The sequence below is a fragment of the Squalius cephalus genome (assembly GCF_949319135.1).
Source record: "Squalius cephalus genome assembly, chromosome: 11".
In the NCBI taxonomy this organism is placed as follows: domain Eukaryota; kingdom Metazoa; phylum Chordata; class Actinopteri; order Cypriniformes; family Leuciscidae; genus Squalius; species Squalius cephalus.
Window position 1 is genome coordinate 8,878,673 of NC_137132.1, and position 110,411 is coordinate 8,989,083.

Sequence of the window (110,411 nt, forward strand, 5' to 3'; positions counted from 1 at the left end):
ACCACATTTAACAGTACAAGACATTAGGAAAATATGAGATACGGATGTGCTGTCACATTACATTGATAAAAATAATTTAGTAGCCTATCCTTGCCTTTTTTTTTTTTTCTTTTTTTTTTTTTTGAATAAATAAAATAGTAGGCTATAAAATAGGCTACATTTCAGAGAAAGATTTTCTCAATCTTTTCTGACCAAATAGTATTTTTAATTGATTTATATTTTTAATGGAAACAGATAGGCCTAGGCCTTGTTGTGCATTATTTGCACGAAAATATTTTCTCAGACAATCTGCTGTTATCATAAGCAATTCTCTCTGTAGATAAAACATTAAAACACAACATGCCACAGGAAAAGTGTTCAAATGCATCGCATCCACTACAAATATTTATATTTATTGAATTAAAATGATGTAACTTCTCAGTAATGATTTCATGTAATTTAAAGGTCCCATTCCATGGATTATTTTTATTATTTTATAATGTTTCCAGGGGTGCCCTTATAATGTTAGTATGTTTTTTAGATCAAAAATTGTTATAATTTAGAAATAAAAGGCATATTTCCTAGCCTGATTTCATTCCCTGGTTTGAACACTCTGTTTGAAGGGGCGTGTCTGCTGTGAGACTTCAGTGTAAACGCCCTCTGCTGTGATTGGCTGACATGCTTGCATATGAAATATCTGGCATTACATGTGGAACTATCTGGAAAACTTTTACTATTACAGCTATTATACTTTTTTACTATTACAGCTATCGGGATTAACGGATCGTGAGAAGTTTTTAAAGTATTTAGAATGATCTATTCCCATCACAAAAGGTTGCAGTGATGATGAGCATTGAGCAGATGACAGCCTGTTGATCGCGTGAAAGATCTTATCATTGCAACGCAGTTTCTGCACTCACTAATGATTTCACCAATGCAAACATGAGGTATATAAATACAGTAAGAGCTTCGTTGTGCAGTGTAACAGCGTCATTGATTTCATAACGAGTTTTGGCAAGTGTCCAGATAAACTCGCGCTGTGTGATTGACAGCTTGGGCGATTGGAAAGGGATTGTTCTTTGATCGCTTTCTGTATATTAATCACAGTTTAAGTAAGATTATTTTCATCCTACTAAGAGAAACGATGTGAAGTTGATCGCTACTTCCATAGTAAATCACTACTTACCGCTTGCTGGAATATAGTTGAAATTGCCCCCTTCGTCAGTATGAAACGCTGAGAGAAGCCTGCTTGATATTATCCCAGGTTAGAAAAACAGTCCGTGGTGAAATGGACAGAGCAAACTAACAACTTCGAATTAAACTTTTGCGGTATCCGATTATAGATAAACATCAACCACGTCTGTTGACATTTCGCCATCAATACGCCTGTGTTCCTGTGGGCGGAGGTTACGGTTCTAGTGACATCATTAAAGAAGGAAGTAGAGGGGTGTAGTCCAATCCAGCCGTTTTTTGTAGGCGACTTTTGTTAAATAAAATATCTCGCTTGGCATTGAACTTTGAGCTTTATAATTTTACAGATATTATTTATACTCTAACAACAACATTACACACTAACTAAAGTTTGAAACATGGGATCACGAAGAACGGGACCTTTAAGTGTTTGACTCCATTAATAAGAATGGCATATTTAATCTAAATGTTTATATCATAAGTAAAACATAGTTTAAATCATTCTTTTATATATTTAAACTGTTATTGTGAACATGCACTGTATTTATGATTATGACTCATAATGAAGATTTACGGTTTTCCTTCATCTGCCGTTAGATAGGCTATATACAGGTGAAACTCGAAAAATTAGAATATCGTGCAAAGTGAGATATTTCAAGCCTTTATTTGTTATAATTTTGATGATTATGGCTTACAGCTTATGAAACCCCCAAATTCAAAATCTCAGAAAATTAGAATATTACATGAAAAAAAAACAAAAAAACAAAAGGATTTTAAATACAGAAATGTCGGCCCTCTGAAAATCATGCATATGTACTCAGTACTTGGTTTGGGCCCCTTTTGCATGAATTACTGCCTCAATGCGGAGTGGCATGGATGCTATCAATCTGTGGCACTGCTGAGGTGTTATAATAATAATAATAATAATAATAATAATTTGTTACATTTATATAGCGCTTTTCAGGGTCCCCAAAGCGCTTCACATATGAAAGGGGGGAATCTTCTCAACCACCACCAATGTGCAGCATCCACCTGGATGATGCGACGGCAGCCATATTGCGCCAGAGCGCCCACCAAACACCAGCTTACTGGTGGAGAGGAGACAGTGATGAAGCCAATCAGTATAGCAATTTCTTTAAAATAAAATATCTCCCTTGCTTTGAACTTTGAGCATTGTAACTTTGCAGATGTTGTTTATGCTCAAACAGCAACATTAAACATTAACTAAAGTTAGAAAAGTGAAATCATGATGTAATCATTAATGTGCTCATTGTGCCCTCTTGTGCCAAGCCAATAGTTTATAGTTTAGAATTAACGTAATGTGGTTGTATATCAACCAAGGACACGTTTGTGTGCATTTTGTTTTGTGATTTCACCGGAACGAATATGACCTTTACTGTCACTTTTTATTCATCCTTATTGTAAAAACATTTTATTTTATAACAATCTTACTGACCCCTTAATGAAATTTTTTACGTATTGTACATTTAATTTGTTTTAATTACTTTTAGGGCTTTTGTCATTTTAGGAATTGTAAAAGTGAAGAGAGAGGCAGATGGGATTGAGAAATGATGCAGGCCAGATTTGAGTTGCACAGTGTCACGTAGGTGAACTCAGAAATGAGGAAGACAGGCACCAAACCACTAATAACTTTCATAAAAAACAAAAACAAATACATACAAACAAGAGACCTAAAACAGGGAATACAAGGAACAAAGCTGAGCACATCGACAAAACATTATTAAAGACAAAAATCGAATGAAACTAGATTAGGATTGCTTAGGTGAGACTTGCGTCTCAAATTGTGATGCTACTTTCACAAGAAAGAGTTCAAATGTTAATTTCCAGAAAGGTCCTTTGTCTTCTCAGGGAGTGGTCGTTCCTCAACCAGACTGCCCGGCATTTTCTAATTTCTCAAGTCTTACAGTTTCATAAAAACATGTAGTGTATATTGAGTGTTACACCTACATTGTATTCAATATCTAGTGTATCCAGAACAATTCCAAATTGCTAATGGTGTTTTACAGCACTTATTTTCATGGGCCACTGCATAAAAAAAATAGTATTAAATTATACAGTTGGACAAGTTCTTATATAAGTTCAGGTCCTGTAATATATCATTGGAGGTAATTGAGAATAACAAACCCACAAAAAGATAAAAAACAAGAAACCGGTGTGAAGTCACAGACACACGCTGTGTGTCTCTGTGTCTTCAGTCTCTGTAGCGGCTCCTTATTCACCATCAGCTGATCCTGAGGAAACTGGACTGACGTCTAAATACTGTGAATTCAATAAAACACACAGACAGTCACATATGAGTATGAGACATTACTGCTGTTGATATGGTAAACAACTGATAAACAACTCTCTCTTAATCACTTAGATGGAGACACTGTAAGAGATGAAAATACTCATATATTCATAGATCATCTTCACATCACATAATTAAACTCTTATTAAAACAGTTTACAGAGAATAAAGTGGAGATGAATTATCTTATATTCTCCAGTTACACACATGAGGTCTGTTATTGAAATTGGGTCAATTTAAAGGATTTAAAGGTGCCGTAGAATGGATTATTTTATTATTTTATAATGTTTCCTGGGGTGCCCTTATAATGTTAGTATGTTTTTTAGATCAAAATGTTTTAGATCAAAAAGATCTTATCACTGCAACGCGATTTACTGATGCATAAACAGTGTTGAACGACTTTGAGAGAAAGATTATCTGTCTGAACTTGAACAATTACACATCAGAAATTCACATAACCCACTGGTTCTCCAGAGGCTCGGATGAAGGAGCTAAAAAAATACTTTTGTGTTCATTTGTACATCCAAACACTGAGCAACTGCCATGCTTCGTTCGCTCGTTTGCAAGCCACGATGTCTCTCGAGGAAAAAACAATATCGCGCTGGATCTAGATAACACAGTGTAAATTATCGTTAATAAAATCAATACTTACCGCTTGCGGGAATATAACGTTAGTTGAAATTGCCCCCTTCGTCCGTTTGAGACGCCGAGAGAAGCCTGGCTGCTTGATATTGTTCCAGGTTAGAAAAACAGTCCGTGGTGAAATGGACAGAGCAACTAACAACTTCGAATTAAACTGTAGCGGTATCCGATTATAGATAGATTATAGATAGATCTGCCATTTTCCCTATGATCCTCCTCCTGCTTGTTTCTTCACCTGCAGAACTTCTGATGATTCGGCTGTGCAGTTCCGCCTGGCCTTGAACATGGGCTGGCATATGCAAATTTTTGGAGGCGTACATATTAATGATCCCGACTGTTGCGTCACAGTCGGTGTTATGTGGAGATTCGCCTGTTTTTCAGGGGTGTTTTTCAAAAACGAGATTTAAATAAGAAGGAGAAAACTATGGTGTTTGAGACTCACTGTATGTCATGTCCATGTACTGAACTCTTGTTATTTAACTATGCCAAGATAAATTCAATTTCACATTCTAGGGCACCTTTAAATAAAAAATTACTCACAGTAATGTCTCCAGTTTACAATGTGGATCATCCTTCAGATCAGAGAGCAACTTCATTCCTGATTTTCCTATTTTACTCCCAGACAGATTCAGTTTTCTCAGGTGTGAGGGGTTTGATCTCAGAGCAGAAGCCAGAGCGGCACAACCTTCCTCTGGGAGATCACAATCACCCAACCTGTAGAGAACAATGACACACTCTTCACTCTCTCAGTTCAGATCAGATCAGTTTAGCAGTGAATCCATTATTAAAGAGAAAGTACAAACTTAAAGGAAAAAAAAATCTGATGGATCAGGATCTGTATTTTTTTATGTCTAATCTATTTTAATTAAGTTTACAGTTATTTATATCTGTAACTATGTATGAAGCATTGATTTGTTTACAAGAGATGATTAACTTTTTTCAAAGAAAACCACAAAAAAACAACTTAATTATACGCAGTCAACAAATTGCAAAAGGTTTTTTCTCTTAGTTCAGATGGTTTCAAAATTCAATTAATACAGGGTTGGAACTCCCGCACACTATCGTTACTTGCAACTGAATGTAATCTTTAGTATCTACGTTTCCGTCACACGACCTTCATCAGGAATTCCTGATGAAGGTTGTGTGACGGAAACGTAGATAATTACTTATTTGGTCTTGTTATCCTACGCACCTATCAACTGCAGGTGTGCGATGGAATATGTTCACTAATTAATACAGGGTTAAAAAAAAGTTTTATCTTTGCTTTGAAAACAGTCACCACATCCCAGTCAACTCCAAAATCAATTCTTTGTTTCATGCTTAAATGTACATTTTCACTTGACCTACTAGAAAAGCAAGCAAACATTCCTCACCCTTTGTTTTAAAATATTTAAAATAATAAAACCATACACATTAAAACCTTCATTGAAAGCAGCAAAAAAAAATGTTTTGGTTGCCATCACTCCACAATAATAGAACTGACCTTGTGACGAGTTGTTTACCCATCAGAGACAATAATGTATCATAAGCCACAATCTGAATGTTAACACCACTGTCCGTTATCTCCCTGTATTATCCGGGACTTCATTCACAAATGGTTGAATAAAATGCCCACTGATGTACTAAAACACTCTTATGAGAAAAGTTTCTGACCATCCCATTCCTTCTCCCAAAATTGTCACAAGACAGAAGGAGACAGACAGGTATTAAGGTGCAAACAGTGTTTATTAAGCAGAGTGGTGGTGAAACAGCGGGAACCAGACGATGGTGAGAGGATTGTGACTTGCTGAATGATGCCGATGACTGAAGTGGATTCTCTGTGCAGGTGACGAGTGAACACGAAGACAGGAGATCTGGATCAGGATGATGGATAGAAGACTGGAGACTTTGACGAGACAATCACATAAGTAGAAGTGTCTGACAGTAAGCAGAGGTAACTGCGACGAGACCAAACAATGAGTGGATGGTGAACTGTGAATATATAGGCTGTGTTGATGAGGGAGTGCAGGTGCAGCGAGTCAGTATTCTGGTGATTGTGAACGAGTGGGCGGGTCCTGGTGATTAGGTGATGATTGGGGTTGTGACGCGCGGCTGACTGTGACAACAACAGAGTGTTTTCTTGTATATTATGAGATTTGTGAAAAAATGATACAGTACATCTGTATAATATAATCATGTTCTTTTTGCAGAACCTCTCGCCCCCTTTAAATGAACGGATGAGATTTTTAAAAATACTCATTGCAAGGAGAGAGCAAAGCAATACTTGATCATTTTCAATTTGTGTTATGTGGGCACTACATCTCTGAATTTTTTTTCCAGATGGTTCAATCTGGGTTAGACATACAACCTTCCCCTTCATTAAAATTTTACTGAACTAATGAAGATCAGAAAAATAAACATTCAACACCGCTCTTTCCCTCAGTAGACTGTAAGAAACTATGTTCACTAAAATCTGTCTTCATGTGACTGAGCTGGATAGTTGTTCAGCACGGAGTTCCTCTTCAAACGCTTCAATACACTGACATTCTGGGCCCTATTTTAACAATCCAAGCGCATGGTCTAAGTACACGGTGCAAGTGCACTTAGGGCGTGTCCGAAACCACTTTTGCTAGTTTAACAATGGGAAAAATGGTTGGCGCACCCGGTGCATGGTCTGAAACGGTTGTCTCTATTCTCTTAATTTACGGTTAAATGAGGCCCCTGGCAACAGACCAGCCTGACCAAGCTGGGACACCAATTATGATAAGCAAACCATGTTTAGGCTGGTTTAGGAGCCTAAACCTATTTATATGACGGAATTTGATAGTGGAAAGACTGAACGTGTCTTCAGAGAGTAAACGGATCTGCTCAATGAAAGGTAAAAGCACGCAAGCAGACCATCTACAGGACAAGTCGGATTCCACCATATCTGTATGTAATCCTTTTATTTTAAATATTTGGCATGTTTGTGTGCTGCTGCGTGTCCCTGTGTGTGTAATAAGCAGAGTGTACGTGTGTTCTGGACCCACCTACGCATTACTAACGTGCTCTTTAAATAAAAAAAATAAAAAATATTGCGCCATTGACTTTAGACCAAAATTGACTACACTGACTAAAAATATATTTTAGAAAAATAAACTTGAAGTGAAAATTCTGTTTATTTTTTTAAAAAAAGTGTATTTATTTGCACTTTACTTAAAAATATATTTTAGGAATATTTTTAACTGTGTGCTGAAAATGATCATTATAACAATGCATTGAAGTATACTTTCAAAATATATTATAGTATACAATAGTATATTGTACAAAGTATATATAAATAATATTTGTTTATTAATATGCATTTGTTATTGAAGACAAAGTGTGCAATTTGCAGTATTTGGAATAAACCAAAGGTATTACTGAGCATATACTTTTTACTCATATATAATATAATACACTTATGGTATATTGCTTGTATTTTAAAAAAAAAACACTCCTAATGAATTTGTAATGTACTTGTAACACAAATAAAGTATGCTTTCATATGACTAATCAAGCATGTAATTAGTCCCTACAAAAGTATTATTGAGCATATACTTTGTACTCAAATATAATAAACTTATGGTCGGCGCCGATAGCTTTGCGAGCAAGTGTGCTGACATAGCGGCGTTGTGCTTTGGGCGACCCGAATCCGAGTCCAGGCTTGTGGACCTTTCCCGATCCCGCCCCCCCTTTCTCTCTCCCACCTCACTTCCTGTCTAACTAGTGTCCTATCCTAATAAAAGGCAAAAAAAAAAAAAAAAAAAAAAATATATATATATATATATATATATATATATATATATATATATATATATATAATAAATAAATAAAAATAAATGAATTAATAAATAAATAAAAAACATACATATATACACACACACACACACACATACATATGTATATATGTATATATATATATATATATATATATATATATATATAATACAATACAATACAATAGCAGATTACAAGAGAACAATATGTCTGTTATCTTCTGACCTATTCCGAGATGTGTCTAAAGTCTGCAGTCTTTTTCTTCATATTTAATAGCTCTCCAATATGATTGTTGTTGATGAGGAGCTTAATATGATCACCATTCGCTGTACTTGCGCGTCGCAGCGCGTGCAATTTACTCCTCCTCCATTAAAACCATTGTAGGCACATTTACAACATTTATTACCCCCCCCCCCCCCCCCCCCCCCCCCCTTAGGATTTTAATGACTTTTTTTTTGTTTTTATTAATGAAAGTGACACCGATTAAAAAACAGGAAAATCATTAGGAAATCCTTGGGGAGGCTGCGCCGGTGCTAATCAAATTTTTGCTATGGCTACAGCCCCAGCAAGCCCTGGGCCCGTATCCCTAAAGATTCTGAGAATCCTCTCAGAGAGCTCCTAACTTAACCTAAAAATTCCTTGCCAGGAGTTTTAGCTTAGAAGTGATTCCAGAACATTTTCAGTGAACTCTGAACAAGGAATGGATGGAAAATCCTATCTTAGTGAGGAGGTGTGGTTGACCCCGTTGCTAGGTATGAGTCATCATTTCAAAAGCCGTGATTGGTTGATCCTACAAGTTTGATGAAAATGAACTTTTGGTGATAATGAGCAAAGGATGTACCCTCAAATCAATAAACATAATTATACACTCTAATCTTATGCAGACTGTAATTGTAAATAATATTTCACATTCAAGAAAATATCTGGAAAATGAATAGTAAGCTGTAGGGGTTATAGCCTAACATTAGAATCTAAAATATGTGAAAACTTAAGCTCATTACACCCTGTTCAAATAATGATTCGTGACTTATTTGCTCATATTAATATCCTAGCTGGCATATTTTGTACTTTCACTCCCATATGGACCCAAGATGAAAACAAGATGGCCTATCTCAAGGGGCTGTCCTTAATGAAGTAGAAATTGCAACGTTACAACTCAGTGTGGTCTTAACGAGGGTAACACGGCTCAGCTTTTATCAATGTCTGTGATTGCTGGCTGGTCTATTTATGAAGGCTTGTTAACAAATATCCTACAAACACAGAAAATGGAGAAAAATCCTCTGTTGGCCATTTTGTGCAGCTGCTTAGGGGAACTCCTAAGCCACTAAAAGTCCTCTTCCCTGCTCTTAGCAGATCTCGCCTTAGGAGCCCTTTTAAGCGCTAGGAATCTTGAGGAATAGCTTTTATATTAACTGGGATTTTCGTGTCACTTTTAGGGGAAATTCTAAGAAAACGTCATGACTCTGAGAATTTTCTTAGAATTTGGCCGCTAGGAGCCACTTTTTGCACAAAAATTCTTTAGGGATACGGGCCCTGGTCTAGCGCTGACACTGATGATAACTGCATCGGGCTGAAACTAGCAAAAAACACTTGCGTGAGTCACGCCTGGTCGCCGGGTGTATGATGGGGCCCTTTGTGTTTTTATTTGATTTGAGTTTAAAGTTTAAAGTCTGTTTAAAGTCAAGAGACTGAAATGTTGATTGTGTGTGAAAGTGTATTTCAATGTGACTCTCAGTCCTGTAGTATCATGTTACTGAGGATCAGCTCATGTGTTCAATCATTTACAGCTCAATCAGCTGAACTCACAGCAGCAGAAAGAGGCTGAACACTTCAAATATACTTTACATTGTGATTCATGTGTGAGAGTCAAATATGATCTTACCACAGTATCTCCAGTTCACAGCGAGGATCCTTCAGTACAGCAGCAAGCAGTGTGACTGATCTTCCTATTTTATTCACTGACAGATCCAGATCTCTCATGTGTGAGGGGTTTGATTTCAGAGCTGAAGCCAGAACAGCACAACCCTCCTCTGTCATGCCACAATCATGCAACCTATAAAGAACAAAGACACACTCTTCACTCTCTCAGTTCAGATCAGTTTAACAGGTACACAAAATAAACTGACTAACCTTGATTTACAAGTCCTAACTTGATTAATTGATCACATTTAAATGGGAAGTTTAATAATAAAAGAGCCACAGAGGAAAGATTATCTTCATTTGTTATGTTTGTTAAAGGGGGGGTGAAATGCTATTTCATGCATACTGAGTTTTTTACACTGTTAAAGAGTTGGATTCCCATGCTAAACATGGACAAAGTTTCAAAAATTAAATTGTACGTTTGAAGGAGTATTTCTGTTCCAAAAATGCTCCTTCCGGTTTGTCACAAGTTTCAGAAAGTTTTTTTCGAGTATGGGCATGTGTGACGTCAGATGTAGCGGAATTTCCTTATACGGGTCCTAAGGGCACTTCTCCGGAAGTACGCGGGCGCGGGCGCGCAACCGTAGACCAGAGAGAGAAGAGAGCGAAAGCAGTACGCCCATCAAAGCGCTATGCTCGGCTTTAGGGAAGTCAATGTCACCAAAGAAGTGGGTTTTTGGTTGCCAGGGCAAGACAACCCTGCACAGATTCCTAAAGAACCCAGCGTTAAGGGACCAGTGGATGGAGTTTGTTTTTCCAGAGCATCAACGGAGGTTGTGCAAGACTGTTTGTTCCCTGCATTTCGACGATGATTGTTTTTATAAACAAAGCCCAGATTGACGGATTTGCAGATCGTCTAATGCTTAAAGGGGGGGTGAAATGCTCATTTTCACTCAATCTCCTGTTAATCTTGAGTACCTATAGAGTAGTATTGCATCCTTCATATCTCCAAAACGTCTTTAGTTTTATTATATTTATAAGTGTAAGATTGGCTGTACCGAGTCTTTCCGGAAAAAACCGAGCGGCTGGGGGCGGGCCGTGTGGGCGGTGTGCTATAGCTGTGCTAACTGATCTAACAACAACACAGAGAGACATTTGAAGTAGTTTACTCACCGTGACTGCTCGATCCTTAAGCATTAGACGATCTGCAAATAAGTCGATCTGGGCTTTGTTTATAAAACAATCATCGTCGAAATGCAGGGAACAAAGAGTCGTGCACAACCTCCGTTGATGCTTCGAAAAAACAAACTCCATCCACTGTTCCCTTAACGCTGGGTTCTTTGGGAATCTGTGCAGGGTTGTCTTGCCCTGCCAACCAAAAACCCACTTCTTTGGTGACATTGACTTCCCTAAAAGCCGAGCATAGCGCTTTGAGGTAACATACTGCTTTCGCTCTCTTCTCTCTCTAGTCTACGAGTGCGCGCGCGGCCGCGGAGAAGTGCCCTTAGGACCCATATAAGGAAATTCCGCTCTATCTTACGTAAGACAGAGCCATACGAAAAAAACTTTCCGAAACTTGTGACAAACCGGAAGGAGTATTTTTGGAACAAAAATACTCCTTCAAACGTACAACTTAACTTTTGAAACTTTGTCCATGTTTAGCATGGGAATCCAACTCTTTAACAGTGTAAAAAACTCAGTATGCATGAAACAGCAATTCACCCCCCCTTTAAGGATCGAGCAGTCACAATGATAAAGGTTCGCGGTCATGCGTTGGAACCGGGCGGTGAGTAAAACTGTTGAACAAATGTCTCTGTGTGTTGTTAGCTCGGCGCGTTAGCACAGCTTTAGCTCCGCCCACTTCAGCCGCTAGTTTTTTTCCGGAAAGACTCGGTACAGCCTATCTTTCTTTTATAAATATAATAAAACTAAAGACTTTTTGGAGATATGAAGGATGCAATACTACTCTATAGGTACTCAAGATTAACATGAGATTGAGTGAAAATGAGCATTTCACCCCCCCTTTAATCACTGTATTACTTCTAATGTTGTGGTGAAGGATAAAAGAAAATCAACTTATTGTGAAACTGATTTAGATTTTAGACCCAGTACAAAAATAGGTTGATAATTATTAACCCTTAAAAGGTTAATATAAAAACTCTGACCCATGCGTACGAACGTTTTAGAGACAGAGCAGTTTGGCTACACCGATGGTGAGCTGAAGGACAGACGGCAGATGAAGGAAAACCACTTTAAATCTTCATTATGAGTCCTAATCAAAAATACAGTGCATGTTCACAACAACAGGTTAAATAAATAAAAGAATGATTTAAACTATGTTTTACATTTGATATACACATTTAGATTAAATATACTATCCTCATTAATATTAAGTACTTAAGTTAAGCACTTAAATTTCATGAAATAATTAAAGAGAAGTAATTTTAAAAAAATATTCTAATAAATAGAAATATTTGAAGTGGATGCAATGCTTATGAACACTTTTCTTGTGGTATGCTGTGTTTTAATGTTTTAACTACTGCGAGGATTGCTTAGCACATGATAATAGCAGAACTCATGGTCTGAGAAAATATTTCTGTGCAAATAATGATCAATAATGCACAATAAGGGCTATCTGTTTCCATTAAAAATATAAATCAATTAAAAAGACCATTTGGCCAGTGGAAAAGATTGAGAAATACTTTCTCTGAAGTATAAATAAATAAACTTTTATTTATTCAAAAACAAGCCAAATATAGGCTACTAAATGATTCTTAGCAATGTAATGTGACAACACATTATATATACCATATCTAATCTATTCCTGATGTCTTGTACCATTAAACATGGTATCACATGGATGAATATGCGTATGCAAATGATATGCAGATGAGGATATGCATAGTAAAACGAGGCATTGTAAGCTCCATATATGGAGAGGGGGGAGGAGACGCATGTGCACACAATCTTCCGCTTACTGGGATTTAAAAAGGGAATTTTGCACAGGTTCTGGTGTGCGCATGGTTTTATAAGTCTGAATATTTTATGGCGTGCCATTTTTGGCTTTCAGGCGCAACGTACACTTTTAGTAAGGATCCTACGCACAGTTTTAAAAATGAGACCCCTGGTTTTAGAGAGTTTTTGGGCACATTCAGCTGGTTAAGCTTGGAGATATACAAATTTTTTTTAAGCATGGTGGTGGTTGTCAAAAACCTGAGTCCTCCTAGACAGTGTTAATCTAGTCAATGTCAAATTAACTTAACATAACATAAATGGTCATTAACAAAGGGTTTTTTATTTCATCACCAATAACAAAGACAAGAGGGATACTAAATAGGGGTGGATTAGTATACCCTAACCCTCAACTTCAGAAACACCAGTTTAACAACAAACTATTTTACTGCATGATATTATCAATGATCTAACAATGTTTTTAAAGGGACTGCCGTTTGAGCTGCCCAAGCTGAAGCTGAACAGTGAATGAACACTTGAAAACAATCACTTTGCCAAAGTGTTAAATTACCCAAATGAATCATATACACATTATGAATCATATACACAGAACATAAACAATCTTAGAACTTCACAAAATTACAAATGAAAGTGAAATTGAACTTTACAAATTTTGAACTATGTTTTTTTTATGTATAAATCTAATACCACATTTGTGGTTTATACAATATGTAACTTAAAACATACATAACATTAAAGTGCCACTAGTATGATATTTTAAAGTCTCCTACTTTGGAGTAGGAGGTCAAAGGTCATCAAAGGTCAAAAAACGTTTCATTTTCTTATAATATACATCGGACATCACATTTTTCAATGATTCTCAAATGACTCGATGGATGAACCAATCTCTTTAAGTCCTTCCATTCCGCAAGGTACTCTGCTCTGATTGGCCAGCCAGCTCAGTCTGTTGTGATTGGTCGACCGCGTACAGCACGCATTGGAAACAAAAAAGGCCATTGTCATAACTGAACTTCAGCTCCATCTGGAGGCTTCCTAAAGCTCAGCAATTGTATACACCATAAACTAAAGACATTTACGAACGATCACGTAGATTTTACCATTTCAATCTGAGCGTGAGACCGATAATGAAACATCGGAAGAACTAGTTATTAAACCCGCACCTCCCATCACAAGGACGACTTGAGTAAGACGTTTCTCAGTGATACACTACTCAGTTTGAGGTACAGTACATTATGAGATGTTGCTACTGTAATTCATCAGCATCAGCAGTCCATCGACAAACCCATGTAGATATTTCTAATTTATTGCTGTGCACATGTGGGAGCTGTATCAAAGAATGATGTAACAAACATTGGTAAAACAAATCTGGCTCCATCCTTTATCTTTCCTCAAAGTAGTAAGAATGACAGACAATCTGCATTAATAGACACAGTTTTAGGTAATAGTGGCCCGCAGCTGATTAGCAGAAGCATTTCAGTAAGACAGTGATAACGCGAGTTAGCCGGTTAGCAGGAAACCTACACAATATAAAACACAAAAATACGAATTTTGAACACCCGGTAGAAAATATGTATACATCAATAATTAGTCATACTTACAAGTTGTGATTCTGAAGAGCAAGTTGGTGCAAATAAACTGAGGACTGACCCATCTTTCTAGAGCAAGCGTTTTGCGAATCCTGCGTTGGACTCTGAGATTTGAGAAGCAGTCGCCAGTAAAATGAAGGGAACACAGCAAAAGTTTGGGATTATACTGCTGTGGTATCATGGTAAAGACTGACTCTTCACATCCTTTGGAAGTGAAAATAAACCTAATTTATTTTCACTGTGGAGAGCACACCATCTAGATTGTGAAAACATTATCTACATTATGAAAATGTAGTAAGTAATCTACATTTGTAAGTAATCTACATTATGAAAATGTAGTAAGTCGTGATGTGTGAACTTAACGAAAATGGATTCGAATTCCAAACGACTCGTTTGAGCGGTTCAGAGTCCACTCTTTCTTTTGAGATAAACTAACTTTATTTATGATGCACTTTTAGCTTTACAACTTTGCAGACTGTTTACATTCACATACAGCTACACACAGCATGAAAGGTAATTTTCAAAAATCCATAATAGGGGCACTTTAAACTTTGATGCAACCACCTAAGCTCAAATCTAGTTTTTATTTTTTGAGGGTGTGTTCAGATAAATATTCATCAAGTCTTTAACAACTCAGGAAACCATTTTTTATATATTAAAAAAAAAAAATGGTTCAGAGAAACGGCAGGTTCACACATACTCCGTTTGCAGTACGTATGCTGTGCAGAAGCAGCACGGGCTCTTGTGCTTTCATATATGACGGATTTGCAATGCACAACTGATCCGCAGCTGTATACCACAAACACAACATTTATTCATTATTTGTATTTAAAATCCAGAAGTTGTTCCTAAAAAAAATTCTTCAGCATTGTGAATCTCTTTGTTCACAGTACAGTTATACAATCTTTCATAGATGTATTCATGTTTAAATGCACTAAATTTGAACAACATATTATTCAATTCATTACTTTTATATAGATGTATATTTTAAGCTACAATAACAAACATTTTAAATTAAAACTTACAATTGACAAAAACAGCCGACTCTCATGCCTTTTCTTTTACATTTAAATCCTTATACAAGAAATCCTGTGGGTCATAAAGAACTTTGTTTTTCCACATCCATGATATTAATGCATACTCTGTTTGCAGTGAAACTACTAGTATGTATGAACCTGCATGAGACGTGCTGGAATTCTGTAATATGGACAATTGTGGTAATGAAAATGCACTGAATTGTTATTGTGTGAACTTTGAGATATTGTGGATAATTCTAGGTACCTTATTATCTCACTTGTTTAGATTTTTAGTACAGTTGCTTCAATGTATCGGACCCAATATTTAATGGACAATATTTTATTAATTTAAAACCACTGGTTTATCGACTATATGAAACAAACCGATAGATTATTAATTAACCGTGTGAAGACTTTGAGTTGTATAATGTCTGTTGCATAATCCAACATTTTCCTCTGGTTGAAATAATTAAATACTTTGTGATCTCTTATAATTTTGGCCTGCTGAATGCTAAATGGAGCAAATCCATGTTCAATTAAATTATTTGATGATGCAGCAATAAAATAAAAAAGTATACCTTAATCAATGTGTTTTACATTTTTATGCTAATTTAAAGGGTTCATATGATGCTATTTCGTTATTTTGTTATTCGGTCTAATAAAATAGTTTAAAATGCTTTATTGCTAAAAAAAAACATTATTTTACACATAGGCTACTGTACATTATTGCTGCTCCTCTATTCCCAGTTTGTCTGAAACGCTCTGATTTCTACAAAGTCCCTCCTCCTGAAAAGCTCAGAGTGCTCTGATTGGCCAGCAGACCCAGTGCGTTGTGATTGGCCAAATACCTTGTGTGTGTTGAAAAAATGTAACGGCCAATACCATAATCACGAGCTTCAGCTTCCAAGGCATTAAGCAATTGTAAACACACAGTTAACAATGTTGTCGGTTTTACCGTATCATTTCGAGCCAGACTTGAATTCTTAAAATGCTGATGATAAAACCGATCTTGTGCAGAACGTTTCACAGTGGTAAGTAGTCTTTGTACTCTCCAAGGTTCAGGAAACTGTCCTCTGTAAATTGTGCTGTGCACAAGCAAACATTTGGGTTGTACTGCTCAGGAACAGCTTTATAAATAAATGCTAAGCTCTGATTAAAGCCGGGTGCACACTGTGTGATTTATAATAGTTCTTTACGACTGTTGCTTGTCAGACTGTACGAACATGATCCTCACTGTAAGCCATGTCACACTGTACGATCAGTTGTCATTAATGTCAGACTGTACGACCGTCAAGACACGTTAAAAACAGACGTCATCAATCAATGACACGTTTGGTGATGTGAGCTGCATTACACGTTGGATTGAAATGGTGGCTACAAAGAATTCTCTACCGTTTATTTTGGTCACGGCTTGCCTTGAAAAACGAAGACAATTTGATGGTCGTCGTAGGAGTAGTAACACCGCAGGACTGTGAGTCAAATCTTCTGACACTGCCACAATTTCATCAGAGGTAAAATTCAGTTTTTGGCCTAGGATCAAAGGAATCTTTTAGGATTTGCAAAATTTGTCTTAGTCGGCCAAATCATACAGTGTGAACCCGGCTTAACATCTGAAAGAGTCTCCACTACATGATGACAACACTAAAATTCACTGAAGCCTCGTCTTCTCTCTTTGCGTATGCCTTTGGGCAGGCATTATGCTAATATTTCACATTGGGAAATATTAACTATTAATATTTCATCTTTGCTCCTGTCTGCCTTGCTGCTGCTGAGTTGGTTTGCGTCTGTAAGCTTCGTATATCTTTCTGTTTTGAATCATTATTTACAGTACTATTATTCCTTGTTGTTTATACTGCTAAATATAACTTACTCAACATCACACATTAACCTGACATCGCTAGCTTCAATTTAAATCGTTATTGCTAGCAACACGCTAGTAATTCGCTAGCCTGTTAGTGTGCCATCCGTTCGCTCTATTTATTTGTTTATTTTTTCTCTCACACGCTCGCACCTTTTTACGAGTTCATCAACTGTGGTGAGTAGGATCAGTCAACAAACACGGTCATGTCATCTTCTCCTCTTATTGTCACTTGCACTTCATGGTACATGTATAGCATAGCCTTCACTGTCAGCACAGGATTTACATGTGATAAATGCAGGAAGATAGTCAGGCTGATGGAGAAGATTTCAGAACTAGAGACACGCATCCAAACTTTAATCAAGGTTAATTGTAAGAGTGCAAGGGGTGTAGATACTGCTTTGGATGTGACTACCTTAGTGAACTCTGTACATTGTTCGGTTCCAGCTGTAAAGCCCGTGCAGCAGGGCAATTGGGTGACGGTGAGACGCTGTAGTCGCGGGACAAAACACCGCTCTTCCGTTCCGATTACAATAACAAATGGATTCTCCCCACTCAGTGAAACACCCACTGAGAATCCCGTTGAATGTGATTCTATTACACGGAACATGAAAATAGAGACACCAGCCACCATAGTCACATGTTTGCCGAGAGCCAGATCGCCTGACATCAAAGCAAATTTAAAATTGCTGGCTATTGCTAATTGTAAATTCTCTAAGATTATTATTCACGTCGGCACAAATGATGTTTGACTCCGCCAGTCGGAGATCACCAAAATTAATGTTAAAAAGGTGTGAGAACTCGCAAGTACAATGTCACGCACTGTAATTTGCTCTGCCCCCCTTCCTGTTCGCAGGAGTGATGTGATGCTTAGTAGATTGTCCTCACTCAATGGCTGGCTGTCTAAGTGGTGTCTGCAAAATAGTAAAGAATTCATAATCAATTGGAAAAGTTTTTGGGGCAGACCTGACCTGTTGAAAAGAGATGGTATTCATCCCTCCTGGGATGGTGCTGCTCTTCTCTCTAGTAATATTGCACATAGTCTTAGAGCTCAAACATGAATTGGGGCTTAGTTCAAGAAGCAGACAGACTGGCTAAACCGACCGTTTGCTAGCTGTCTCACGTCAGGTCAGATAAATCCCTTCACATAGAGCCTCTTTCACCTAGATATCATCATATAGAGACTGTGTCTGTTCCCCGAATTAGGAAATACAAAAAACTTCCAAACCCATTTAAGAGTAAAATAATTGATGTTCAACAAATAAAAAGCAAATTCAAATTCAAATTCAAAAGCACTTATTGTTAATGATATGATTACAGACTATAACCTAGATGTGCAGTATTTGACAAAAACCTGGCTAAAACCAAACAATTACATTACTTAAAATGAGTCCAATGTTGGTCCAAAATGAGTGCTGTTGAAATTCTGCAGCAGAGCGATGACATCTCAGATCATTATCTAGTCTTGTGTAAACTTCATTTAGCCAAGGCTGCAAAGCTGACTCTGTGTTACAAATATGTTAGACCTATCACTTCTGCCACTAAAGATTGCTTTATTAATAATCTGCCTGATCAGTTTCATCATCTCAGCGTCCCAGATAGCTTAGAAGAACTCGATATTGCGACAGAAAATGGAGCGCAACTGGAAGAAAACAAAACTAGAGGTATTTTGCATTTCAGAGAGGCCTTAAAAGCTGCTAGATCTGCTTATTTTTCAACCCATTTAGAAGAAAATAAACAAAACCCTAGGTATTTATTTGAAACAGTGGCTAAACTAACGAAGAATAAAGCTTTAAGCCCAGACGTTTCAAAGCAGCACAGCAGTAATGACTTTATGAACTTCTTCACTCATAAGATTGATAATATCAGGGAGAAAATTATAACTATGCATCCGTCTACTACAGTATCGCATCAGGCAGTGCATTGTAGTCTCCCTAAGGAAAAATTTGATTCATTCATTGCTATAGGAGAGAAAGAATTGTCTAAACTCGTTAAATCAACTAAATCGACAACATGTATGTTAGACCCTATACCGACTAAGCTACTGAAAGAGATGCTTCCAGAGGTCATAGATCCTCTTCTTAATATAATTAATTCATCTTTGTCATTAGGATACGTACCAAAAACTTTTAAGCTGGCTATGATTAACAACCTCTTGTTAAAAAATGCAACTTGATCCTACAGAATTAGTCAATTACAGGCTGATCTTGAATCTACCTTTTCTGTCAAAGATACTAGAAAAGGCAGTATCTTCACAACTATGTTCCTTTTTAGAAAGAAATAAGTATTCAGTAGAAATCAGTATTTAGACCGTACCATAGTACTGAGAATATCTAAAAAATACTGGAAATACTTTCATCTTAAAAATATATCTAAATTATGTCATATGCTCTCAATGAAAAATGCAGAACAATTAGTTCATGCGTTCATGACCTCAAGGCTAGATTATTGTAATGCTATTATGGGTGGTTGCCCTGCACGCTTAATAAACAAACTACAGCTGGTCCAAAATGCAGCAGCTCGAGTTCTTACCAGAACCAGGAAGTATGACCATATTAGACCGGTTCTGTCAACACTGCATTGGCTCCCTATTAAACATTGTATACTTTTTAAATATTGCTGATTACTTACAAAGCACTAAATGGTTTAGCTCCCCAGTACTTAAGCGAGCTCATAACGCATTATAGTCCTTCACGTCTATTGCGATCTCAAAATTCCGGTCAGTTGATAATACCTAGAATATCAAAATCGTCTGCTGGCAGTAGATCCTTTTCCTATTTAGCACCAAAACTTTGGAACAATCTTCCTAACGTGGTCCGGTAAGCAGACACACTCTGTCAGTTCAAATCTATACTAAAAACACATCTCTTTGGCCTAGCATACACATAACACATTATAGACTTCTATAAATCAATGTTAGGCTGCACAGATTGGGTCAGCCGGAACCGGGAACACTCCCCATAAGTCCTGATGTATCGTTACATCATAAGAAGAATGGCGTCTATGTTAATATTAGTCTCTCTATTTATCCGAGGTTTACCGCAGTCCGCTGGATCCAGGCCATATCCAGATCTGATGAAGGACCTGCACCTGGACACGATGACAATGCAGTCCTGAAGTGTCAACCAGTCCATCCCCTGTGAAGGCCTCCTTCCCTTTACCTCAGTACAGATAAAATGTTGTCGGGATAATTCCGTTTGCATGGCTATGCAGACGCGTAAAAAAAAAAAAATCTGTAATATACATTTAGGCCAGATAAGTAGTTTATTGAGGGTTGATTTGTAAAGAAGGACTACACTTCTGCTCACATACTTATTTAAACGCGCATACCTTTGGACTGAACACGTAATGCGCATGTGCACGATGTCTGCGTTTTCGTGGGTTTGCGTTTTTGAGGTTTGCGCAGAGATAACGGATAATCGTTTGCACCTTCAAACCTATTTCAGGGAGTGCGTTCTTGAGACACCAGGCACTGTTTTGTGCGGATGGGCGGCCGGAGGGCGTTAAGGGTTTTCCTGTTAGAGTGGTGTTGTGTTAGCGGCCCCCAAATTAATAACTAATGATCTTCGCAACGGAAGTGAATCAATCAATCAATAACTTTAGCTGGACAATAACTTTATCCTAGAGCTGTTGTAAAGCCTAAACAATCTGTTACGGTAATTTCCTATTATCACTGTAAAGCTGCTTTGAAACAATCCATATTGTTAAAAGCGCTATATAAATGAAGGTGACTTGACATTGTGATGTAGACGTTTGAGGAAGTAATATCTGCACTTTAATCAAGACATTTTAGGCAGGTCTGGATCAGTGTGTTCTGTTAGAAAGCAACTAAAGCTCCAGTAAATGTTTGGTGGGTCAAAAACAGGAGCAACAGGTCATGTGATGTGATGGAGATGAACTTCATCTTCAGTCTTTTGTGCTGAGATTTAGTTTGTTTAAAGAACATTTCTAAAATTTACATTAAAGGACACTTCTTACTGAGGAAAAAGACATGTGTGAATATCAGAGAGATGATCTAACCTCAGTATCTCCAGTTTACAGCAAGGATCCTCCAGTACAGCAGAGAGAAGCTTCACTGAATTTGATATATTACTCCATGACAGATTCAGTTCTCTCAGGTATGAGGGGTTTGATCTCAGAGCTGAAGCCAGAGCAGCACAACCTTCATCTGTGACACCACAATTGCTAAACCTGTAGAGAACAATGACACACTATTTACTCTCTCAGTTCAGATCAGATCAGTTTAACAGTAAATCCAGAATTAAAGAGAGAGTACAAACTTAAAGCGAAAATCAATATGTTTGATGGATCAATGCACTGAGATCTAAAATGTCACAGAGCACAAAACAAAACAGTTCAGAGTAACGGCAGGTTCACACATACTCCGTTTGCAGTACGTATGCAGTGCAGAAGCAGCACGGGCTCTTGTGCTGTCACATATGACACATTATTTTTATTTAAAATCCAGAAGTTGTTACTAAAAATGTTTCTTCCGCATTGTGATTCTCTTTGTACACAGTACAGTTATACAATCTTTAATAGATGTATTCACATTTAAATGCACTCAATTTAAACAACATATTATTCAATTCATTACTTTTATATAGATGTATCTATATAAGCTAAGCTAAAATAAGAAACATTTTAAATTAAAACTTTCAATCAACAAAAACAGCCGACTCTCATGCCTTTTCTTTTACATTTAAATCCTTATACAAGAAATCCTGCGGGTCATAAAGAACATCCATGAAGAGATGAGTGCAATCCATTATGTCGCCTTGTTTATCTAAATGTGAGGTAAGATGTAGTTTTCCTTGATTTACCCAGGGCAAAAAGCCATGTGTTGACTATGAAACACATAGAGTTTCAATTATATGCATCTATGGTGAAATGACAACATTTCCATTGCAATCCATGTTTACTTTTATGCGAACAATGCGCTGTCTCTTTAATTCAGCGTGTGCGGTCCAGAAATGCGTTTCAGGAGCTGTGTGTCTGCAGCATTTTTGCTGAATCTATTTTTGCTGTGCTGCACACACTTCACATTGGAGCAACTCTACTACAAATCTAAACAAGTCAGATAATTGGGTACCAAGAATTATTCACAGTATTTCAAAGTGTATACAATACAATTGAATTGGATATTCGTTACTACAATTGTCCATATTACAGAATACCAGCATGTCTTACGTCAGCTTCATACATACTCTCACGTTTGCAGTGTGAAAAACTAGTATGTATGAACCTGGCATGAGACGTGCTGGAATTCTGTAATATGGACAATTGTGGTAATGAAAATGCACTGAATTGTTATTGTGTGAACTTTGAAATACTTTGAATAATTCTAGGTATCTGTAGCCACCATTCGTGTAAAGCAGCTCACATCACCAAACGTGTCATTGATTGATGATGTAAAACTCCGGACAAGTTTTCTTGTGTGCGTCTATTTTTAACGCGTCTTGACTGTCGTACAGTGATCTGACATTAATGACAACTGAGATCTTACAGTTTGAGGAAGTAATATCTGCACTTTAATCAAGACATTTTAGGCAGGTCTGGATCAGTGTGTTCTGTTAGAAAGCAACTAAAGCTCCAGTAAATGTTTGGTGGGTCAAAAACAGGAGCAACAGGTCATGTGATGTGATGGAGATGAACTTCATCTTCAGTCTTTTGTGCTGAGATTTAGTTTGTTTAAAGAACATTTCTAAAATTTACATTAAAGGACACTGAGGAAAAAGACGAGTGAATCTCAGAGATGATCTAACCTCAGTATCTCCAGTTTACAGCAAGGATCCTCCAGTACAGCAGAGAGAAGCTTCACTGAATTTGATATTTTATTATCACAAAGATCCAGTAATCTCATGTATGAGGGGTTTGATCTCAGAGCTGAAGTCAGAGCAGCAAAACCTTCATCTGTGACGCCACAATTCCTCAACCTGTAGAGAACAATGACACACTCTTCACTCTCAGTTCAGATAAGATCAGTTTAGCAGTGAATCCATTATTAAAGAGAAAGTTCAAACTTAAAGCAAAAATCAATATGTTTGATGGATAATTAGATTGAGATCCAAAATGTCATAGAGCACAAAACATTTGCCTAATTTATGAAAGATAATTAATATTTCCTTATTGCACAATGTCATTGGTTTAAAAAGGACAAATATTTCAATTCCTTTTTTATTTGCAAAAAACATTTTTAATACCTGATATGCCTGAATTATTTCTTCATATGCAACTTCTCTGATTTTGAAAACTTATATTTGAAAAAAATATATCTCACTAAGTTAAAGATCACTAAACTCTAGACAGCATCTGCAGCACTGACAATTTATGAACTTTTATTTTCTTAATGTTTTAACAGTAAATTCATTGTTCTCAGTGATACTTGTTACTTACTGAATTGATCTGGATTCTTTCATCACTGGCAGCAGCTTCTGAAAAACTTTCGTATCTTCAGCTTGGTTTCCTTTAACAAACTTCCTGAGATCAAACTCATCCAGCTTCTCCTCTGATGTCAACAACACAAAGACTACAGCTGACCACTGAGATGAAGAGAGTTCGGCTTCCTTTATGTTTCCAGATTTCAGATACTGATGTATTTCCTCCACTAGTGAATGATCACCCAGTTCATTCAGACAGTGGAACAGATTGATGGATTTCTTTGGAGAGTCAGTGGTCCTGATCTTCATCTTGATGTACTCAACAGTTTTCTCATTGCTGTCAGATCTGCTTGTCTGTTTCATTAATCTTTGTAGGAGAATCTGCTGAGACTCCACTGACAGACCCAGAAGGAACCGCAGGAAAAGATCCAGATGTCCATTTTTACTCTGTAGAGCCTCATCCACAGTCTTCTGATGTAGGTCAGATACAGTATATGTGAAAAACATTGAGAAGTCAGAAAATACTTTAGAGACCTGTGAGCAGTTCTTTATAAAAGAGAGGTGCACAAATAGAGCCGCTAGATGTTCCTGAACACTCAGATGAACAAAGCAGATGACTTTCCCCTGATACCAGCCAAACTCCTCTCTGAAGATCTGAGTGCACAATCCTGAGTACACTGATGCTTCTGTCACATCAATGCCACACTCTCTCAGATCTTCCTCATAGAAGATCACATTGCCTTTCACAAGCTGCTGAAAAGCCACTTTCCCCAGTTTGAGGATCATGTCTTCATCTGTCACGTTCTTCTCATAATCCTTCTCATGTTTGATGTTGGTCTGAAGGATCAGGAAGTGTGTATACATCTGAGTGAGAGTCTTTGGAATCTCTCCACTCTCTGCTTCGCTCAACATCTTCTCCAGAACAGCAGCTGAGATCCAGCAGAATACTGGGATGTGGCACATGATGTAGAGGCTCCTTGATGACTTCAGGTGTGTGATGATTGTATTGGCCAGACTCTGATCACTGATTCTCTTCCTGAAGTATTCCTCCTTCTGTGGCTCATTGAAGCCTCGTACCTCTGTCACTCGATGGACACACTCAGAGGGGACGAGATCGGCTGCTGCTGGTCTGGAGGTGATCCAGATGAGAGCAGAGGGAAGCAGATTCCCCACAATGAGGTTCGTCAGCAGCACGTCCACTGAGGCTGATTCACTTACATCACGCAGCCTCACATCGCTCTGAAAATCCAGAGACAGACGACACTCGTCCAGACCATCAAAGATGAACAACACTTTATATTTGTCACTGGATATTTCCATTTCTTTAGTTTTAGGGAAAAAGACATGAAGAATATCTAAAAGACTGAGTGTTTCATCCTTCATCAAATTGATCTCTCTGAAAGGAAGTGGAAATATGAGCTGGACGTCCTGATTCTCTTTCTCTTCAGCCCAGTCCAGGATGAACTTCTGCACAGAGACTGTTTTTCCAATGCCAGCGACTCCCTTTGTCAGCACAGTTCTGATGGGTTTGTCTAGTCCAGGTAAAGGTCTAAAGATGTCATTGCATTTGATCGGTGTGTCCTCTGTTGCTGCTCTTCTGGATTGTGTCTCAATCTGTCTCACCTCATGTTCATTACTGATCTCTCCACTCTCACTCTCTGTGATGTAGAGCTCTGTATAGATCTCATTCAGGAGTGTTGGGTTTCCCTGCCTTGCTGTTCCCTCATACAGACACTCAAACTTCTTCATCAGATTTGATTTGAACGTGTTGAGGACTTCATGGCTGTAAAATTAACATACCAAATTATTACATGAGTTAATAAGTTATACCTGAGATCAGTCTGTGTATCTCCACTCTTTTATATGACCCACAGACGCATCACTCCTCATAAACACACATCTGGGCTCTGGTTCTGATCTCTTCTGATGAACTGAACTATAACAGAGAGATTAAAGTTAATTCAATTTCTGCATTTCAGTTTAAATTACTGTATTCAAAAAAAAAAAACTTATTTTATCCATAGAAACACTTTTTTTATTTACACTAAATTGATGTTGATACAAAAACTGTACTTTTAAAGGGTAACTAAACCCTAAAACAACTTTTTTAATTAATGATTTGTAAGACTGGGGCTTTATTAGTGCTGTTCATTGATTCAAGTAAATTTTTTGACATTTGGTTATAAAGTGTTTTAATTCTACAATATATGGTTTAAAAACCAAGCGTGCCGCGCAAGCCCTGAAAAGTGAAGCCAAAACGTCTCGATCGCCCCCCGGTGATACATACATCCGCCGCGGACCTGCAACAGACTCATAAAAATTCTGGGTCATCTGGCCCGGGTCCGTTTTGGATCTGCATTAAATCTGCATTGCCTTGTATTTTTAACCTAACAATATTGTAAATAGGCCTAACAGAAAAGTTTCAATACAAGAAAGCAATTTACTGTACAAAAGTAATCACTACTCAATGGAAATATAAAATTGACATTTACATTTATGGAAAGTTATTGTCAGGCTTCCCGGGTGGATGAAGTAGGAGACGAACACGAAGATGAATTCCAAGGTTTTAATTCTCAATATTAAACAAATACAAACAAAAGGGAGCGTGCGCTCAGAACAAGGACAACCTAACATTAAACAAACCTAACATAAACATTGACCGACAAGTGAAGAGTGAAAACCAGGAACTTAAATACACACACAGATGAACACAAGACAGGTGATGCAGATAATGATGATGAACCGGTGGGTAATGAAGGGAGTGAGTTCAGGTGTGGAAACAAGGAGGATTCTGGGAACTGTAGTGCAGACAGGACGATGACAGACAGTGAATGTGACATTACTCCCCCCTCCCGGTAGGCGCGTCCTCGCGCCGTAGAAAGACCAAAGGGGTGGGAGGGTGGGCGCCCTGGAGGCTGACGGGGAAGACAAGGCAAGGGAGACAAGGCAGGAAGCCTCCAGGGCGGAGAAGACTGTGGGTGTGGTCTCTGGGCAGCGATAAGGGCTCGGTGCTGGGCAGCGATGAGGGCTCGGTGCTGGGCAGATCCAGCGATGAGGGCTCTGTGCTGGGCAGATCCAGTGATGAGGGCTTTGTGCTGGGCAGATCCAGCGGTGAGGGCTTTGTGCTGGGCAGATCCAGCGATGAGGGCTTTGTGCTGGGCAGATCCAGCGATGAGGGCTTTGTGCTGGGCAGATCCAGCGATGAGGGCTTTGTGCTGGGCAGATCCAGCGGTGAAGAGGGCTCTGAGCTGGGCAGGACCAGCGGCGAAGAGGGCTCTGAGCTGGGCGGGACCAGCGGCGAAGAGGGCTCTGAGCTGGGCGGGACCAGCGGCGAAGAGGGCTCTGAGCTGGGCGGGACCAGCGGCGAAGAGGGCTCTGAGCTGGGCGGGACCAGCGGCGAAGAGGGCTCTGAGCTGGGCGGGACCAGCGGCGAAGAGGGCTCTGAGCTGGGCGGGACCAGCGGCGAAGAGGGCTCTGAGCTGGGCGGGACCAGCGGCGAAGAGGGCTCTGAGCTGGGCGGGACCAGCGGCGAAGAGGGCTCTGAGCTGGGCGGGACCAGCGGCGAAGAGGGCTCTGAGCTGGGCGGGACCAGCGGCGAAGAGGGCTCTGAGCTGGGCGGGACCAGCGGCGAAGAGGGCTCTGAGCTGGGCGGGACCAGCGGCGAAGAGGGCTCTGAGCTGGGCGGGACCAGCGGCGAAGAGGGCTCTGAGCTGGGCGGGACCAGCGGCGAAGAGGGCTCTGAGCTGGGCGAAACCAGCGGCGAAGAGGGCTCTGTGCTGGACTGGACCAGCGGCGAAGAGGGCTCTGAGCTGGGCGGGACCAGCGCGAAGAGGGCTCTGAGCTGGGCGAAACCAGCGGCGAAGAGGGCTCTGTGCTGGACTGGACCAGCGGCGAAGAGGGCTCTGGGCTGGACGGGACCAGCGGCGAAGAGGGCTCTGGGCTGGACGGGACCAGCGGTGAAGAGGGCTCTGGGCTGGACGGGACCAGCGGCGAAGAGGGCTCTGGCGGGCCGATGAGAGGAGGAAGATCGCTGTCAGTCACAGGCGCGGCGGGCACGACGCTTACTGCCTTGGTCTCGGCAGATCTGGCGTGAAGTGCAGGCTCGGCTGGACTGGCGTGAAGTGCAGGCTCCGCTGGACTGGCGTGAAGTGCGGGCTCGGCTGGACTGGCGTGAAGTGCAGACGGTGACATGGCGTGCCACGGGAGGAAGCTCTCCAGACAACAGGAGAGTGCCTCTCTCCAGTCCTGACCGGAGAGATCTGGAAGCTCCCTCGGGTCGACCTCCTTGGCCCCAAGCCGGTAACACGCCTTGATCGTCTCGTCATCCAGCGAGCAGGAGGCAGCAAGAGGAACAAACCCCCAGGTGAATTGGAACAGATCGCGGCTATCCCGAGCCAAAGCCGCGATCTGTCCAGCGAGCTCCCAGCTCATCTTTTTGTGGTCGGTCAATCTGTCAGGCTTCCCGGGTGGATGAAGTAGGAGACGAACACGAAGATGATGAATTCCAAGGTTTTAATTCTCAATATTAAACAAATACAAACAAAAGGGAGCGTGCGCTCAGAATAAGGACAACCTAACATTAAACAAACCTAACATAAACATTGACCGACAAGTGAAGAGTGAAAACCAGGAACTTAAATACACACACAGATGAACACAAGACAGGTGATGCAGATAATGATGATGAACCGGTGGGTAATGAAGGGAGTGAGTTCAGGTGTGGAAACAAGGAGGATTCTGGGAACTGTAGTGCAGACAGGATGATGACAGACAGTGAATGTGACAGTTATAGGTTATAGCCTATTCTGTTTTTTTTTTAAGTAGCCTATGTTGCCTAGGCTAATCTACATTCATTTTGTGGTCAAAACCTAATTTAGTGCTTTATAGGCCTAGGTCGGTGCAAACATAAAATATTTTATCTATTAGGCTACAACTTCAATGAAATGCTGCACTATGCACAGCTAAAATATCAGAAAATGAATAACTGGTGAACGACAAGAAGTTCAATAAAAAGATGGTTTAATGTTTAATCATTTCTCCTATTACTCAGTTTGTGTGGATGGAGGCGGGACACGTCTCCTCATTGCCCGATCTGTCGCCAGGTTGAACCAACTGATTGCGTGCTTGGTGACCTCCGCATCTGTGGCTGACCATGTCACCTTGTTTTTTCTCACAGCACCTGTAATCAAACAGACAGATATGAATATGTTTATGGTATGTAGCGTCCAAAGCCAAGTACCGGTATGCTTACACAATACAATATATGAGATGGGTATTAAGGAGATTAAATTTAAAAAGAAACATGACTTACAAAGTTATAAACAGGGCTGTGGTGGTTAAAATAAGAGGTGGGTAAACTATGAATTCGTGATCAGGGTAAGGTGTGCCGCGCCTTTCGCTATCGGATGTTTAAAAAAGACATCCAAAATGTTCAAACAATATCAGTGGTATTAAATGGTTCCTTGATCTTCATCCACATACAATATGTGCTCTGAATCAGAGCACATATTGTATGTGGATGAATCAGTGTGGTTTTGTAATGTTTTAAGTTTGTTAGGGTCCTATAACATTCTATTTGGAGGTAAGCTCTTAACATTACATTACATAAACAGGTGGATAAACTCTATTTCTGACATTTGAGCAGTGGGTAAACTCCATTTACTTGCGTTTAGTCTCCACTACAGCCCTGGTTAACATTACATTACATTACATTACATTACATTTAGTCATCAATGCTTTTAACAAAAGCGACTTAACATTCAAGCTATATGTTGCAGCAGAGACCTTAGTGTTAGGTTAACCATTCCAAAATCAACACTAAATTAAAATACAACTCACATGGTAATTTACAACCCACACAACCCAAACCAAACTGCATTCCATCAGTGTGTATTATTATTATTATTATTATGGAGATCCAATACAAATGTACACGAACGAGCAAAGCTATCGCAACCACCAGGCAGCCAATACGTTTGCGTCCATTTACTTTGATAACATGATGGGCCTGTTGCCCACACCTGGTGTGCGTTTCTCGACATGACAATCCACTGTGATTCCAATCCCTAAACTTCGACCATAGTTGCGTTTTTACGCACAAGTGCAGGTACGCCACTGTTTCGCCCAAGATTGTGCCAGAAGTTGGCATTTCCACTTTCTAGAAGTGCACCTATATGGTCAACACCGTTTACAGTGCCAGCGACAAACTGAAGCAATCAAAAGGAGGGAGTCTCACAGCAGAGGGGATCCCACAGCAATTTTGAAGATTTACTGCATGTCAGAAAGGTAGGCTTTTTTATTATTATCATTATTGCACTGTCTGATAGTTAACAGGAATATTTTTAGAAGCCTATTTTCCCTACTAAATAAGTGACCGTGTCAGGTTTTCACTGACGCACTAACTATTGCATTGTGTTAAACATAACATCAGGCATAGGCCTACCTGACTGAAAATTTGCGTATGCAAAGTAGCCATCAGCTGCTCAGGGAGTCATGGTCATACTATGTTTTATTCTGAGTTACCAAAAAGGGACATCAAACGTCAAAAAAGTCTATGGTATAGTAGCCCGTCTAAAAAAGGCTACACGGTCATATTGGTAAGACGGTTGCTGCGATTTTTAAGGCTGCCCTAACATTTACAAACTATTGACTTTGAAAGCATTTAATATTACTTTGAATTATATACTTACTGAAAAGCAAGGTCTTCGTTGCCATTCTTCTGAAGGGCTTTTTGTTATTTACACCCTTCCAGCTAATCTGATGAGACACCTCATCTGTGAAGAGCCTGCCCAGGATGTTCCAGGTCACCCTCTTCACATCCTGGCCTCCAATGGTGGCCAAAGAAGAAATCTAAAAGGCAAAGACATATTTTTTAAATAGACAGTAAGGTAAACATTTCTAAGCTCAAGCTGAATTTAAAGGTGCATTTAAAATGTTTTTGTTCCCTTTGAAAGCATCCAGAAATGTAGAAAAAGATAGAAAACTTCTGTTTCTACTTTTTCCTGTAAAAAAAAAAAAATCCTCTTCTCTTGGATTTTTTTTCTTTTCTAAATGATGTTTTATTAACAAAGTTCGGGAGGAGCGTGTTCAGATAATTAACACGAGTGGAGAGCACTCAGCAATCAACAATAAGAGGTATATATAGATTCAGCAGTCTCACCTCAATCCATTGATAGTTTAGCAGCATCTCTCCACCACCCCTTCTCCACAATTCTAGTCCTAACCACTTACATACGGGGGGAGTACTCTGGGTTCAGGCCTCCCCCTGGACAGCACGCCAAATACACATTAAACTTTACCCCCTCTAATTGTATGTAAGTGTGAATTCGTGAAACATGTACTTGGATCACACCCTCATGGACCTGTGCCACCTTTACACACAATGTCAAACCAGGGAGATTGTCGCTCACTGACAGAATCTTACCACTGCTTCAACAGAATATTTGCAATAATCATGGACAATCAATAAACCTAGTGGCACCATTCATATTAAATAAGAAAACTCACCACTCTCTGTTGAGCTGGGCCATTTGACGGTTCCTTTAAAAACATTTCAAATGCCTCCACTGCCTCCAATTGTTCTAGGGGAAATTGGATATTGTCAGGCATCTCAACATCTGGCCCTGGGGTGCTGTTCAGCCTGCTGCAGAGGTAGTTCACCTTTGCCACAAGCTGGTCTTGTTGCTGTTTAATGGTTTCCAGCAGGCTAAGGATGTGGACCTCAGCCGCTGTTGACAAACATGAAATATAGCTAAAATGTAGTGTATATCACGTTTCAGTGTTTATCCTCATTACTCATAATACTGACATTAACTACTGACATTAGTTAATGACAAAAGTTATTGACAAATTTTGAAGAAAATATGTGATGGTTGTGGGAATTTTTTCCAAAATCTGTGGCACAGAATGACCCTCCAGTATTTGTCAGTTATTGCTCACCAGAGCAGGGAATGGTATCGGTCATTCTTCCCCCTCGCCATGTTGGTAGGTCAGGCTTGAACAGGCTTCGCTGCGGTCCCTCTGCCTGTGTCTCCCCGCTGCAGGAGACGCTGTATTCCTCCGACACGCTGTATTAACGATACTGTTTTAAAGGAGAACTCCGGTCAATTTTAACATTGAGCTCATTTTTTTGTACATTTGGAGTGCTGTCAATACAGAGAACAACGACAAAAATCGGTGTTGCCTACACCGAGTTATTCTATTTTTAAAATTTGCACCCTGTTGACTTCAATGGGGCAAGTACTAAACCTGCTTTTAGCCTCCTAACATCCTTGATGTGTCATTACAAGTGCACAGAAAATGTGAGTGATTCCTTCTGAGTGAACACGAGTGAGTCTGACTGCAGTAGATGTGAAAGAAATGTATAAAAATGATGTTATTTAAGCCAGCGCAAATACCTTTGTTTACATCCTGTTTTTCGGTTGAAGTCCAAAGTAGTCGATTGCCGAGTTCACACGCATAGGTTTAATACCTATGATCACGCGCGTGAACTCGGCAATCGACTACTTTGGACTTCAACCGAAAAACAGGATGTAAACAAAGGTATTTGCGCTGGCTTAAATAACATCATTTTTATACATTTCTTTCACATCTACTGCAGTCAGACTCACTCGTGTTCACTCAGAAGGAATCACTCACATTTTCTGTGCACTTGTAATGACACATCAAGGATGTTAAGAGGCTAAAAGCAGGTTTAGTACTTGCCCCATTGAAGTCAACAGGGTGCAAATTTTAAAAATAGAATAACTCGGTGTAGGCAACACCGATTTTTGTCGTTGTTCTCTGTATTGACAGCACTCCAAATGTACAAAAAAATGAGCTCAATGTTAAAATTGACCGGAGTTCTCCTTTAAAACCGTTTTCCAGGTTAGTGGTGGTGCATATTGCTCAAAACTAACATGAAAAACGTAGCTATGGTGCCTTCACGTGCTATGGTAATTATGGTAAATACCAAAAGCCGACATGGAAAATGCACACGAACACCCCCTCATGTGGTATTTTCCACTGGGCAACTCGTAGAATATTTTGATGCACGAGTTGCCGAGATGAGATAACCTTTGACCTTTTCAAAATGGCGGAGAGCAACGCAAGAGTCGTGAATACTGTTAGCGGATAGTTTTTGTAGCCTATACAATGTTGTGTCATTAACGATTGTAATATAATGCGTTAACACTCAATTTTCAACTTCGCCGCAATTTCCTTGGTTCATATTTAATAATTTTATGTCATGTTTTCTTTTTTTTAATTATTAATTATGTTTTAATCATCAGAAAGCACCACATTTACGTTTTTTTTTTTTTTTTTTTGTAAAGATAAAAAAGATACTCTACTGACACAGACCTTGCGGGTACTACATTACGACAACAAAAGCACTTGAACACAACACACTGGTAAATACCAGTTCACAAGTGGAAAATATCATCTTTTCCATAGCACGTGAAGGCAGCATTAATGTTCACTTAGCGTTTTGTTTTGTTGTTAAACTGTGTAAAATGAGCGGTGACGTTAAATCACCCTACGGTACCATCTATTCGCTTTCGGTCTGAAACGGCCATAATTCACAATGTTTCCTGTGCATTCCGTGTGCACGTGTGATGCTGATGTTGCGCGATGTTAATCATGCGGCGCCCGAGTGCATTTGACCGGCATAAAATCAGATGTTAGACTGATCAGATGTTAGACTGAAAATCATGTGAAAATCGGCCAGTTTCGGTCACCAGCCGATCAATCAGTTCATCTCTAAAAGATTAGCATTAAAAGTATAATGTTCAGATAGGCTATGCAACAAATTATTATAATGCTATTTCATAACAATACTCTTATTAACAAATATTTTTACGTTTTTTTTTTTTTTTTTTCGCTATTTTTTTTTTTTTTTCAACTTGCTGTGGCCCCCACTTTGAAAAAAACTGGCCCTAATCACGTGTTAGGGCTGGGTGATATGAGACTACATATCATAGTGATGATATAATGTGTGAATTGATGGATCTTTTTCTAAATCGTTTACATGTATGGGCCTATTTGTGGGATAATAGTAAATATCCATGCAGCTTTTAGTGGGCAGGAATTATTGGAACGTTGGAGTGGAAAAACAAACACTGATGAATGATACACCACAAAAGTCTTCAGCTTTTAGTTTTATTGTACATAAAAAAATAATAATAAAAAAGGGGTAAATAGTGTCAAATGAATCTAAATTAATTCTAATTTTAAATTTTAGATACACTTTCTAATTTTAATAAACTTATAGAAACAAATAAACTTTACATAAAATAAACATAAAATTACTTAAAAAGCATTGGACTATACCTGCAACAGAAAGAAAGAAAAAAAAACTCTTTAAAACTGGAATTAAAACTGATATTGAGAATTGTGAAACCATGATATTGTTACTGTGATGTAAAATTGAGATTTTGGTCATATTGTCCATCCATATTCTTTGCTAGCAGAAAAGGTTCCCACAGTTTTACATACAGTATGAATTTTATTAACCTATACCTGCACTGGATGGTCAATTTCACATGTATTTTGTGTATTTTCAAAATACAAAATACTGTATTTGTATTTAAATATTTTTTTTCACACATAATTTTGTATTTGTATTTTAAATACATTTCCATGTATTTATGCCCATCTCTGTTAGGTATGCATAGTATTGCATCAGTTAGGATAGCTTCAAGTTAGCGTAGATTTTTAGCATTAGCTTTATCTGTATTTAGTACAGTGGTTAGGATGGGACGTAGTAGTGTTTCTGGTTGAAACAGCACAGCTCACGCTGAAAAGCGACGCAGTGCTAAACGCTGCTCCTCCTGCATGGACTCCATCACTGCAGTGGCGTCTTGATGTGAGTGAGCATATATTTTTAGTCACAATTTATGTTCCTTCCTATTAGGCTAAAGTTAATCCTCTGGGGTCGACAAACCCGCCGGCGTGTTTTTCTGGATTTTTTCACTAAAATAGACTTAAAATACTCTGTCATTTATGGTCATACAGACTTAAGAAATATGAAAAAATAAACTGTTAAATGTCTATTTTTTCATGTGTTCACTTACAATCGAAATAAAACATTGTGCTTTTGTAAAATAAAGAAAATAAACATGGTGTGTTTTCTGCCTCTCCGTCTCCGTGAACTTTTTTTCTGGAGCACGTCTCTAAACTTAAAGGGGTCATATAATGCCATTTTTGTACAAGTTAATATGATTCTTTAGGGTCTAAATTAAAAGTTTGTAATATACTTTAATTAAAAATTCTCATTAGTATTGTAAGAAAACACTCATTTTACCTGGTCAAAAACAGCTCTGTTTTCAGCACGCCATTTAAGTGCATGTGTCTTTAAATGATAATGAGCTTTGTTCAACCTGCCCCTCTGTTCTGTGCGTATTGCGTACACAGTTTTAATAACACAATAACCATAACGCGTTGTTCATTATAAACGTGGGATTATGAATTATATTGAGAACGTCGTACATAGAAAACATGCCGTAATGTACCCTGAGTGTAAACAGCCGCATGCATTGTGAAGCATGCTAGCGATTTGCAAAGATTAATATAAATATTAATATAAAGGTTAATAAAACGTTACACTCACTTCTTCTTCTGGAGGTGCAGCAGTAACACGAATAGTTGGTACCGATCCTTTTTTCTGGAGCAGCTTCTTAGCAAAACCAGCTTTATACTGACCTAGTTTGTAAAATAGTCTGGTGTGTGAAATGATTCGCGCAAACATGAAAGCATTGACGTTGATCGTGGGGAAATATTCCCTTCGAAAACAAACTCAGCCACTGCGTCTTCAGCGGTTCGGATTTAGGAACATCAAAATGACTGCTGTGTTCGTTATTGCACCCATTAACATTTACATTTAGTCATTTAGCAGACGCTTTTATCCAATGCGACTTACAAATTAGGACTAAATTAAGCGAGTCATCATGAGGAGGCAAAAACAACGCAAGAAGTGCTCAAAATACAAAGTTCAGGCATTATTCAGAGTAGCATAAGCCCGATAAGTGAGGTTTTAAAGTGAGGTTTTTTTTTATTATTATTTTTTTTTTTATGAGGTTAAGTGCTCACGGAAGAGATGGGTTTTCAGTTGTCTATTGAATGTTGTCAGGGATTCTGCATTCTGGATGAGGGTGGTCATATAATGGCACCCAAGAACAGAACACCACAATCGTACAGACGCCATTCTGCTCATAGACAGTGCTCCAGCGTATCAACAATGACGCGCGGACTGTGATTGACAGCTCGCTCACGAGCGAGCGCGGGTCTGTGTTGAAACGCTGCTGTCAATCAACAATCGTGGGAGGGGCGTCCGACTGTGTGATCGGCTTGATTTGAGAGAGGGGAAAACATATAAGAAGATAAAAAAAAAAAACACTGGATAGATTTTTATCATTTTATGATGGTTGTGTACAGGCACTGCCAACACACATTTCAGTACAATCAACTTGTAAAAGTGCATGTACCATTATATGACCCCTTTAAACAAAACTCAGCGAATACTAGTCACACAGGCATAAGCAATATCTTTATAAACATTTAAGTCTCTGCTATTAAATTATCTAATTCAAAACGAAAACAAATATTCTCTGTTTATGTAATCTGTATGAAAAGATATTTATTTTATTTATTTATTTGATAGGGACAATGCACATTAATGAACATCTGCATTGAAACAACAAAAACAGACGTAAACATGCCAGATTATAGCCACAGGGCTAATTTACATCCGTAGTCCCTTGGCAAATTACAGAAATACAAAACTTATAACATACAAAATGACAAAAATGAATAAGTACAAGCAAAGTAAAATAAAAGTCACTTAATGGTCACAAGACTGGTTTGCTTTAAGCCACACTTTGAGTTTGGTTTTAAATATAGGAAATGTGGAACATTCCCTGACAGTGATGGGGATACTGTTCCATAACTTACAAGCCTTCACAGACAGAGCATTTTGTCCAAAGGCTGTTCTTCTGAAAGGCACCTCACAGTCACCTCTAGTGGAAGCCCGTGTCCTGGCACCACTGTGAGTCTTTGATTTAAAGAAGTCCGATATGGGAGATGGGGCTAATCCATTTAACACTTTGTAAACAAAACAGGCATATTTAAAATGTTTAAAATTCTCTAAACTTAATAGATTATGTTTTTGTAAAATATTACAAATATGGAAGGACATTGGTTTTTTATCAAAGACTTTTAAGGCATTTTTATAGAGTGATTCTATTGATTTGAGTGTGTTCATACCAGTCAATGTCCAACTTGTACAACAATATTCAATATGTGATAAAATCATAGAATGTAAAAAACCTTTGGCAGCCCCAAATGGTATAAATTGACGGATTTGTTTAAAATTTAGTAGATTAAATTTTACTGTACTCGATATTCTTTTTACATGTTTTTTAAAACTTAATGTGGAATCAAGGGTCACACCAAGGTACTTAAATTCCGAGACGATTTCTAATTCTTCTCCTCTTAAAAATACACCAGATTGTTTTATGTCGCGGGACTGTTTAGTGAACATCATACAAACAGTTTTTTTAGTATTGAGTAGCAGACAGGATTTAAAAAGCCATTCATTTACAGGGACCAAAGCGGAGGTCAGGATGGCAGAAGCCTCTTGAACACTTTTTGCACTTGTGTAGATGACTGCGTCATCAGCATACATTTGAAATTCAACATCAACACAAGTGTTTGGAAGGTCATTTATATAAAGAAAATAATAAGGGACCGAGTATTGACCCTTGAGGCACACCAACGGGGACATCTAGGAAAGACGATTTGACACTGTTAATGTTAACACACTGTTTTCTTGAGTCCAAATACGATTTAATCCATTGAATGGCATTTGAAGAAAAGTTAAAATATGTCAATTTAGATAATAAAATCTCATGATTAACAGTGTCAAATGCTTTTTTTAAATCTAAAAACACAGCACCGACACAAGCACTATTGTCCAATTTACTTTTTACTTTTTCTACAAACAAACTGTTGGCAAATTCAGTTGAATGATTGGTGCGGAACCCAAATTGCATCGGATGCAAGGGGGAGTGGCCTTTATTTAGATGCTTATTTATAATTTTAGCAACCCACCTCTCAGCGACCTTGGAGACCACTGGAAGGATACTGATTGGTCGGTAGTTGGCTACATTTAATTTATCACCAGATTTAAAGATTGGGGTGACTAAGGCCATTTTCCAGAAGGATGGAACAATTCAGATAGAGATGTCAATCGTTCTCATGGCAACTCATCTGCGCCTACAGAGAGAGTGCGCTATTGAAACGGGTCTCATGTGCACGCCCCGCCCTCTGTTCGTCCCCTCTATCTCCGCTGGGCTCTGCCCACCTATCCAGCATTTTTCAAATATTGCCAGTGGGTGGACTCAGCCTCTGACCAGGAGTTGAGTTACCCTTTAACTAAGCACTCATAGATGTGTGTCTCTGTGAGCAACTCTATAGACGTTAAAATATCAGATAAAGAATAAAAAAAAACTATAAACATATTTTTATAGAAATGATTTACCTGCAAACAGTCTTGGTATCTCCACTCTTAAAATTGACTGGCAAATCCATAGACACGTCACTCCTCATAGACACACAGCTGGGCTCTGGTTCAGGGGCCGTATTCACAAAGAATTTTAAGGCTAAAAGTAGCTCCTAACTGGCGAATTTAGGAGCAACTCCTAAAAATAATGGGCGTGTCACACGTAACTTTAGGACTCCTAATTTTTTTGACTAAGAGTAATTCACGAAGCATTTTAGCCCTAAAAGTAGCACCTAAGCCTGGGACAGCTTAAAAGAAGTCGAGAGGACTCCTAACTCACTAAGACCTATTCACAAACCGCTTTTTGTGGCATTTCACGCTGCGATGTTTTGAAATGTGTATGCGGCGGCTACAGGAGCTTCCAATCGCGAGGGAACAATTCTGCATTGTAGGCATAACTAGGGATGCAATAACGCCACCAACAACAACCAAAACTAGGCTACATGTATGCATGTAAACTAATTGTAACGTTTCATTGTGAATCAAATTAAAATGTTCTTCTCTTTGCAAACGTAGGCAGAGGCATATAGTGACAGATTAATTCAATAATGTTGCAAAGATACTCATTGGTTTCATTAGGCTACTAGGCTATTTGTTTTGCCTTACTCTTTATTCATTTAGGCTATTTATTCAGTTATTCATCATCTTCCGTCCTTCGCACTACTTGTGTAGCGCACGCATTTTCAGACCTGTCACCTGTCACTCATCATCGTAGGGGAGGTGTTCGGAATCATTCCCGCGTTACAATCATCAGCCAATCAAGGTGGTCACTTCAGTCAAGCTCGTGCATGAGTAATGACGTCATCCATAGCAACGAAGACTCACTCTTAGTTTAGGAGTTGTCATTTTTCTTTACTAAGAGTAGGTCTGAAAGGCGTTGTGAATAACTTTTAAGAGAAAACTCCTAGCTAAAATCTTTTAGTGCGATTTAGGAGTACTCCTAGTGGTAAGATAAAATGCTTTGTGAATACGGCCCCTGATCTCTTCTGATGAACTGAACTATAACAGAGAGATTAAAGTTAATTAAATTTCTGCATTTCAGTTTAAATTACTGTATTAAAAAAAAAATGTATCCATAGAAACACTTCACAGGTTTTTATTTACACTAAGTTGATGTTGATACAAAAACTGTACTTTTAAAGGGTAACTAAACACTATAACCCGTGAACTGAACTATAACAGAACAGATTTGATCCTTTATGATTATAATCATTTTAGGGCTGCACAATTAATCGCAATTAACATGGAAATTGCGCTTAAAGAGTTTTGTATTATTGCGATTATGAAATGGCAAAGGCTGTGATTATTTTTTATGTGCAGCTTCAGCTTATCAGTGACATAGGGCTCTTTGATCAGTAGTACGCTACTGTGCTAAGCTCCATCTGAGAGCACTGTGAGTTTGAGTCGCTTATAACGTGCACTTGAAAAAGCAACACGCGTCAAACATTTTTCCAAACATGAGAAACATTTATGAACCTCGTCCAACAAAAGACAGCATTTAATAAATCAATTAAAGCATTTCAATCTTGTTTATTCAGCTACAGCGATAGTATGATGCCCATAGGGATTTCCTGGAATGACGTGCATCATCTAGCCTACTTCTGTGGCGGGGCATATTTAGAGTTTCTGCGTGAGACGCCCTCTGGCTTTCAGAAGGAGCCGCTTTTACTCTCGATCAGCCGGTCTGCACTGACAAGCTGCGCGCTTAATATTAATGACTATGACTATGAAAACACAGGACCTTATTAATATTTCAAAATATGTCTCAAATTTTGATGGTAAATTATATTCCAGCCATGCATGTTCCGTAGACAAAATAGAAGATTTTTTAAAGCCCCTGAATTAACATAGTAGCCTATATATAGTATTGATGAAGAATGTAAAGCCCTTTGTGATAAGGAAGTCTCCATTTTAGAGATTAGAACAGCTATTAAAACAAATCCCCTGGTAATGATGGCTTAACTGCTGAATTAAAAAAAATATTTCAGGATGATTTAGCTGCATTTCTGTTAATGGTATTTAAATAATCTATTGATCAGGGTGTTTTGCCACCCCCCATTTTAAAATGTATTTGGAAGAACAAATCACACTATATTAAAAACGAAAATATTTGTCGGTCAAAAATTTCAAGCGGATTGAATGTTTTGGATTTTAAGACCTCTAACATGAAATACAAAATAAAATGGCTCAAAAAAAAAAAAAAAAGCATTTATGGTATACAGTACCTAACTTTATATTTCAAAAAGTAGGTGGTGCAGAGTTCATATTAAAATGTGATTATTATCAACAAAATACCCACTAAAATTGCAAGTTTCCACAATAAACAAGCATTGTTTCCATGGACTCTTATGTAGTCATATTGGAGTAAAATTTGGATGATGCCTCATAAATATTGTCCATCAAGTTTACCCAGTTAAGTAACTTGTGGTACAGCGTTTTAAAGTGAACATGGAAGATATTTGTGTTTTCTGTAAAATTTCCCCTAATACTATTAATCATCTATTTTGGGAGTATCCCAAGACCCAACTATTTTGGAAAGAATTCAGTAATTACTTACAAAGAAAAGCTATGAAACATGTTAACTTTGAAGAAGTTGATGTTATGCTCAAATGTTTTTCATTTGAAGGTGATAAAATCTTATTATACTTGCCTGTTACCATATTTATAAAGTCAAGAATTTGAACGTTTTTTCCCCTTTGTTTAGCCTACAGCTGACATGTTGTATACGCCTGTATGTAAATTGTTTTTTTCTTATTAAAATGCAATAAAAAAAATAAAAAAAAAATAAAAAACTAATCGCGCAAATCATTTCATTTATTATAAAGTCTTTAAAAAGCATTTTTCATCAAAAGCACTTTAGGCTGGTCTTCTTTGTAATAACATTGTAATGTAACAAAAACATAAATATTTTAAATGTAATTTATGTTTTTTCAAAGTACCTGCATCCTGGAGAAAAATCTTCATCTCTAGATGTTTGTGTGTTATCCATGATGAAGCTGAACAGTTGAAACGAAATCTGATCTCCAACACTGACTCTGGATGAAAATCACAAAAACAAGTTCAACGAGTCAGAAAGAAACAGGATCACGAGACGGCGACGTTCACTCAAACACACATTGTTAACACAATTGCTAAAATAAACCACAGACAACACGAAAAACCAATGAAACCACATTAATTTGTTATAAAATACCTAAACCTAACCTTAAGAACTAATCTTGTCCTTTAGAGAATGCAGAAGTCGCACACCAAAGCGTCTCCAGACCTATTCTCCACAGATGCATTTTTTTCACCTTTCAAGTAACTACATGTAAATTCATTACAAAGGTTCCCATTAAACACACGGATAGACTAGACTCGTTAAACATTTACTTTTGCCTTGTCCAAATACTTGCAGTCTTTGCACTTGACCACTTGCATGACGTATTTCCTCTATTTGGCCCAAGTGGTTAAAGTGGCGTAAAGACTGCCATTGTGGAGCAGATGGTCCATCAGCTCTTTCCTTTGGTCGAACAACCTGTTGCTGGGAAGAAAATTCAGTTCCCATCCGCACATTCTGTCTTTGTTGCATTTGATCAGGTAAATAGGTCTTTGCATGTGGATTTAATTTGACTGACATTTTCTTTTGAGCAGTTCCTTTTCTCAAATACGAGTTCATCCCATCAGATACTCTTGAGCTGTTTCTTGATCCCATTGATTCAAGTACATTCATTTTTGCAGTGGTTGCTGCCAGTTCAGTCTCTAATTCCAGTTGTTCTTTCTTCCTTTTCAGTTGTTCTTCCTGTGCCTCAAGGTCATGCCTTTTCTGCAGAGCGGCAACCCGTTCCATGAGAGCAGCCTTTTCTGCTTTAATGCGAGCAGAGGATGTTGAAGATGCACGTGATGAAGAACTTGATTTGTGGTTTGATTTAGGTTTTGACACATTAGAAACACTGTCATCCGGTCCAATGTCATCTGTGTTTACACTTTCAGCAATGGTGTGTTTTTTATGCCACCCAACCTCTGAAAACCACACATTTACATCTTGTATAAAACCATCAAAAGTTTCCATTTTTTGTTGAAACCAGTGATTTTGCCTTTCAAGTTCATTTTCAGGCAGTGGTAACTTTACCAAGGACTCATGATTTCTTTTGGCTTCATCACAGATGTTGATTAATTTAACCAAGTTAGATTGCACTTCATTTGCATTCTCCTTTGATTTCATTAGCTCTTTCAACAATTCCATTAACTTCTTAGCTTGTTTACATTTCAAGTTTCTTATTTTCTGAGTTTTCAATGAACATTTCCAAACCTAGCAGTGTGTTTAATAACCCTTTTTTCTTTTTCAGAATCCAGTGCAACATCGCCATCTTGTGACCGAACGTCAGACATGACAATGGACATATTTGTTTAACTTTTTAGCGTGATCCAGTAAACCACACGGCAATCACAGAAGGTTTCAGACAGCTGATATTGTGGTGACAGTATATGCTTCAGTCAACGAAATCCATTAATGTAGCCGTTTCTGGCTTTTCCAATAAAGCTTAGTATGCAAACAATAAACATAAATGGCTCCTACATATAGGCTACCTTTCCTTATTTTTTTGGTATAGGCCTACCCATCTACACCAGTGTGTTTTTGTGTACACTTGTTTACAAAAACATTACATAGAATGATAACATTACTAAACTGATAAGATGTAGGCCTAATTTTTATGATTAATGGTTAGTCATTATATCAATTAGTTTGACCACTGTTCTAAAGCATTGCTAGAGAAAACAACTGTTAATCCATCTGAAGCTTAACATTTATGACAACCTTTGATAAAGTAAAGGTTGTGTATCAAAAATATTTTTCAGTTGAGTCAGTATAAAGCAACATTCAAAGCATGCAACATGCAACTCCAAGTGTTGTCTTGAGCTATCAGCCTATAATTTAAAGGCTATTTTAATAATATGCAGACAACTTTGGGAGACATAGCCTAATAAAAACACAAGAATATATTTGTAAATATTTATTCAAACAGCAATCATACACATTTAAAAAAGCATAACCTCTGTCATTCATGAGAAACGAACAGTTCTAAATCATAGAATGTCAACAACAACTAATCTGGGAGAAATTTGGAGAAATATGCCTTTATTGTATAGCAGGTCTTCCAACGCTTACAGGATCAGGTCTGTAATAGTTCAGGTAAACTCAGAGTACTGAAACACATGCTACAAAACAATGAATTATGTATAAAATATATATGAGTAGTTTAAGCTTAACTTCGTTCAACCTTATTTTGAAAGAAATAATCCATAAAACAAAACAAAACGCGAGGCGCTCACGCTAATAATTTCTGTTCCACTCGCTTGTATTGATCGCCCCACCCATGCTATGGTCTCGTGAATATTCATGATAGCTCCACCCTTTGGAACCAAATATTTCCTATATGGGGTGGCTGCAGACTTGGAGCCGGTAGATCTACGCCCCAGGCAGTTTTACGCCCCTGCAGTTCCAGATGCGTCCAGTAGGGGGATATACTGCGAAATAACACCATTAAATCGACGCTCAAAACTTACACATTAAAGGTGCCGTAGAATGGATTATTTTATTATTTTATAATGTTTCCTGGGGTGCCCTTATAATGTTAGTATGTTTTTAAGATCAAAATTTGTTATAATTTAGAAATAAAAGGCATATTTCCTAGCCTGATTTCATTCCCTGGATTGAACACTCTGTTTGAAGGGGCGTGTCTGCTGAGAGACTTCAGTGTTGTTGCCCACTGCTGTGATTGGCTGACATGCTTGCATATGAAATATCTGGCATTACATGTAGAGCTATCTGGAAAACTTTTACTATTACAGCTTTTATACGTTTTTACTATTACAGCTATCGGGATTAACGAATCATGAGAAGTTTTTTAAGTATTTAGATCTATTCCAGCATTGAGCAGATGACAGCCTGTTGATCGCGTGAATGAAGATCTTATCACTGCAACGCGATCTACTGATGCATAAACAGTGTTGAACGACTTTGAGAGAAAGATTATCTGTCTGAACTTGAACAATTACACATCAGAAATTCACATAACCCACTGGTTCTCCAGAGGCTCGGATGAAGGAACTAAAAAAATACTTTTGTGTTCATTTGTACATCCAAACACTGAGCAACTGCCATGCTTCGTTCGCTCGTTTGCAAGCCACGATGTCTCTCGAGGAAAAAACAATATCGCGCTGGATCTAGATAACACAGTGTAAATTATCGTTAATAAAATCAATACTTACCGCTTGCGGGAATATAACGTTAGTTGAAATTGCCCCCTTCGTCCGTTTGAGATGCCAACAACTTCGAATTAAACTGTAGCGGTATCAGATTATAGATAGATCTGCCATTTTCCCTATGATCCTCCTCCTGCTTGTTTCTTCACCTGCAGAACTTCTGATGATTCGGCTGTGCAGTTTCGCCTGGCACTGAGCATGGGCTGGCATATGCAAATTTTTAGAGGCGTACATATTAATGATCCCGACTGTTGCGTCACAGTCGGTGTTATGTGGAGATTCGCCTGTTTTTCAGGGGTGTTTTTCAAAAACGAGATTTAAATAAGAAAGAGAAAACTATGGTGTTTGAGAATCACTGTATGTCATGTCCATGTACTGAACTCTTGTTATTTAACTATGCCAAGATAAATTCAATTTCACATTCTAGGGCACCTTTAATAACCATCCCGTTCATAGACTTTGCCCAATTTTGTGTTTTTTGTTCATTTAAATATAAACGTTACAGTGTAGATCTGCACTATGGATTAAAATATCTGTAGATATATTCAGTTGAGCTTCACTCAGCCTACAGATGAGTGTTTGTTTTATTCAGCCTGAGCCTACAGAAGACTATTTTTGTGAATTAAAAAATTAATAATGCACATAGTTGGATCAGATGACAAGTAATGATATATGACCTACTGTAGAATATTTATATATGACCTGCTGTAGAATAGTTCATTGAATATAGAATATTCACTGTATGTTTTTATATACAGGAGACTGAGTGAAATATGTTGTTGTGAATTTATATAAAGTTACATTTAGATATTAACCATATTTAGCCCATTAGACATACAGCACCATATAATCATATGGATCCTCGATTAAATATCTGCTGTACTATTCACTATTGGTCATCATACAGCTACAAAACAGTGTCCTATAGCATTTTAAGAAGACAAACACAATTTATACCTTTTCTAAAATTCCGAGGGCCATTTAGAAGAAAGAGACAATATTGTTGTTCACAAAAACATTAGGCCTATTTATTAACACCATTTATGAATTATGATGACTCCTGTAGATGACTCCCCTATGGCTTGCCACTCTTCTCCTCCTGTCAAAGTGCTTCTGCTCACTGATAAAAAAAAAATAATAATTTAAAAAAAATTGTAAAAAGGACATCCATGGTGAGTTTGATCTTGTCAAGCAGGACTCACAGCAGGACTCACTGTTAAATTTTGAATAAAATTCCTGAATCCTTAATTTTTTTATCACAGTTGCTTTGGTACATTTCTCAGATCACTACTGAAATTCTCATAACTACTTTTGAACAAATTGCCAATGCTTTGGTAAATTCATGCAATTGATTATGAATTGCCTTGCTGCTTCCTAATTTATCAATTCATTATTTCCATTAGTGAAATTCTAAATACACCTCTGCAATTCACCAATTCAGGACACTTTTACAAAATAAAGTCTAATAGAAATGTATTGAAAAGATGCTTGACAGTTTATGACAACTAGTCAACCATTTTGCATTTAATGACTTATGCAAGGAACTAATGCCTAGATGTTTTGAGGACTATGACAATTCAACAGAGAAATAGTAGGTAATATGCCTATATTTTGATCAACATGACATAAAGACTTGATAATGTAGGAAACAGCAGACAGTTGTGCATTATCACTTCTTGCATGAATGTACCGAAGCATTTGCAATTTGTATAACGTATAAAAGAATGAGAAATTGCTTTTATGATGTGCACCAGTGACAAGATGATGTGATTTCAGTTGTGATCTGAGAAATGCACCAAAGCAACAGAGATAAACTATAAGATATTGGAGACCCTGCAGAATCACTGTAGACTCCCTAAGAGTCACAGACCACATAAAAGAAAGTGTTACGAGAACACAAACTGCCTTTTTAATTTGAGTTACATATCTGTGTATTTCATAATAAAAAAATTAAACATTAAAAAAATGTAAAAAGGACATCCATGGTGTATTTGATCTTGTCACAGTGTGTGTGGGTGTGCTGCCCAGAATTTCAGGTCAGTGTGGATTGCATCAATTTGGTCCTGATCTTCAAAGTACAACGGCGCAGGCACTTGTTGGTGGAACACTTTTGGAAAAAGTGTCAAGACACTTTTCTTTTGGCCACTGATGATGGACTGTGCAGAGAAAATTGAAAATGACATAAAAAACATGTCCATATATGTCTCTGTAAGTCATTTAATTACTAGAGAAGCTATTGGTTTGGAATGCAGTTAAAAAAAGAGATGGGTGTTTATAGTTTATACAAGTTTAGAGAGAAAGAGGGAGATTTTCATTCCCTTAAGTAGCTAAAGCAAACACACATGCATGCAAGTTAAAGAGAACTTGGTAAAGACAGAGTATGATATATCCTGCATTAAGTGCACACAGCCTACATTTTAGTCCAGAACAGTAAGCTATTTTAAGAAAAATGTATAATTAGATTTAAATAAGATAGTTAGATCATCTCATTTCCAATAAGAAACTCAAACCAGAAAGGAGTAAACATAGTCTTACCAGAAGAGGCCATCTCACGCAAGATAAAGACAGGCAACAAAAGAAAATTCAAAAGAAAATTAATTTTGAAAGTGAGTAGAAAAGACTAGAGGCAGATAAACTTACACGTGGTTACTTAGCTAAGTTTAAGCCAGACAGAACATCAACCCGACTGTCCAGAACCTTTTGTCTCTCGAAATAAATTATAGGCCATCCATTGATATATAGAAATTAATTGATATCTACCTAGCTCAAGCTAATCGTTTATAAATAATAAATGTTGCATCATTGCATTTTTTTTTTTTACAGTCTATGTTGCTAAACAACAATAACTTTAGCAGATTATTTAATATACCTCAATTCGCTGTACAGGCTCCCCCTACTGGACGCAACTGGAACAGCAGGGGCGTAAAAGTGCCTGGGGCGTAGAGGGCGACAGGGCGTAGATCTACCGGCTCCAAGTCTGCAGCCTCCCCCTACTCGATCGCCCTAATGAAGAAACCGCCGCTGATTGACACATTATTTATGATCATCTAATCATCTGTATCAAATCTACTATAAAACTAATTCAGTTAATTTGCAGAAATTATACAATCAGAAGGAAAACTTTTTATTCACATCTCATCATAATTCGCTTATCATAATATTAAAGGGTGAAAAATTAAAAAGAAAATAAATGTCATCAATTACTCAGCCTCATGTTGTTCCAAACCCGTAAGACTTTTGTTCATCTTCAAAACACAAATGTAGATATTTTAATAAAATCTGAGAGATTTCTGTCCCTCCTGACAGTTCACAAAACTACCACTTTAGCTTTACTTTCATAAAACTAATCCATATGAATTGAGCGGTCTAGTCCAAATTTTCTGAAGAGACGCGATTGCTTTATATGATTAAAAGTTAAAGTTATAATGATGAACAGATAAAGTTATACAATAATATTAACAGGCAAGTTGTTGGAAAGGTCGGAATTTTTAAATATATTGGATTGTTTCTGGATAATAATTTGAACTAAACTCTAAATGTGGACTGTATCTATAAGAAGTCTATGCAAAGACTATATTTTGAGGAAATTAAGTAGTTCTGATGCAAGTAAAGACGTGCTTGAAATGGTACAGATCTTGAGTGTCCTGAGATAAAGACACATTTCCATGCAAATAAAACGGACATTAAAAATATTTAATTTCATTCATTCTGTTTCTTTGACAGAAAGCAGTTCTTTTCCTTTGAATATAAAGTAAGAAATTAAGCAAGAGTGTCTGTCATATCACTGCTTTTTGTTGTTGGCTTTAGAAATACATGCCATTAAGAAGAATAAGTGTCAACATATAGCAATTAGTAGTTAATGGTGTTCAGAGGCAGGAGGGCAAAAGAAACCAGTAAAATAATATGAAGATTTAGGTGGAAACTTTAATAGATGGTCATATACAAAAATAGATAAATACAAAAAAAATATTTTACAGAAATAAATGTCCAGTGAATTTATTTGCATAATCTTTGTCTCCCTCTACTGGTAGAAAAATTTACAACATTTGTCTTTTCTGTAGTCTCAGACTTTTGAAACAATTCAAAGCTGCTATTTTCAGCACTCATTTTCATGAGCCATTACTATAAAACAAGAAACTGGTGTGAAGTCACACAGACACACACACACACACACACACGTCAGTGTGATCGCTGTGTCTCTGTGTCTTCAGTCTCTGTTGCGGCTCCTTATTCACCATCAGCTGATCCTGAGGAAACTGAACTGACGTCTAAACACTGAGAGTCCTACAATAAAACACACAGTCAGTCACATATGAGTATGAGACATTACTGCTGTCACATCACATCTGGAGATCATTTCAGGAAAACACAGCCAGAGATATTAATGAAAAACTAATAGATTAATAACTGTAAATGATAACTCACTTTATCACTTACTTACTTACTCACACACACACACACACCATGTTTACATCCAACCAAATAATCCGTTAGTAATCAGATTGACGGCTCGCACTGAAAAGCCTTCATGTAAACCTTAATCGAATGAGCTTGATCCGAATGAAATTTCGATCGGATTTGGTTTATTGTTTTTCTAATCCGATCGAGAGGATATACAGTAAACATTTGATCAGACTGAAAACCAAAACTGGAAAGAGCTGTGCGTGTGCAATGACGTAGAAATGGCGTAATGACGTATGACGCTTACGAGCTGTTGTAGTTGTTGAATGAAGTGTCATGAATGACCAACACAATCTCACGACTATTCGTACATATTCCTGTCATTCAAAAATTCTCCTTGCATTGCATTCATAATCTGTGAAGTGGAGCAGGACATCGTCCCACCAGTCCTTCTCTCATACTCTCATGCACAGGCTGTTTTGGGAGCAGGTACGGGTGTTTTTACTGCTTGATAAATATAAGCAGCACGGCACAGCGGTTCATATGCTCATTGTCTCCTAGGACCTGACCCATAATATATAATTATTAAGTCTGCAGTTTAAAACAAACAAACAATGTACTGTAGGAGAACAGTATGTGACAGTGGGAAATATTCGTGCAGTGTGTGCATGTCAAAAACTCAATTATGATTTGAAGCTTAACATATAAACGCACACATCAACACGATAATTTTATTTATCATTCATGTAACACTAGGTTTGGATTCATCAATCGGCATTAATTAATTCCAATTTAAACAGAAGTTGTGCATGTAAACAAGATGAAAAAATTCATATAGACCTAGCCTATTCATTGATCATATTCACATCACAGAATTAAAATCTTATTATTATTATTATTATTTTTACAGAGACTAAAGTGGAGCTGAATTATTATCTTATATTCTCCAGTTACACACAGATGAGACCTGATACTGAAATTGGGTCAATTTAAAGGCTTGAAATAAAAAATATACTCACAGTAGTAGTTTCTCCGGTTTATAATGTGGATCATCGTTCAGATCAGAGAGCAACTTCATTCCTGAATGTCCTAGTTTATTTCCAAACAGATCCAGTTCTCTCAGGTGTGAGGGGTTTGATCTCAGAGCTGAAGCCAGAGCAGCACAACCTTCCTCTGTGACGCCACAATAACACAACCTGTAGAGAACAATGACACACTCTTTGTAATGGCTATCCAATAAGCCATTGCCGTTGATAATAGGAGTGAGCAAGTTTCGAACACGTACAAACAGTCGTGTGTGTGAAAGTGTGTATTTCAGTGTGACTCTGTCCTGCAGTATCATCAGGGCTGCAAACTTCCACGCACTTAGAGTGAGACTCACGCAATTTACACTTTTCACACGCTCTCACGCCACATATCCATTTTCTCACGCAGTGAAAAATCGCGGAGCAAAGAGGACACTGACACCGACAGACTAGACAGAGCAGGTTACTTTTGATATGAAAAAAATTCTCAGCTCTCAGGTTCTGACCATTTTATTACAAAATTCAGAATACCGTTTTGGTGCTTGTAAATGTGAAGTGACAGATCACTGTAGCACCTCAGTTCAAGTAAACCGATCATCTGTTACTTTTTATTTAAAGATACAGTACCGAAAGGTATATATGCCTCATACATAATGTCGATCAATCAAAGATGTCAGTAAAACTGCAGGTGAACAATTATGTCACAGAATGTTGCATTTACCTCAGGAAAGCCATTTAATGACCAGAGAGCTGGTAAGTCCCGCCCCTTCCGCTAACCCCACTGGACCTCTAGGTTGAAAAATCGTCAATGCAAGTGAATGGGAGAAAATAATTATTTTCTGGTCCCGTTTGAATTGTGCCATGAATGTGAACATATGTTGTCTGTGAATTTTTTATATAACTTTTCGTGTAAAGAATGCTACAATTTAGCGGGTAGAAGTTTGATACGGTTAGACTTTGTGTGAGAGCACTTTGTGGACTACAACTCCTCGCTGCTTTCGACGCGTTTGAAACGTCACCACCACTCGCACACGGACACTAGCTCACGGATCCCGCTAAACATGGCTGTGTCTTTGGTGCACTTCACCGCCTTCTTTCAGGGAGAGGACAAAATCGTTGAGGTTGGCGAAAACCACGGGTAAGTCAACTTTATGGGGTGACGTCACATAGGTGACATGTAGTCTTTCTCGTTATGTCTTTTCCACAACTGCTAGCCGAAGAATCATACCATATACTGTCAAACTCGTAACATGAAAAGTTATATAAAAAATTCACAGACAACATACTGTATGTTCACATTCATCATGGCACAATTCAAACGGGACCAGAAAATAATTATTTTCTCCCATTCACTTGCATTGACGGTTTTTCAACCTAGAGGTCCACTTGAGGTTTTACGGATGGGCGGGACTTACCAGCTCTATAGCACTTTAGTTGACTGGAAAAAAATAGCTATAGAGAGGAGTATTTTGCTAAATATGTGCACTTTATCACATATTTCATATATTTTTTACTTGTGTCATTACATAATTGTTATTACAATGAAAACCGCATTATATTTAATTTAATTTGTTATTTTTAACCTTTAATAATACCAGCTGATAGTTCTCTCTGTATGTTTACAGCATTGTGTGAGATATATTTTTTCTTAAGAAAAATTAACATGTAGGCTATCTACTGTACCCTAATATGGGGCGCCGTTTGTAAAGCGGCTCACGATGAAAATAACAGCAACATTTTGTCACATTTAGCTTCAAACAATGTTTAAAAAACTGGTATGAATTTTTGATGGTCACTTTTTAGCACATTTACAACAATATTTGTCAACTTAGAGATATTTTAAATAGTTAAATCTAAATATTAAATGTTACACCTAAATGCAGGGCCGGTTCTAGACATTAGGAGGCCCTAGGCAAAATTCATGTTGGAGGCCAATCATTTTTGATTATTAAAAAGTTGTTTTAAAAAAGTCTTCACTATCACTTTTTATATATTTAACACATCCTTGCTGAATATTCCTGTTTGTTTTTTCTGTATTTTTGATCAAATAAATGCAGGCTTGTAGAGCATAATAATAAACTTCTTTCAAAAAACATTAAAAATAGTAATGGGTCCAGACTTTTACCGGTACTCTATGTACATATTAATCAAACTTTATCTAAGGTAATCTCTTTTTTGTTTAATGAAGATGTTATTGTTGTTGTTATTTTGCTGTTTTATTCAATTTATTCACTGTTCTAGAATCCCACTTCAGTAAATGAGCATAAGTGCTTTTATTAGGGCCCGAGCACCGATGGTGTGAGGACCCTCTTGGAATTGCTCTGTTTATTATTATTATTATTATTCTTCTCCGCATTGAATTGCATTTTTGAGGGCCTAAACATGCGCGAAAACTCACGAAACTTTGCACACGCGTCAGAACTGGCGAAAATTTACATCTGATATAGGTTTCAGAATTGGACGGGGCAAAATGGCTCGATAGCGCCACCTATAAAAGTTCAACGGAGTGCGCCTCCTGCAACGTTCCACGTACGTGCACGAAATTCGGTACATACGTGTAATGACCTAATACCTACAAAAAAGTCTCTTGGAGCATAGCCCTAAACACAACAGGAAGTCAGCCATTTTGAACTTCCTCTCAGATTTTTGTGCAGTTTTTGCCATTTTCAGGCCTCGTACTTTAACGAACTCCTCCTACAGTTTTAATCTGATCATCTTCAAATTTGGTGAGTGTAATCTTAAGGCCTTTGCGACGTTAAATTGCGAAGATCTTGAGTTTTCGTCAAAGGGCGGGTCCTCGGCGGCCTTACAAATTTCGATGTTTCGCCATGAAACAGGAAGTTGCTGTAACTCAGGCATGGAATGTCCAATCTCCCCCAAACTTCACACGTTTGATAAGAGTTCTGTCCTGAACACATGGCCATGCTCATATTCAGTTATAGTCATAGCGCCACCTGCTGGCAACAGGAAGTGACATGTTTAACACTGTTATGGACTCCTAATAACATATAAAAAAGTGCCAGCAAGTGCGAAACATGCTAACAACATACTAGAAGCATGCTAAAACATGCTAGCAAACTCTTAGCTAAGTGCTAAAGCATGCTATTATTGCAATTAAATAGGAATTTGCTGTAACTCAGGCATGGAATGTCCAATCTGCCCCAAACTTCACACTTTTGATAAGCGTTCTGTCCTGAACACATCTACATGATAATATTCAGTTATAGTAATAGCGCCACCTACTGGCAACAGGAAGTGTCATGTTTAACACGTTGATGCCATTCTAGCAACATGTTAAAAATGCCATTGAGGTCTAAACATGCTAGAAACATGTTAAAACATGCTAGCAATACTTAGCTAAGTGCTAAAGCATGCTAATTCAATGAAACAGGATGTTGTTGTTACTCAAGAAGGCAATGTCCAATATGCGCCAAACTTCACACTTTTAATAAACGTTCTGTCCTGAACACATGACCATGCTCATATTCAGTTACAGTCATAGTGCCACCTGCTGGCAACAGGAAGTGACATGTTAAACACTGTTGTGGACATATAAAAACATATAAAAAAAGTGCCAGCAAGTGCTAAACATGCTAACAACATACTAGAAACATGCTAAAACATGCTAGCAAACACTTAGCTAAGTGCTAAAGCATGCTATTGCTGCAATTAAATAGGAATTTGCTGTAACACAGGCATGGAATGTCCAATCTGCCCCAAACTTCACACGTTTGATAAGAGTCATGGCCTGAACACATCTACATGAGAATATTCAGTTATAGTAATAGCGCCACCTGCTGTCAACAGGAAGTGACATGTTTAACACTGTTGTGGTCTCCTAATAACATATATAAAAGAGCCAGCAAGTGCTAAACAGGTTAGCAACATACTAGAAACATGCTAGCAAACACTTAGCTAAGTGATAAAGCATGCTATTACTGCAATTAAATAGGAATTTGCTGTAACTCAGGCATGGAACGTCCAATCTGCCCCAAACTTCACATGTTTGATAAGAATCATGGCCTGAACGCATGCCTATGCTCAAATTCAGTTATAGTAATAGCGCCACCTACTGGCAACAGGAAGTGACATGTTTAACACGTTGATGCCGTTCTAGCAACATGTTAAAAATGCCATTGAGTTCTAAACATGCTAGAAACATATTAAAACATGCTAGCAATACTTAGCTAAGTGCTAAAGCATGCTAATTCAATGAAACAGGACTTTGTTGTTACTCAAGAAGGCAATGTACAATCTACCCCAAACGTCACACGTTTGATAAGAGTTATCTCTTGAACACATGTCCATGCTCATATTTAGTTATAGTCATAGCGCCACCTGCTGGCAACAGGAAGTGACGTTTAACACTGTTCTTGACTCCTAATAACATATAAAAAAATGCCAGTAGGTGCTAAACATCCTACCAACATACTAGAGACATGCTAAAACATAATAGCAAACACTTAGCTAAGTGCTAAAGAATGATATTACTGCAATTAAATATGAATTTGCTGTAACTCAGGCATGGAATGTCCAATCTGCCCCAAACTTCACACTTTTGATAAGCGTTCTGTCCTGAACACATGACCATGCTTATATTCAGTTACAGTCATAGCGCCACCTGCTGGCAACAGGAAGTGACATGTTTAACACTGTTGTGGACTCCTAATAACATATAAAAAAGTGCCAGCAAGTGTTAAACATGCTAACAACATACTAGAAACATGCTAAAACATGCTAGCAAACTCTTAGCCAAGTGCTAAAGCATGCTATTATTGCAATTAAATAGGAATTTGCTGTAACTCAGGCATGGAATGTCCAATCTGCCCCAAACTTCACACTTTTGATAAGAGTCATGGCCTGAACACATCTACATGAGAATGTTCAGTTATAGTAATAGCGCCACCAACTGGCAACAGGAAGTGACATGTTTAACACGTTGATGCCGTTCTAGCAACATGTTAAAACATGCTAACAATGCTTAGCTAAGTTCTAAAGAATGCTAATTCAATGAAACATGACTTTGTTGTTACTCAAGAAGGCAATGTCCAATTTGCACCAAACTTCACATGTTTGATAAGAGTTCTGTCCTGAACACACATCCATGCTCATATTCAGTTATAGTCATAACGCCACCTACTGGCAACAGAAACTGACATGGTTAACACAGTAATGCAGTACTAACCACATAATTATTGTGTACTAAGCATGCTAGAAACAGACTGAACATGCTAGCAACACTTAGCTGAGTCATGAAGCATGCTATTATCACCATTATACAAAACATTTTGTAACTGACTTTGACATACTCTTACTATATATACCTCCTTAAATGTACATTTCCCAACCATGCTCTGCCTTCCTAAAGCCACCGAGTGTTGATGGCACGGGTGCGAGGGCCCTTTCATCGCTGCTTGCAGCTTTAATATTGCATTGCTACTTTAAATATGCTATACACAAATCAAGTGGAAGAGAAAGACACGATCGCTACTGAGCAGAAAAAATGGATAAAGTGATATTATTGGCGTAATGTCAGGAATCTAATCATCAGCAGAATTTAGAAGATAGACCCATAGATATGAGATCCTTTATTTGAAACATTTAAAAATGTTGTAGTGTGTTGGCTTTTTAACTTAGAATACAGACGTCTTGTCTTTTAATTTTGTAGCTTTTTTACTAGTCAGCTCTCGACGCGATGTTATTCATTGTACGCGCAAATTCAAAGCGTCGCGTCTGGGCACGTTAATGACGCTCGCGCTCTTTTAAACTCGTAATAAAGCGGTGAATGATTTTTCCAGAAATGACGCTGATCTACAGTACAAGTTTATATTTAGAATACATTGCAATCACTCCAAAATAGATGACGACAACTCACACACCTGCATTTTGAGCTGTGCTTCTTTGTGTGCTTAGGCTTTTGCCTCGCAGCACCTGATGGATGCGTTCGTTACACATACTTTCAGAAGCCGGCACCCGCTTTGTAACGGACACATTGGTTTAACTGCAGTAATGTAACTGTCTATGGTTAAGATAAACATCGTCACTATTTTTAGTTAATTAATAAATTGTAGATAGGCCATTTGTACATTATTAAATTTTTTTTTTTTTTTTTTTTGTCCCTCTGTCTGGGCCCCATCCCGCCAATCGGGCCCTAGGCACGTGCCTAGTTTGCCTTTGCGTTAATCCGGCTCTGCCTAAATGTTAAATCTAAATGCTAAATCTAAATCTAAATGTTAAATCTAAATCTAAATGTTAAATCTAAATCTAAATGTTAAATCTAAATATTAAATCTAAATGTTAAATCTAAATCTAAATGTTAAATCTAAATATTAAATCTAAATCTAAATGTTAAATCTAAATCTAAATGTTAAATCTAAATGTTAAATCTAAATGTTAAATCTAAATGTTAAATCTAAATCTAAATGTTAAATCTAAATATTAAATCTAAATGTTAAATCTAAATCTAAATGTTAAATCTAAATATTAAATCTAAATGTTAAATCTAAATCTAAATGTTAAATCTAAATATTAAATCTAAATCTAAATGTTAAATCTAAATCTAAATGTTAAATCTAAATGTTAAATCTAAATCTAAATGTTAAATCTAAATCTAAATGTTGAATAAAATAAAAAACATCTCATCCGAGGAAATGGACTCTTGGACATGGATTATCATGATAATAACTAATAAAATAATAAGCAAGCGAACATGACAGAGAGTGATGACAGAGTGATGACATGACATTCAGTCAAAGTGAGCCCCCTCGTGGCTGGCTATTATGGCTACAGGTCATAAGTCCCGCACTTTTCATAAAAGTGACACTAGCCTACTCTTCAAATACAGTTTCTCCAAACGTGTTTATTATTTTAGGTAGTTATTATCTTGATAATCCATGTCCAAGAGTCCATTTCCTCGGATGAGATGGTTTTTATTCGTTACTTGACACTATAAACCATGCTATAAACACACACTGACCTCCTCGAGCTTTTATTTTGGCACTTCCGGTTACCGGCATTTTGAATTTGCATATTAGTTAAATATTTAATTTCACCCTAAACATGTATATTCAACATTTAGATTTAGATTTAGATTTAGATTCAACGTTTATCTAGAGTTGTCAAGATGGCGCTGCCCTTCAGGCGACATGGAGGAGGGTTCTTGCTGCGAGTTATTTGTTTGTTTCTGTCGAGTTTGTTTCTGTCGGGTTTGTTTACCCTTAGTTTTCTGATCGCACAATGGCCATTTAAATTATTATGTGCGAGCGCTGGCCGGAACAGGGGACCACGAAGACTGATAAATATGAAACTGTTCACCGTAATGTGGCTAATTTTGACTAGCTGCGTGGTGCAAGGAATTACAAACAGGATTGTGGATACCGGACAGCTGACATACAGCAGATCGGAGCTTTTGGATCTGCGGAGCCGTGGCGGACTACTATTGAGTAATACAACGGCGGACGTACCTGAGGAGCTACTACGGCAACCAAGGCCTGTTTCTTGTCGGGTTAGGAAGCGGGGCAAGAGAGGCGGCGTCAGGCAACGTGTCCGGAGAGCTTCCAAACTACCCTTACCGCCAGTGTTACTCTGTAATCCTCGCTCCTTGCGGAACAAGTTGGACGAACTGCGCACACAAGCTGGAGTCTGCTATGAGTACCGTGAGTCTGGACTGATGGTCCTTACAGAAACGTGGCTGTGTAATAATGTACCAGACAGTTTAGTACAAATTGACGGGTTTTCCCACTTACGCTTGGACAGAGATGCGAACTCTGGGAAGAAAAGAGGAGGGGGTATTTGTATTTATATTAATGAAAGCTGGTGCCGTAATTTTGCGGTCAGGGAAAGAATTTGCAATCCTGATCTTGAACTACTGTGTATTACTTTGCGCCCATATTATTTGCCAAGGGAGTTCACCAATATATTTGTCTGTGCAGTGTACATTCCACCTAGTGGGAACATTCATAGGGCAGCTAGTCAAATTGCTGATTGTGTTCACAAGCACTTACAAATTAAGCCTGATGCACCTGTATTGATTCTTGGTGATTTTAATCAATGTGGTTTGGAGAGATCCTTACCAGGGTTTTTTCAATATGTGAAGTGCGGAACGAGGAAAAATAATATCCTTGACAAGTGTTATGGGAATATTAAGGATGCTTATGTGGCTAAAGCTAGACCCCCCCTCGGCAATTCTGACCATAATGTCATTTATTTGCTCCCCACCTATCGGTCAGTTCTTAAGAAAAGTAAACCAGTTACAAAGGTGGTTAAGGTGTGGTCAAGTGATAGTATAGAGGAGCTGAAGGGATGTTTTCTCTGTACGGACTGGGACATTTTTTATCAAGATGCAAATATAGATGTGGTCACTGAAGCAATTACGGCATATATCTCCTTTTGTGTGGATCTAGTTATCCCTCAAAGAGCTATTAAGAGGTATCCGAATAACAAACCATACATTACAGGGGGAATTAAAGATTGCATTAAAAAGAAAAAATTGGCCTACAGGTTGGGGGATACAATGGGACTTAAAGCAGCACAAAAGGACCTTAACCAGCAACTAAGGGTAGCACAAAAACAATATAAGGAACAGGCTGAACAACAGTTGGCAAAATGTAATACTAATGAACTGTGGAATTCAATTCGAGAAATGACCAATATGACCCCGAAAAAGAAGCCATTGTTTGCTGTCAATGAAACTGATAAAGCAAATGAACTGAATAATTTTTATATGAGATTTGAGACAGACACTTTTAAGGAATGTCATGATATTTTAGGTAATGTAAACTGTAATATCAGTGAGGATAGAATATTGATATATTCAGGGGATGTTACAAGGGTTTTTAAAAATGTATGCTCTAGTAAAGCAACGGGACCAGATGGGATGTCATGTTTTCTTTTAAAGACATTTGCTGAGGAGCTCACATCAGTCTGGCATCGCCTTTTCCAGCTCTCAATTGATACGCATACAGTACCAGAGCTTTGGAGACAATCTATTGTAATTCCAATTCCAAAAAATTCATGCCCTCAGGACAATAATGATTACAGGCCAGTGGCCTTAACATCGAACGTTATGAAATCATTTGAGAAGATAATAATAGGAGAGCTGCGTAAGGAAGTGGAGCCATCCTTAGATCAGTATCAATTTGCATATAAAAGCAATCGTGGTACTAATGATGCGGTTTCTACATTAACACACCTGGTTTTAAAGCATCTGGAGAGTCCAGCTGCCTATGCTAGATTGCTTTTTATTGATTTTAGTTCTGCGTTTAACTCCACATTTCATCCAACCACATAAACTGCTAGAGAAATTAATTAATCTACAAGTTAATCCTTTTATAATTAATTGGTATTATTCCTTTTTAACAAATAGGACACAACAGGTGAAATTTAACTCAGTGCTGTCGGATGTTGCGGTGAATAGTACAGGGGCCCCTCAAGGGTGCGTAAGTTCGCCATTTCTGTTTACTTTGTACACAAACGACTGCATTAGTCAGCAATCAAATCAATTTATTATAAAATTTTCGGATGACACAGTAGTATTGCAATTGTTGACAAGAGACTGCAATATTGACGACTACAAAGCTGCTATAGAAGCATTTGTGGGCTGGTGTGACGACCATTATCTACAGATCAATCTTAAAAAAACTGAAGAGGTCATTATAGACCCCAGATCAGTGGGGGATAGGAGCTCTGTTGTGGTTCATGGTGAAGCTATTGAGCAGGTTACTTCATATAAATATTTGGGGGTTTACATTGATAGTGAGTTTAAGTGGCACACACATGTATCATGGGTGTGCACAAGGGTCCACCAGCGTTTACATTTTCTACGGAGATTGCGATTGTTTGGAGTGAGCAGTAATATCATGTTAATTTTTTATAAAGCAACGATTGAGTCTGTTTTAAGGTATGGAATTATTGTTTGGTTCGGAAGTCTAACAGTAAAATTGAGAGCCCAAATAAATAATGTGTTGAGAGTGGCAGGAAAAATCATGGGGACACAGACAATTAGCTCGTTACAGGATATTTTTGAGCGTTGTATCACCCAGCAGGCCAACAAGATTTTATTAGACCCTTCGCATGTGTTGTATCCTGAGTATACGCTGATGAACTCTGGTCGGAGATACAGGGTTGCATTATGCAAGTATAACCGATATAAATATTCATTTTTACCGTTGTCTATTAAATTAATTAATGAGCAACTGCAGGAAGATAAATAATGGTAATAGAGGGTACAAGAGGCAGGAACTGAGGGCTGTGTTGTGTTATGATATATGATATGTATTGTTTTTATGATGTAGGATTTTGGGACTGGAATGTGTTTTACTATTATTGTATTTTATATGTTGTATGTTATGTGTTATGTCTTGATGTGGCAGCAATTTCTCTAATCTAAAACAAATCTCTCCTAAGGGAGACAATAAATGCTACCTTGACCTTGACCTTGACATTTAGATTCAACATTTAGATTTAGATTTAACATTTAGATTTAAAATTTAGATTTAGATTTAACATTTAGATTCAACATTTAGATTTAGATTTAACATTTAGATTTAACATTTAGATTTAGATTTAGCATTTAGATTTAACATTTAGGTGTAACATTTAATATTTAGATTTAACCATTTAAAATATCTCTAAGTTGACAAATATTGTTGTAAATGTGCTAAAAAGTCACTGTCAAAAAATTCATACCAGTTTTTTAAACATTGTTTGAAGCTAAATGTGACAAAATGTTGCTGTTATTTTCAGCGTGAGCCGCTTTACAGACGGCGCCCCATAACCTAATATTTATCTAAATTAGTCAATATTGAATCAAGATTGAAATCAAATCCCAAGAACTGAATTGAAATCGTGAAAATTGTGTTAAGCAATAATACAAAGTAGCCTACCAGTCATTGTACCATGTAACATGTTGTCACTAAACGTAATAAAATTATGTTTAGTTACCAAATGTTTTGACAATCACAATTACACCTATTGTGATGCAAGTTGTTTTTTTATATATCCCCCCAATTCCCCCGCCTCCCTTTCCATAATTCTCACTCCAAACTAAACTCAAAAGTTGGCAGCCCTGTTATCATGCTACTGAGGATCAGCTCATGTGTTCAATCATTTACAGCTCAATCAGCTGAACTCACAGCAGCAGAAAGAGGCTGAACACTTCAAATATACTTTACATTGTGATTCATGTGTGAGAGTCAAATATGATCTTACCACAGTTTCTCCAGTTTACAGTGAGGATTCTGTAGTACATCAGACAGCAGATTCACTGATTTTCCTATTTTATTCCCAGAGAGACTCAGATGTCTCAGGTATTCGGGATTTGATCTCAGAGCTGAAGTCAGAGCAGCAAAACCTTCATCTGTGACACCACAATCCCTCAACCTGTAGAGAACAATGACACACTCTTCACTCTCAGTTCAGATCAGATCAGTTTAGCAGTGAATCCATTATTAAAGATTTTTAGATTGATATTAAGGCTGCACGATTAATCGAACTTAAACCGCACGCAATTTTGCAAAGGCTGTAATTGTTTTATGTGCAGCTTGTCAGTGCAGAACGGCTGATCAGTAGTAAATGCTGCTCCATATGAACGCCAGAGAGCGCTCTCACGCAGACACGCCAAATGTGCCCTGCCGCAATGATAACACATAATTCCAGGAAATCCCTATCGCTGTAGCTAAATAAACAGAAGATTGAAACGCTTTGATTGATTTATTAAATGTTGTCTTTTGTTGGACAAGAGGTTCATAAATACTTCTCATATTTGGAAAGATGTTTTAAACGTGTTGCTTTTTCAAATGCACATTAAAAGCGACTCAAACTGACAGCCGATTAATGACCATTGCGATAAAATTTAACCTCTGACAAAATTCTGGCAGTGTCAGAAGATTTGACTCACAGTCCTGCAATGTGACTTCTCCGACCTACGACAACCGTCACATTGTCTTCGTTTTTCAAGATAAGCCATGACCAAAATAAACATTAGAGATTTCTTTGTAGCCACCATTTCAATCTCAGATCACCAAACGAGTCATTGATTCATGATGTAAAACGTGTTCAATCATTTACAGCTCAATCAGCTGTTCCCTTCCGAAAGGGAACTCGCACTGCGTCGATTGACGCTAACGGGAATGCCTCAAGCATGACAGGTGTCTGAAATCACAATCAAATCGCGGTAATTCTATTGACCCGCGACAGTCCATTAATCATTAAAGTGCGACCTGGAAGTACATAAGGGCGCCTTGCAAACATGATAATAATTTTTTCATCTTCAGGGACTGTTTTGTCTGTAAAGCGCTTGAGAATTACGGAAAGAATGAAATTCACTGAGAAGAAGCAAAGCTTCCAGAAGTGTGCGGACCCCTGCCGAAGATATCTGGCACCGGGTGACACGAGCTGTGCATTTTTTGTTTGGGAGAAAAGCATTAACAGGCAGTTCTCGAGGGAGCTGCCTGTGCAAACTGTGAGCGTTTTCCCTTGAGAACACTCTGCTCTCATCTGGCCCTCTTCTCAAGCTAAGAGGGTTCAGCGTCTTGACCTCGTGGTTCGGGTCCACGGTCATGGGGTTCCCAGATGGAGCTTGCCAATTAACTTGAGAGGGGGATAACCCTCTCAGACAGCTTGGAGGCTGACGAGGGTGAGCTACAGGTGGAGGATTTCTCGCCTCAGCCTAGCCCAACGAGTGCTCTTCAGGATCAGCAGGAGATGGCTGATGAGGGTGGTGATATTCAGATAGATTCTGAACCCCCTCAGCCACTCTGCCCCGTGTATGCAGAACTGGTGGATGTGATTGATCGCGTTGCAGGGCAGGCTGCGGTTGCCTTGACAGCGCGTTAGGGGAGAGGTCACTCGCAGAAGGCTTGACGATCGGTTTCTCTCCGGCCATAAGCCACCAGCTCAGTTGAGCCTTCCATTCCTTCCTGATCTCTATAACGGAGATCGAGAGGGCATGGAAGAACCCATATTCAGCCGTATCCACCAACATCAGTGGGCTAGTTTCGCTGATGTTGAGGGGATAGGGGAACATGGGTATATGTCGATGCCGCCCATTGACGAGACTTTTGCAAAGTATCTTGCGTCTGGGCGGGCATCGACCCTGAGAGCTCCAACCCTGCCATCCAAACTGCTTAAAGCAACATCCCGTTTGAATGGCAGAGCATACACGCCAGCGGGTGAGGCCGCTGCTGCCCTGCACACCATGGCAGTGTTGCAGGTGTACCAGGCTGATCTGCTGGGCGATCTCGACCAGGGGGCAGGGATGTTCCCTGAAGCGGTTGCTGAGCTGCGCCGCACCTCTGATCTTAATCTCCGGGCCACTAAGCAAACTGCTATCACGGTCGATGGCGGCAATGGTGGCCATGGAGAGACATCTGTGGTTGAACCTGGCTGACATCGGGGAGAAAGAGAAGGGCTTTCTCGTCGTTTCGCCGGTTTCACCCTCTGAACTTTTTGGCACCTCCGTGGAGGCGGTGGTTAGAAAGTTCAGAGAGGTGAAGGCACGCTCAGCGGCATTTAGGACCTGCATACCACTGAGATCCGCATCCACACCCAGGCAAGCGAGAGGACCTGGCCCCTTATGGTCCGAGGACAGTAGACAGGGCCAGAGAACCAGTGCCGCCTCTCGTGCACCCCCGCCGTGGAGGAGTAGGTCACAGAGAAGGCGAGACTCCCGCAAGAAGAGGGATCTGAGGGAGGTGATCCAGCACAAACGCACACAGCATCATTTGATCATTGGTGGGTGTGATTATATCGCAGCCCTCTCCCCTCTTCTCCGACTCCCAGGCGCTTCTTACTTCAGGCCTGAGGTTGGGCCCATGATGAGAACAATGTTCTGAAGGCCCGCCTTGGCTTGGTTAGTGAGAGCGCCTCTTTCAGGTATATGAAAGGCGGTAGACCCCATGTTCACAAAGAACTGTTTGGTGAGTTGGTCTTCTTTAAGAGTAATTTTTGTGTGCAACTAACACTAAAATGTATCTCTCTACAGACCTCGTTCCCTGTATAGAGTTATGGGGTCATGTCAATGACATTGTCTGTCAAGTCAAACTAGAGGGAGAGATCAACAGAACCAACCGACGCTGAAGGACTACACGGAACGTTTAAAAGGACGCACAGCATCGTCATCGTCAGTTTCTGGGATAGAGCACGTATCATACAAACAAATACCGCGGAAGAACAAGACTGTTCTGCAGCGGCAGCGTGATCGGCGGGAAGACTGTGCAGGTCTGAGATGTCTACAAAGTCTGAAGAGGCAGCCGGTAAGATGCTGAACTACTGAGGGTTGTGACGAACGTTTTACCGGAGATTACTGCTGCTGTCAAATTAGTTTGGAGCTGTAGTGGATAGTTGGTTTGGTCTGTCACTTCGGTGTTAAATGTTAGTTGATTGTATTTGTGATTCTGATGTTTAAGTACAAACACGGGTGCAGTGATAAAAGGAAGCTGAGTGAGGATTGTTAATTAAAATGATGTTTATTCAGGTTAACGAGCATGGTGAAATGATAACAGATAAATCAGTTGATAGTTGTTTGTAGATTCTTTTCTATGGCTTGTTGTGAACTTGAAAGAAATTACTTGAGAAAAGGATTACGTGGTCAAATATTATTGAATGTGATTATGAGATTCTATGTTGTGAAAGAAGCGATATGCTGATGCTTAATGAGCAAAAGATATTGATGTATGTGTAGTTGTTCTGCTTAATGTACCTTCAGGTGAAATAAGTATTATTTGATTTATTTTTATTTTGTATTTAAAGTTTTTTCACCTAATGGCAAATGGCTAATGGTACAACTGACAATGAATTGCACTGATGGGAACTCAAGAGAAAAAGAAGTGAACTACTGAATCTGCAAGAATAAAAAAGTAGAAAAAGAAACAGCTGTTCAGTCATTGAGTGGAATCCAGTTCAAAATCTTCGAGTAGACATTCTCGTTCAAGTGGGGAAGCTGCACATATCTAAAAGGATAACTTGACAATGTCATAAGGTAAGGTAAAAGTTTTTGGTATTAGGGCCCTGAAATTTCCCTGTGTTAGGTGGCTAGAACGATAGCGAGAAGCACCAGTTGTATGAGCTTCTTTTGTGAGTATGTGATGGCTTCCCTTGTTGTCATATATGTAAGATAAAGCGAGGTGTGCCACCTCTTATTCTAGTTGTAAAACTATGTTTATAGCTTAGGCTTCCTCTCATTGTGAGAGCATTTGAGGCCACCACTCATTCATATGAAATATGTTATCAGTGAAGTTAAGTTGCAGAATGTCATTCTAGAAAGAAAAATGGGAATGTTTATGCTACCACTTGTTTTTTCTACACACACCAGTGTTAGCCCTCGGCTATTAGCCACCTCAGGGTAGAGTAGTTGGTCTGTCTCTCTCTCAAAAAAAGTTTTTTTGTTTTGGAGTATAGACTGAAGATGGAGCTTCAGATTGATCTTATGTCTGGCCCACAGAACCGTCTGACATCTTTTGGTCCTGAGTACATTGCCCCCTTTAGCTCTGTTTGGGTTTATAGCCCTCTGAGCCCTCAGGTAGATCTATGCTTACAGGCTGGCCCTCACCAGGGCCGCCTCTGTACCTGGCCTAGGCTACGCTAGGGATAGTGGAGGCGTTCTGCTAAAGCATTTCTGTATCTGGCCCTTCACTTTGTGAATGTAGGTTTTTAGCATCCCTATATGACAGCCTCCTCCCATGGGAGTCGTTAGGCCAAGGCCCGCCCCCTTTTCTGCATTCTGGGGCGAGAAGAGTAATGCAGATTGGTGCAGAGGCATGATTTATAAAGATCCTGGTTAGGCCTCAATAAGGCCTCCCCGGTACAATGACTCTTTCTTAAGCAGGATTAGGTCATTTTTCGCCTCACAAAGAGACTGGGTTTTGTCTGCCCGACCCCGCCGTGCAGAACTAGCATATGGATTTGGGCCGCCAGAATAGGCTCCACTCACATTGCTGAGCTACTGCTCGAGCGTCGGGTTGTAGGTGATTGGCTTACAAGCAAGCCCCACTCCCCTAGGCTGGGCGCAGATACAATTCTGTCACCTCTAGAGCCGCTGGCGGGCACGCACCCTGTTAAATCTCAGGGTTAGGTGGGAGTATTTCCCCATTGAAACAGGGTAGGTCTGAGTACTTCACTTTCAGTTCTGTACTATCCTTCCTCACACCGTAATGGCTCGGGTCGAGCGGAAAGTTCTAACCTTCAACCTTCACTTCTTTTTGGTTTTCAAAGTACGCTCCCGTGAAGCCAAAGCATTGCCATGAGCTGACGCCCATGCGTATAGATGGTAGGCCCCTGACTCTGGGGCCTCCGTTGAGGCAGAGTGGTGTATATTGTACTCCCCTTGCTTAAAGGATGCTGTGTTTTTTGCTGAGTACACTGCCATGGGCAATGTGATTAGGTACCAGGATGCTGTAGACGTTGTGTAAACATCTGCCAACGAAGGCTGCACCATTAGGTAGTGGGCCTCAGCAGGGCTCCTTCACTGTGCAGCCCCCAAGAGGGCGTGGTAGACCGGTTTACCTCAGGTGGTTGGCCTTAGTAGTTCGGGCAGTGGACTCACTGATGGGCAGTAGGCCTTAAACAGGCCTCCTCAGAAGGGAGTCCTAATGTTGTGGGACATACATTTTAGCTGCGACCAGATAGCTAGCCTTATTAGGCCTCCTGTGGGTGGCCTCAATATGTGTGTTGGTGTAGTATTGTTCCCACAGTATATGTGTGTAGCAGAATAGACTGGCTATCAGCTAGTAGGCCCAACCAGGCCTTACTGAAGGCGAGTCCCCGGCAGTATGAGTTTGGCTGACAGCACTGATTTGCATCAGGCCTAGTAGGCCTCTCAATCTTCTAAGTGAGTCTTGAGTAGGCATGTGCCGGTATCAAATTTTCATGCTGCGATTAATTGATTGAGCTTTTATCACGGTATACGGTATTATCACGATATTTTAACTGCTCAAGAGAAACGGATGGAAAAACAACATGCATCACAATAGGTGTAATTGTGATTGTCAAAACATTTGGTAACTAAACAGAATTTTACACAATTTTCACGATTTCAATTCAATTCTTGGGACTTGATTTCAATCTTGATTCATTATTGACTCTTTGGATAAATGTTAGGTAGGCTATAGCAATAACCAGTTTTTCGCCTCCTTGTAAGTGGTCTCCCAGCGGTGCTGGGTTCTGGCAGCTAGTGGCCACTTGCTATCTGTAATGGTGCTCTACTGGTTTTGAAAATTAGTCACCGATATGGGGTGTCTAGTCAGGACACAGAAGACAGGGATATTCGTGGAATGTTTTAATATATACTTTTGAAATACACATGCACAGGCACCATTTCTCATGATCTTTACAGTGTAGGTGTGGTTTTGTGGTCACTGATGCACACGAACACAACCTGAAGCTTAACTTATAAAATGGAACTCAACTGACAGCTGTTCTCTGCAAACCAGGGCATGTCGCAACATGTTGGAAAGGGGGCATGGTCTGAGCGAACACTCGCTGTACATGCTCTGTCCAGGCTCACATCACTTGAGCCTTTTGCACACTATCAGTTCAGCTGGCCTTAGCAGGCAGCTTCTGAAGGCGAGCCTGTGCCCTAGCATGACTAATGGTCATTTTCTGCTACTGGTTCCCTCCCGGAACGTCTAGGTTACGACTGTAACCTCTGTTCCCTGAGAACAGGGAAAGAGACACTGCGTTTTTTCGCCGTGCCTCATGCCTACCAAACAATCCCTTCAGACGAAAAGGTGATTATCATGTTTGCAAGGCACCCTTATATACTTCCAGGTAGAGTCCTGCACGGGTTCGGGTACCCGCGAATTTTGCTCAAACGGCTGAAAAATATCCAACTGTGTTGGATACGGGTGCAGGTCAGGTCGGACACGGGGGAAACACGGGTTTAAAACAATCACATGCAAACGTAAAAATATATGCATATTTTTAGCAACACATCTACAAAAATATTCCTGTATTTCAAGTTGATAAAATAATTTCAAATTATTTTACAAACATCAGTTTATTTGTGCCCACGCGCCACGCCCTCCCAGGATCTATAACGTTACCTAGGCTACTTTCACTTTTAAAAATTCATCATAACCGCGCGCGCGATCTGCTTTTCGTCGAGATGGATGCTGAGGAGTTGAAGAAAAGAATAGCTAGTGGAGATTGTAAAGTTGTCGACAATATGTCATCAAAAGTCAAGTCCAGTGTGTAGGAGAAATTTGGAGTTATCTGAAGAAAACTATATTGTGAAAGGCTTATTTGCTGCATGCATTTTCGTGTTGGATAGCCGCAAATGTGGAACTTCATCGCAGAGGAAGCACGCAGATAACTGTGGTAACAAACCAAGCAGTTCTATCGAACAGTATTTTTCTAATTTAACACTGTTGTTCAGTATGTGTGGTGTGCAGGGCGTGTTTGAACCCAAAATTGTCAGATGTAGGCTAGACGAAATTGCGTGGCAGATATAGTGTTGTAGCCGCATCTGTTAGGCTACTCAGTTTTGTGGTAACGTTAGCCATGTTCTTCATGTAAGTTACCGGCCTTTTGACAGCTTCGGCTGAAGTTGTCCTTGTGTTAATTCTTGTCATTATAACTTCTGTATGACCTGGCAATAAACATTTTTGTAATTGTGTCTATAATGTGATTGGCTAAACTGATTTTATTTCGGGTGCGGGTCGGGTGTCGGTTCTATTTTAAGCGGGTCGGGTCGGGTGCGGATTTTAATTAGTGCTGTTGACGGATAACGGGTCGGATGCGGTTTGAAGCACTGCGGGTACGGGCGGGTGTGGATTTACAAAATCAGACCTGTGCAGGACTCTGCTTCCAGGCCGCACGTTAATGATTCATGGGCTGATTTGATTGTGATTTCAGACACCTGTCACGCCTGAGGCGTTCCCTGTTCTCAGGGAACAGAGGTTACAGTCGTAACCTTAACAAACTTACAGCAGCAGAAATAAATACTTAAAATATACTTTACATTGTTATTCATGTGTGAGAGTCAAATATGATCTTACCACAGTTTCTCCAGTTTACAGTGAGGATTCTGTAGTACATCAGACAGCAGATTCACTGATTTTCCTATTTTATTAAATGAAAGATCCAGTTCTCTCAGGTGTTCAGGGTTTGATCTCAGAGCTGAAGCCAGAGCAGCAAAACCTTCATCTGTGACACCACAATAACTCAACCTGTAGAGAACAATGACACACTCTTAACTCTCTCAGTTCAGATCAGATCAGTTTAGCAGTGAATCCATTATTAAAGAGAAAGTTCAAACTTAAAGCACAAATTAATATGTTTGATGAATCATTAGATTGAGATTTAAAATTTCAAAAAACATGATCATAAAACAACTTATCGTTCAATAGTATCATTCAATCAGGAAACATAATCTCTTATTTGCACTGTTAGCCCTTCTAATTCGGCCCAATGGCGGTATCCGATAGAACAGGTGAAGGTATCTGTGCATTACTGTCTTTCCGCGTGGCGGAAAGTAATTTAATTAATTTTAAGCTTTTATCTGACTTCATTTTATAAAGACCTCGAATTAAGGTTAGACAGCATAATGGGCCGATCTCAATACAAATTGCCCTGAGCCTCTTGTTGCATTTCTTTATTTAGACAGAAACTTCTTTCACATGGAAACATTTGCTAACAATGGGAATTTGCATTCAGAGTTTACACCTTTTGGGAGCAGAATGCTATTTGCCTGGAAGACACAGCCTCCTCAAAGTTATCTCTAAACTCTTAAAGGGATACTTCACCTCTGGAAAGATGAATGTGTATTTAAAATGGGTCATTTATGTAGAAGAAATGTGAAATTAGCTTTGAATTTGGAGCCTTCTAGACTGAGAAAAGACAGAAAATGTATTTTTGACTTATGTGGATGAAAGACAACAACTCCCAGAATGCACTTGCTTCGCTGCCCTATGAGGCCACTCCCAAGCCATGCCTACCGGTTACAGAGGACAGCTCAGCTACTAGTTGACTCGAAACTGAAAATACGCAGTTTATCATGAGTCTCCGTGACGAGTCTGCCCGGGTTTGTGAGATCACCCAAAATGTCTGGGATTTGGCTTTTGTGTTCTATAGTCGCCATTCATTATGTTTACTGTGGCGAGCAGGACAAGGCTGGGGGGCATGGGAGAACGGCGCAAGGCCATTGGTGTAATTACTGATGAGCGACACCTGTGAGACTCACCGGTCTCGAAAGCTATCTCTCACGGAGGAGTGGGAATTTTCTTAGCAATGCTAAAACGCACATCAACCGATCACTTGTTTAGCGTTCATGTAAACACTACATTCAGATTCACCAATCGGAATGAATTCAGTTAGATTGAAACAAAAGGTGTGCATGTAAACAATGAATGGCGACTGTAGAAAGCAAAATACGAATCCCGGACATTTTGGACGATCTCGACGGCCGGACATGTCCGGGAAAAAGAGGATGGTAATGCCTACTACTCAGCTTTCTCCACAGAGCAAGAGCCTGTTGGCTTAGATGGCTGACACTATTTGTACATTCTGTGAGTGAGATCTCACCATATGGGCGGGTTGAAAACATGCGGAACGAGCTCCTATACTGGCTGTAGTCTCTAGCCTCTGGCCAAAAAATCCTCCGATGACGCAAAATTATGATTTTTGCATCATCGGAGAATTTTTTCCAGACAAAGAATACATAAATCTCTTGTCTCAGGGGGACATGAGGGAGGGAAGCATGGTCATTCGAAAATACTACAGGGTATTACATGCTAAATGCTGAAGTATCCCTTGAAGAGTTTAAAGTTTGAGGGCCCTTTTACACCTACCTTGTTTGGTCCGGATTTTCTGACTTTTCAGTTTGATCCGAATCAAAAGTACAGGTGTGAAACCTCCCCCAGACCACGGTCTGGACCAAACAGACAAAATTTGGTCAGACGAAAAAGAGGTAGTCTCGGTCCGGATCAAACTGAACAAAGGTTTGGTTCATTTCTAGTGTGAAAGCATTTTCTGTATGGTTTGGACTTTCAGACCATTCTTGCAGGATTGCTTGCAGTCTTCTCCTCCTTTCCTGTCTGCGACGATAAAATGTTTGAACAATGAGGACGTTCATTTGGTGAATTTGAACTAGCCTCGAGTATAGTTGGTGCTGCAGGTAGTAATGCCGTAATGATAACAGTATACTGGCAACGATATGCGTCTGTTCATTCATTCTTGTCAACGTTTTTTTTTTTTTCATTCTTGTCAGTTACCCGCTGAATTGATAACACGTTGACGTCAGACGCACATCCTTTAACAAACCAATCAATGTCAAGATGCAGCCCACATAGATTATGATGACAGGACGCAAGTATGTCATGTAAAGTTATTTAGTGTGCTCGCATAATTGCAATGTGAATCCAAACCAAAACTTACAGAATGTATAAAAAGTATCAAAACATGAACTTTGGATCGGACCTTGGTGCAGACTTTCAGGTGTGAAAACACCCTTAAACTCTACCTTTTGGTTTACTTCTTTGGGAATGAGACATTTGTACCAGTAGCACTGAGCCATTTCAAATGATACTAAACATGTATAATACTGTATGATAATTATTCACATTAAACCATATAGATTTTTGGGTGAATATCTGGTGATCTCAGCATGAGAGAGAGAGACAACATGGGGGAGGTGATTGACTCTGGGATGCTAGTTTCTCAAGAGAGAGTCAAATGTTAATTTCGAGAAAGGTCCTTTGTCTTCTCGGGGAGTTGTCGTTCCTCAACCAGACTGCCCGGCATTTTCTAATTTCTCAATTCTTCCAGCACTATATTAAAAGTCAGTCTTATGCAAATTATGCTTTAATAAATTACACTATTCACTACACAGGTTAGTTTCACTGTTACTTAGATCTGTATTATGTATGTATGGAGCAAGCGTGCCGCACAAGCCCTGAAAAGTGAAGCTAAAACGTCTCGATCTCCCCCTGGTGACTGGTCCTAGTATAGGTCATAAACCCGCCTCCCCGTGTTATTCAACGGGACTTGAGACCAACTAAACAATTTAATTACACTTCAGATATCTTTTTTCCGAAGGTGGTTTCTGTCATTTACTGTAGTTTTTTATCACATTGATGTAAATTCAAGTGTTTGTTTTTAAAATAAGTTTGTTTTTAGTTAGTTATTTGATGCTATAAAGATGGTGGTGTGACATCATGATTGACAGCTGTGATTGACAAGTTCTCTGAGCGCAGTAGTCACTGAAGCACCAACAGACTATTTTCGGGATCTTTGGAGGACTGAGGAGATTGGAGCTTTAAATTTAATATCTAAATTTCTATTATTAATTATTTCACACCGAGAGTGAGGGCGGGGCCTTGATTTCACGGCTTTACTTCCTGCTCACTACTGTGCAGGTCTGGTCCTGAAGTCGCTACTGTGCAGACTCAAACCCCAAGATGTCAGCGGCATATCGGGACACTGGCGGCTTCACTTCTCACCAATGGAAGAGAGCGAAGGGGCGTCATCCATATTTTTTTACAGTCTATGGTTTGGAGTATCAATTAGAGAGAGAGAGAGAGTGTGTGTGTGTGTGTGTGTGTGATTTCATTTTACAAAATTAAAAACAATCCTTTATAAAGTGTCAATGTAAAAAGATTAACATAATTAACAGTAATAATGAATCCAGCATGTCCTTCATTTCTCAGTTCTGACTGTGTTGAGCTCGAGTCTGTTTAACGTCAAGAGACTGAAATGTTGATTGTGTGTGAAAGTGTGTATTTCAGTGTGACTCTCAGTCCTGCAGTATCATGTTACTGAGGATCAGCTCATGTGTTCAATCATTTACAGCTCAATCAGCTGAACTCACAGCAGCAGAAAGAGGCTGAACACTTCAAATATACTTTACATTGTGATTCATGTGTGAGAGTCAAATATGATCTTACCTCAGTTTCTCCAGTTTACAGTGAGGATTCTGTAGTACATCAGACAGCAGATTCACTGATTTTCCTATTTTATTCTTAGACAGATTCAGTTCTCTCAGGTGTTCAGGGTTTGATCTCAGAGCTGAAGTCAGAGCAGCAAAACCTTCATCTGTGACACCACAATCACTAAACCTGTAGAGAGATGAAAATCTAATAACATAATTTAAACACTATCAAATAGCTTTCCAACAAATTTAAATTCCAATATAATTTAACAATGTAAAATTCTTATCCAAGGTTCATGGTCAAATGTTTATATTTACACTTCTGTTCTGCACGCTAACGAATACTCTCATTAACAAAAATACATGATGCAAGTAAGATTTTCTTTATGCAGTGTAGACAACTTTATTGTTTATATTGGAACTTTGTGAGATTGTGAACTGAGATGAGTGACAGCTTTTAGTTATTGTAAAGTGAGCTCTCCTTCAAGGCTATACATTATCCACTGAATAAAAGTTTTGTTTTTCTGCTGCTGAGAGAACCGATGGGCAATTACACACTGCAGACCGGCATGTCAAAATAGATACGCACAATGTAAATGCAGTCTAATAGATTAATAGAAAAAATATTCATATTAAAATATTTTTGAAATTCCATTCCAAATATTTGTAAAAGTAATGACTTAAATAAATAAGTAAATAAACTTAAATGTCTAATTGTACATTGCTACTATTGTTATGGTGGAGCCGTTGCACATTACATCTGCACTAATTTCTGCATCTCAAAAATGTCAGATAATCAGTGATTTGATTCTTAATGGTCAATCTCACAGTAAAATTTAAATTTGAAGTTTTAGTCAACTTTAAGCTAAACATGAAGTAAATGTTTAATAGTAAAATTTAAATGTATGACTCTGCTAAATGTTTTTTTAGGAGATTTCAGCTACTTGATAAATAAGCTGTTTCTCCAGTTGTTTACTTGGTCTTGATTTCTTTTATCATTTCTTTTAAATATTTAAATTCCTTCTTTATGTGCAATAACATTCAGCTAGTAAACCTGAATTATTTATTCCTTCACACATTTGACTTTGTTTGGATGTCTGAAGGAATTTTACATTGTCATGGTTTAAGATACACATCAAAATACTGACCACTAAACATTTGCAGCATTGAAGATTTATGAATCTTTTATTTTCCTAATGTTTTAACAGTGAACTGATTATTCTGATTGATACTTACTGAACTGATCTGGATTCTTTAATCACAGGAAGCAGCTTCTGAAGAACCTTTAGTTGTTCAGTTTTATTGTCTTGTCCAACAAAATCATTAATATTAAACCTGTCCAGCTTCTCCTCTGATGTCAACAACACAAACACTACAGCTGACCACTGAGATGAAGAGAGTTTGTCTTCATTCATTATTCCATATATCAGATACTGTTGTATTTCCTCCACTAGTGAATGATCACCCAGTTCATTCAGACAGTGGAACAGATTGATGGATTTCTCTGGAGAGTCAATGGTCCTGATCTTCTCCTTGATGTACTCAACTGTTTTCTCAGTGCTGTCAGATCTGCTTGTCTGTTTCATTAGTCTTTGTTGGAGAATATGATGAGACTCCACTGCCAGACCCAGAAGAAACCGCAGGAAAAGATCCAGATGTCCATTTTTACTCTTTAGAGCCTCATACACAGCTCTCTGATGTAGGTCAGATAATGAAACATGTTCTGATGAATTGTGTTGAAACCAGTCCTTAATTTTAGACAGCAAACTCTGTTTAGTGATTGAGTCAAACACATTTATGTTGTTGTTTGTACAGGAGAGATGCACATATAGAGCCGCTAGATGTTCCTGAACGCTCAGATGAACAAAGCAGAAGACTTTCCCCTGATACCAGCCAAACTCCTCTCTGAAGATCTGAGTGCACAATCCTGAGTACACTGATGCTTCTGTCACATCAATGCCACACTCTCTCAGGTCTTCCTCATAGAAGATCACATTGCCTCTTTCCAGTTGCATGTATGACAGCTTCCCTAGTTTGAAAACTATCTCTTTATCTTTGTCCTTCCCAGAATACTTTGAGTTTTTAATGCTAATCTGTACCATCAGAAAGTGTGTGTACATTTGAGTGAGAGTCTTGGGAATCTCTCCACTCTCTGCTTCGCTCAACATCTTCTCCAGAACAGTGGCTGAGATCCAGCAGAACACTGGGATGTGGCACATGATGTAGAGGCTCCTTGATGACTTCAGGTGTGAGATGATTGTATTGGCCAGACTCTGATCACTGATTCTCTTCCTGAAGTATTCCTCCTTCTGTGGATCATTGAAGCCTCGTACCTCTGTCACTCGATGGACACACTCAGAGGGGACGAGATCGGCTGCTGCTGGTCTGGAGGTGATCCAGATGAGAGCAGAGGGAAGCAGATTCCCCACAATGAGGTTCGTCAGCAGCATGTCCAGTGATTTCTTTTTGTTTGCATCTCGTAGAGTCTCATTCCTCTTGAAATGTAAGGGAAGACGACACTCGTCTAGTCCATCAAATATGAACAACACTTTATATTTGTCACTGGATATTTCCATTTCTTTAGTTTCAGGGAAAAAGACATGAATAAGCTTTGAAAGACTGAGTGTTTTGTCCTTCATCAAATTGATCTCTCTGAAAGGAAGTGGAAATATGAGCTGGACGTCCTGATTCTCTTTCTCTTCAGCCCAGTCCAGGATGAACTTCTGCACAGAGACTGTTTTTCCAATGCCAGCGACTCCCTTTGTCAGCACAGTTCTGATGGGTTTGTCTTGTCCAGGTAAAGGTCTAAAGATGTCATTGCATTTGATCGGTGTGTCCTCTGTTGCTGCTCTCCTGGATTGTCTCTCAATCTGTCTCACCTCATGTTCATTACTGATCTCTCCACTCTCACTCTCTGTGATGTAGAGCTCTGTGTAGATCTCATTCAGGAGTGTTGGGTTTCCCTGCTTTGCTGTTCCCTCATACAGACACTCAAACTTCTTCATCAGATTTGATCTAAACATGTTGAGGACTTCATGTCTGTAAAATCAGAATACCACATTATTACATGAGCTAAAAATGTAAATGTACAAAGCAAAATGTCTTGTTTTCTGTATTATGAGACACTAAGCATATAATTGGTTTTATGAAATGTGTCAGTTATTAATAATGTATTTGATAAATGTGTGATAATGCACCGCAACAAAATCAACAATAAAAAGCCCGACAATTTACCTGACAGCAGGATACCTGCTTTCATTAAAGTCCTGTAGTTGATTCATAGAGTGGTCATACTTCTTACAGAGGGGTTTTGTTACGGCTGATCTTTGTGGAGGGATTGACCTGAAACATCATGAGATTCAGAGAATCAGGAATCTGACACTCTGATATTAACTTAATAACTTTGCCAACGGTTGTTTATGAACTTATTAGCAATGCACTTGCTAAAGGTCACAACCACAATAAAAAAACAACAACAATATTTTACTTTGTGGTCAATATCTGCTTGCTGTCATTTTGATGGCCATACAGATTGTTGTTAATAACTAAATCATTAAAATGTAATATAAAGAAATGTTATACCTGAAATGTAGTGGCACACCCATAGACACATCACTCCTCATAGACACACAGCTGGGCTCTGGTTCTGATCTCTTCTGATGAAATGAACTATAACAGAGAGAGATTAAAGTGAATCATTTGAATTGCTTCATATTCATTTATCATTAAAACATATGATATTTACATTTATTATTATTTTTTTATATTATTATTTCCTTTATTTTAACCAGGATAATCACATTGAGATATTATTATCTCTTCTTCCAGAGAGACCTGATCAAGACGGCAGCACATAAAGTTTCACACAAGAGAATCACAAAATGACAATACCACAATTTACACATTCAAGAACTAAATATATAATCAAGAAAAACAACAATTACAAGTGTCCTTTAAAACATTGTGCAAGAGACGTTTAAAAGTGCTCAGGGTTGGAAGTGTATCTAGATTAAGTGCATTTTGCAATTCATTCCAAGCCCAAGGAGCATACAAAGAAAAAGCACCTTTACCAGATTCTGACAGTATGGGACTTTTAGCCGAATATGAGAACCAGACATAGTGTGATAACTATTTGTGTAATAAATTAAAAGATTTGATATACAGTGGGTACGGAAAGTATTCAGACCACCTTAAATTTTTCACTCTTTGTTATATTGCAGCCATTTGCTAAAATCATTTAAGTTCATTTTTTTTCTCATTATTGTACACACAGCACCCCATATTGACAGAAAAACACAGAATTGTTGACATTTTTGCACATTTATTAAAAAAGAAAAACTGAAATATCACATGGTCCTAAGTATTCAGACCCTTTGCTGTGACACTCATATATTTAACTCAGGTGCTGTCCATTTCTTCTGATCATCCTTGAGATGGTTCTACACCTTCATTTGAGTCCAGCTGTGTTTGATTATACTGATTGGACTTGATTAGGAAAGCCACACACCTGTCTATATAAGACCTTACAGCTCACAGTGCATGTCAGAGCAAATGAGAATCATGAGGTCAAAGAAACTGCCTGAAAAGCTCAAGGACAGAATTGTGGCAAGGCACAGATCTGGCCAAGGTTACAAAAAAAATTCTGCTGCACTTAAGGTTCCTAAGAGCACAGTGGCCTCCATAATCCTTAAATGGAAGACGTTTGGGACGACCAGAACCCTTCCTAGAGCTGGCCGTCCGGCCAAACTGAGCTATCGGGGGAGAAGAGCCTTGGTGAGAGAGGTAAAGAAGAACCCAAAGATCACTGTGGCTGAGCTCCAGAGATGCAGTCGGGAGATGGGAGAAAGTTATAGTAAGTCAACCATCACTGCAGCCATCCACCAGTTGGGGCTTTATGGCAGAGTGGCCCGACGGAAGCCTCTCCTCAGTGCAAGACACATGAAAGCACACCTGAAGGACTCCAAGATGGTGATAAATAAGATTCTCTGGTCTGATGAGACCAAGATAGAACTTTTTGGCCTTAATTGTAAGCGGTATGTGTGGAGAAAACCAGGCACTGCTCATCACCTGTCCAATACAGTCTCAACAGTGAAGCATGGTGTTGGCAGCATCATGCTGTGGGGGTGTTTTTCAGCTGCAGGGACAGGACGACTGGTTGCAATCGAGGGAAAGATGAATGCGGCCAAGTACAGGGATATCCTGGACGAAAACCTTCTCCAGAGCGCTCTGGACCCTCAGACTGGGCCGAAGGTTCACCTTCCAACAAGACAATGACCCTAAGCACACAGCTAGAATAACGAAGGAGTGGCTTCACAACAACTCCGTGACTGTTCTTGAATGGCCCAGCCAGAGCCCTGACTTAAACACAATTGAGCATCTCTGGAGAGGCCTGAAAATGGCTGTCCTCCAACGTTTACCATCCAACCTGACAGAACTGGAGAGGATCTGCAAGGAGGAATGGCAGAGGATACCCAAATCCAGGTAAAAAAAAAAAACTTGTTGCATCTTTCCCAAAGAGACTCATGGTTGTAGCCTATTAGATCAAAAGGGTGCAACTACTAACTGAGCAAAGGGTCTGAATTCTTAGGACCATGTGATATTTCAGTTTTTCTTTTTTAATAAATGTGCAAAAATGTCAACAATTCTGTGTTTTTCTGTCAATATGGGGTGCTGTGTGCACAATGAGGAAAAAAAATGAACTTAAATGATTTTAGCAAATGGCTGCAATATAACAAAGAGTGAAAAATTTAAGGGGGTCTGAATTAGGGTTGCCCACCGTTCCGTATAATACGGAATCGTCCCGTATTTGACACATAAACGTCTTGTTCCGTATTGAACTGATACGGAACGCACTTTGTTCCGTATTTTTGAGAATCAATTCAGTGCAAATCCATGACAGACACATAGCTTCTAATATATGTCAGACTGTAAACGAAGACAAGAAAAAAAACCCGACGCTGCGGTAGATATTAATTTCTCCCTCTGTTTGTCTATGATCAGCGTAGCGTTTTTAACATCTTGGAACATTATTAGAGAATGCCCTTTTAATTGGTCGTTTCAGTCATTGTGAGTCACGTATCGTAGCAACAATGACGACAAGTGACAACAGCAGGAAATGTAAAAATGACTACCTCCGAGCAGCCGGCGAAAAAGAAAAGAGCACAAAAATATACATACAGGTGTTGTATTGCTTGAATGCAGTATTTGAGTGCAATATTTTATATTTTCTTTATTAGCTGTTTTTTTATGTATTGTTTTGCACTGGAAAGAAAGTTAACTATAATGGAAGTATAATTATATAAAGATATTTGCACTACACTTCCTTAAAATGTTGTCTAATTAAATTAAAAATATTATTTTTTTGCACTGGAAATAACATTCTAGAAGTCTAATTCTATTGCATAAGTTCGCACAAGGCTACAGAAAACTGTTGTGTTTAATTTTCTTCAAATGCAGTCTAAGCCGATGAGTTTTGAATGTTATATGTTGTATTTGTTTAAGTTAAAAATAAAACGTATTATAAACTAAACAAATCCATGGTTCATTGTTGGCAAAATGATCAAAGCCTTTATATTTCACATCTATGTGGTTCAGTCTTGTATATTGATTAGGCCTACTTTGCTGTTCTATAAATATATAGGCCTAATAATTTGTATTGTAATATGCTATAATGTATGAAATATATTTAACTAAATGTATCAATTAGTTTCCACAATATTCACCAGAAGTCATCATTTGAGGTGTTATTTCTTCCGTGGGGGCATGTCAGAGATGTAGCTGCATGCATATAAAAAAGATCACTGTAATCAGTTATAGATAAAAATGCAGTCTCTACTATTTTCTTTCAAGCCTCATATGGAATTTTTTTTTTAAACGATAGAAGAAACCTAATTTTGGCCTAAGATTCTTCAACAAACAATCAATATGTACGTCAAATGCTAATCTTTCATCCATCCATATACCTTATAAGAACTAACTCTTTCTAGAAGTATACCATTTGAAGTTGTAATTGACATATCAGTTACCTTAGAGCAACACCATGTTGATACAAAACCTGTACCGAACTAAGCAATTTCACGTGTCTCTCTGCCTAATATCTAATAAGAATGCCATAATAACATGAATAACTAGTATATAAAGCATTGTAATATATGACACACATCTGAGCTATGGTTCTGATCTCTTCTGCTGAAATATAACTGTAACAGAACAGATTTAAGGAATTATACCAGGAATTAATCAGGAATCAGACATTACCAGATATCAGACATTACCAGATACCAGATATTACCTTAAAGGTGGTATCAGTGATTTCAGGCCCAAAAATATTTTTATTTTTTTTCCTAACAATCCGCTAGCTGCCCGCCCCATAAGCATGCCGTCAAAAAAACGCGTCTCTGTAGGCAGCTTAGGCTCTGAGATCTGCACACAAAAACAAATGGTTTAGCCAAACAATCAAAACCAAAACAAATAGTGTTCCAACCAATCACAACAGGGGGAGGGTGTTGTGAGGTTTTGTGCTCGTGCACGGCTGCACGCGAAGTCAGAGCTGAAGAAAAAGCTGGCTCAAAACGTCACAACACCCTCCCCCTGTCGGTGATTGGTTGGAACACTATTTGTTTTGGTTTTGATTGTTTGGCTAAACCATTTGTTTTTGTGTGCAGATCTCAGAGCCTAGGCTGCCTACAGAGACGCGTTTTTTTGACGGCACGCTTATGGGGCGGGCAGCTAGCGGATTGTTAGGAAAGATTAGATGAATGTGATAAAAATATTTTTGGGCCTGAAATCACTGATACCACCTTTAATAATTTTGACAACAGTTTATGAACTTATTAACAATGCACTTGCTGAAGGTCAAAACTGTAATAAACAAACAGTATTTTACTGGTCAATATCTGTTTGCTGTCATTTTTATGACCAGACTGCTTGTTGTTTATAACTGAATAATTTAAATTGAATATAAAGAAATGATATACCTGAAATGTAGTGGCACACCCATAGACACGTCACTCCTCATAGACACACAGCTGGGCTCTGGCTCTGATCTCTTCTGATGAACTGAACTATAACAGAGAGAGATTAAAGTGAATCATTTGAATTACTGTATTAGTTTATTTTTTTAATTTTTTTAAAACACTTATGATCTTTTCATTTACACTGTTGATACAAAATCCATAAACTGCACAATAAGTGCTTTCATAGATGTGTATCTCTGCCTAATATCTATAAAAACATGAATACCTAGTAGGCTATATAAAACATCATAATATAAATATGACACGTCTGAGCTCTGGTCTTATTGTTTTTAATGAAATTCTCACTTACACACACACACACACACACACACACACACAAACATTCCAATTTGGAAGAGACTTCCAATTCTGTCTAAAGGTGATTTTATCTAGTGTTTATTCAAAGTACCTGCATCCTGGAGAAAACTCTTCATCTCTGGATGTCTGTGTGTCATCCATGATGAAGCTGAACACTTGAAACAGAATATGATCTCCAACACTGACTCTGGATGGAAATGAAAAACAATAATTCAGCTGAAAGGATCTGAGAATCAGAGAAACAGGATCATGTGACCCAGCGTTCACTTAAACAATGTTACTCATATTACACAAAGGGAAAACCCCCACAGACAACACTAAACCAATTAAACCAGCTTAATTTGAATTACCAAAAAATGAAAATTATCAAATACATGTCAAATAATTATTTACATCCTTTGTAATATATATATATATGCGGAAGTCACAAGTCACAAAAGACCTTAACACTCACCTTGATCAACATTTGATTACATATCGATTAAAAAAACTCCTCCATCCGTTCTTTCAAGTAGCCACATACATGTACATTCACGGCTTAGTTTTTATTAAGGCTATTATAAACCTTTGATACTCCGTAAACGATTCTGGTTGTTTTAGACGCAGAGTAGTGCATGTGTAATATTTTTTGTGGAGTTTGGACTTTGAGGACGCAAGATATAAATGAGTCACACCTAACAAATATGTGAACTGCGTGAACTGTCAGGTGTTTGTTGAGATATGATGAGGATCTGAACTTCTTGCCACACTGATCACAGCTGAATGTTTTTTTATGACACTGCAGATGAAGTTCTCTTACGAGAGGTTCTCTCGTATTGCGTAAGTAGCTTACGCTGCGGGAAAGTCTTCTTTCTCGAGATACTGAAGCCAAAAAATTATCCTTAATTTTTAATAATCTTGTCAACGCAGTGCGGCAGCATGCAGACCTAGGGCAGGCTACTAGTGTGCCCATTGGCTGCCCTGCGGCAACTGCAGCAGCCTATCGCTGAGCCCTTGGCGTGACGTCACGACCAATGAGCGTGCTTGGCGCGCTTCATGCGACACAGCCTGCGAAAAGGGGTGTGGCTTGGCGTATATAAGCAGGGCTCAGAGGCTGCTTCACTGATTTCTGTCTCTTCAGCGAAGCTCTCCACATCGCTGGACTCTGAGGAAGCCGCCGTTGAATCAAGCGACCAGCACGCCGAGGATCTCAGACTGAGGAAGCCGGCCGCCTTCGCCACCTTCAGCTTTCCCTGCCTGCTTCGCTATCCGGCGAATATATCCTTTTTTCTGCTCTGTGTGTGTGTGTTTGTGTGTTCGCCCTGCGACACACTTTGCATCTAAAAGAGCGCGAGGCGTTGTTTCAAATGCCTCGCTCATCCTGTGGCTCATGTAGAGCCACGCTCAGCGACGGAGACCGCCATGTGATCTGCGCTCTCTGCCTGGGCTTCGACCTTCGAACAGTGCGAGGATTTGCCGATGTCGACCCTGCGAGCTCGACTCGCCATGTTTGAGGATCCTCCCCCTTCTCCGGCTGCCTCGACCGGGCCGCGTAAGAAGAAACGCCGCTCTCAAAGGCCTCCCGAGCCGGGTATGACAGCTGAGCGCTCGCCGGAGCCCCTCCCGCGAGCCTCGCTCTCTCCTTCTCCCCCGCCCTTCACCGACGCGCAGCAGCCGGCCATTGCCCGCACTGCCGTCGCCTCAGGGGATGAAGCAGATGACGCCGCTGACAGCTCTGCCCTACAAAGGCAAAAGACCTTAAGTCGCTAGAGTGTGGAACTGAGAAAAATGACTTTAAAGATTTTTAGTTGTCTCGCCAAATTAATTATAGGTAGGACACTGGAAATCTGGCAAATAGATGTTTTAGTAATGGAAATTATATACATAAAAAAATCTTGAGCTCAAACTTGACTTTTGACCACTATTTTAAAGTTACTGTACTCTGCCTTTGTATTGTCAGCAAAAAGTGAGAAGTCATGCCAAGGCAAAAGGCAGTAACTTCCACATTATCAATATTTAGTTGCTGATCACCATTAACAAAATCATTATAGTACACACCTGTATAAAATCTAGTGATCATGGCATTTATTTTGTATGATTTACAATTATTTATAGCCATCTACTTATTGCTATCCTGTGCTTTGGTTGCATTCTGATGGCATTATTAATACATTTGACATGACAAAATACCTCCTATTAGTCCAGTGTTAACTCGACCGCGTTTAGGGCGGGGCTGAAGGCGAAGTTTTGGCACTCTGCCAGCTAGTTTGCCGAGCTTTAATTCTTGGTTGTATTCATCTGATACGGCAATGTGTAACGTTTTTCTGTCAACTCTGCATAATCCTTCGCGATCGATATCGCACGTTTGTCGATGGAGCAGACCATACTAAATGTTCTGACCGCTCTGAGGACATCAGAAGTTAGAGCGACTGATGGCAGCTGTACAAAGTACACAGGCTACACCGTCATTTTAATTTTAATGGACATTAAAACAAAGGCAGATAACCGTACAGTCTGGTAGGTAGCATTATTTGATTGAACACCGGCACAGTAACTTCATATTGACGCGCGGCTAAACAAAGGCAGAGCACCGTAACTCGTAATTTGAGCGTTCCAAAACAAAGCCAAAGAGCAGTAACTGATGTTACGGTGTTCTGCCTTGGTTTCTCATGGGCTTTTGGAAGTTACTGTTAAGACAAATCATTATTTTCTCGATAAAAAAACGGAATTGATTCAAGATACTTGTCCACATGATAAAGAAGGTCTTGAATGTGCCAAAAATATAAATAACTCATTTTCGACAAAAAACGAAGTTACGGTCTTTTGCCTTTGCACGGCAGAGCTGCTCTCTGCTGGCTTCAGACAGCGAGGAGTGGTCGGGCTCTCACCGCTCCGCCTCCTCGACTCAAGAGTCTAGCAGGTCCAGCGCCAGTGTCGACGCGGAGCTTCTCCGCCTCCTCACCAAAGCGGTCGACCGACTGGGACTGGACTGGTCCCCACCGAAGGAGCCTGCACCTAATCTGCTCGACGGGTGTTTTCTGCCTAGCCGCCGCCAAGCGCCAGCCTCTAGGTCAGCACCCTTCCTGCCTGAGCTCCACGCGGAGCTATTAAAGTCATCGAATGCGCCCTTCTCCGCTAGACTCCGCTCTTCAGTCTCCTCGGCTCTCTCCCAGGTGGACGGGGCCGCCGAGAAGGGGTATGCTGCCATCCCCTCCGTGGAGGAAGCTGTGGCACCGCACCTTTGCCCGCCGTCTGCTAGATGGCGCTCAAAGTCTGCTCTGCCGTCCAAAAGCCTGCAGGACCACCTCAGCTCTTGCCGCAAGTTTTATCAGTCTAAGTCTCGCGTAGACCGGCCCACTATCAGTGCGCGGGCTACGTTGGTTGATTTAGCTCTACTGGTTGAGCTGCACTGTGCAGGGATTTGTCAGTTCGGACCGGCTGTGCTGCTCCGTGCTCCCTAATATGTGCTTGTGTACTGCGCTAGCCTTCGTTTGGCCGCCCGGCTCCCTGTTATCACGTTCCCCGGGCTCTCCCTGGGACTCATTCAGTGGATGCTGGAACCTCTGGAACCTCTCATAAGAGAACGTATCGGTTACTAAACGTAACCTCTGTTCTCTCTAGAAGAGGGAACGAGTATTGCGTAAACCGCCGTGCTCGCGCCACGAGCTCACTCGCTTCAGCGACAGAAATCAGTGAAGCAGCCTCTGAGCCCTGCTTATATACGCTAAGCCACACCCCTTTTCGCAGGCTGTGTCGCATGAAGCGCGCCAAGCGCGCTCATTGGTTGTGACGTCACGCCAAGGGCTCAGCGATAGGCTGCTGCAGTTGCCGCAGGGCAGCCAATGGGCACACTAGTAGCCTGCCCTAGGTCTGCATGCTGCCGCACTGCGTTGACAAGATTATTAAAAATTAAAGATAATTTTTTGGCTTCAGTATCTCGAGAAAGAAGACTTTCCCGCAGCGTAAGCTACTTACGCAATACTCGTTCCCTAATCTAGAGAGAACAGAGGTTACGTTTAGTAACCGATACGATTTATCCTCTCTGCAAAACTCTTTCCACACTGAGGGCAGGTGAAGGTCTTTATTTACTTAAGTGTTTCAGAGCTCACACTCAAAGCACGTGATCTTGAACTTTTGTTTGTTTGTTTTTTTCGCATTAACTTTTTATTAAATGATAATGGGAATTAGGCCCATGACTTAGGCTTCTTTCTTATGTGGGGCTTAATGCAGCATTTCAGTGTGAACATTTTCACAGGTGGCTTTTTATTTTTATCCTGTTTATTATTATGGTTAATCTTTAGACTAGTTATCTTTGTAACAGTTTTCAAGACTCACCTGTCACTTTGATTAATCATAATACTGACATTACTTTAAAAAGAATTACTCATCCCAGACAAATCTTCCCACTTTCTATCTTTCTTCAATTTGATAAATATAAGTTTTTGAAACCCCATTACTTTGTCTCCTCAAAAAAGATGAAAGATTTCTCTCTTTACTTAGCTCATCTTTTTGTTCATTTGTTTCAATTTTGGAAGTTTTCACTTCACATCAATCATTATTTATCAGACTAAAATAAAGTTTTAAAATTGTCAGTGCACAGATTTCTTAACATCAAGGCTTTTCAATTAAAGTAAATTGTAGAATAAACGGAAGAATAAAAATACATAAATGTTAGAATAAAGTAATGCAATACTTCTGCCACTCCCCAAAATGATAGAAAACCATCTCTACAAATCTTGATATTTAATAGCAACTGTATTTGAACAATAAAGTATAAACAACTTTATTTGAACAATAGAATGAAAACTCAACTTTTTCAAACAATAACTTAAAAACATTTGCGTTCACAGAATCTCATATTATTTAATTGAGCAATGATAGCGACCCGATGTTTGCAGCTCCTCACCACTATGAATACGTGAGTGTTTGTTTAAGTGGCTTTTCTGTGTGAAACTCCTTCCACACTGCGAGCAGCTGAACAGTTTTTCTCCAGTGTGAATTCTTTGGTGATTTGTCAAATGACTCGCTGCTATAAAGCTCTTCCCGCACTCGAAACACATGTGATCCCGTACAGCATCATGTACTTTTTGGTGCTGTTTCAAATTGTCCTGTCGTGAAAAACTCTTTCCACACAAAGAGCACTTATGAAGCTTCTCATCCGTATGAACCATCAAGTGGCTTTTCAGAATTGATGACGATGTAAATTTCTTCCCACACTGATCACAATGATATGGTTTTTCTCCAGAGTGACGACGCATATGATAGCGGAGACCTGACAACTGTATGAAGCTCTTCCCACACTGATGACACGTGTGCGGCTTCTCTCCAGTGTGAATCCTCATGTGTTTGTTCAGGTGGACTTTCTCTTTGAATCCATATCCACACTGAGTGCATGTGAACGGTCTTTCTTCAGAGTGACTTTTCAGATGCTTTTTGAGACGTTCAAGTGTGATGAAGGTCTTGCCGCACTCCACACAAGCATGAGTTTTCACAGAATGGATCTTCTGGTGCTTTTTGCAATTGGCCAGCCGTGAAAAACTCTTTCCACACACTGGACACAAGTACGGCCTCTCAACTGCGTGAACTGTCAGGTGTTTGTTGAGATATGATGAGGATCTGAACTTCTTGTCACACTGATCACAGCTGAATGGTTTTTCATGACAGCGCTGATGACGACTGAGATTAATCTTTTGTGAAAAACTCTTTCCACACTGAAGACATGCGTGAGGTTTCTCTCCAGTGTGGATTCTTATGTGTCTGTTAAGGTGGCCTTTTAGCATGAAACTCTTTCCACACTGAGGACACGTGTGAAGCTTCTCGCCAGTATGAATTAGTTGGTGCTTTTTAAAGCTTCCTTTTATTGTGAAATCCTTTCCACACTCAGAGCAAGTGAAAGACTTGTTGGTCGTTGTAGTTCTTCTGCTTTGTGATAAATTCTTTTTCGTGACATTATCATGGTTCTTCTTCACTTCATTCAGCTCTTGACTTTGCTCTTGGACGTCCATTTGTTCTAAAATAAACACATTAGGTATTTAGATTCAGTTAAAAAGATCAAGAGAAAGCAACAGAGGTCAAGTATTTGTTTGACTCTTATAAGAGTTCTCAGTGATATTTACATGGGTACAGATTCGGGAGATTCCGTCATTTTAGTCATGTTAGATTTGTCTTCTGCTTTTGATACTGTCGACCATACGATTCTCGTGTCTCAGATGGAGTCTTGTGTTGGCCTAGGGCGCAAGGTTTTAAGCTGGTTCAAACCAACCCCTTAAACTTTTTGGGTAATTTTGGAATTCCGCATGAAATTGGGCATACCCAAATCTGATGGCTCCCCTTACCCACATACAGTGACGTAAATGCAAAATATTGGTGTCATTTTAAAGGAAACCCTTTAAACAAACAAAATCAAGTGTCAAATGTAATAAAAACTATTGTATGTGTTTAAAATGTCAAAAGAAACACACAAAAAAGTAGGCGCTTTTGTGTGTTTTTTTCATTGAATCTTTCTTTGAAAGTGTATAACTGTGGTATTGTGTGCAACAGCTACCTATTATAAGTTCCATTTGATTCCACTAGATGTCGCCAAACACTGAAAAAAATATTATGTGTCTAACATTTTGTGAGTGAGTGCGAGAGTGAGCACTGAAATGCGTGCACGACCATAGACATGTATAGAAAGGCTAGATAGCTTACCGGCGCTGAGAGCCAATGGGACCCGACGACGTCACACGGCGGCCATCTTAGGACAGGACCGCTCGTCCAGTTATAACATTAAAGTCTATTGTGCATGTAGTGCTGAAATAACTATATTTTGCTCAATTTTCAACCGATTTTCAAACGGCTTGGTGTGTCATAAACGTCAGGGATGCGGCTATTTAACTGCATACTTGTGAAAAATTATAGCCACGGAGTTTATTAAGAAAATAGTATATTAAGTAGACTAGACAGGTAAAGTATAGGTATACCCATACACACACACAGTAATGATGTCAATATTTATAAGGTACATGAAACATGAAATAGTGCAATTTAGTTTATTACTAATATTTACATTATTAAATACATGTGTAAATTTATGTATAATATAAATCTGTCTCAAGTTGCCATTCTGTAAAATAAAGAGAAAAGAGATGGGTCTTTGTTTTTTGTTTTTTTACTTAGGTCCAAAGGCACACAATTAGAAAAAACTTACAAAAAAAAATATACAAAATATACAAAAAAAAAAAACATTAAGACACAATTGGACACAAAACTCTTTCCATCAATACAATATAATCAATACAGCTCCCTCCCTCTCCTCCTCTCTCTCTTAAATGGTCTGAACTTACATAGCGCTTTTCTACACCGTCTTGGTGCCCAAAGCGCTTTACAAAGCCCCACATTCACCCATTCACGCACACACTCATACACCACTCATTCACATGCAAACATCAAAGAAGAGTAGCAAACTAAACAGACCACCAGTTGAAAACCCATCCTTTAAGTGCACAAATAGTTTGCGCTACTGCCCTTTGAAAAGGACAGTTTTTGTGAGCTTCTGTCTCACACTGTCTTTCTGCAAGCTAAGCGTTGACATTTTCGCAATGTGGTGCAGCCTTAGCTTGAAGAAGAGGGACACAACCAGAGTCAAGAGTGTATGGTGGTGACTGTCAATGCCATATCGCGTGTCAGTGATGTGCTCCCCGAGCAAAAACACATCCTCTCCACCTATCCTCTTCCTCACCATGTAGAGGACCTCCAACAGTTTGATGGGTTGCGATCTCCTGGAATCTGCTACTGCCTGCCGAACAACCCACTCTGCTGCCCTGACGACCTTCACGGTGCCTGCTGATGGGATGACAAGACCTCCATTGTTTTTCAGCGTCAGCAGATGGTAGCTCTGGTCCTTACTGGCAGATTCAGCATCCATCAACAGGCTTGCCCGGCAGACATCACAGGAAAGCTTTTTTAGTGTGCGTCGCACCACAAATCCTGAAATCAATGGTGGACAGATTCACATTATAATTACTTTTTTTAATTAATAAGCATGGGGAAATGAATTAGTTATGTAAATCCGTCAAGAATTCAGCAAGTTACGAGCATTTTAGTTGGCGTATGTCACTCACCTTCCGTCCACAGCAGCAGGGAGCAGCAGCGCAGTCTCCTGACCTAAGATGGCCGCCAAGTGACGACACAGCTGACTCCGCCTTGAGCCATCTAGCCTTTCTATACATGTCTATGTGCACGACTCTCAATGCGTCCAAACTGCGCGCCGCAGAATATAGGTAAAATTGCGCGCTGAATATCTCAGACTCTGGTTGGTTTAGAGGAAAGGTGTGTTCACGACATGTTCACGTAATGCTGAGATCATTAGCTTTCCAATGATGCGTAGTTCGTCATCATCTGTCGGCGATAACATATATCATGTGGACATATCATGTGGATCGACTGCCATTTTCATAAGGATCGACTTATTTCCTGCATTACTGGACTAAATGAGACATAACGATGGATTATTTCTCAAGCGAAACTCACATAAAGGTGAAAATGGACTCAATTTGAAGAAAACAGTCTAAGGTGAAAGTCTATGTATTTGACTACTTTTAGCTCAGACATGCTGTAATTGGAGATGAAATGCAACGTTTCTCCTAGTTTGTTTACAAAGATCAAAGATGTACTTCGCGACTCATTCTGCAATCATTTGATCTGTTGCATTATGTCAACTAAATAAACCATATAGCAAAAATCCTGAGAAAGAAAGCTTTTGTTTGATATATGACTTGCCTTTGTTCATCAAATTTGACCAATGCCATCAATATTCAAATTCATAATCACACTTACTTTTGATCGGTATTTCGGTTGCGGGTGGAGGAATTTAAACATTTAAATGATGTGATATGTAAAATGAATGAAAAAATGATGGTTTTGTGTGAAAATTAGAGGGTCTAAGCTTTGTAATGATATCACATATGACTGTTAATGTTTCATCAGGACCTTTAAATATTAAAGGACGATCGTAATAACGATCTTAATAACGCAATTCCAACCCGGTACCGGGTTTACGGGCTTAACAGGTTTTTAACTAATAGGGTTCTGTCTTAGCTCCTGTCCTATTCTCCCTACATCTTCTTCCTCTGAGTTCTTTTTTTAGGAAACACAATGTCTCATTTCACTGTTATGCTGATGACATGCAGATTTATATGCCTTTGTCTAGGAAAAATAAGAGTGCTCTAGACAGTTTGACATCATGTCTTGAGGAGGTAAAAGCTTGGCTTGCCATGACATGATCTTGACCTTGGATCTCTAGGTCTATTTATCTCTCCACAAGTACAGAATTTAGGTGTGATGATAGATAGTTTTATTATCTATCAAATTAGTGCTGTCATTGGATCTAGCTTTTTCTATCTCTCTAACGAAAATCAAATCTCATCTTCCCAAGCACTCGTTGGAGACTGCGATTCATGCTCTTATTACCTCACGCGGGACTATTGCAAATCTATTGCCGAGATTCCTGACGGGACAGGACATTTTACCATGCGAGATCCCTTCATTGGCTACCGATAAATTTCAGAATTGAATATAAAATTTTAATACTGGTGTATAAATCTTTAAATGATTTAGTACCTTCTTATCTGTCTGACTTACTCCATTTATATTCTCCCACTAGAAGTCTTAGATCTGAAACGAAACTTCTCCTTCAGATACCAAGAACCCGGCTAAATCAAGGGGAAACAGAGCTTGTGAAGTGGCTGGCCCCACACTGTGGAACAAGCTCCCACTTTATATTAGATCGACTTCCTCGCTGTCTGAGTTCAAGTCGTGTCTCAAAACTTATTTATTCTCTGTTGCTTTTAGCTTGTAATGATTGTTCTGTTTTAAACTGTGTTTATTATTATTTTTGTGACTAATTTCTATTAGCTTCTATTATGTGTACAGCACTTTGGTCGGCCAGTGGACGTTTTTAAATGTGCTCTATAAATAAACTGAACTGAACTTGTTTGTGATCATCAAGTATCAAGTCTGCCATTCCCTTGTTAATACAATCAAATCTGGATATTAACTGCGATACAACGGTAACCTGTGAACCAGAACTACAGACAGGACAATAACATCAACACTGTAAACATGAAATGCCCAGAACTTTCCATTGCAGCCAAGACTTTTAATTTTAGAGCATTACTAATCATTTAGATGTATTGTCTTTATTATTTAATCATTCCTATATGCATTGAATAAAAGGTTTGCTCACTGCTCTGTTTTTAACTCGCACCTTGGACTTGTTCTGTATGCTAGTCAAAAAAAGAAAAATAAGTTAAATATATTTTTGATAGACCTCGGTGGTCTGGTCATTCAGTCAGTGTGTGGACTGGACAGCATCTGGAGTCTGTGGCTTCTGTTGGTGTGAAATAATGTGTGTCTAAAAGCACCAGATCTGGCTAAATCAAAATATGTCAGAAACATTATGTCAGAAAATATGTCAGAAACATATTTTATTAGGTTATTATATTACACATTAGTAGCATTTGTATGTTTACTTGAATAATAATTACATATTATTGTATGCTCCACATTTGTGTTCCAAAAAGTTTTAATATATAAATGATGAAATATAAACTGCATATAGTTAGTCCACAATTGTAAGGCAGACCGGTTTAAATCGTTGGATGATAAAGATAAATATAGGTAGTTAAAGCTCAATCTAATGTTAAGTGTAAAACAGGTCAGTTCTGCAGGAAAATGTTACTCTCATTTATTTTTCCTGTAAGAGATTCTTTAAAATCCCATAAATGTTATCAACTATTATTACAAAAATAAATAAAAAATGATTGTGCAAATATGGTTGTTCAACAATGAATATTTTATTCAAATGCATATTTTAGTCTTTGCGCTCAGTTAATGTTAGTTTCTTACTGTTATGATAAATTAATAATATTTAAAAAAATATAGAGTAGGCTAACCATATAAGTTATGCTGTAGCGGGCTTTGGACAGAGTGGCATGTGAATGTGATACTGCGAAATTCACCAACCGAACAGAAAATTTACCTGCATTTGGCGTCTCTGTTTCCTGTAAGTCCAACATTTACTTCATATCTCTGTCCGCCATCCGTCGACGAAGCTCCATAATTCAAACTCTTGAAACAGCCTCATCAGCGACACGACCATTTTCGTCTTGACCTGGTGAAACTCTCGTGCTGCGTTGGGGGCGTGGCTACATGCATCTCCTTGCCCACAACGACTCGACTGTGGTCAGCTACATGGAATGATGATGAGCAAAATTATTTTATGTGCCTTGAGCAACAACATATTCTGCTTCAAATATTGTGCATAGTTAACAGTGAGTGTTTTTTTCAGACATTATTTTATTATAGAGCGTGATTTGTCGTAGTGACTCTGCCTGACAGAAAGAAAAGCTCGTAGCTTACTGAAGGCGGAGCGTTTTGACCAATCAGATGAAATGGGAGTTTCAGCGCCGCCCACGTGTGCAAATGAAATATCCAGGCGGGAAGGAAGTCGACCGGAAGTTGAAGCCGGCCGCGTGCCACCATCTTGTAGCAGAACTTCACCTGCAGTTAGCATCCCATTAGTCTCAGCCTCAGACGTCACGCCCACGGAACGTTGGCTAAACGTCTGATGCATATGGTACACTTAACTGGAAACACTTCAGGAATGTCAAAGTCGTCATCTGATTGGTTGAATTTTATCGGATTTCCGGGGGGCGCGAGTGTCGCGTTTATTTTTGGTCCGCCGGGAAACAAAGCGCAGACGTGTGATTGCGGAAGAAAAACTGTTGTGTTTACATGAGTGACAATGAGCATTTATCAAGATCAGCTAAACGTAGGATTCTCAAAAGTATGCGAGGTTCACGGCATAGACTCTTTAAGAGATGTCCAGGAGTTTTGTTTGAGGCACTTAGTGGAGACAAAAAGAGATATTTTAGCCTGTTTGCCGACGGGATTTGGGAAGAGTATTATTTTCCAAGCCTGGCCGACCCTTTGTCAGCATTTAGAAGGATTCCCAGCAGATCCAATTTTACTAGTTGTGTGTCCCCTCCTATCTATTATGGAAGATCAAGTGAAGTACCTAACTGAGAAGGGGATATCAGCCGCGTTTGCGGGCAAACATGAAACAACAGACGCTGACGCTTGTTTTCTTCTCCTTCTTTGATTTTCTATGCTGACTGACTTGTTGCACGCCGGTCTGTTGTTGTGGGGACATTTCCACGCCCCGAAACGTGACGCTGAACGAAACGAACTGTAATTGGTTGTTTGACATGTCGGTCAAACGGCCTTATGGGCGGGCATTGGCCAAAGAAAGCTGCTACAGCCGTTTCTCAATACCAAGTACGCAAAGTTCGGACTTGAGTCCTTGGTAGTTCGGACTGACAAGTTCGACTCAGGAGAACGAACTCCCGAGGACGGGAGGACGCGAGTCCGATAATTCTGCAAATGGAACAGCGGCGTACTTGATAGTGTCACTCAGCTTGCTCTGGCTACTCCGGTTATCTCTTTAGGCTACAAATAAAACAAAATATGTTATAAACCACCACTTTGCCTCTTTTCATTTTCATTTAAAAAAGATCTTTAACATAATGGCCACACAAATGAGGTTCAGGCAACGCAATTGATTATCTTCACTGCATATTTACAACAACACGAAATATAAAGCACAACTCTGACTCTTTTTGTTTTCATTTTAAAAATATGATGAATAAAAAACATTATAATATTGATCATTAAAACGAACATTTAGCAAAAAGAGACAGGGTTGTGTCATATATGTATATACAGTGAAGAGAATGTAGGCAACATGTAGGCTATTATAATAAAATATTTTATGTTTTAAATATATAAAATAAAATGACATAACCTTTTTTGCTAAATGTCAGTTTTAATGATCAATAATAGCCATTCTAAAAGTATAAGTAGCCTAAAAGGTATAAGAAGCTATACAATAATAAAGCCAACGATTCAGTCAAACATAAGTCAGCTCTCTAGGCTACATAGTTAAATAGACTAACGTTAAATAAAGCTATAACTTCACTTTGCCCTCAGCTAAAACGTTTTGCCAGGGAACAAATAATACATTAATGAGACAAATAAAATAAATAAATCGCCTGTTGGATATACACAAGACGATTTAAATCTTATGTTATACCCATAGACTGTAAAAGGTTATACCACTAGACTAGAGACATCCGAGCCAACGGCAAGTCAGCAGCACTAGCCGAGGAAAGGCTGTTCTCGGCGGGGTACGAGCGCCGAGCGTCCGATTTCCTGGTTCTCACAACTCCGAAACCGTCAGATCAAATTTTCAAATAGGCGCTATCTTTATAAATAAACCAAAGATTTGAGCTTTAAACAACTACATTCTCGCCTGAAATACTCTTAAAACTACATTTCGTGACACATTTATAGCAGTATTTTTAAATTACGCGGGGTTTCTCCTCTGCTATTGACGCTTGCTGGTTGGTGGTGTGAGATGCATTCTGGGATACCTGGCTTGTCAAGTCCGCACAAGTCACCTCTTGATGCATCCTCGGTAAAAGGGGCGGATCAAGAACACATCCGGGGATTTGAACTGGACTTGGCTAGATGTGAGGCTTGTTCGACTTGAACCGGCGCTGCACAGACCGATCGGTGAATGACATCAAAGTACCGCGAGAACGAATAGAAAGTAGACGGCTCCTTATGCTTTTGAATTGCTCTCGCGGTACTTTGATGTCATAAACCGATCGGTCTGTGCAGCGCCGGTTCAATTTGAACAAGCCTGTTAACTTTGAATTGGAACAGTACTAGGGCAGCGACTGGTGACGTTTCACAAGTCCACAAGAACGCATATTGAGAAACGGCTAATGTCTAATAGGAAGAGAATTGGCACTCTCTGCTTACTTCCGGGTTCTGGATTGGTTGCAGTAACACGTCTCTATCCATGCGGGGGCGCTCGCGAGCGAGTGCAGAATGAATGGAGGTCTATGGCGAAATACCCCTCAAAACCCACTTTTCTCAGGATATGATTTTTTGTCTAGTAATTTGAATGTTGTATTCGAAAGGAGATGCAAAGAAATTACACATTGCTGGGTGTTAGATTTTTTTAGAGTCACTTATGTGGTTTAAAAAGTCTTTTAAAATGTCAATGACGTCAGAATGCTGACGTCATTAGCAGAATGCTAGCGTGTTATGGGCAACAACAACTCAACCTGTAAGAAATAGAAAAGAAATAAGTACTCGTTCATTCAACTTTCGACCTATAACCCATGTTGAACTTGCAAAACCTACAATAAAATCTGAGATTTCTCAACGGCATTTGGGTGAAAGAGACACATTTAGCCGTCTAGCCCCATTGACTCCCATTCAGTCTGCACTCGCTCGCGATCACCCCCAGTGGAATTCTAATGGAACTGCAACCAAAATCAATACAATGGGGCTGAATAGGGAGTGCCAAGGCTCTCCGTAGACGGGCTCTGGCTGCTATGAATTCCAGACCTTCAGCCGTCAGTCTGAAGGTATGGCTACGAGACTAGCATCCCATTAGGCTTGTTTGAGATGCGCCTTGCCTCGCCTGAAATGTATGCGAGAGTAGGCGGCTGCAGTGAGGAGGAGTGAAAAAAGCGCAGGCAATCCGGACAGTTCTCTCTTCTCGCAGTGGATCTGACACCTGCGAGATCAAAGATGGATATCGCGGGATTCACGGGATTCACGCTCGTGCACAGTGTTGCTAATAAACTGGATGGAATTTAAGTTTTGTTGCTTTTATATGAAATTAAAAATATAATGAACAAGACACCCAAAGTAGCCTACTTATTTAATTCCATTCCAAATACATGTTTATCAATCTTTTTTCTTTAATACAGACATATGTGTTTTTAATTTTTTTTTTTAATAAAAATTACATTGCATAACCCATAGAGATCGCACTGTCAGATAGTTTGGGAATATTCACACATAACATATACACATAAAACATGATATCAGAGTTTTAAAATCAAACATTTTATAAGAGAACAATACATCACAGTTGTTTAAACCAATGAACATTAAGCTGTGTCGTCAGCAAGTCGTTTCCCATCATGCTTTTGATCAGCGCAGTCGGTGGAGCAAACCCCGTTGCACACCGGTGCACGCCGTTACATGACGTTCAACCCGGAAACCGTAGCAAAACGTTGCGCACCGTTTTGAACTTGAACGTGCCCCAGGTGTAAACAGGGCCAATGCAGAGTGACGGCCTATGGATTGGCCATTAGACTTTAAGATCGGATATAAACAGACAGACCTCAGGTTTACATTACTGTAAAATATCTAATTTAAAGATACCAAACCTACCAAAGATTTTCCTAATTGAATGGTTAATTCATGATATTAATTTAATTACTTAAATAGGGTGAGGGGGGTAATGGTAATGAAGTAAATGGTTTGAGTTTCAGGGCTGAGAAAGAATAATGGTTTTGTGGTTTATTTTAGCATTTGTGTTAACATACGACTAACATTGTGTATTTGATTGAACGCCGCCATCTCCTGATTGTACAACTCTCAGGATCCGTAAATTAAAATTTAAGCTTCTTCTAATCAGCTAAAGTTCTTCAACTATTAGGGGGCAACCCTATAATGTGGTATTTTAGGTTTAGATCAAATCTGATGAAGATGTTTGAGTGTCTGTATGAGGGAACAGCAAAGCAGGGAAACCCAACACTCCTGAATGAGATCAGTCAAAGACCCAGAACCAGAAATGATTAATTAAATGATTTGAAATGAGTCAAAATTATAATAAATTAAAGAAAAGTTTTACTTTAGTCTCTGTAAACTATAATAAGAGTTTAATTCTGTGATGTGACTGATCTATCATGGTTTTTTGTTTTGTTTTGTTTTTTATCTCTTACAGTGTCTCAGTGTGTAAGTGATTAAGATAGAATTAATATCTTAACCTATTAGCAGTTTTTCATATCTTGCTGTATGAATATACTAATTTCTCTGGTTGTGTTTTTTCTGAAAAGGATCTCCTGATGTGATGTGCCAGCAGTAGGCTAATGTCTCATACTGTCTGTGTGTTTTAAAATGTGTGTTTCCTCAGGATCAGCTGATGGTGAATAAGGAGCCGCTACAGAGACTGAAGACACAGAGACACACAGCGATCACACTGACGTGTGTGGCACACCAGTTTTTTTAGTTTTATAGGTAATGGCCCATGAAAATGAATTGTTTTAAATGATCTAGATATTGATTACAATGTAGATGGTGTAACACACAATAGGAACATTTGTTTAATATTTTCCCAAAAATTTCCTAAAAATATATTTTTTAACCTTTTTTTACATGATGATCTATTAAAGTTTCCCACCTTAATCTTCACATTATTTTACTCATTTCTTGTTTTCCCTCCTGCATCTGAACACAGTTATTGCAATGTTGAATCATATTCCTCTTGATCTGAATCCAACAACAGAAAGCAGTGATGTGTGTCACTCCTGCTTAATTCCACACTTACAGTAATATTAATATTAATAATGTTCTATTTATGGTGAAAAACATACGCATTATTATTTTTTTTTATCCTGATATTTCAGGAATTTTCCTAATTACATAAATTTGATTTTGAATTAATGATAATGATTATGAATCTTTCTCTCACACTCATACACACACTGTTTTTTTCTGGAGAACAGAGTCAGACTCAAACCTCAGCCGTGTCACCCCATATCAGTGAGTAGAGATTTCTGTTCTTTAGTTGCCAGTTTTAAATCCACATCAGTTATGAGTGAATTAAATTGTGTCCTACATTTAACTTCTAATGCCATATTGTAAAGTTTTATAATATAGGCCATTGTGCATATAGAGTCAAATGAAATGCGAAACCTCAATATATAGTTTGTTAAATATCACAATATTTTAACCTTTAGCAATTCTGAAAATAGTAATTTTAATTTTACATAGTGATGGATTTTGGAAAGTTGAGTTTTGTCTACACCTGGTGGCCATTTTCATGAACTGCAGTCTGGTATATATTCTCTAGAATAGGCTATATTGTATTATATCTAACTGGTTATATGTTGGTGTATTGCTCTGCAGAATATGGCAAGACAAACTTAACTACAGATGGTACACATACATGAGAAAAAATGACTCTGGAATGCCAAATATGTCTTGTCATTTTCACTGCCTTCCACAGCATAATATCTGACCTTTTACATCACTATATTTAAGGGGAAAAACAGTCTGTGATTATTTTTAAGTGAAGATATTGAGACCTTCTCAGAGACCCAAAAGCAAAATCCAATTTGTGAACTAATGATATTTTTCTGTGCGTAATTGAAAGCATTTTGAACGACATAAAATAATTAATTTGCTTATCATTTTCTCACATTTTAAGAACTAAATAGACGAGTGGGTGGATTGGATAGTTGGTGTGTTGAATACGTGTTTTGACTTCTTTGGTTTAAGTTTTTAACATTTAGCCTATACCAGGTAGTACTGATCCTACTGAGGTATTGGCATATATAGTTTGAGATGACATATGGATCTCCACAGATCTATTCTCAGAAGTCATAAAAAGACAACCAAGCAAACACCTTATCGTTAAAAATCATGGGCCATTCTCTAGTGACCCAAACAAATATTACTCTTCAGCTCTGAATGTTATCATAAACAACAAACCTGACACATAAGTAACATTGTCTGAAAACATCCTGCAGACAAAACCTTCACATGCCAAATATCCTCTAAAAAACATGATCCCCTTCATCTCTGATGATGACCCAAACAGATCTTATGTTGCAGCTCTGGAATGCTATCAAAAACAAAGCCGCCCAATAGACACTTAGACCAACTTCTAAAACAAATTGAAAACAAATTAGATATAAATACAGTACTGTGCAAAAGGTTAATAGGTAATAGGACTGTTAGGACTGTTAATACCTAATAGAAACCTTCCTGCAAAGCTACAGTACTGGGAAAAGTACTGGCACTTGTGTTAAAATGCCCTAAAGTGAGAATGCTTTCAAAAATAAAATCACAAATTGAATTTATTTATGATTTAACTTCTATTAACTAATTCAAATCAATATATGGTGTAACGACCCTTTGCGTTTAAAGCGGCTTTTGTCGAGGTACACTCGCGCATAGTTTTTCACACACTACAGCAAAAGATATAAATAACTGACTTAAAACCATTTTAAGTTTTAAAATGGGGGGGGGGGGGGGGGGTGATATTAACATGCCTAAGACTTTTGCACAGTACTGTATATATCTGATTTAGTTATATTTAAAGGTATCCCTATTTGTTAAATACCGCATGACAAATTATTTGACAACTTTGTCTTTTTGTTCATTGTGTATTCACACTGTATTATCATGGTGTTAAAGGCTGGTTGAATCTTTTTAGAAGTAGGAATAGTAAATAATATACAAGTATGAGAAATAAGCACACTTTTTGCTTTAATCCATTTAACAATCTAAAGTTTAACATAAATGATACTTCAGGTTTTAACGCCTCAGTTAGATATTTTCTTCCCCAGTACTTCTGATGTTTGGCCTCCGATGGGTAGGGTATAAGATTATGCTTTTGAAATAAGTTTAGTACTAAGTAAAACTCATTTACATTTACATTAATGCATTTGGCAGATGCTTTTATCCAAAGCAACTTACATTGCATTTCAAAGTACACATTTACATTCTTATCAGTTCTTGCTTTCCCTGGGAATCGAACCCATGACCCTTGTTTATGATGCAACTTAAACTAAACAGACTTTTATAAAACTCTCATTCTCGGTGTGGACAATATTGTGTAAGGACCTCTCTTTCAAAAAAGTGTTTAGACTTTTATAAAGTACATAATTTTTGTGGTGGTAGTTAGTATATCAGTGGGTCAGTGCCAGCATACACCTAAATGATGTACAGAACGAACAGTGGATAATATACATACACAAATATAAATATAAATTGAGTAAAATAGAACTAACACATAGGCATAGAACAATAAACAGTAAACAGCAAAAAGATAATTTGAAATCTAAAGAGATTTACTTCATTAATCAGCATAGTAGTGCTTAAATCAGATTGGCAGGGGTGGCATGCTTTGGCCACGCCATCTGTCCAATTAATCAACTTTACCTCTATTTAATCCTGTTTTTATTAAAATCCTGAGAAGATTACTTGAAATTGTATTGGAGAAATGTTTTCAACACAAAGTATGTTTACCTGTTTCCAGCACATGTAAAACTCAAAGTGTTATTTCTCACTTTTCCATATCAGACTAAAACTTTTTAACTGCATTAGTTAGATTAAGATTAAGATTAAAATTAAAATTTTAAAATCAAAATCTCAAATTAGACACATTTTACTCAAACCACTAATACTTTAAAAATTATACTAAATAATTAATAATATTATTATATCTTTAATATTACAGAATGTTTATGAGTATATCATCATATAAAATACTAGATTTAATTAATGAGTGTATACGTTGCAGGGGATATTATATAAGAAGTCCCAAGAATCTCAACAGAATGAATGTTCAGTAATCTGTTTTGGAAATTGTTAATCGTCTGAAGCCAGATTTACTATAACGGGAACACTGATCTTTGATAGTCTGATTGATTTATCCACTGCATTTGATCTAAATGTGGTGGCACTTTGTGATCCTGAGTGGATCATGCACAAGCTCATGCAGATCAGAGATCAGGGTCACACATGGGTCAGCCGTGTTGGATAAACATGCTGTGTGTTTGAGTCTGTGGCTAAAGAGGGTTACAGGCCACTTAAAAAATAATTTAAAAAGCATGAACTAGTTTTAATAGCTATAAAAAGCTATTGATGAGTGACATGCAGTATTAAAAAAAAAACCTATAGTATTTTTTATTTTTTATTTTATTTTTTCATTATGACTGTTGTTGCATCATTTCCACCACATTTCCATTTTTTTCAAGAGTTTGTATACTTGTTTATCATACATACAATAGTGTCATCCACCTATTTTTATGTGCATTTTGGGATATTGCATAAAAAAAACACTCTGGATGGAAATGCAGAGATGCGCATAGATTCTAAAAATGATCATTTATTATATACGAGAATTATATACAGTGGCTTATCCTACTTTTCTTAGTGATATTTAGCGCAAGTTTATCAGGAAGTGACAAATTTGTTCTCTTCGACTAATTGGATGGAAACAGTTGAAATTTTCCACAAATTTTTTGTGCGATATTCCCATTTTTTAAAGTTAAATTCGTAACTTTGGATGGAAACATAGCTATTGAAGAGCATGCGATGAAATATAAGACGAGTGATATGTGAAGAAAAACAATGAAAAGGTAACATAATATTTTTATTGTCTGTCATTTCCAATCAAGCTGTAAATTTTAAAATTTTGCACACAAAAAAATAGCCATAGCAAGAACAATAAGTCAGCTATTTTATTCCAAAAAAGTTTAAAATGTGGTTTTAACCACAGAATAATTTTTATCACAATAGAACGTTGTGGTAGATGTGGTAGAAATGTTCCTGACTATAAAACACAGATTATTACTGGAACTATTTTCAACACTGTCATATCAAGTGCACTGTAAAAATTATATTTTTTGTGTTGTTTGATTATTGAAGTATGTCTTTCATGAAAATACTGTTTCAGTCTTTCTACTTCAAAATTTCATGTTTAATTCAATGTTATATGCAGTTTCTTTGTAATTAATTGTGAAATTTACTTGCGATTTCTGAATGAAAACACCAACAATATTTTATTTTGTAATGTGTTTGCTTGTGCTAAACTTGCAGCCACAATGCTATTTGTATTTTGGGTGGTTGCAAGGGTGTTTATATGCAGTTGCAGGTGTTCTGAGTTATTTGTAGAATGTTGCTATGCAGTTACTCTGGTGTTCTAAATGTTTTCTAAGAAGAGTGTTCACTAGTTAGTGAAACAATCAGAAATTGTAAGTCTTCATTTAGAAAAGTAATACTCTACCCAACAAAGTATAAAAGTATAATTCCATAGCACAAATGGTGCACGATGAGTTCAAAGAAAGTCCAAACTCAAAATATGAACAATAATAATAGTACTACTGGCCTTAATAAAACAAAGTTTCATATATAGTAAAAAAAAAAAAAAGAATTAATTAATTGCCTATAAATTTAACAGAAACCTACTATATCTTGCCCCTTGGTACAGTTCGATTCTTCGCTTCTTAAAATATCATCTGCACAAGTTATGTTCCACTCTTTGGTAGACTCAAATATAGCCTTCTCTAAAGGGTTTCCCCATATGAGAACTCACCATCCTTAGAAATCCTCTGGTCAACTACATAAGCTTGAGAAACAAGTCACGATGGGCGGGGTTTACTCAGAACGGCTAGGAACATTATAGCCTATTGGCTGACCTCTCTATGGAAAGTGATTGATCATTATGTTAAGCCCTCTCAGACAAGGCAAGGAAGTTCAGGATCATGACAAATCATGACCTATCCTACCCAGTGGGAGGGGTAAGTCCGTCACTATACCTTCGGAGTTCTCTCTTTGTCAGACATAGATGTCCTTTAGTTCTTGGAAGGGTTCAACAGTTATCCAATTAAAGGGTTATCTCTCCTTTTAGTTGCCTAGTCTGCAGGGCTTTAGGATTTTGTGCCATCATCAACAGTCAATCCCGGCTTTGAGCTGCGACACTCCACATCTCACACTGAATAGACTGCTGCTACTGCTGAACTTCTGGATTTGACACACCATTTCCACATTTCACTCAGAAAGAGGTCCTCTGTGGAGTTATGGGTGCCCACGGATCCAGCATGGATGAAGTCTTGGCTGAGGACATGCACCACTGGTACAACAAATTCATGAGGGAATCGCCTTCAGGTCTCATCACGCTCTTTGAACTCAAGACCATGCTACAGATGCAGGGGATGTCCGAGGAAGCCAGCAGCTTTGTGGACCAGGTCTTCTTCACCTTCGACATGGATGGGGTGAGAGAAAGCTGTTTTTTACTAACATCAATGTGTGAAAGGAACATTTAGGTATATAATGGATCTTACACCAAAATCTCTTCAGTATTGCATGCTTTTTTAAAATCTATTATAATGTTAATCAAATTAATTATAGTATTTATTAATCAAATCACAGTTAATTGCACAAATCAATATTTGCTGAGAAAACTTAAACAAAAAGACATTACAATATTGTGACAGTGAATCATTAAATCATCGAAAGTCATATGTCTACATGAATGAACATAATCCTATTACTGGCCTACAGTCCACAGGAATCCTTTTCCCAATCCAGTTAATCTGTTCTAGGTACCCTACGTCCACTTTAATCCAGATAAATCTGAAAACGCATCTATTTCTTTACGTTTGTGACCTTGTGTCCACAATGAGATGCCATTTTTATCCAGTAAAAACTGTGGATCCCAAGTCGATCAATTTGAAAATGCTGATTTTGCATTGTAGTGTGGACTATGGAAATTGAGGTATTCAAAAACAATGACTCACATTTAGTCATGTCATGCATATTCCCATAGATATCTACAGAATAGTTGTATCAGCATTGTTGTCTAGCTGTTCACTTTCACAGTGTTGTTAAAGACAAATGTTAATTTTATGTAGATTCAAATGTAGATTTACTCGCAATTGTGGAAACATGTCAATTGCATATCCGACCGTGTGGAAGAGTGATTTTGAGTATGACATGAATGTACCAGTATATGGTGGAATATTTTGCTATTAAACTGATCATGCCATGAAAATGGTCTCTCTGTATCATCTCAGTCAGCTTATATTATGTTTTATGTAAGCACAGTAAGGTGATTTAAGCATTTTAAATTTGGAAAAAGCTTTAAAACTCTAAAGGCCAAAGTATACTTTGGTTTTACGCATATGCTAAGTGTACAGTGCACAAATTCAGATTTCGTCATTAGCATACTGTGTGCATTGTCCGATTTTTCGAACTGCGCGGCATATACAATGTGTGCTTTTACAATCAATTTGTCCAGTCCGTTGTTTCTCAGTCGAAATAGAAACCAATTAGGCGGTACAGCGAAAGGGGTGAAATACATGCAAAGTTTGAAGACATATTTATTGATCATAACTTGTGGAGAGAAATAGCTTAGAAACTGGACAAGGGATGACACTTTAGTGCGCAAGTGTTGAGCGACAAAGGCTATGTATTCAGGTGTTCGAATCGCTATGCCAAGTATATTCTGGGCTTAATGTGGACGGAGAATGTAATGAAATGAAAACTCATTAATGTACATGCAGTCGTGACTAAAGTCCCAGTTATACTTTACTGTCCACTTTCCGCTGGGTCTCACACACAGTTGAGTGTGCAAGCCTTTCAAAGTAGGCTGAAGGTGCATTCACGCCTTGTCGTAATTACCGTAATTCTGATATTTCAAAAAGCGTTCATGTCCTCATAGAGCTCATAATTACAACATGTAAGCCAGGAATGCTCCTACTTGTACCACCTGACCGCTGCAGATTCATTTAGGTGTTGATAGTGTTGCAATAAAAATGCATAATTCCCAGTCTGAGGAGGTAACCAGCTCTGAGTAGAAAGTCAAGCGTTGTCGTCTCGAAATTACGGTAATTACGACATGGTGTGAACGTGGCATTTGGACACTTTTCACAGGTTTTCAGTTATCAACATCGCAAATCTAGTAAAGTTTTTCATATTTTCATTTATATATATATATATATATATATATATATACATTTATAACACTATAATTTGTGTTATAACTTGGCAATAAAAAATTAATTAACGCTGCTGTGAGGGTGTTTCTAATAAAACGGCTGAGGTAGAGATGGAAAATTTCACATCATTCTCTCTTCTGACTGCTGTAATCGATCTGTAATCAATCAATATTTTTCTCCTCTTTTGGAAAGTTGTGGAAATATTATCATGGGTTTTCGGAGGGATCCGACAGAAATGGGATCTTTGCAGAGAGACCAATCTACTTCGAGAGAAACTAAACGAGCCAATGCACATTGGCATGCGATAATTGCGCCAGCTGCTTCTATCACGCAGTGCGGGTATATAATGAGCAGAAGGTTCAACGCCTCTTTGCATTTCGTATGCTTACGTCATGAACGTCTCCATTCCCTCTTTCAGGGAACGTGGGTTACGTAACCGAGACGTTTTACAACGTAACAACACGTTCTGTCTGAAATGCTTTTTTGTTTTATCATAGCATATAATAACATATATTCTTATATTTCTTTCTTTATTTCTGATATTCATCCTTTTTTCTCCTCAGGATGGCTATATAGATTTTGTAGAATACATCGCAGCTGTAAGTCTGCTACTGAAAGGAGAGATTAACCAGAAACTGAAGTGGTACTTCAAACTCTTTGATCAGGATGGAAACGGCAAGATTGACAGAGATGAAATGGAGACTATATTCAAAGTAAAGTATAAATTTGTTTCTGTACTTAGTGAACTCTTATTGTAGATAAGAACCAATTGTTCATACTAGAGTTCTGTTTTAAATGTGCAATCACTCGTAAAATAAATGGTTTTCAGTTACTGATGCCATTGTAGAAATACACTATACACAGTTAGCCATGATTCATTTATTCCACAAGCAAAAGTGTCCAGTAACAGGGAGATAATGGAGACAAAGCGTAGAAGTTGACTGGTCATTTGGCCTCAACATGGAAGCCTCCATGAGGTGACCTGCTTCATGTGTACTTTTAAACCGACTACTGCAGTAGAGATTAGACTTGGGAAAGTCAATTGTTTTTAATCCTAACCTGAGTCCATGATGTCCATTTGCTGAGCTCCCTTATTTTCAGAATAGATTGTATATCCTATTACACCTGTCCATGGCACATAATTATTTAGACAGTTTTGTACCTCTTTGTTGTTTAAATTAGACAAATTGGTCGAGTTATTGATCACATGCAACAACAACAACAAATTTATATATATATAATTTCAACTAAAGTTTAGTTTATTTCAAGTAATGAAAATGTTAATGGTTTTAGTTTTAGTTAATAATAACCCTACTTCCAAGTCAATGATTTTTGGACACATGTTTATGAATCTGATCTCATTAAAACTTCTGAAGCCACACGACAGATGTTGGTTCAAAGACGAGGGAAATTAGACATGGGTCAGTAAGACAGTGAAGGTAGTAAAACACAAAATATGAATACAGTATTTATTTATCTTTTCCAGGCCATCCAAGACATTACCCGGAGTTATGAGATCCCTCCAGATGATATTGTGACTCTGATCTATGAGAGGATTGATGTTAATAATGAAGGTAAGAGCTGCCAGATCATGCTACATTCACACTCTCAGTTTTTGGGATTGACAACTGCATACTTACAGGTGTGTGTCTCAAAATGTCCTGTTCACACAGTAACTTACAGTAGCATCTTGAATACAGTCTTTTTGAACATGCAACGGGCAATAACAATGAATGCCACAATGCTAAAAACAATTTTATTAAAAATATAATATTATATGTAAGGCCCGTTCACACCAAGAACAATAACTGTAAAGATAACTATATTAGCATCCACACTGAGCCTTCTGTTATAAGTGCACGCCGAGTTTTGTCATCTGCTGCTTTAAATGCTCAAGCTCTTAGGATGAATTCTGATTGGCTTTCAATGATTTTATTGTTCATCAGCTGGAAAAAAAAGTCTGAAAGTGATTCCAACGATATTGTTTCTCTGTGCCAGCATTGTTTAGAAGAATTTTTAGAACTATATATTTATCATTATCGTTACAGTTATCGTCTTTGATGTGAACGGGCCTTTATAAAATGATATGTGTATATTTTTATTTATTATGTTTTATATATAATAATAATATAAGGAGTCACCCTTAAAATAGCATGTCTGTACTTTTGGCAGGTGAGTTGACATTGGAGGAGTTCATCACAGGCGCTAAAGAACATCCTGACATCATGGAGATGCTCACCAAGATGATGGACCTCACACATGTCCTGGAGATCATAGTCAATGGGCAGAAAAAGAAGGAGTGACTGCCAATGTATGATGCATTGGACAATACAAGGATCCCCTCCTAATTGAAGATGATCAACTCTGTGGCTGGAAAGCGTAAAACAGACTCAGTAGAGGGTGAAACCTGCTAGCAGCATCTCAGAGGTGGACATGAGCGATCATCATCATCAACATCTGTGATTGTGTCTTTCAAACACATTCTCTCTGTCTCTGTGCCTCAGATATCTAGTTAGCGGAGCTCACTTTCCCTCTACTCTTAACTGCATCACCTCTACAAGTCTGAAAATGTCATTCTTGCAGGAAGAAATGACACAAGAGGAGATGAATCCATGGTTTAAAACTAGGGTAGGCAGTGTTTTTCATAAACATTTTTTGTTATACTAGTTAAAACTCTCTTCACATTCTGATAGCAAAGTGGTCTAAATAATAAAAAAATTACACACACACACACACACACACACACACATATATATATATATATATATATAATATATATATATATATATATATATATATATATATATATATATATATATATATATATATTCTGTGGAAGTTTCAAAAAATGTTCGTCCAATCATTGCATTCGGTCCGAAATCCTACCTGCCTGTCAACTTATGTGTTTGCATACCTCCACGCACCTGCTCGCGTAGACATCACACGAGCGCGAACATGAGGCTATGCACAGTCACAGAACGCTGCACACAAACAGCAGCAGCCGCCTTTTACAGTTCCTCCTGAACCAAACCTACAAGCTTATTCTGCGTTCACGCATGTCGTAATTACCGTAATTAAGAGATGGCAACCTGAGGCGTTCTGCTTGGAGCTGTTCACGTTCTCAGACTCGGAATTATGCGTTACGGCAAAACTATCAACGGCGAAATTAATCTGAAGCAGTCAAGTGGTACAAATCAGAGCTCTAAGTTTTTTAAGTTCATTATTATTGCAGTGTTAAAGATAGCACAGACACAAGCACACTTTTCAAGCAAAACTTTTCACATATACAAATTTTAATAAAGCAATAGAAATACTGTTCAAAATGAAGACTTTCGGGTTGTGTAATGGGAGCGATTGTCATGAACTTGGGCATCAAGACCACTTTGCTTGATATTTTCTATCTAATGGAATACACATTCAAACGTGTTGAGATTTAAGACTTACTATAAGTGTCCAAATACTGTTTTGGGGACACTGTGTATGGAGGGGCGAGTATTATAAATAATTGTACAGTTTTTCTATTGATGTATGTAATCTTCATTCTGACTTTTGAGATTTTGTGCTGAATATAGACAACGTAGCAATTTTAACTTGTGACCATTGCCTTATATAAATAAATGCAGTCTAATGCACATTTGGACTACTGATTCCTGTCTTCACTGTCACTGTTGCTTTAAATTAGACGAAAGGCATTTAAAAGTTAAGAAAAAAATACCTAAATAAATGAATAGTAGACCTACTTATGAAAAAAATATGGTTTTAAATCATGAAGTACCCATTTATACTACCTTATAAATAAATTACTGGGGGTTATTTTAAAATAAACAAACGCTAAAACTAAATATATTCCCATTCTGGTCCCTGGAAAGCACAAGAGCAAGCAACAAAGTGGGAAAGAAATATTGTAAAGTTTTTCAGTTTACTGTACATGTATAAATATGTATACATTGAAGACAAACTTTCATTCGATATGCACTACTTTTTCATGGAGGTGGCAATCCTGTGAGTTCCGTTCCGAGCCAGTCGAGCTGTCTGAACGTTGCTTTTGGTTGTCAGTTTGTGTATAAATTTACATTTTTTACCAACATTTTCCACTTTTGATGTAATTTCTAGCAATAAATTAGTATTGTAGTTATTAAATGTTTGCTTAATTCTCACCAAAGCTCTCTCTATTTTGTTGTAGATTATTAATCCATTATGTTGCATGCCTCAGAAGTCAGTTTTGTGAGGTGTCTTCTAATATGCCTGCAAACTCATTGCCGGATAGGGGAACAAGTCAGCTAAGCTTTCTGATGCAGCTTCAGTCCGAATTAAATGCACCTGATCCAAGTAATCAAGTCCTTCAAACTTTTTTGAAAACTACAGGTATGAGTTTTGAAGCAGGGATGAAACTAAACTCTGCAGGGCTGTGGTCCTCCAGGTGCTGAGTTTTGCACCCATGCTTTAAGAGAAAACGGTAAGTTATTTTTATTTACATTGTGTTAAAGCTATATACTTTATCAGGTCATGCCTTCCCTGGGAATTGAACGTATGATCTTTGCCTCGCTAGTGCCATACTTTACTGTTTGAGCTACAGGAACTCCACACTAAATAAGTCTTGTGTTCACTTTATGCATTATCCTTCTGCAGGGATGGTTAACTCTGGTCCTCGAGATCCACTTTCCTGCAAAGTTTAACTCCAACCTTAATCAAACACACCTGCACAACCTAATAAAAGTCTTCAGGATCACTAGAAAGCTACAGACAGATGAATTTGATCAGGATTGGAGCTAAACTCTGCAGGAAACTAGACCTTGAGGGCCAGAGTTGACCAGGCTTACAGCATAATCAATATTAAAGACTTCATTGCATGTTATTTTAATCAGCCATAAATGTCACATTGAAAAGTAATATGCCATTTGACATGAATAACTAATGAAAGTGTGGCAAAATGTCTTCACATGTTTTCCGAAAAATCATGTTGAGAACACATGTTGACATGAAGATTCACTTTTTTGCATAATTTGAAGCTTGGAAATGACAAATATATTCTGCTCATAATACATCTTCACATGTATCATATTTCATCTCAAGCTCTTTGCAATGTTCACTAACTTTCCAAATCATTTTCACTTTAAAGCCCTTATATGCATCTGATGTATGCAGCCGCACAATCTTTAAAATATTATATATAGAATATTATAAATTATATTTTTGGAATGACACGTGCTAAACATGTGAAGTTAACTCTTAGCAATGAACTTTAACTTGCAATGCCCAAAGTCTGTTTGAATAGATTTCATAACCCCATTTTATGTTCCAAAAAATGATTTTATTTCATCACAGACATTGTGTAAACAGTCGGACTGTGCTTTCCAAACATGAATGATGTTGTACAGTCTGGTTGCATGACAGCAGCACTAAGATATCGGTCTGTACATGCACTGATCAGAGCCAATCCAAACAGATCTGACCTTGAATGTCTTTGCACTTTATGTGATCAGAAATAGATCATATTCATCTCTCCCTTTATAGCCTTTCAATCCTGTAAAATCCGCAGACTTTACATTTACAAATGTTTTAAAGTGGCATTGGTGCCCTTAACCCTTTTTAGTTATCAGATGATAGTGTCGTCACTTGAGTTGATCTTGACTGATTTGAGGAAATAAATCCCTTGAGCATACTTAAAAAAAAAAACAGTTTTAGAGGTACACTATGTAACTTAAGACTGAAACTGCATGCATTTTGAGCCCATTCCCGCCTCCTCATTCCTTATCAACAAACTTAGTTACAACCAGTTTAGATTGAAAGGATCTCAAGCTGACTAGCTGAAGACGTTA

General features: G+C 38.6%; 5 protein-coding genes across 8 annotated transcripts; 1 reads left to right on the forward strand and 4 right to left on the reverse strand.

Annotated features, from left to right (window-relative positions):
- Positions 1-3,406: 3,406 nt before the first annotated feature.
- Positions 3,407-80,091, reverse strand: LOC307167554 (NACHT, LRR and PYD domains-containing protein 3-like). 2 transcript variants are annotated; one of them, XM_079886745.1, is made up of 13 exons: positions 79,933-80,091; positions 76,224-76,310; positions 75,876-75,983; positions 73,878-75,680; positions 72,658-72,828; positions 68,773-68,943; positions 60,989-61,159; positions 49,775-49,951; positions 22,958-23,128; positions 21,213-21,383; positions 9,782-9,952; positions 4,663-4,836; positions 3,407-3,422 (listed from the first exon to the last, which is right to left on the reverse strand). In XM_079886745.1, the coding sequence occupies exons 1-13, from the start codon at positions 80,016-80,018 to the stop codon at positions 3,413-3,415; spliced, it is 3,471 nt and encodes a 1,156-aa protein (XP_079742871.1). In that variant the 5' UTR covers positions 80,019-80,091; the 3' UTR covers positions 3,407-3,412. The 2 variants fall into 2 exon arrangements, with proteins under 2 accessions (XP_079742871.1, XP_079742870.1); XM_079886744.1 differs by lacking the exons at positions 3,407-3,422; positions 4,663-4,836; positions 9,782-9,952; positions 21,213-21,383; positions 22,958-23,128 and adding an exon at positions 48,260-48,638.
- LOC307167206 (NLR family CARD domain-containing protein 3-like) lies at positions 23,585-28,003 on the reverse strand (the record flags this gene model as incomplete). The annotated part of the gene is made up of 2 exons (XM_079886196.1): positions 23,585-25,355; positions 27,756-28,003. The coding sequence occupies 2 exons, from the start codon at positions 28,001-28,003 to the stop codon at positions 23,585-23,587; spliced, it is 2,019 nt and encodes a 672-aa protein (XP_079742322.1).
- Positions 28,072-41,461, reverse strand: LOC307167636 (uncharacterized protein). 2 transcript variants are annotated; one of them, XM_079886896.1, is made up of 7 exons: positions 41,313-41,456; positions 41,048-41,143; positions 38,088-39,107; positions 31,511-31,652; positions 31,079-31,299; positions 30,262-30,421; positions 28,072-28,751 (listed from the first exon to the last, which is right to left on the reverse strand). In XM_079886896.1, exons 4-7 carry the CDS (start codon positions 31,533-31,535, stop codon positions 28,615-28,617), a joined length of 543 nt encoding a protein of 180 aa, XP_079743022.1. In that variant the 5' UTR covers positions 31,536-31,652; positions 38,088-39,107; positions 41,048-41,143; positions 41,313-41,456; the 3' UTR covers positions 28,072-28,614. The 2 variants fall into 2 exon arrangements, with proteins under 2 accessions (XP_079743022.1, XP_079743021.1); XM_079886895.1 differs by lacking the exon at positions 38,088-39,107 and having other exon boundaries at positions 31,511-31,638; positions 41,313-41,461.
- Positions 80,092-85,791: 5,700 nt separating the features above from the next.
- On the reverse strand, positions 85,792-92,086 carry LOC307167194 (uncharacterized protein). The gene is made up of 2 exons (XM_079886187.1): positions 91,974-92,086; positions 85,792-86,963 (listed from the first exon to the last, which is right to left on the reverse strand). Exons 1-2 carry the CDS (start codon positions 92,008-92,010, stop codon positions 85,813-85,815), a joined length of 1,188 nt encoding a protein of 395 aa, XP_079742313.1. The 5' UTR covers positions 92,011-92,086; the 3' UTR covers positions 85,792-85,812.
- An 8,872-nt stretch (positions 92,087-100,958) lies between these two features.
- guca1c (guanylate cyclase activator 1C) lies at positions 100,959-107,296 on the forward strand. Of its 2 annotated transcripts, none has more exons than XM_079886922.1 (5): positions 100,959-101,232; positions 102,652-102,867; positions 105,156-105,305; positions 106,079-106,166; positions 106,765-107,282. In XM_079886922.1, exons 2-5 carry the CDS (start codon positions 102,673-102,675, stop codon positions 106,893-106,895), a joined length of 564 nt encoding a protein of 187 aa, XP_079743048.1. In that variant the 5' UTR covers positions 100,959-101,232; positions 102,652-102,672; the 3' UTR covers positions 106,896-107,282. The 2 variants fall into 2 exon arrangements, with proteins under 2 accessions (XP_079743048.1, XP_079743047.1); XM_079886921.1 differs by lacking the exon at positions 100,959-101,232 and adding an exon at positions 102,314-102,393 and having other exon boundaries at positions 102,504-102,867; positions 106,765-107,296.
- Positions 107,297-110,411: the final 3,115 nt, after the last annotated feature.

Bases quoted from the DNA above. Each gene is read 5' to 3' on its own strand.
- LOC307167636 (XM_079886895.1), bottom strand. From the start codon at position 41,097: ATGGATAACACACAAACATCTAGAGATGAAGATTTTTCTCCAGGATGC. The intron at 30,422-31,078 runs GTGAGTTTTCTT...TTTGCCTTTTAG, and splicing joins GCCCAGCTCAACAGAGAGTG to ATTTCTTCTTTGGCCACCAT. The intron at 28,752-30,261 runs GTAAGTATATAA...GTTTGATTACAG, and splicing joins AACGAAGACCTTGCTTTTCA to GTGCTGTGAGAAAAAACAAG.
- LOC307167554 (XM_079886745.1), bottom strand. From the start codon at position 80,018: ATGCTTATGGGGCGGGCAGCTAGCGGATTGTTAGGAAAAAAAATAAAA. The intron at 61,160-68,772 runs GTAAGATCATAT...TGTTCTCTACAG, and splicing joins TGTAAACTGGAGAAACTGTG to GTTGAGGGATTGTGGTGTCA. The intron at 4,837-9,781 runs GTAAGATCATAT...TGTTCTCTACAG, and splicing joins TGTGAACTGGAGATACTGTG to GTTGGGTGATTGTGATCTCC.
- LOC307167194 (XM_079886187.1), bottom strand. From the start codon at position 92,010: ATGTTGGACTTACAGGAAACAGAGACGCCAAATGCAG. The intron at 86,964-91,973 runs GTAAATTTTCTG...TGTTTATTTTAG, and splicing joins AACAGAGACGCCAAATGCAG to AACAAATGGACGTCCAAGAG.
- guca1c (XM_079886922.1), top strand. From the start codon at position 102,673: ATGGGTGCCCACGGATCCAGCATGGATGAAGTCTTGGCTGAGGACATG. The intron at 105,306-106,078 runs GTAAAGTATAAA...TATCTTTTCCAG, and splicing joins AAATGGAGACTATATTCAAA to GCCATCCAAGACATTACCCG. The intron at 106,167-106,764 runs GTAAGAGCTGCC...TACTTTTGGCAG, and splicing joins GATTGATGTTAATAATGAAG to GTGAGTTGACATTGGAGGAG.